A 144,179-nucleotide genomic window follows, 5' to 3' on the forward strand; every position below is an offset into this window, starting at 1 on the left:
AAAGAATTGTTCAAAGTATACAAAGTATTCCAGGCAAGAATATTAATATTATTTACATGTGACATAGGAATAAAAGTATAAGGCATTTTATATCATTGATTACTGCAGTAAACTCTAGTTGGCTGCAGAGAGGTAAGAAAAATTTAGTGGAAAAATAGAGAACAAGATGAACCCTCAAATAAGGGTTCCAAATATCCAAATAAGATGGTGTAATACTTCACACGCATTTTTTTTCTGTAGAAAGTACAGGTTTTATCATCCTCTTCTTAAAAAATGTTAATAAACTAGGACACATAATAAAAGCTAGAACTACATGTTCCCTGTATTTATCCACTTACATGGTAGAACTTTTTACTTTTACTTTTCATTATTCTCCTTCCCTAGAGATCGCTGATGTTCCTTATTTAGTTGGGAGGGTGCAGTTGTCCCCTTATTAGTTGAGAGGGTGCAGTTGTCCCTTATTTAGTGATTTTTCCAAACTATTTTTGCAAAAATTAAATTCCTTGGCTGTGTGGCCACTTAAGCCTCTGTTCCATATATTTGTGGCCAGCCAGTGACCTGACAGAAATATCCTTGAATGCCTGAATTCAATAAGAAAAGAGAGAAAGAAGAAAATGTTCTGTCTCCTTACGTTCCCCTTGCAGATACTGCCCAGGAAGTCTTCTCAGACCAAGGAAGCAGAAACAGTGGCTAGTCCACGCAGTGATCCCTCGGTGAACAGTCAGGCAGATCACACAACCTTGATTCCTAGAGGCAAGGTTCTTAGCGGCCAATCTGGCACCAGCAAGCCACCTCAGGAACATTATTCACTATTCCTACAGCTGTACCATGAGAATGGAGGAGGGGAGATGGTAGCTGCTATGCAAAATGACAAAATTCGTCAAAACTTAGGATCTTTTTTCTTCACCAGCATTCTCTTCAGTGCTGTAAGTATTCGGCTATACTCCAGAGTTCTGTAACATTTGTTCTCATGGTTTTGTCAACTAAATCATTTTTTTTTTTTAATTGAAGAAACTAATTCCTGAAACTTCCTACTCTGCCATCCTCCATGATGTCACTCTCACAATGCAGACACAAATTTTAATGGCATGCCTAACTCCTTTTTTGGTACAATCCAATTTTCCTTATTATCTTTCTCTGTAGGTAATTCAATATAATATTTTGTTTTGTTCATAGTATTTAATTCTATTCTGTTACTAATTGTATACTTAAAATTTTTACTGCTCAAAGTATTGATATTGTTACTCTCTTTCATTTCCTAACCATATTTTTCCTTGGCATTTTTTCATCCAATGTTACCATTTATTTAAAAAAATATATTTCTCAGGATATTTGAATTAAAATAGCCTCTCTCCATTCATGGTTGATTACAATATTTGACTACAGTATAAATAGTTTTTGTCCTTCAGAAACTTTCAATTTTGTTGCCAAAACAATTGAACTGGCAATTACAAGAAATAAAATTCTTTAGTTTGTAAAAATTACCATTTTGTAAATTTATGAAATAAATTAAATTCATGGAAGAAGAATCAGACAAATTAATTCCCTTATGTACACTAGTCCCAAAAATATGTAACCATTAAAATTAAATTTTATCCTTAGGAATTCTTCAGGAAAAGTTATAATGTACTGAAACATTGAGTCACCTAGAATAGCAAATTGTATTTATCCTAAAAGCCAGAATTAGATGACAAATGGGCACATAACAAAGTTGGCAGTCAAGTGCACAATGAGAAAAAAAGTTGCAAAAATCAATTCTATTATAGATTGCAGCATCAACTATATAGTTCTTTTTAAATGATTTTAAAGTAGCACATTCACTGTAAATGCATCAAGTTTAACCTTGCTTTTGAAGTTGATAGCACTGGCACTTCCATTCCCATGGAAAAAAATTAAAAAGAATAAAATTGTGCCCTCCATGAGAAAAGTTTAGCTCTCTAGAATTTCATCCCTAAAATTTGAAAAGACGAATTAGTCAATTTTTTTATTGGTTTTGTTTCTAAATCGTTTTCTTATGTACAAAAGTCAATGAAATGTGAACTTTGATGTCATTTTTGTAAAAGTTAATCATTAGTTTTGCAGTGATTTCTGGGTAATAATCTGTGGGAAAAAAGAGACCTGTGTAAAATAATCTGATAAAGATCTTTAGGTTTTAGCTAAGGAGCATGACTTTATGGTGGTTTGCATGCTTAGTCAACATGGATAAACTAAGATTTATTTCAAATTAGATAGTAAAATGAATAACAAAATACTTCGTTTTGCCCTAACGTCACCTCAAATACAAAAGGGAAACACAGATGTAGACACTGTAACCCAAATAAGCCATGTTCCAGCAAACACATGCTATTTTTCTCCATTACATTCTTGATGTAGTCTGTCTTATCCAAATATAGGGATTTTGGTGACACTAAATTATATTAGGACTTCTAAAAATTTTAACTTCTGATCCACTGAGAAATTAGAGTTAATGTAAAATTCATGTCCAGTTTGTTAATGAAATAAACATGTTGTCAACCCTAACCCATTTTGTGAGAGTCCACACTACAACTCTCCAAAATCATTTGGGAAAATAAAAAAAATCTCCTTTGTTCTGTTTAGAAAGGGAAAAATAAAAGGAAAACAGCTACTGTCCCTAGCCTGGAACACTGAAATACAACTCCTGTTCATATTAGATGGCAGATTCCTGCCTTTAATTAATTGTTGCAATTAAATTTAAGAAGAAATACAGATGTTGCCTGAAGGATTATCCTCAAATTTCATGTCTTCAGAGGCCTAATTTCAAAATTGTATGTGCAATAAAATATAAATAGTGATAGCATGAGATAAAATATCTATACACAGTGTCATATTCAATATCTAAATGAGTAAAAAATAAAAACGTGGAAAACTACAAGATTTAAATAATAAATTAACTATTAATAAAGGTAATCACATCTGAACACTGAAATATTACAAAGTTAGCAAATTAAAATTGCATTTTAGAGTATACACTAGAGAATACTTTATCCACCGGTAAATATTCACCTGCTCTCTCATATATGCTTAACACTGTGACAGTTATGATGAAATAGAAGAGAAATATAACTCCTACTCACAAATAAATTTTTTAACAATTTGGATTGGGCAAATAGAAATGAATAAGCATATCTGTGATAAAGAAACATAATATGTTGATATAAATTTTGACTTTGGCATATAGTAATTATAAAAATGTATATTTGGATTTTATAAGTAATTTTAATTTACTAACTTACAAAAAGGAACGATAAAATGGCAGGTACTAGGGATTCCAATTCTAGGTAAAATGTGGAATGTAGTGTGGCTTGTGCTATGTGCTTGTTCACTTCAACTCTAACAAGAAAAAAATGAATTAACTATAAAATTGTAGGCTTTTTTAAAGACCACAGAAAGAGGAGAAAGAAAAACACCATAAAAGTACAAAATTCCATCAAGATGTAAATTCCTCATAGGAAAAAAGACTCATCCTGGGTAGAGTGTCAATAAAAAGATAAGACAACCACTTATGAGATCCATCAATCCCACTACTAAGTATATATTTAAAGGAATTAACACCAGTATGTTAAAAACATATCTGCACACCTATGTCTATTGCAGCGTCTTTCATAATAGTCAAGATATGGAAGTGTCCATCAACAGTTGAATGCATAAGCTGTGGCACACATGCACAATAGAATACTATTCAGCCAACAACAACAACAAAAGGAAATCCTTTCATTTGCAACAACATGGATGAGCCTGTAGGACATTATGTGACATAAAATAAACCAGGCACAGAAAGACAAATACTGCATGATTTTATCTATATGAAGAATTTTTTAAAGTTGAATTCATAGAAGTAGAGAATAGAATGATGGTTAACAGGGTCTAGGAGGCATGTTGGGGAAATATTGGTCAAGGATACAAAATTTCAGTGAGACAGGAAGAATTTCAAGAGATCTATTGTACAGCATAGAGACTGTGGTGAATAACAATATTTTGTATCTTGCAAATCACTGATATTAGGTTTTAAGTATTTGCACTGCAAAAAATAGGTATTTGAGGTAATGAATATGTTAACTAGCTTGAATGCACAATTCTGCTATGTACGCATGCATATTTCAAAACATCATGTGGTACACAATAAATACACACAATTTTTACTTGCATTAAAATTAATTAAATTAATATTTTTAAAAGACAAAGCCACCCTTGACAAAATAAAGTTTCTAAAGACCTAGAGATTGAGCCTGAACCCACTTGTCAACACTTTCCCTGGGATTGCACCAAGTGCATGAATTGGTACACAGGAGGCTGAAGGAAGAACAAAAGATTTAAGAAAGTGTTCCCTGGAGCATTCAGACCCTTCCTCAGCCCAAGCTGAGATAGTGTAAGAGGGTAGAGAGTCAAGACGTCTCAGAGTACACTGAGTACACTGCAGCCACACCCTGAAAGCTAGAAGAGGGCAATGGTGAAGATATATCCACAGAGGACATATAAACTAGAGACTGGGCTGGCCTGGAGAGCAAAGAAAATGTCTTGGTAATAGAGAAAGATTGCAGGCAGGCTGTAAAGCAGAAAGACCACGCACATGATTCAGAAGGCTGAGAAATTAGCGATAAAGCTGCAATATTTCTATGTGGTCTCTCTGAAGGGAAAGCCTTCATCCCCACTCTCAAAAGATTTGAAGCTAATAGTGAACTAAAAATAACTAAAGCCGTAATCCCATACTTGATCTAACTAAACGTTATATTTACTGAGTCCCTCATAGAATTTGCCTGGCAGACAAAGAACATGCCCTTTGTGGGGTTGAATGTTATTTACTTGAGCCTCTACAGTCTTTTAAATGAATGTTTGGTGTATCGACAAAAATTATAAGATGTACACACACACAAGCAAATAAATCTAAACCATGTACAACAGAGGAAATAGTCAATAGAAGAAACACAAAGGTGATCCAGTTGTTAGAATTTTCAGAGAAGAAACAATATAATTCTAATAAACATATGTAAAAATGAAGTAGAAAAAAATGGAGAACACACATGAACAAATGATGAACCTCAGCAGATAGATGACATATATAGAAAAATTAAATCTCAAAATTGAGAAAGGACAATATCAAAAATGAGTTTTTTCTCAATAGACATAAGAAAAGATTAGATTCGGCAGAGTAAAAAATCAGTAATCTTGAGAGTATGTTTCTAGAATATATCCAAACAAAAACAAAAGACAAAATGAGGGTGGAGGTAGTGATTAAAATTCCTATATCTTTCTTGCTTGATCTAGTAAAAAACAAATAACAGAAGAAATTTAAAATTTTGTTTCACAATATTTCTCCTTGAAGAGACATGCTTCAAAAAGTTTCAGAGACAATTTTTGCTTAAAAGTATAAAATGATGAGTGTTATATACTTAGCTTACACTCTTTCAATATGAGAATTCTACTCCCTTTAGTTATGGAAGTCTCAATAATATTTATTTCCTTTATGTCCTTATTAATAAATATAAGATAGCTAATAATTGCCAAGTAGTTTAGAAAAATGTGCTATTATTTTGAGAAAATATATTTAATACCCCAATATCATAGATCCAATTTCACTTGTTCAGGATAATTTTAATGATAAGTTATTTTATCCTTACTTTTTCTGGTTTTAAGTGAACAAGTTGGGTTTATTATGTATTGCAGTGAAGGAGAATGCCTGCCATGGGGAACTGTTAGGCAACTGTTCTCCAATCGAGCATTCTTTTTACTACATCTTGCTTACAAGACAGTGTTTGAAAGCATATGATTCAGATGTGCTGTGGTTTTTAATGAAACCATCAAGCTGTACCTGAATATGATGAAAACGAGTCCCTACTAAAGATAAAGTGAGGAAAAAAGATCAAAAATAGAAATTTTGGGTAGGGTTGATTTCTGTGCCACAGCCTCCAAGAGTTAAAATAGAAAGTTCCCAACAATCCTTGTTCTTTTAGCCACAGTTTGTTTCCTTAGATCTATAAAGTGTATCATCACTTCCACTATGTACAAAGTAAATAATAATAATGATTAGTAGTAAAGAGTTAGTGGTGTAAGAGTAGGCTTCATATATTATTCAAGAAACATCTGAACAAGGTCATCTACTTATTTTCTTTCAACTGCATCTTGTTGCAGAGTCATAGAAGTAATGAATTTTTTCTTCCTGCCAAGTTACTGTAAGACAAAGGTTTCGCCATGATTTATCTAAAGTTACCTGTGAAGTGACAGATTAGTGAAATACTATTCCAACAAATTTTTCTCACACTTATAAAACTTAAACTGCTAATAGTGTATAAAATCTCACAGAGACTTAAATGTCATCTATAATTTCATGTCAATAGGAAATGTCAATTCTGTAGGAAAAGTCTAATATTTATAGACATTTCAAAGCTCTCATTAAAAATAGAATCTCTAGAGTGAATTAAAAATTGATTTTCATAATTGCACGAAAATGTAATTAAATTGTGAATATGGTGATATGAAAGAATTATAATCATCCTCCAACTACCCTAGGCCCAGTATAATTTATTTTGTTTACCTTTATGAGGAACCTAGTCAAATCTAGCAATATATATTTCTCTATAATTAATTGTTTCGTGGCCAGAAGTTCTCTTTCACAAAATAAACATCCTCTTTGTGTAATAAAATAGTGGAATGAAAGAAAATAGTGCCAAAGTTTTTTTCTTTTTTTCCCAGAGGTACACTATTGAAAAATAATTTTTGATGGTTTGCTTATTTTTGTCAGCCATCTTACAATGTTCTAAAATAGCTTTTCTATTTTTCATTTTAACTCCCCTTATTTTTTTTTACATCAGTTTTTTGTATTTATAGTTTACCTGATTTTGCTTCAGGGCAATGCAATGCCTTGTTGGTTAATAAAATTTAAAGTGTGTTGAATGTGTAAAAATAACCTCGTAACATGTAGGCTACTGTTACTGCAGTGCCTAATAAATGCTAGATGCTCTTCAGCTGTTTTACATAAATTAAATATTTTAATCCAATTGATGCGTTTCTGGTTAGTAAAGATAGTCCCACATTATAGGTTAATAAAAATGAAGCTCAAAGAATGTGATCACCTTGCTAAGGGTATTGCACTGTCGAGTGAGAGAATCAGAATTTGAATCTAGTCCTATGTGATTGCAAAGTTCAGAGAAACGGTTTATGCTTTGAAGATAATTTGATTTTAAAGTGGTATTTTCTTCAAAGTTTCTGCAAAATTTCCACTGGCTTTATTACTAGAAAGAACATTCCATCACTGTAATGCTGAGGATCTCTAAAGTGACCACTGCTCTGCTATCTTTGCCGAATTCCTTGGAGAGAAGACAGCAAGTGTTCTACTTGCCACTACTGAGCTCCTTCAATTTTTACAACTTCTTAAATGATGGTGCTTACTAACGACATTAAACCATACCCAATTACTTTCTCACTCACCTTAAATATTACAGCTATTTGTTAAATTGTCATTTTAATTTATTAATCCTGTATACTTTTATAAAAATCTCATTTTAAAGCAAATTAAATAACACTAAATTATGAATAATAAAAAGATATCCAACTGCAAAGTATTTCTGTAAAACATACTTTCTTAGGTGAAGTTGAGAGGTGAAGCCAGCTGGGCTTCCTGGGTCCAGTGGGGACTTGCATAACTTTTCTGTCTAGCTAGAGGATTGTAAATGCACCAATCAGCATTCTGTGTCTAGCTAAAGGTTTGTAAATGCACCAATCAGCACTCTGTAAAAAGACCAATCAGCACTCTGTAAAATAGACCAATCAGCGCTCTGTAAAAAGGACCAATCAGCAGGATGTGGGCGGGGCCAAATTAAGGAATAAAAGCTGGCCACCAGGGCCAGCAGTGCAACCTGCTCCAGTCGCCTGGAAGGCTATGGAAGCTTTGTTCTTTCAGTCTTCACAATAAATCTTGCTGCTGTTCACTCTTTAGGTCCACACTAGCTTTATGAGGTATAACACTCACTGCAGAGGTCTGCGGCTTCACTCCTGAAGTCAGTGAGACCACGAACCCACCAGAAGGAAGAAACTCTAGACACATCTGAACATCTGAAGGAACAAACACTAGACACACCATCTTTAAGAACTGTAACACTCTCCACGAGGGTCCACGGCTTCATTCTTGAAGTCAGTGAGACCAAGAACCCACTGGTAGGAACCAATTCCAGACACAAAGTGACCCTGAAAAAGACTGAGATGGAACAGTTTATATGAAGATTATTAGAGAAGGCTCTCAAGAATAACGCTTGCAAAAGAATGAGCAGAGGAGTTTTGGGAGACGCAGAAGGGCTTTAACGCAGATGCACCAAGTACTCCATCATAGCAAAGCATAGTTAAGAATTTGGAATGGCCCTTTAAAAAGATTCCTATTGACTCACGTGGTCTATGCCTTTCTACTACCAAATTGACCTGTCATCTGTTATGGACTACATCCTAGAAAGGAAGAGATTTTGCTGAGACAGTTTTCTTTGGCTGAGGTCAATTGGTGTGAGCAATCATCATCCCAAACTCCAGAAAGCTAGGGAAATAAGCACCTCATTAGTGAAGAGATTTGTTTAGTGCAAAACAGTAACCATTGCATATATCATTAAAGGTATGAAAGTGTCAATCCCCTAGTATCCATTAGAAATAAAAAGACAGAAATAGATCATGCAACTTCACAAATTTGAAATCTGTATGAAAAGGATTGGAAAAAAGGTGTAAACAGATATATGAAATTTAATTGTATTAAAATGTGCCTATTCATAGCCAGCACACAAGGAGTATCTAAGATGAGAAAAAGAGACTTTGGAAGTTCTGTTTACGAAGACATCTTTCATGACAGATTTGTGCTATATTATGAAAGAGAATCTTATTCTTTTCACATGAGGATGTGGCCAGTGTTTTTGTTTGTTTATCTTAATATTCATAGTGTATCATATGCTAATGAAATGCAAATAACATCAATTCTGGATTATTCACAGGAACTTATAATTCATTCCTGAGTAATTTAAATGGCAAAATAAAACAAAATTTTTTGTCATAGGTTATTTATGAAGCTTACAGTGTATAAAATTATAACTCATTCATGTATATTTAAACAAATTTGTAGTGTCATATACAGATTTGAAAAAGTGTAGAAAAATTTTGAATGGGAAATGTTACAATCAAAAGTAAAATGAACTTAATTTACATGGATAAATATATTTCTCTGCGTAATTAAATTAACTTTTATCCAGTTTCTTAAACTTATTTCCTTTAACATTTTGACCTAACAAATAAAGTAGATGAACATTCTAGAAATAAAGCATTGATATTATCCTCTTATTTATGGGGAAATACAAAATATAGCTAAATCAAGTGACATCTTTTAAAAAATAAAACAACTATTTTTTTCCAGGAATGTATAAAGATTGTTGATTAACCCATCTACCTAAATTGTAATTTATATGTTAATTAAACTATGGATTGAGTACCTTTTCTAAAGATAATCAAAGAGAGCAGACTTCTTTGACATCCTGTAATTCTAAAAATATTTCACAAAATACATTTTTCTTTTTCATTATAGGACACAACAATTTTAGAATTTGAACTTTTTAATCCGTTAAAACAATTTTCTAAGAAATAAGATGACTAGTAATTTAATTATATTTTTAAAGTTTGCACATTAAAAATCATAAGCCCATTACATTTCTGTAAAGCAGCATTCTCTACTGCGAGGTTTAAACTAAGAATCCTTCCTTTCTAAGTTCATACATGAATCTTCTCTAAGTCGCAAATTTAAAGAAAATAAAATGGTAATTGCAAAAGCTAGCTAAAATAGGTAAACATTAAATATGTATGGTTTTCAATCTGTAGAATTATTTTCAATTTTATGCCAGATGATAGAAGTTTAAATTATATATAATTTATTATAATACATTCTTATTTATTTATAAACTATTTTACTCTAATTATATTCATTCATTTATGTTTTCTTTTATCTTTTCTATGAAATATGAAACCACCATATTTTATTACTTTCATTCTATATCACTTTTAAGTGATTGTTTTAAGTAAACGTATCAATAATCAGAGTTATTTTCTATCACATCTGATTCTAAAGTGTTGTATATTACGCATTAAAAAATAACATCATTTAGTAAAAAAAGAAATATTCCGTCACTAAAATTTAGGTGATTTTTGTTTTGTTTAATATGAATATCATATTAGAGTTTTCTAATACAGAATCAACATTTGTTACAACAGACATATACTAATTATTATTGATCTCTCAATTGCCATGCTTATAGCATCCTCAAGTAATTAAGAGTGAGTAACTCTTGGCTAACTACAGGCATGCTCATTATTAAGACTCATTAATGGGTGCTGACCTCTAAGAAACTTTTCCTAAATACCCACAACAGGTCAAATTCAGCTAAACTTTCTCTGCATCACTCTATGTCTTCAAACTTTTACCTAATTATTTAATCACAATTTATAACCCTTGAGGGCACTCTTCAAATCACCAAATTTGTGTATGGGATTGTTTGTGGTACCATAATATATTCCCACAGCTTCACCCACTGTTTGTTGCAAGGTTTGCACTCAGTGACTATCTAATGACTTAACACTTCCAGGGACTAATTAATCTAATAATTACAATTTACAGTTCCCCAAGGATTACGATAAGAAATTCAAAGTATTTCTATAAACTTGAAGAGAAAAATATATTAAAAGCTTTTGAAGCTAAAGTGATACTTGTCCAATATATTTCAGAGTTCATTATAATGATTCTTAATTAAGCAAAATATCCCTTATTAACTCTATTCTATATTTTTATATTTAACTACGTAATTTGCAATAAGTAATTTGCTATTATTTATATTTTCTATAAATCTTCCAGGTATTGTTTCCATGTTATATGTTTTCCTTTTATTTACCTTGATGGATGGTCACTTTAGATTAGGGCTTATAACTCTAACTGAACAGTTTTTAAGTAAATGTTGACCTGCTAGACAATTGCACATTGGAAGAAGTCAGGCATAAAAAAATTATGTCAAAGTGAAATAAATGTGTGTATCCGAAAATGTGAAATAGCAGTACATATAATTCAAGACAAAAAGAATCAAGTTTCTGAAATTGTTTAATTATGAAAAAGAAAGAATTCTTAGGAGAAAAGAGGTAGAGTAATATGTTTTAATTTCTAAAATAAAATTTAATTTTGTTTCTGTTTTGCAATGATTGATGTATAAATTAATCATACATTAATTTGTTCAAAAACTTTTTTTATTTTAGAGACAAAGTCTCACTCTGTCACCCAGGCTGTGGTGTAGTGTCACCTACCTAGCTCACTGCAGCTATGAACTCCTGGGCCCAAGTGATCCTCCTGCCTCAGCCTCCCAAGTAGCTGCGAATACAGACACGTGCCACCAAATGCAGCTAATTTTTTACTTTTCAGTAGAGACAGAGACTCGGTATGCTAGCCAGGCTGGTCTTGAACTCATGGCATCAAGTGATCCTCTCACTTCATCCTCCCAAAATGCTGAGATGATAGGAGTGAGCCACCGTTCCCAGTGCAAAAAATAATGATTGTATAATTTCCAGGCCCTCTAATGGATTTTTCAAATTAAATATGAGAGCAGGTAAATTTTACCCTTTAAAAACTCACAATGACTTAAAATTTTAAAATCGTCTGACATGTTGAAGTATTTATTGAACTTCAAAGATCTTGCATTGAATTATATAACAAACAGAGCTTCACAGAGTGGTACAAAGTCATATGATTTTAAAATATTCAGGATGGAAATAAAGTGCAAACTATTCTCCCACTTACTACTTCATATCCTTACAGAATTCTGACTTTAAAGGTCATTTCTCATTTTGAAATCTGTACAGTAATCTATATATAACCAATTTACATTATATTAAAATTTGATTTTCTAGTGTTTTGGTATTATTATGAAAGTATCACACGTATAAATACCAAAAAATAAAAATGAAAAGTAGAGCATTAATCTGAACAGTCTTCTAAGTAGTACTATATTTTACAGCATTTTTTATTAAAAAAATAAAACTATGTACTATATTTTACAGCATTTTTTATTAAAAAAAATAAAACTATATACTATCCATTCAATAACAAAATTTTTGACCTAGGAGCAGCCTGCCCTTTCCAGTTTTGGATCTGAAATGATTTGGAAGCTGTTATAAGTGATATTGCTTTGTAAACTCATTTTAGTTCAAAGTTAAACTTTATTGATAGGATTCTTAGGCAGAAGTTATACCTAAAGTATCAAGGGAAAATTGTATAAAATATTTTCTCTTGTACCTTTGAGTGACACAACGGTTAAACCTGCATGTGTCCAACATTAGTAGTAACATAATTAGAGTTCACATCCGGATTGTCACTTCTCCAACAGTAAGTAAGAAATATAAACAAGATGCTTAAGGTAAGCTACAAAAAATCCCAGGAAAATACACAAACAACTTTATGTTTTGAATACATGATATTTTTCAAAGGTCACCCACTCTAATGTTAGTTACAGTTTTAACCAGCATAGTTATTTGATTTCTTTGAACACAATAGGCTTTACTTTTTACATTAGAAATTGAGTAAGAGAGCATGTATTATATAAAAGCCTTGGAGAAAAGCACTGGTTGCTTTCAAAAGGCATGGACAAAACCAAAAAGACAGAGAAAATTTACCTCTGCTATCTTAGACAAAAAGAAAATTGCTTAATATATAGATTGTAAAGTAAAAACCAAGAAACAAACAAACCAACAAAAACTCTATTTCTCTCATTTGGACCAATGAGCATTAGCATGACCGTAATTCTATAACTCCTAGTAATATTTGCTGATACAAACTTGAGTTATCACTAAAAAACATGCCATGTTTAATTTATTTTATCGAGGAAGGAAGAGCTGTCTATTTTTAAAAAAGATGTCATTAAAATATTTCATGTGGTATTTTTGAAAACTTTTGCCACGTAAAAAGGCAATAGTCATCTATAAATATTCCTTTTCAAGAACTTTTAATTTCATCATAGTCTCAAGTAAATACTATATTTCACTCTCATCTGACACATAAAATGCATGTTTTTAATACTGTAGTGAAAGATAACATCCTTCTATATCTTTTTTGAATTTTAGTCTTGCTTAAGTTTTGAGAATTACACTAGACAATTAATACAACCATATAATCAACTTATTGCAGTTTTCAGTGACAGTAGTAATGACAATTTCTGGGAAATCCACATAATATGAAATAGAAACCTGAATCTTCACCTTTCTTTTAAATAACACCCATAAACATGAAGTGGAAATGAACTCCTTACTATGGCCATTGAGCAGGAATAATGTCCTTCATTACTTCTCCATAATTGTATGTAATATTAAATTGTATTGAGAGTAAATACCCACATATTTATGTAATTTCTCTTGACTTAATAAATGAATGTGTATGCAGTTAATATGTTACCTAAATATTTGCCATTATTTGCTATATTTTTCCAGTCAACCCCAATACTTAATATACATTCACTGCCATGGTTCAGTGCTTTTATATTTCATAATTTTTATAACTTGGTTAAGTTTTGTGCTTGTATCACGTTCTAATTCCTAAGAGATTTTTTCTTATGTATATTCCATTTGTCTTTTTAACAATTTTATTTAATTTACATAAATAATATTTTTATATAGGCTGTATTTTTGAATGTCATAGTTTACCATGCGCTGAACAATCATCCTTAACCATGGAATGACTCATGTTTTGCAATTCAAAAATAATGTTCATAATTCATTAGGATTAATAGTTATAAATTTCAAAAAATAATATGAATTAGAAGCATATGTTGAGAAAGCTTTTACTATAAACAAATATATGAGAATGTATAAGTTGTATGTAGGGAGAAATACAAAAGAACCTACAACAGAACACTAAAATACTCAACTGATGAGAGAGTTACATAAGAAGAAACTTAGCAAAGTGAATTGGTAAAACGTAGTTAAGAGAGAGACCAGAAGATTATTGTGTCATAGAGATCAAAGGAAGACTTTAAGTAAATAAATACAGAATTAAGATAGACAGTTGTGACAAGAGGCCAAGTAGAATAAACCTAAAAGATGTCTGTTAGAGAAAATGACAAAGAACCCATCAGTATTTTGAAGAAGTTTGCTGTGGAGGAGCAGTGGAAGAGGTCAGATCATAGTGAGTTGAAGGCTAATTTAGGAAAAAGAAAGAGACGGCATTAAATATAACCCTCTAGGTCAGCCAGGATTCAATTTATTTTCCCTGAGTACTTTTTTCAAATAAAGGATTAACTTCATATTATCATAATATGTGAGAGGTTTTAAAATGATGCAAGAATTAAAGTAAAACCTTTAATTTTTGCTACTAATGCAGAGGCTTAGTTACATTTGAAAATTTTTAAATCTTGGTATTTGAGGTTGCAAAACTGCCCAAACCTCAAAATTTCTGGATTATCTCTATTACTCTTAATTCCTGCTTGAAAATCTGCCAATTTATTTTTGAGATCATGTCTTAGCTGAATTATTTTATCCAATGCTGCCTCCAACATCTAATATATGATATCACTCTTTTCTCCTTTAAGAGTTCATCAGGTGCATGATCTGGATTCTGGGTTATCTCAATCAACAATTTAAACAATCTTTCACTACCACCTAATGGGATCACCACCAATCAGTCTTCTAAAAACCTTTTTTGAGGCCTGTATGCTAGTATTTAAACCATGATACACAGTTTATCATTTTTTCTTATGAAACAATTCTATTCTGAGAAATCAATTTCTGTACCAGGAAGGGTAGTTTAGGTTCTACTGGGGTAAGAAGCAGACCCAAATATCTCAGGGATTTAAAAAAATCCCTACTTTATATGATCATGCTAATAATAACTACACCATTGTTAGAGGTTTGACTAGAAGGGAAAAGATCAAGTGAAGTTGGAAGAGAATAAGATATGAAGAAAATCCTCATATTACAAGGTCTCTTATGTTTTTTTTTTTAATTCATGATGATGTTTGTTTGCATAAGATGAGGGATATATAAATATATCTGGGTGCTGATGAGAAGGAATTTGGTACCAGAGAGAAAGAAAAAGAGAAGGAAAACATCAATGAAGACAAGTCACTGAGAAGTTGAAGAGATTGGAAGCCATTTACTTAACAGGACAACCTCTTCCAGCTATAGGTTATGAAGCAGGGGAAGATACAGAATGAGGCACGGTTTGTAAGATTTTTATTTTAAAATATTGTACCTGATAGTTTTGGGAGAATGGTTTGTTTGAGTTTGATTTTCCCTGTGATTACTAAGCAAATTAATCTCCTGAAAGTAAAGAAAACGCAGTTATTCGAATGAATTTTAAGGTTGGATATACCTGAAATCACAGAACAGAAGAAAGTAAGTTAATAGGCTAACAATGGAGCTCTTCGGTATCTATAAGGAACTTTGGATTAAAAATAGAAGTAGTTTTGTGATTGAATTCCTCCTGTGCCCCTAAAAAACTGTGCTTAGGCTGAAAACATGAGAAACATACTTTCTCCTCTGTCTCTGTCCCTCTGTCTTTGTCTCTCTCTCTCTCTCTTTCTCCAAGTGAGCAAACAAGTTTCTTAACATGTTTTGAAAGCAAAATAGTGGGAAAATAATACTGTAATATATTTTGGCAATAAAATGTGTAATTTTATGAACATGGAATATAGTCATGGGAAGTAAACAACATGAAATTAGACCATGAAAAAATTACATTGAGAGGCTCCAAAGCAAGGGATATTCTAAGATATGAAAATGATGGATTTAACAAGTATTCTGAAAGGATGACTGATGAAAGAGATTAAAGTGTTTGAATGTTTATTTTACCATATGTCTGAATATATGATTTCCAGGTTGGGGCTACACCAAAAGTAAACATTCTATGCTATTTGTGAATTTAAATTCCAATAGAAGCAAAATATAGACTACCAATATACTTGGAAAGGGTTACTAAAATAATGCAATTAATGAGGAAAAGTTCAGCAGCATAATTATAAAAAAGGACCCCCCAACCTGCCACACACACAATTCACAACAATCTAGGAGTGTCTGCTGAAAGCCAAAGTATATGTATATACATGGAATTACATCACTTCCTTCTCTCTTATTCATTTATGATGTTCATTGTATTTTTCTCTGTTAATACAATTTGGATACAATTTATTGTTAATTACTATTTAGTGGATGCATAGTGATTTTTTACCATGTGAAATTTACATGTTATATTATCTTCTTGTCTGGTTAATAAATGAACTTTGTTTAATTCTGTTTACATCAACTAAATATAAAATTATTATTTGTGATATACATTCCAGTAAATAAAAATAAAAATGTTCTTTCCATGGTGATTTTTAGTAAATTCTGAACTAAAATATAGGCATGTATTGTTTTTATATGACTTTGATACTGAGTTTGTAACTCAGCAAATATATTGGTTTTATCTTGAAAATAAATTTTATTCAGAATATTTTAAGGCAGAGCATGTACTATATCATTAATATTTAAAAAACATGTATCTATTGATTAATGTTATCCTTTGAGAAAATTTGAGAAATGCAGTTGCATGTATAAGTTTGTACTATACGTATAATCATCACAAGGCTACAGTTTTGTTAGCTTGGTCAAAACTTTTTTAGCCTATGTATATTGGAATAGAGTTACTAAATTTAAAAAGATTCGGCTGGCCATCGTCTGTTTCTCCTTTCATATCCACTCTACCCTTCGTTCTGCTCACTGCATGGAGAAACTGGCCTATATGAGTTATAGCAATAGTTCGCTTTACTCTCTGGCTTCAAATTTGGTTAAAGGTAAATCTGCTAAGAGATTACCTTGAGGGAGAGTGAAGCCAGTACACTCTCTTAGCTTTCCCCTGCAGGATTGCCTTGGATTGGCTGCATCCTCATCTGAAAGTTAATGCTTCTCTCAAAGCAGCTCTTTCTACATGACTGTCCCTTTAGGGGTCTGGTAACAACTTGCTTCCTTTCTGTGGGAGGATTACAAACTCTGTTATTAATCTCCACTACCCCACGTGTTTCCTCTATTGCCTATCCATACTCTTCTAAATACTTCCCCTTATTACCCTGTTCCTGTTACACTAATATAAATGTACCAACTATTTCCAGCTGGTAATTTGAATATTACAAGGACATATTTTCCAAGGAAATTATGCTAATTTGCTGTATATTGTTAAAATATAGTATAATAATATTAATCAATTTTCTGAGATAAAAAAATTATAGTGTATTGAAATTTCATTTTTTATGTAATTGTTTTTTCCCCTAAGTCACATATGAGATTAATTCTATTCTTATTTAAATTGTAGTATCAAATCACCATTGTTTAGAAACATGTAGGTAAACACATACCAAAAACTTGAATTACATCAGTCACAGTATAAATGATAGGGAAAAAAGTTAAGTAACTGTAACTGTATGATGTGGCTTGTCTGCATCCCCACCAAAATCTTAACCTGAATGACATCTCCCAGAATTCCCAAGTGTTGTGGGAGGGAGCCATGGGGGAGGTAATTGATTCAGGGGTGTTGGTCTTTCCAGTGCTATTCTCATGATAGTGAATAAGTCTCACGAGATCTGATGCGTTTATCAGAGGTTTCCGCCTTTGTTTCTTCCGCATTTTCTCTTGCCGCGGCCAGGTGAGAAGAGGCTTTTGTCTCCGGCCATGATTATGAGACCTTCCCAGCCATGTGGAACTGTAAGTAAAATTAAACCTCCTTTTCTTCCCACTCTCGGGTATTTATCAGCAGAAAAAAAAAAAAAAGACTAATACACTATATTACTAAAATAATAAGACAATCAAATGTTATTTTAACAGGTTAAACTTAGGTAATAAATTTTTTCCCATTTAAATTGCTTTCCTCTAAAACTTATTCCTTTCATTATTACTACCATCAACTGAATAACCAAAACTGGAAATAAAGGCATGAATCTAGAGACTTTCATCTTGTTCAGCTCTCTCTGATTTGTCACTATAATATAAGCTATAAACATCTTTACCATCTCTCTGATATATCCCTTTATTTTCACCATGACGACCAATGCATTGGGCTTAGGTCTCACTGTCTTCCAACTAGATAACTGTAACATTAATCTTAATTATTTTCCTGCCATGCACTAGCCATTTAAATTAAATCAATGTTGAAATTTGTGAATTGGTTTCCTTGTAGTTCCCTGTGGAAGATTATATTTGAATCATTACAAGAAAGAAGAAAGATACTTATACTATGGATTTGGGGGCAAGTTAGTTCTAGCCAGAAGTAACAGTCAATGAGATGGCCTTAAGGTGGGATTGCATCTGGCAGAGTGAAGGAACAGAGGAGAGGCCACTGTGTGATGAGAATTGAGTGAGTAAGGGAAAGAATGGTAGGTAGCAAAGTCAGAAGTCAGGCCCACAATTTAAGGGCCCAACATGAAATTTACATTTATTAAAACTAATATTCTACTGCCTATAACTTATTTACATGTTCACAGATATCTGAAAAAAAAAAAAAAAAGACTAAACCAGGCTATTGCAATCGTTATTTGAAAGGCCATTTACCAAGATAAAATACTTTTACTGTTGGCACATTAAACATCAGAAGTCAGTCGAATAGAGTTTCTATCACATTGTGTGTGTATGTTGTATGTGTGTGTGTGAGAGAGAGAGAGAAAGAGATTTTATATTTTTTAAATTAAATTGCACTGTTCTGGTTAAAGTAATGGAGATGGGAGATTATTGCAAACTTCTCTCTCAGTCTCTGTAGGATCCACTACATCAGTAATCTTGTAAATTCCATGTAACATAATAAAGTAGTAAGTACACCCTTATCTATGGAGGCTACATTCCAAGGTCCCCAGTGGATACCTTCAAACCCTATATATAGTGTTTTTTCTATACATACATAAATATAATATAAATTAATTTCTCAATTAGGTACAGTTATATATTAATATAATCATAAAACAATATGTCAGCATCACTACTCTTGTGTTTGAGGCCACTATTAAGCAAAGTAAGTATTACTTGAACACAAGCATGCAATACCTTGATGGCCGTTCTGATAACCAAGATAACCACAAAGTGATTAATAGACTAGGAGTATTGATATAGAAGGATGTTGGACAAAGGGGATGATTCACAATCCGGATGGGACAGATCAGTGTGGCATGAGATTTCATTATACTACTCAGAACAGTGCTTAATTTAAAACTTAAGCATTGTCTGTTTCTGGACTTTTTCACTGAATATTGTTAAGCCACAGTTGACTGTGGGCAACTAAAACTGCAGAAATTGGATCTGCAGATAAGTGGGGACTACTGTAAAACTAATTTATTAGATTATGTTATAATAGATAAAACTTGAGAAATTAAACTAGAACATTTGGAAATCATTTTAGAAAATTATATCTTATACAAAATAAATGAGATTGTAACTGTATTCTTTTATAAGTAGTTATATATGAAACTGCATTTTTAAAGCATGGGTTTATTTATTTATTTACTATTTACTTTTCATGAGTCAGGCTTTGCTTCGCAATGGTGAATTGTATATGGCTTGTGTTTCAGGAAGGAGTCAATGGGATAAACTGAAGTGATTCATCAAGAACATGTAATAAAATCCTCAAACACAGATTACATTATGTATAAAATTAGCTGCTGAAAAAGAACGGAAAGCAACAGATGGTCATCAAGAAAAGAAGAAATTTAAGTAATCAGGTCTGTTATTGACTAGGAAGTAGAATTTTAATCTAAACTTCCATGTAAGATGCAAAAATATGGCTGATGAATATAAGATTTTCTAATGTTTGTGAAATATATAAGAACATATTTATATGCAAAAAAGAAAAGGTGACTAATGATAATGTTACACATAATGCCATGCTGAGATCATCTCCTAAAGTTTAAAAACTTACAAGAGGATTTGGGGAAAAAACTCAAAGAATATAAGAACACACATATATATTTCAGATACTTCATCTGATAAAAATCATCTGAAGTTGATTTTTAATCTAGTAGAAACCTCCAACAAGGCTGATACAAGACAATGAAATTTTCTCTTAGACAAGCTTGAATGATAAATACTTCAAACATTTAAAATAACTCGATTTTAAAACGTTGAAACTAATCATGGAGATAGGGAGATCAAGTCGTTTTTGCTGCATAACAAACCACCCAAAAAGTATTTATTATTGCTAATGAGCCTACAGCTAAACTGAATGGATATAATGGGTCTTTTGGCATCAGCCATGCTCACTTATGCATTGGGTTAATCTGACAAGAATACTGAGGGCTGGCTGATCTAGGATGACATCACCCCATGTGTGGAGGTTGGCTAGCTATTAGTCAAGTGGTCTTGTTCTGATGGCATGGTATATATCCTAGAGAACAGAGTAAACTGAGTAAGGCCTTTTGAAGCCTAGACTGACCGGACTCACTAACATTCTAGCACTTCTTTTTTTTTTTTTTTTATTATACTTTAGGTTTTAGGGTACATGTGCACAATGTTCAGGTTTGTTACATATGTATCCATGTGCCATGTTGATTCCCTGCACCCATTAGCTCGTCATTTAGCATTAGGTACATCTCCTAATGCTGTCCCAGCCCCTCCCACCCCCCACCCCACAACAGTACCCGGAACGTGGTGGGCAAAGGACATGAACAGACACTTCTCAAAAGAAGACATTTATGCAGCCAGAAAACACATGAAGAAATGCTCATCATCACTGGCCATCAGAGAAATGCAAATCAAAACCACAGTGAGATACCATCTCACACCAGTTAGAATGGCCATCATTAAAAAATCAGGAAACAACAGGTGCTGGAGAGGATGTGGAGAAACATTCTAGCACTTCTGATTCGTCATATTGGTCAAAGCAAGTCATAAGGCCAGCTTAGATTCAAGCAGTGGGAAATAGATCCCTTTTAATGAAGACATAAAGGATTGCATTGAGCGTGGATAGAGGGAGGGACAATTTCAAAAACCAATTACTCATGCTGTTCCCTGTGGTCCTAATAATTCACACCCCTTATACGTGCAAAATACATTCAGTTTACCTCAAAAGGCATCAAAGATACATCCAGTCATAACATCAGGATCAAAATTCATAATCTTATGATCAGCATCAGCCCAGACACAGTTACTGAGATTATCATCTTTTGATATGGGGACTCATGAATTAAAAAATATTAGCTGTCCCCCAACATATCCAGGATACAATGAAGAGACAGGATAGCTACCATAGATATTTCCATTTATTATGAGGAGAGGAAAATGGGAGGTACAATACTATCACTGTAGATCTATAGAAATTCTAAACTACATCTGAGTCTATCTCAAGAGTAAGAAGTGTTACAAGAACAGATGGAGTTTCTACTTCCTGGAAATCTCTCTCAGTCCATTGATTTATACCACTCTTGGTTTCTCCCTTTGGAACATTTTTTTTTTATTCATCAATCTCGTTGGTTACTTTGAAAATATTACCTGCACAAAAGGATAAATATCTTTCTGAGATCAATCCATATTCATAGCAAGTTAAAGGCCAAGAGATCTTTTTACAATTTGAATAATTTTCAGACCCTTTAACTCCACTAGATTCTGGGGCTCTTCATCAACAAAACCCTTTCAACAAATTTTTGGGTTTCCTATATGTCCAGCTGTAGTTAATTCCATTTAACTAAACCCACATAAAACAAGCTGAAGAACTCTTAAACTTCCCAATCTCCCAAATTAGGTTAAATCTTTGAGATATAATATAATTTAGCTAGAATTATCTGCAGTGTTTATGTTTAAAGATTTATAGATGTAATGTTCTGATTTGATAGATGATAATAGTTTTCAGAATAGTCTTCCTACTATCGAAATTGTAATAAAATTAATTTTTAATAAAAAGTTAGCAAAGGTAAAAGTAAAAAAACATAAAATATAGTTTATAAAGGTTTCTAAAAAAACACTGGTGACAACAGGACTTGTGTGGTAAGAGGCTAGAAATGAAGGAAGTTCAAAGATATGGGCCATTTATTGGGCACTGTTTTTCACTTCAAGCCATTTGTGAACTGGAAAGTGGTAAGCTGTAAGATTGAAAAGTAGAGATTTTGATAGGCTATTGAGGTTAAGAAAAAAAAACTTCACTTCAGTGGTGTTGGAAAAGGCAGTTATTTGGAGACTGCCAATCCTTGCATGGTTTCATACAAGTGAGCCTCTAACCTGGAACATTTTCTTACCTGGAAATAATGAGCCCTCACACCCTGTTCTGGGCATCTTACCTTTTTTGAGAATATCTTTACCTGTTTCAGGTTTGATGGGTACTTGTTTCTACTTAAATGTCTGTATCATATTGCACCTGGCCAAGTCCACTGCTATATCTGTCCCGGAAGGGGAAAAACAGGGTCCTTCACTTCTAGTACAAGATGAGTGCATGTAGACCATCTCCCTGCTTTAGCTGCAGGGCAATATCCCCTAGCCACGGGGAACTAAAACTCACTATTACAAGCAATTAGCCATGGAGAACTAAAGCTCACCATTGAGGCAAAACTTGTTCTATTCTCTATGTGAGTAAAGCATCAATTCATCTAGTGTCTGTCTGATTTGAGGCATTCTTGATGATCCTGACATCTGTAAATCATACAGTGGGTTTACACCCTGAAACTGCTGCTCATGGTGGTAGTTATTGTTATGTTCTTTACTATCCTTCATGCAGTGGAACTCTTACCCTGGAAGTGGTAATAGTTATCACTTGCTCAATAAGTGGATACCAAGAAAGAAGGTAAAGGATAGCACCTTGGGATTTTTAGTTGAGACAAGTTAGAAGTAAGAACAAACAGCAAAATTAGCAGCCAGGACCAAGCCTAAAACACAGAACAAACAGTAAAATTAACAGCCAGGCACAAGCCTAAAACGCAGAGTAAATAATTTTTATCGTGATTGGCTTAAGGTGTTTTGTCTCTTTACTGCTTAGCATAAGCAAAATAAATTCCTTCCAGAGGTTGAAAATATGACTGCTGACCCAAACATTTCTGTATAATTATGCACATGTCTCTGACATCAAATAAGGAAAAAAAAGTCATACAAATGCACAAAATTTACTAAAAACAAAGAAAACAAATGAACAATACACATAGTTGCAAACTATTTAGATATTTTGATCCAGACATTTGATGTATCAAACAAACAAGGACTTTGAAATAACTGTGTTTAATATGTTTGGCAAATGAAATGACAATGTGAAGAATTGTAACAGACAAGTGAAAATTGTCAAATAACCCAGTAGAATTTATAGAAATGGAAAAAAAAAGTGATCTAATTGATGGGACTGTCAATAGATCCGATAGCCACTTCTACATTGCATAAAGTATGAAAGAAAGAAGAGCGCGGGCTCAGTGGCTCATGCCTGTAATCCCAACACTTTGGGAGGCCAAGGAGGGCAGATCAAGACCATCCTGGCTAACCTGGTGAAACCTCGTCTCTACTACAAATACGAAAAATTAGCTGAGCGTGGTGGTGGGCGCCTGTAGTCCCAGCTACTTGAGAGGCTGAGGCAGGAGAATGGCGTGAATCCAGGAGGCGGAGTTTGCAGTGAGCGGAGGTCGCTCCTGGGCGACAGAGCAAGACTCTGTCTCAAAAAAAAAAAATAAAAAGAAAGAAGATATGACTGGTGATAAAATGAGAAAATGAAAGTAATTCTCCACAACACTCTGCTAAAGCAGACTGAACTTTTGTGAACAGAAATGCACTGCATCGTTCTTTGGTTAAAGTAGGATGCTACAAATGTGTCTGCAAGTTAGAAATGATCTTTGCCACCTCCATCACTACAAAATTTCATGTTAGTGCTATTTAGCTCGTGTATTTTCTCACAACTGATGTATTTTTTCCTTTTTAATTTAACAGACTTCTAGTTTATTTGTAAACTCATTTTATATAGATATGTATCTAGGATTAGCATTAATGAAGCAATAGTGAGGTGCTTGGATTCCACAAAAAGCTGTATAGAGACTTAGACACGCTTTATTCTGATTTCTGTAATATGATCATTAAATGGCTTTAAAAATATACTAATGAAATTCTAAACACAAATTCATGCTTTATAATCTCGTTTTACAACTTGAAACATTCACAAATCACACATTTACATACTGTGTATCAGATATCAGATATTGTTGTCTTATAGAGAGAATACAGTCATTTCATTCTGTTTCCTAAATAGGAGATTAATAATAAATTTATGAATAAACAACTAAATCAACCCATCTCATTTTATGACTTATTAGTATTCTCATTATAATGACATGGTAAACATAGGTGGATGTAGCACATAACAATCATTCTGAAAAAAATGAATACATCAATATTGATAGAACAAAGCGATTAGAAAGATGACTATTTGGAGACAAGCCTAAAATTATGAGCAGGAACTGTTTACAAAAGAGTCTAGAATGTTAAGTTAAAGAGTAATTTGGTTTTACTAACTCCTATATTCTTTATATCTCAATTTAGATGTCACTATTTTCAGGAAATAATTCTCCCGTTATACCTAACCCCCGTATATAACTTCTAAAATTTGAATTTCTAACAGCTAATTCAAATTTAGGTTGTCAGTAACTTTTCATTTGCAGTTTCTTCTCACATCTCCTACCCTATTTCTCCTGCCTCAAACCTGTAAGTGATTATTTTTGTGTTCACCCTGTCTATTCCAAGTGTCACATGCTAAAAACCTGAAGGCAGTTCTGTTACCACCTTCATTTGTTCACTAGGCTCAGTATATCCCTTGTCCAGTCTATGCCCCTTCTACTATATGAAATAGATTCACTCTCTTCATTTATTTTTCGCCCACAAAAATTTCAGCCCAAACCATGATCTCTCACATTCTTTCTGTTCTCCCTGCATTTTGTTACTAACCCCTTGGTACTCTGTGCCATCTACTCTGGGAACACATCCAAATGTGTTATTCCCATATTGACAGCTTTCAGTGAACATCCACAGTTCATTAAAAATATTTTGATGGCCTAAAAAAAGTATTTTCATGGCATTAAAAAACATTTATGATCAGACTCATGACTATGTCTCCAATTTTATTTCTCATTTTAAATCTCTACTTTCTTTGAATTTGTTTTCCATTTACTCTATCCTCTCAATTCACATAACATCATGGTCCTTAGCTAATTTAAGATAGCAACATAGATTGTATCCTTATGTACTTTTTCCCGTATATCTGTCAGTTTCCTTTCTCTCTTTTCTCCTCCCCAAACTTCATCTCCTTTTCTCTCACTCCTCTCTCTCCATATATAAATATGTGTGCCTATGAGTGTGTGATATGAGAGCATACTATATACACACATATATGATAAAAGCTATCAAACACATATATACATCACATATAATTATTCTGTCATATATATTTCTGTGTATGAAACATGGTTGATTATACTCATATTTTCTTTTTTCGTTAATGGGCACCTTATTGTGTCCATTAGGTTTAAAAGTATTTGCCTTCTTTCAGTTCTGGAAAAATTACAATTCATTTTTTTTTAATTTCTAAAGGCTTCTAAAGAGTAATAGTAGCTATTCTACAAATAAATCAGAATTTTACTTGTAGTAGTGTATATTTTCTTTTCTTTTCTTTTTTTTTTTTTGAGATGGAGTCTCGCTGTGTTGCCCAGGCTGGAGTGCAGTGGTGCAATCTTGGCTCACTGCAAGCTCCGCCTCCCAGGTTCATGCCTTTCTCCTGCCTCAGCCTCCAGAGTAGCTGGGACTACAGGCACCCGCCGCCAAACCCAGCTAATTTTTTGTATTTTTAGTAGAGACGGGGTTTCACTGTGTTAGCCAGGATGGTTTCAATCTCCTGACTTCGTGATCCACCTGCCTTGGCCTCCCAAAGCGCTGGGATTACAGGTGTGAGCCACCGTGCCCGGCCTGTAGTGTATATTTTCTCAACAATGTTAGACTGTAGAAAACACTAGACATTCTGAAAATATTAATTTTGACATAGAATGTAATAGCAAATTCTGTTATCAATTGAAATTGTGACCTATAAAAAATACACTCTCTGACATGGAAGGGATCTGATATTTTTCTTATGCTTTCTTAACATCTTTTAAGGATCAGAATAAAAAAAAAATAATACAAAGAATTATGCTAATAACTCACTCCTTGCAAAAAATGGTGGAAAAAAAAAAAAAGCTTTTTTTCACAAGATAAAAAGACAAGAATGTCTACTCTCACCATTTCATTTAACATAGTACTGGTGGTTCTATCCAAGGCAATTAGCCAGAAATAGAATAAATGACATTTAGACTGGACAAGATGAATAAAACTATATTTGTTTGCAGTTACATAGCCCTATATTTTTAAAATCTTAAGAAATCAAGAAACACACACACTTATTGTGTAAATATGAATAAAATATTTTGGAATAAATACACTTAAAACCACAAAACATTGTTGAAAGAAACTGAAGAATATATAAATTAATCAAAATACATCTCACGTTCATGGGAGAGAGATTTAATGTTTTCAAGACAGTAATTCTTTGTAAATCAACCTACAGATGAATGCTATCTTTATCAAAATTCCACCTGCTTTATTTGTAGAAATCACTAATTTTACTTTAAAATTCATATGGAAGTGCAAGATGCCCTAGAATAAGCAACACAATCTTGAAAAATAAGAAATAGTTGGAGGACTCACACTTCTTAATTTCAAAACTCAATACAAAGCTACAGTAACCAATACAGTGGGGCACTGTCATAAAGAGAGCCATACTGATCAATGGGATATAATTGAGAGTTGAGAAATAAACTCTAATAACTGTAATCAATTGATTTTGACAAATGTTCCAAGAGAATTAAATGGGATAAGAATAGGCTTTTCAGCAAATGTTGTTGGTGCAGTTGGGTATTCACATGCCAAATAATGAATCTGTACACCATAAGATATACAAAATTTAAATAGAAATTTATCAAAGGCCTAAATGTAAAGGCTAAGAATATAAATCTCTTAGAAGAAAACATAGGCATAAATCTTTGTGATCTTGGATTAAGAAATGGCTTTTAATGTACAGGTAGCAACAGAAAAAAAAACAGATACAATGGACAATCCCAAAGTGTTGGGATTACAGGCGTGAGCCACCATGCCCAGCCCTAAACATCCTTTAATTAATTTGGAAAGGGCTCATCTGGAGTTTAGGGGAGGAGCCTACTTTTCTTGAAAATATTGGACCAAACATAATTGTGTCTCATTAAATGAAAGAGGAAGAAAGATAAAGATGTAGTAGGAACACAAAAGAGCATGACACATTATACAAAATCTTTTAGAAATTTTAAGCAGATGGACTTAAGTGGAAGGGCCCAAAAGTAAAAATATAAAATGTGTTTGAATTCGATGGTAGTGAAAACAGGGTCTGGTCTCATACTTTTTACTGCACAAATTTTCTCTAACTTCTAAAATGTTTGGCTGTAGTGTTGGATCTAAATTATACACCTACCAAATTCCACAACTTTTATTCCTTATTTTGTGTCCCAATCGTTAAAGTGGCTTTGAAACTTGTTGGTGTTGCAGTTACTCTTATCTTCCATCCATAAATGTTATGAAGTTTTAAGATGAATGTTTTACTCCATGAAAACATGATTAATCTTATAAGCTGTATCCTTTAAAATGTTTCCTCATTCTTACCATATCACCATAGCAAATGGCTCATTTTTTATAAGCTGTTTCATTGTTCATTTTTATGAATGCTACAGGTCGTCAGTCGGCTAGTTACCTTTCTGACGGCAATGTTTATGTATGTTGATATATTTCTTAAGTTAAAAAGTACTATTTTATAAGAATAAATAAAGGCTATATCTAAGTTGAAGTTCCCTCAAAATAATATATATTTTGTGCTTTTCTCCATGAGGTACTTTGATACATATATAATGCCAAGATAACTAGACATTTGAAATGAAAAAAAATGCAAACTGTTTTACTAAATTAAAATATTTTAATAGCATATATTATGCATGTTTAGAATCAATTTGATATTTTACCTTTATTTCTCAAATGTATCCTATCAACTGGTTTGATTCAGTGGTTGAGACTCAGCTGGCATGGTCCTTGTCTCTGGCTCTGAAACACCAGATTGTGCTGGGATGAATATAGAGTGGGAGCAGTAGGCTCAGAGAATCTTTTCCAATCCTATTAAGGCAAAAGAGGAGAAAGGACCAAATGTGGGTTTGCAGAAGAAGCTATCTGGCTACATGGAATACAAGATCAATCCATATTAACATAAATACTATGTGTTTTATTCGGCTCAAGTAAACATGAAATTCTGAGAGTTTCTGAAAAGATAGTGCAAGTTAACATCATTTTCCCCATATTTATGAAACTAAATTTTAACTATAGTGTCATTTTCATACATTTCAATTTTAAACATTTCAATAGGTTCCCAATATCACTAGCACTGTGTAAGGGGTATAAAATATATATTATATGAATATTATGTTAATGATTAAAAAGGAATATTAAAAACATGAATTAAGACAACTGTATTCACCTATAATCCCAGCACTTTGGAAGGCCAAGGCATGTGGATCACAAGATCAGGAGATCTAGAACATCCTGGCCATCATAGCGAAACCTTATCTCTACTGAAAATACAAAAATTAGCTAGGTGTGGTGGCTCATGCCTGTAGTCCCAGCTACTCGGGTGGCTGAGGCAGGAGAATCGCGTGAACCCGGGAGGAAGAGGTTGCAGTGAGCTGAGATCACACCATGGCACTCCAGCCTGGGCAACAAGAGTGAAACTCTGTCTCTAAAAACAAAACCACAACAACAAAAAAAACCATATTCTTTCAAAGATATAAATGAGATATCTGGGTAGATTGGGATTTCTCTCCTCAAGTAAGAATCACATACTTATTTCCTTTATCCATTCTCCTAAATAAGGTTACACAATATGGCCAACTAATCTTGACACAGGAGTTAGTATCATGGGGTTTAAAAATCTAGATTCTATGGTAGCTGCTTTAACTACTTAGTTATCCAGCATTGAGTGTTGCTATATTAAATAGACCCACACAATTACAGGAGAATATTCATGGGCCATGCATAAAATCAATTTGTAAAGACACTTCTTAGGTGTGCTCATTAATTTGCTTTGACTTGTCTCATTGTCTGAGACAAGTGAGGTGAATAGAAGAGATTAAAAACAATGTTATGGAAAGATATTAAAGTTTTTGGAACTTAGTATTTAATACCCTCTATTAATCTAGTATCTTTTTGAATTCCAGAAACTTGACAATACTAATTGAGAATTGAAAATTTGATTATTGAGTAGAAGTGAGATATTCTCTTGCACCACTTTACTCTTACCTGTTTCTAGCCATCTACAACAGAAATGAAAGAGTAGGCATTAAGAAAGGTTAGCTATTTAAGAAATAATAGAAAAATCGTGACTTCAGGATAAAAGTTCAGAGAAAAAAGCAAACCTCTGCCTGTTGAAACTTTACTATTGTCTCTCATTGGTATACAGTGTCTGCTTAAATGAGGGAAAGAAACTTAGAAACACATAAGTGAACTAAAACTACCAACACGGTATGGACTAGGCTTTTAGGTTTCTTTGCCTCTTGTAAATGAGATACTCCTATCCTTCTCTATCTATACACTGCTGTTTAGTTCTCTGAAATTGATAGCAACAGTTCAATAATAATAGTGTTTCTAAAAGCCATTTCCAAGAAGAGGTTAATAAGTACTTACTTTCACTTGCTTTTGCAATGAACTCAATGCAAAGCTACATTAAAACATAATGGCATCGATATAGCACATATTGCATTAAGGCTGAACCACATTTTTTTAGATTTGCAAGTAAAGTCATTTGTCATATTTCACAGATTTGAAAATGTGTCATAATTGGCTATCTCTCAAGAACTCTGGACTCACACATGTGTGATAAGAATAAGCAAGTATTAGCCAGTAATTAGTCAGCTCTCTTTTTTCTTTCCTAAATGGTGTTTTGGACACAACAGTCTACTCTGAGGCAACTTAAAAATAAGAGTTAATCTCAGGTCAGATTATAACAAAGTCCTATGTCTCACTAGAATTTACATCAGACAATAAAATGTGCTTTAAACAGCTTTCCTTTAAAAGACGATGAATGAACAAATGCATTGGGGTATATTTGTTTTCTCATATACGATGTGCAAAAGCCAAATTGGCTTGCATTTTGGAACATTCTGATACTAATTATTATGTGCTGATAAAGCATACTGTACAGTGCAATTTCCCGTGAAAATAATCCCTCCCTAAAGGGTTTACAGCTTGAATATTCAAAATCGTCCAAGCAGTACAATTCAGACATATGCAGCTTAGCAAGCTGACTGGTACAAAACTGGCACTGGTCTCTTAGTTAAACTCGTGTACCAACACCATGGATACAGGCACAAGCAGACATGATCTGCTCAATGTTTGTGGAATACCAATGAGTATTCAGTAAAAAATAGCTAGTAGATTTCTACACAGTTCTCTAATATTAAGCCCTATTAAAGTGAACAAATAAAGAAGAGTAAAATATTGGCATTCATATTCTTAAATAGGTTGATTGGGGAATAAATATAGAAGACAGTCTGGTTCATTTTTAAACCTTTGATTTACTAATCCTATGATTCTGTGATTACTGAAACATACTGATGACATTAACTCTGCTTTATTCTCACATTGTATTCAGGGTAAATTCTTGATGGGAAAATTCAAACAGAAAAGGTGAGCATTGGTGAGTTAAAAGGATTTCAAATAAGAGTGAATAAAACAAATGCAAGTGTTTTTTTAATCAAAAGATGTATCACATATTTAACAAGTTTTAAAGGCTTTGACTGTATAAAGGCTTTTTTGAAAGTCATATTCCATATATATATATACATCTGAACTCACCTCAAATATTAAATATATTAATAATTGTGGCTAAGTTGATTGTCACTAAAGAGTCCTAATTGATGAATGCTAGCTATAAGAAACATATACATACAAATGGTCTCTCTTCCAGAGTTCCTATCCCAATATTCCAAGACACTGTATGAACAGATCTATTCTAATATGAAAACACAGAATATAAAAATGAAAAATGAATATATTTACATTGTTTGTATGTATATCTGATATATTACACAGACATACCAAAGATACTGCATATGTTAATGCTGGTGTCAGGAAGAAACATGCTTGATTTGAATTTCAAATTTATTTTTATATGTAAACCCATACATATATATAATATTTATATATATAATAGTTTGTTCATATATAATAGTTATATATTCATATATAATAGTTATGTATACTTAAAAGTAATATATTTAATATAGCACAATTGTGTTTTAATATCATAAATAACTTCTGTGGTTTATCTGAGAATCTATCTTCTCCTTAGGCTATTTTCTCTTTTTTTTAAATTTAGAAAATATAGTTTATTTTCAAATAATAAACCTGCCCAAATTTGATATCTTGGTTTTCTCCATTTTTTTTTAACTAAGGAAGCTTTAAAAAATGGTACTGGGAAAGATTATAATCAAACTATTATAAAACAATTACTTACTAAAAATATTGTATAAAGTGCAAAGTAGATAGGGTTAGAAAAGGCGATATTTAAAATATAACTATGTATTCTACATTATAAAATAATAGAAGTCATTTTCTGCAACTTTAAAGATAAAGTCACCATGCTCATTCATATCTGAAATAGCTATTAGCATAATTCAAGATACATCATATCATATAGTATATCCAGTCACAGTGGTATTTAAAAACTGATTTTTGAATGAATAACTATAACCTACTTAAACGTCAAACAGTAACAATATGTTTTTGCAAAGTAGTGAGGCTATCCTTTGTTCAAGAACAGCATGCTTACTCTATCCCCAAAGGACAACAGTTCAGTCTGATTAGCTACTCTGTCCAGAGTCAAGTCAGGGGCCCTGCATATTCCTTGGTCTGTCATGTCTACACACCGCTTATTCAGTCTCTAATTTATAAACAAAATTAACCACTAATAGACCTATATAGTCTAAAAGTGGGAAAAGTGGGAATCCATTAAATAAATGAATTAAATACTTAACTAAGAAAGAAAATTATGGGTAGATGCAAATTCTTGTTTCTGCAACTTGTTACAGGCATTCTTTATTATATGTTCTGTGCTTCATTTTCTTCCCTCTCAAACTGCACATTTTAGTATGGATTCTATTACTGATGGTGTGACCTAGCCCTTTATTCTTTAAAACAAATAAGCCCTTAGTTGATCCGGTTTTAAGTGTGTGTGCGTGTGTGTATGTGTGTGTGTCTGTCACTGGAAGTGAATATACACTTTCTGAGCACGTTTTTCTTAGTCCCCAACATTTATGCCACATTTCCTGGTGATAACAAGTATTATCAAACAATTAACACACTATACCCCTCTCCTTTGGTCTTTTTCCCCCATTTGTTCAATATTGTGAGGAACCTGAATTGGCTCAGTTGAATTTTTATAATTCAGTTAAATCAACCTGCTGTAATCATTCCTTCTTTGTGTTCAAAGATTGTTATAGAGTATAGCTCAGGGTTTCCCAGTGAAGAACAAAAGTAATCTATGCATGAGTCAGGAGTTGTAATAAGAAATACAGTTTATACTTCTAACCCTTATTTTCCAAGAGTACATATTGTACCTCTTAACAAATCACCATAGACTTTTATTGATACAGAACATTTGCTCCAGGCCCTCTAGGTTGTTTCTCACAGGGGTATGAACTTTGAAGAGTTTGGGGAAAATGAGAAGCTAGTGAATCTGTAAACATTAGCTGACTGCTCTATTTATTTTGCTGTAAAATGAGTTTCTAGATTAGATTAGGTTTTATTTCTCATAGTTTTCTTTTTATAATGAAATCTTTCATGCACATATCTATCTGACAGAGCCTATAACACGTCTGTTTCCTAGAAGCAAATGATTCTGGAGTGAGTTTATGGAATCAGCCTTGGCAGCCTGACCTATTAACATGAGAAGGATGTTCTAAAGGTGTTAACTGGCAGAGATAGCGAGAGAGCGAAAGCGAGAGAGAGAGATAAATGTTTATAACCAGTCATTTTAGAGATGAGAAAATGAATAAAGACAAGGACTCATGAAATTCAGGCTTTCTAATAGCTACATTAATGTGGGGTTTAGATCAAAATCCTGAGAGACACAATCCCAAATGTCGTAATTCTGAATGTTATATCCCTCAAAATCAAAATTCTTAAAGTCTAAATCCCAAAATGTCTAGATCCTAAATGACTAAAATTCCAAAAGTCGCAATCACCAAAGATTAAAACCCCAAATGCTGAAACCCTGAAAGCCTAATCCTGGGGACAGTATTAGTGCATTTTTGGTTTATGCAGGATAGTTAAATCATGTTGGTTGCACCATGTTAGGTAGAATGATTACACTGCTATTACCTTTATTTTCATTCTCAGAAAATTCAGGTGAGTGGATTAGTCACAAAAAATGGCAAAACTTCCATTTTAAGATGAAAACTTTCATTTTAAAATGTATCATTTTCCTGCACTGGCATTCCTTCCAGCTGATGACATTCAAGGAGCTTTTAAAGAATTAAAGCCATATTTACCCGAAGATGCCAGTGAAGTTACTGACAGGTTCGAAAATAATTATTTGCATGTTAGTTTTAAAAGGCACTTACTCAACAGTCTTCCTGTTTGATTACTGTGTACCCAAAACAACATAAAAATGGTTAAAGAAAAAAACGGGAAAATTTATTAGGAAATACTGATGTCAATGTCTGTGAAATCACAGAATAATTTTTAAAAGGTCAGCATCGTGTAAAAAGTGAATGTGAACGTATTCTCTGAGGAGAGCCATGTCCTAAAAGAAAAAAAAAATGTAGCTATTCATTGTGATGCCAGACTTCAAAATGTAGTCAATGACTGTGAAAGTTGACCAGCTCTTATGGACTATCTCTGTGCAGTTGCCTATAATCTATCCCTGTAATACACTTTTCCATGTCAAATTTACGTTTTAGTTGGTTTCTTTCTTCTTTTCCTTTTTTTTGTCAGAATTGTCATCATGTATGTCATTTTTGCATCATTTTCAATAATGGAGATACAAATTGTGTGGAGACTTCTAGAGAGTTTTGTTTTGTGCATTTTTTCTGGCCAATTTGACTCCATGAAAGTGCATTATCAGAAGGTTGACTTTGTGTGTAAGCATTGTGTGCATACATAAAAGTGTTGAAACTTTTTCAATAAATGAAGAGATGTCCTTTTTCTACATCTTCATTTGTGAAAAAGGAAATAAATGTCTTGAGTCTCGTCTCTTCAGGTGACTTCATATAAGGTTGGTCACCCACCACAAATTTTAACTGATCTCATCAAATGACAGATCATTCATCAAGGTTTTGCAGATGATTGCAGTTATAAAGCTGGGTGCATGCAATTACCAGCCATACTGATATGTGTTTATACATTTCTCTTTTTGACTTCTTGTGTTATGAATATAGTTCATCTGTTCATAGCTGTTATACCCATGCAACTGTCATTAGTATACTTGAGTGTTTGTTCATGCTTGCAATAATATGTATGGTATTAGTGCCTATTTTATTTTGTAAGTGATCTATGAAGTTTTCCACCTCTTTTTTTTTTGAAACGGAGTTTCATTCTTGTTGCCCAGGCTGGAGTGCAGTGGGGCGATCTCGGCTCACTGCAATCTTCACTCCCTGGGTTCAAGGGATTCTCCTGCCTCAGCCCCCTGAGTAGCTGGGATTACAAGCATGTGCCACCACACCCAGCTAATTTTGTATTTTTAGTAGAGACGGGGTTTCTCCATGTTGGTCCGGCTGGTCTCAAACTCCCGACCTTAGGTGGATCCACCTGCCTCAGCCTTCCAAAGTGCTAGGATTACAAGCGTGAGCCACTGCACCCACGCTATCATGTTTTTATATGTTTCTCAAAAAAATTCCCTCTTTAGAAATGTGAATAAACATCCTTTTAAATTTTTAAATTATTTTTCCAGAATTACACTTTGGGGGATTTTGCTCTTTCTGGATTTCAGCCTTCAGGATATAGCACTGGGATAGTGTCTTTCAGAATTTTCATGGGCTCTTGTTAATGTCCTCTTTGGAATGATTCAATGAGGATCATATTATATTTTGTTTACCTCTTTTGCAAGTTGTGGACCTGAAAGCTCTAATTATGTCTCTATATAAATATAAAAGTAAAATTTTATTAACTCTATTTTCATCTTGAACACATTTACATTAAACAAGCATATCCTCCAAATATGAAGAGATGACATAAAAATGAGGAAGTCAAAAATCCAATCTCTGGATCGATGTCACTGCACAAAACAATACCACAAGAAACAGTGATTCTGATGATATCTTAGGCAATGTGCTGGGGATGGGGAAACAAAGAGAAAGTACAAACTATACTTTAGTAATGGAAATGTTACATGTGGAGATAATTTCATTTTTAATGAATACATTAATTAGGGAAAAAATTTTCTCATTTCTATTGAGAATTTGGAGAGTAGAAAAAAGCTAAAATTGTAAAAAGTGAGATATAAGATGTATATAAAATAACATTTTGAAAACACTAGTACTTTATACCAAACAAAAAAAAATACTGTAGATTATCATCCCTATGTATATGCACATCTGTTATATCTCTATATTAAATTAAATATTTGACATTACTCTATATTTTTATTCTTATACTCATTTAAACAAGTATTTTTAATATAAAGAGGCAAAGTTGTTTTAAAAGAAGCTTACTTTCAACTTTGCATTGAATGTCAAGGAAAATGCAAAGCGTGATACATTGATGAGAACGTGCTGTATTGGCTTACTTTTGCCAACAAACTACTCTGTGTTTATATGTTACAAAGCATGATGATACATATAGTAACACATACTTGATTCTCATATCAACAATCAATTGTCAAAATTTACTCACACATTGTTTTTCTTCAGCTAATATTTGCTTTTTAAAGAAGCACTATGCGTTCATTTGTCATTGATGATTGTTATAAATATCTTGGTGGTAGTAAAAGGAAGTCACAAAATAAAATATTTTAACAATGTTTAGTAGATAGAAATGATTAGAAAATTGATCACTGTATTATCTTTCAAATGACCATGTTTCACTGAGGTTTCAATGTCCTCACATCATTTTAATGATCATATTACATCTTTTTGTCTGACACCCTCAAAGTGGTATTTCTGATGCCCATGGTTCCTTACCCTGGTATAAGAAACAGGTGTAGATGTTACCATAGTTATTTGGTATTTTGCCTCATTTAAAGACTCATACAAATTACAAGTTCATGTGGCATGCTAAACTTCATATTTCCCCTTGTCCTTATACCAAGACCTTAGGAAACCTATGAATAGCCCTCCTCTCGAGTCCTCAAACAAGAGAGATAGACACAGAAAAAGGCAGACGGACAAAAAATATATCAATTGTATTTCTGATAATCACTTATCAGTAGGATATGGCCTAAATATGTGTCCACAACAGGATTCCTATTAACAAACTAAAAGAATTATAGAGGTTCACTTCCTCCTCTTCTATATTCCTCAGCTCTTCATCCCCATCACTTGCACAACTGAACCAGTATAGGCCTTTGCCAACAGGAACAAGCTCGTGTTACCACACAGAAAAAAAACAAACAGAATGATTCATTCCTGCAGCCAGGCTGGCTCCCCAAAGAACTCATTGAAGAAATGACTGAGCCACAAAGAGTGTGTATATTTCCCCTCACATTTGATATAAATCTGAATATTTTCATATGAAGTTCCCACTCATCTCTTAACTAAAAAAACTCCCTTATGTAAGCTAATAGCTTTATATATGCTTTCTCAAACTCTTTTTGTCTACAAAAACATTAATACAAAAATAAGGCTTTCCAATTTCAGTTGTGTGACTGAATAAGGGCAAGCACCATAACAGTCTCAGCTACCATAAATCACACACATTAAAACCTTTGTTCATGGGACTTTCATCACAGATGTCAGCATTCTCCTTGTTATCTTGTCCGAAGCAGGATGAGCTCTGCAGAAGCAGGCCATTTGATTCCTATTACTTTTGTGAATCTTTCCTTCCACTGACAGAACAAGAGCTGTATTCTGGTTTAGAACTCTTGAAATTGATACTACTGGGATAGGAGTTTCTCTAACAGAAGTGAGGTACGAAGTCATTGTGAATTCTTTGTATTGGGATTAGAAAAGAAGTGCTTTTTATCGATATTAACTTTGCTATTCCTATCATGTTTTGGATTTAACTTTCTCCTCTTCTGCAGTTCACACCTCTCCAGGTGAAGACATGGACAAACTAAAGCCTTCCCTTGGCACCTGAAGCATTCAACAGGACTAAGACGGCCCCTCTCTAGAACTGTGAATACTTGTTTCTAAAATAGTACCTACATGCCATTCTGGGCCCTTCTATAGTGTGTATTTTGCTTTTTCAGTCCAAAACATGTCAATGTATATTTATTTTAAATTACACTGAATGTAAAAAAAGCATAGTACTTACACAGTAGAATAAATTAATTTTGTTCTACGTGTTCTGTATTTGAGGGACATGTGCCTCATGTATTTTCATGGGAAATGAAGATTTCAATGGTGGAGCGTCCTCTAACTCTATTATCCAGGATGGAAATGTCACTAGTAATCAACAATAGGCAGGTGAGACATATTTTGGTGGAAGAGTAGAGAAGGCTTGTCCATTTGCTTGTGTCAATGACACTACCTTGTAAAATATGTGTAATCCAGAAACCACACTTTTTGTGTGATTTACAAAAACTGGATTACAAAAAGCTACGGCATGAAGATACTTTGATTTATCTTTCTGATAAACTCACTGTAAGTCCATTTTTAAAATTTTACTTCAAATCACCTACAAATGACATTTTTATTTGTTTACATCCAGTGGCAATTAGTCTATCATAGTAGTATTGAGAGGTGACAACGTGCTAGCAGCCCTTGCTCGCTCTCGGCGCCTCCTCTGCCTTGGCGTCCACTCTTGAGGAGCCCTTCAGCCCGCCACTGCGCTGTAGGGGACCCTCTCTGGAGCTGGCCGAGGCTGGAGCAGGCTTCCCTCTGCTCGCAGGGAGGTGTGGAGGGAAAGGCGCGGGCGGGAGCAGGGGCTGCACGTGGCAGTCGTGGGTTCTGGGTGGGCGTGCAGGCTCTGCAGGCCCTCACTGGGCGCTGCCAGCCAGCACCTGCTGGGCTTGATTGGGGGACGAGCTCCTCCCTCTGGGCTGCTGGAGTGGCCCAGCTAAGGTGCTGCAAAGTCCCATGGCGAGTGCCATTGATAGGTGAAGCCGGCTGGGCTTCTGGTTCTGGTGGGGACCAGGAGAACTTTTGTATCTAGCTAAAGGTTTGTAAATGCACCAATCAGCACTCTGTGTCTAGCTAAAGGTTTCTAAACGCACCAATCAGCACTCTGTGTCTAGCTAATTGGGTAGGGGACTTGGAGAATGTTTGTGTCTAGCTAGAGGATTGTAAATGCACCAATCAGCACTCTGTGTCTAGCTAAAGGTTTGTAAATGCACCAATCAGCGCTCTGTCAAGACGAACCAATCAGTTCTCTGTAAAACGGACCAATCAGTAGGATGTGGGTGGGGCCAGATAAGGGAATAAAAGCAGGCCGCCCCAGCCTGCAGGGACAACCCGGGTCCTCTTTCATGCTGTGGGGGCTTTGTTCTTTCACTTTTCTCAGTAAATCTTATTGCTGCTCAGTCTTTGGGTCCGTACCACCTTTGTGAGCCGTGACACTCACCTCTAAGGTCTGCAGCCTCACTCCTGAGGCCAGCTAGACTACAAACCCACTGGGAGGGAGGAACATCCGGAAGGGAGGAGCGAACAACTCCAGACGCACCACCTTTAAGAATTGTAACACTCACCGCAAAGGTCTGCAGCTTCACTCCTGGAGTCAGTGAGATCACGAACCCACTAGAAGGAACAAACTCCGGACACACCATCTTTAACAACAGTAACCCTTACCACCAGGGTCTGCTGCTTCATTCTTGAAGTCAGGGAGACTAAGAACCCACCAATTCTGGACACGGTATCCCTTGATTTATCAAGGTATAATGAAAACCTACAATGTAACAGGTAATGTATAACATATTGGTGTTAAAAAGATTATAAAATTAAAATATAGTTTCTGTCCTTAGAGAGTTCATGTCTAATAGGAGATAGACAAGCAAATACTATTATAAATTAATAAAATAGCATGGTGAAAATAGAGACTATTTGTCTTTAAAAATGGTGTGTTTAATACACAAAAACATTTTATTAGTTCACCATAACCTTTACCTCTACTTATGTTTGAGCTTGAGTTGTCTAGATTCCTCTAGGCTCTTACAGGTAGCTTACTGCCTCATAAATTTCAAACTATCTTTAGTTCTTTGGTACATGCAGTCAGTTCAAACCACAGACCTTCTTCACATAAAAGTCAAATTGATTACTTTATATTCCATGCTCATGCTAAAAGGAATTGTACTCACTGACCTTGATACATCTTTTTGACTACACTTTTCAACAAATTGGCTGTTCTGGTTCTATATAGGGAAGAATTGTGTAGAGGCAATGAATGAGAAGAATTTCATAAATTTATATCTTTCCAGGTAAAGTAGTGAATAATACAATTTATCAATATCAAAAAATGGAAAAGAAAAAGGAGGAGGGAATTTACATGCATATGAAAACAAAGATGTGAGGTTGAAGGAAAATAAAAGTTTAAAATAGATCAGAAATATTTGAATTTTTCACATTAAAATTCGAGTACGTTTTCATAGCAAGCTTACTGTGCTCCTTCATGAATATACATGTAACTAAAACCAACACTCCTAAAATCTTATGAGAATTAAGAAACCAATTAAAAAACAAAACATTAAAAGAGAGGACTATTTGGAAACAACTAAATCGGAGAAGCAGGCAATTAATAGTTTGAATAACAAAGGGAAACTAGCAAAAAGTCAATTAGAAGTTAAATAAATGAAATTTTAATCACTTAAACAAAAGCTAACTTCTAATTTTGTTGCAGGCAAGTCATTGACTTTTAAAAGATATACTTGAAAAGTATGTAACCATTTTGCTACTTCATATTCCTAATAAACGTGAGGGGGAAATGTTTTCTGCTTTCAGTCAGCTTCTAAAAGGGTCAAAATGTTTTTGTCACTCGCTATGTAAGCTCTATGTCCATAGAGAATCTTGTGTTTTATTCATCATGGTAGCCAAGGTTTGGTTCAATTGCTGTCATTCCATTTTAACACATACTAGGCATTGAAATATATGATTAGAATTAGTATTGACTGAGTCTTTGGCAAGATAATTCATTGAAATGCCCCTTTATGTTTCATTCCCACTACTTCAGATAATTAGAAGGAAAATGTGAAAAGAATTAAGAGTAAAACTGGTTTTAGCTTCTTACGTGGCTCCTCCACTTATTTCAAAGGAAAAGCTTGGTGTTATGCATGGCAACTGGTGCATCCCTGGTCCTTAAGGTAGAATTAAGTGTTTTAGGTGAAAAAAACTAAGAATTTAGGAAAAACATACTTTTTTTTGTAATAAGAAAGTGATTTTAGGTCTTGAATACTAAAAGGGCGATCAAAATCATCAGAATTTGAAACAGCTTCCCTCAAGGTTGGAAAAGTTTCCATCAATATAGGGAATGACAGGATTTAGGATCTGAATAGAAGCAAAAACCCTTGCCTATGTCCCAGTAAGTGGCTTCAGTAGCAAAATCTTATATGGAAGAGTTGGGAGTTGTTGTACACTGAAGAATAAATTCAAGAAGTGGGGTCTTCTTAGCCCTAGCAAATTAAAATCCCCACCAATCTGGCCATATTATAGGAGGAGAAGTTAAACTGAGTTTAGAAAATGAAAAATGATCTCAACAAAGTCACCAGTAAAAGAGGAGTCTTCATTGACCACACTTACTAGGTTAATTAATTCCCAATATTATCTGATCTCATAGCACCACACCTTTACAACAATTATCACTGTTAATACTTTATATTTATTTGCGAGGTTTGCTGTTAAGAATGTAATCTCTAACAGCAGATGTCATGCCTATTTTTTCACCCTCTTCTAGACTATAAAAGTCCCATAGTAAAAGTAAAGTTTGTGAATGAATTAATGTGCACCCTATTGTATACTCAAGCCTACCAAAAGTCATATATGGAAAACCTCTTAAAAGTAATCTGTAAAGAAACTGATACTACATATATGAATTAGACACAATGTTTGAATTATCAAATTGAGATAAAATATTCAAAAGGAAAGTGATATATAGAAATGTCTTTCCCAGGAAAGCCGTAAGTTGCTAAGGTCCATAATGCTGATGTCCTTCAGATATAAAATTGGCCCTTCCAAGTAGGCAGTAAGATGTGTGCCACCATTGGTGTTACCGATTATTTTAAAGCTCAAAATACAAATGACTAGAATGTATTTATTTGTTTATTTATTTTTCTACTTCAGTGAGTGTAATATGTAGCTTACAACAAATTAGATATCAAATACTAAGATAGTATTAACCTCTTAAAACTGCAGGATGCGGGATAATTCAGTAAATTAAAGCACATTAAGAAAACATAGTATATGATGTAAATTATAAGAGACTGAGAAAATCACCCAGGCAATGTAAAAGTTCTTGCCCTACTCACTCATACAGATAATTATTTTGCCAAGTTCTTAGCAAAGTACACTAGGTGTCTCAAGACAGAAACAAAGTGTCTATGGTAATGCAATTTGAGTTTCTGTGGCAGTGAGTGAGAATGAATGTGCTTATAATTATTGGTTTTATATGTATATATATGCATATTATATATGCATATAACATATATAATTTTATCCAGTTATTATCTGTGTATCATTTATGTAATGTGAATTTCATTTGTTCAGCCAGACTTTGTTTTAAACCGTAATGCTAAATAAATAGGTGAATATTATCAATTTACTCAGCCTCCCAGTGCTTCAGTTTTCTTACTTCTACAATAGACATAATAATGATACTTCACATAAAACATGATTCTGAGGAGTAAACAAAGTGTAATAAATATAAAGTTACTATGCAGTATATAATTATACTTATATGTATAGTTTAGCGTAGTTTTTGACACATAGAAAGTGAAGAAATGATAGACAGTAGTAATAATAGTAATTAGTAATCTGTTAAGTTGCAGGGCTTTTTCTTTTGTATTTAAAATAACTATTTGAATGTAAACTTATTGCTAAATCTAATGCCAGTTGTTGTGTATACTCTCTTAGTCTATGTTTAACTTATAGAAATTTGATGTTGCTGCATTATTGTTTTCTGTGTATTTAATTTGATTACCTGAGACTTGAGAAAGTTATTCTTTTATACATTTAATAAATCCTCTATTTTATATTCTATGCTCTGAAGGAAAAACATTTGGTTAGAAAACTGATGGATGGGGTTAGAACATACAGGGATATTCAAAAGCATATTTTTTCCTGCTGTGCCAGGGGGTATCTTTGGAAGTATCTTTTCCTGTGGTGCTATGAACATTCTTTGAATATTTGAGAAAATGCTCTGGTTATCAAATTTCATAAAATGTATGAAAATAAAAACAAGAAATCCTATCTAGCAAATGATTAAAGATTAATGAATAATATGTTTCTTGACTACTTAGTCTATTATTCAATGCTCTGCACTTATTATGGACACAAAGACTATGTGTTCTAGTATCCACTCTAAATTTTGAATTTCACAGTAAAACCAAGATGTGCGCTGGATCTACAACATCTGCTCTTCTAGGTTCGTGTTCTACTTCCCACGAGGCTGAGCTCGAAGAAGATGATTTTAAGTTAGTATCACTGAGCTCCTTGCCCTCTGGTTCTCTGTTGAGTTCAGTAAATTGGAGGCCCTGAAACGAGATGGGGGTAGCAGAAAAAAGAGATCAGTTTACCTCCTCCCACAGTTTCTTCCCTTTCAAGTCATTGTGAAGAATTTGCAATATTCTCCGCTCAGGGTGACAGGACCTCTTCTGTTTTCAGTCGTAACTTCCTCACCTTCTCCGTTTAGACCCAGGATTTGTCATTTTTCCAGCTGTTGATGGTGTCAGGGGTTTTTGCCATGCTTTGTTGATCTCAGTGTTGCCAATGTGATAGTATTGGTGGGGTAGCTAAGTTAGGCCTTGAGGGCCGGTTTCTTGTTAACAGGATTAAGGCCCATATAAAATAGGTGTCAGGCAGCAGCTCAGGTAGCTTGTTCTTGCCCTTCTGCCTTCTGCCTTCCGGAGAACACAGCAGGAAGACAATCATGAAACACCTGGGCCTTGGTCTTCTCAGCTCACAGAACTGAGAAATAAATTTATTGATACATTCTTTATAAATCATCTAGTCTGTGGTATTTTGTTGAAGCAGCACAAAATGGGCTAAGACTATAAATAAACACCTTTAATAATTTTCAGTTTTTAAATATGTGTAAAGTAGGAGAAAAGAATGTGCTGTCCAACTAGATCAAAAAATAAATTTAGTTACTTTTGAAATACGCTGCTGGGATCCTCCTTCAAAAGACTTGCTGGCACAACAAAGCTGTCAGCAAAGAGCCTCCACCAGAGTTTATCTCACTTGAAATATGTCTTTGCCCAAGAACGTTCCCCTTTTTGTTTAGGGGTAGAAATTCCTGGACATACCATCCCAACTCAGGAAAAATTTGGATATTCCGTTTCCAGAATTTTCCTGTATAATTAGAAGAGACTGCAGCTAGGTCCGCACTGCAGCTCAACTTCTCTCTCTGTTGGCTTTTTTCCTCTTCCTTCTATAGACATTGATCCTAAGGACCCTCCTAATATATGAGGGCAAAGAGCAAACAAACTCCAGCACAGAATCTGCTGGTCTGTGACATCCTGTATTATTGTTTAACCCTCCGCTGCACTTACTCTTTTCTATACATGCTAACTTAATGAAGGGGATCATAAATTGGATTTCAAAACTTTTTGTTCAGTAACTAAGGAAACATTAAGAAAAGGCAGTTGTAATAGCACAAGCAAAATTATCCTTTATATACAAAATAGCCTATGGTTAGTATGTTTTTCATACAACTTGGTATTATAACATTACCTTGTATTTTGCAACTGGAAAAACAACTGTATATTTTATGGAGAAGTGTTATGGATACCACATGGTGACAAAGCTTTATGCTTCAAATATATGTATAAATAAAAAACAAGGACTGCCTTTATCAAAAGAAAGCAACTAACTATATCCAATGAAATAGGACCAAGACATAAGAAATAATCCAGTTAAGTGGATTATCAGCTTGATGTCCTCTGACACTCTTATTTTCATTCCTATTCTTTAAAAAAGATGTCCTATCTTTAGATTTTTACAACGAAGAGACATTTCTTTTTTCTCTTGTCAGAGTGAAGGATAAAAATAAATGATTCAGTGACATACATAAATAACTTGATAATTTTTTATATTCTTTAAAATATTTACAGTCTCTATTTTTGTACATTCATATTAAAATAAAATTCCCTACATAAATTTTTATTTGGTACACCTAGGTTATCCATAGATTAGATAACTATCTAGAATTCAATTCTTATCATGTACCTCAAACAAACATATATTGGACAAAATAGCTTGGAAAATAGCTTCTCTGCATGACACCAGGTCATGAAACTTTATGATTATTTAATAGATTATTTTAGCTCAACTCTAACTAAAGGCATTTGGAAGAGTTTTATGAAATGCCCATTGGCAACTCTTGTACACTTCTCATCTTCAGACCTTCTGTAAGGTGAGGAAATAAAAACAAATGTACATCTACCTTTAAAGTCACTGTAGGTCAGTGACTTTGATTACTTTGAAGAACAATTTATTTTGAGTCAGTACAAATAAACATGCTAGCCATATTTCTGTCTAGGCTACATAACAGCTAGCTACAGGTTAGCCAAAGAAGAGACTCTGATTAATAATTTATAGGAGTTCCAGGACATTTCTCTATCCCATTTCCGGTGGATGTGTTGCATCCTAGCCTCCTAAAAATCAAATGAGGGAGACCTAAAGTGGCCCCATTGAGAAAGACAGAGGGGTTCTTGATTAAATATAGACTCGCACCATTCTCCCCAGAGGCAAGCATGCATAGTTTCTCCTCTAAATTCTGATAAGAAGCACCAGAGAGTTACAAGAGAGGATGCCCTCTGTTTAAACCATGAGGAGAAGGAGCTATGCAGTTGTCACAATTCAGCCTAAGTTTGCACAGCACACATCAGAAAATAATACTATGAAGAAAGTTTAAATGGAAAGGACAGTACACCATAAAACTACAAATGCACCCTGTGAGAGAGCTGCCATTTGGAAGCCAGAAATGGCAAGTCATTAAGCAGCTAAAGAAAAACTTCACAGAGCAGTTAAGTAAAATTCCCTCTGCCACCTTTTCTTTCAGTTCATCTTATTCACTATCATCAACCTCACTGGGATATTGTGAAGGCAAAAGAGAAGACAATGAGTGGAAATGAAGAGAAAAAAAATGACCATACCTTCTTTTAACCACAAAAGTGCTCAGGCTATCAAACTATGATTCAGTCTAAACTGGGTCTGAGAAAGAAATTTTAAACTGTATTTGAACATGAAGTTCTAATTTGTCTAGATATTTAAATACTTAAAAATGTCAAAAGTTTAGAATTACTACCTAAAATGCTCTTCAATTTTATATAAAGGACATCTGGGAGAATTAATCTAAATGCTATATAGCATAGAGAAAGAATCAATTTTCTATTTGCAATGTAACAGATTCACTGTTTTCAATTGACAGTTTCCTTTAGAAAGTGAGTATGATTACATGTGAAACTGTTAGTTATAGCCCATTACAGACACATGAACTTTTGCTGCCTTTCAAATGGTAGCTTTACTATTTCCACGTAAATAAAGCTGGAGTTGAAGACAAATATACTTTTATAAATTATGAACATTTTCCTACCTTCAATGAAGTTTGTCTCTGGATGAGTGTTGCTTTATCACATTACCTGAAAGAGAGTGAAGTAGAGGAAGTAGTGGAGTAAAATGCTTTTTTAAATCATCTTTAAGAAATCATCATGTGGAAAGTAGATATTTCAATCAGATTTTTTGAAAATCGTTATATTTATTGATTATAATTTGGAGTACGAAGAAAAATCTTATGTATTACTCTGAAATCTCAGTTTTAAAATTGAGAGACTGTTTGAAAGGAAAACATATTAAGTTTTATAATTGAAAAGTTCATGAAGTCTGTCTTGCCTTAGATATATCTGAGTCCAGATGCTCAAATAATGTCCATAGAAATCTGTTCTCTCCCACTCTTTCTTTGAGGAAGAGAGATCTCATCATTATTATTCATGATCAATTTACTCATGACAAATACTCAGTTCATCAATATGGAAAACAACAGAAACTAGTAATTTGGAAAACTTGGACATGTACTCAAATCTTCTGAATTTTATGTTGGGTTTATATTGTGTTGCCCCACATTGAAACATATATATGTGTCTGTACCAGTGGGTGTGTATTTTTTATGGCTAATTTTCTAATATTTTCTATGGCTGTTTACATTTATGTTCATAAGATAGGTATCAATTGATAAATTGATATATAAATTGATAAATAGAGATACATTTGTATTACATTTGTCTGATTTCAGAATCAAAGTAGTGGTCTCAAAAATGAGTTGGAAAATATTCTCCTTCTGTAAATAGTCTTTTTTTATGAAAATATTTTTCATTATGAATTCAATTTGTAAGTGGATATAAGAATAGAGATTTGAAATTAAAATAATTTAATAGATGTAGTGGGCCGGGCGCAGTGGCTCACACCTGCAATCCCAGCACTTTGGGAGGCCAAGGTTAGTGAATCACTTGAGGTCAGGAGTTCAAGACTAGTCTGGCCAACATGGTGAAACCCCATCTCTACTAAAAATACAAAAAAATTAGCCTGATATGGTGACACACACCTGTAATCCCAGCTACTTTGGAGGCTGAGGCAGGAGAATTGCTTGAACCCAGGAGGTGGAGATTGTGGTGAACTGAGATCACACCACTGCACTCCAGCCTGGGCAAAAAAGCGAGACTCCATCTCAAATAAATAAATAAATAAAAATAGATGTAGTGTTTTTAGGTTTATTAATTATTCTTTAAGGTATTTGAAGCTGTGTTATGTGTTACATCACAATAAATAACAATTATCTCTTATTTACAAATTGATTTTCTCATTATTGTACAATATTTTCTTTATCTCTTGAAATGCTATTTGTCCTAGAGTATGTATTGGCTCATAGTATTATTCTCTTTGCCTTATTTGTGCATTGTATTTGCTTGGTATAGGTCTTACCATCCACCTACTTCCAACCTATTTATGACTTTTTATATAGTGTGTTTCTTGTAAATAAGACATAGCTTTCTATTTGGGTTGACATTGCCTTTCATTGTATAATACAGTTCATTTTTTAATTTACAGAACCTATTGCTAGGGCAGTCTTTAAGTCTATAATCTTGCTCTTTGTTGTGTACTGGTCCCCTCCAATCTTTGTTACTTATTTTACTCTTTCCTGAATTATTTTGTTTTAATTAAGTATTTAATTTAGTATTTTATTTTATCTAATTGCTTGGCTTGTAGTCAGTTTTTTATATTTTTAGTGGCTCTTACAGAGATGACAATACTACCATTAATTATCACAGTCTACTGTCAAGTATAGTATAACAACCCCTGCATAAGCAAATAGGTTTATTATGTATTATTATGCATACCACTCTTTCCTTTGTGCGTCAGTTATAGTATTTCGGTGTATACATATTTTATAAACACCATATCAGAGAATATATAATTTTACATATGTTGTTGCTTTAAATATTCAGTTTACTATCAAAAACTAAAAATCAGCAAAAGAGATATTTAATTGTATTTATCCACATTATCATTTGGAGTGTCAATCATTCTTTTCTGAAGATCCTACTTTTCATCTGAGTATTCTTCAAATACTCTATTGATAAAGTAAAGGCCAAAAAAAGTATGATTATCACAATAGATGAATAAAATGTTTTTAAAAACTCAAGACACATTCATGATAAAAATGCTAAGCAGACTATGAATAAAAGGTAGCTCATCATTCTAATACAGATTTTTTTTTTTTGACACCTAGTCTCACTCTGTCACCAGGCTGGCGTGCCGTGGCATGATCTTGGCTCACTGCAACCTCCACCTCCTGGATTCAAGCAATTTTCCTGCCTCAGTGTCCTGAGTAGCTGGGACTACAGGCCAACAGGCGTGCACCACTGCGCCTGGCTAATTTTTTTTTTTTTTTTTTTTTGGTAATAGAGACGGGGTTTTACCATGTTGGCCAAGAAGGTCTCGATTTCCTGACCTCGTGATCTGCCCGCCTCGGCTTCCCAAAGTGCTGGGATTACAGGCGTGAGCCACCTCACCCAGACCAGATTTTTTAAAAAATGACTGATAGTTTTGTCATAAGATTGGAAAGAAAGCAAATATCTTGGCTCTCACTTCTGTTCATCATCATATTTGAAGTTTTAGCCAGCATTATCAGGAAAGTGAATGAGAAAATAAATGCCAGCCAGAATGCAGAGAAATTACTAGAACAGTCTTTTTCTTGGTGTGGTGTTGGTGAGTCACATGATCTTGTATAAACAAAATGCTAGGTAAATACACATAAAGTCTACTAGAAGCAAGGAGATCAGCAGAGTCACAGGACACAAGAGCAATATGCAAATAGCAATTATATTTCTATACATTAGTAATAAAAACTCCACTAAGAATTCCAAGATTATTTTACTTGCCTTAGTAATTTATTCTGTTTCTTTCATATTTAAAACATCCCTCTCAAATCTAGAATCAGGTAAATATTCTCCCAAGTTTTCTTATTTTTGTATAATTTGATTTTGATTCATTTAATTATTTAATTAATAATAAATAATACTTAAAAATGAAAATCTGCACTATTTATGATATTATAACTATTACTAGAACTAGTTTTCACCTTTACTGTGACATTCTTGGTATTATTTTATTGAGGGTCGGTGTACAAAGAAGGGGAAAAAAAAGTGATCAAACTTCTCAATTTTTAGACAGCTCAGATAGGCTGCCACACCTTATTTTCTTCTCTTCTTAGTTTTGAAGATGTGTTATTCTTGCTCATTATTTCTTCTGAATATTTTCAAAATTAGCTATGGTTCAAAAATGATATCAAGGATTATTTTGATTGAGGTTGTATTAAATATTTAAAAAATTGAAGTACATTAACATTTTTATAGTTTTTTCTTTTTCCTCCCCAAGAACATGGTGTGTTTCTACTAATGTTCAAAATCTTATGGTAAAAATGTAGTTTTTTAATTTTAGGGAAAGAAGGAAAATAAAGCAAACCAAAGTCTCAGAGATTTGTCTGCTGCTAAATACATTTACTCTATAAGAAAATATTTATTTAGCTATATAATTTTTCTGAAACTAGAGACTCCGGTTTTAGCCAACATGAAAGTGTGCTGTAAATTATAGTGAGGTAGCTTCCTTGATCTGAGCAGAAACCTGCAGAGGTTATGTATACTCTTGCTACGTTACAGTGTGAGCCTCAGCCCAGTGGCATCAGCATGGCTAGGAGCTTGTTAGAAATTTAGAATCCTGGGCCCGCTTCTGACCTACTGAATCAGAACCCATACTTTAACAAGATCCCCAGGTGATTCTTATGTGCATTAAAGTTTGAGAAGCACTGATTAAGGCTACCTATCCCTTGTAGCAGGAAAACAACTTCAAAGGAGAACAAACAATGACGTAGTAGAAATAGTTCTGTTCAATATTAGTCAATATTAATAAATATCAATAAATATGTTTTTTCACTATTAATGATAAAATGACAATATTTGTTTAAATTTGTCTTTAAGGCCAGCTTACTTTATCAAGTGTCAGCTTGGCTGCAGTGCACGCTTTTTGAATGCAGGATCATTTATAAAGATGTATCCTAAATCCCAAATACAAGGGAGGCACTAAATAAATATTTTTGAAAAAAAGAGTGAATAAGTGAGCCATTTAAAGTCAGTCAGTTATGAAAGAGAATTCAAGTAAAAATAATTTACTAGACCCTCACTTTTTTAAAGAAATAGATATCTAAGTTATTTTAACACTATATTGTTAACATACTATTTACATGTTATTTGTAAAAAGGAATATGCTTGTGTTTGTGTTCTAACTTGCGTAACAAATTACTACAAACTTAGCAGCATTTAAAAAACAACTTTATTATCTCAGAGTATCCACAGGTCATCTACAGATGCATGATAAATGGGTCCTCAGCTCAGGTCTAATAGGGCTGCAATCAATACCACCACCGAGGGCTGCAATCTTCTCTGAGGTCCAGAGTCTTTGTCCCAGATTACTGGTTGTAGGCAGAGGTTTCTTGCTGTCGCCGAGCTAAAATACCTGCTTTCTTGCTGAGTGGCAGCTAGGAGCTGTTCTCAGCACCTAGAGGCCACTTAGCATTTCCAGCCCTGTGGTCCTTTCCATAACATGGCAGTTTGCTTCTTCAAGGCCAACAAGCAAGCCTTTCTCCAGTTTGCTACAATGTAGTTAGTCCCATATAATATAATTCAATCACTATTGTGACTCTCCCATAATGCTGAGCATAAACATAATCTAATCAAGAGGGCAATACCCAGCCAGAGTCAAGGGTTCCTCTTGCACCCACCGTGACAGGAATACACAGGGCATGTACATTAGGCGAATCTTGGAGAACCTCTTTGAATTCTGCCTACCACAGTGCTCATTACTAGGTCTTTTTCTTTTGCTTACCTATAAAGGAAGACACTGGCCTTTTCAGAACTGACTCAGAAGCCTTAAGAAGACATCTGCCAAATCTATTTTGCTGCTTCTAGAAATGATACATTTTCAATTCCCAAAATAAAAATTTGCAACATTGAAGAGTCCAATTTTTACTACAAATATTTTCACAAGTAAGTGTCCTTTATTTGACATATATATTTCAGTATTTGTAAGTGAAGTTTGTCACTAATGAATTTGTATTCACATACTTGAAAGCTAATATCATTGGTTCTCTTAATTTAAACTTGTTTGAGGGAAATAAAATCCAATATACTGGCTATATAGTGCTTGCTGCTAAATATAATTTTCTAGCATATTTAATAGAATGTTTCAAATAGTCAAACTCTATAAAACAGTAAAGAGTAAAAAGTCCAATAATTAGAAAAGAGTCCTCTTTTTTGTTAAAATGCAAGTTTAACTAAGACAGGTACACATTTACCATAGGGCTAGATTATTTTAAAAGGTAACTGTTTTGTTAGTATTTTTTGGTGTAGGTTATACAAGGATGATAATTAGAAATAATCTAAGACACTTTTTTTGCCTTCTCCTGTACTTTTAAAATCAGAGAAGGGAAGAACATGAAAATTGATACCTTGTCTTGGGTATGTCTTTTTAACCATATAATGATATCATGCCAAAGCTGTTACCAGACATCGCATATCCAGGAAATAAAAGGACAGAATTATAAATGACTACTAAAAATAAACTTTGTGAGAATTAACCTTCAGACAACTACAAGTAAGTATAAAGTAGTTCTCTGCAAATGCATTGAGGTTTTTTTCTATGTCAGTTTTTACAAACTGGTTTTCTAGGGAGTACTAAAAATAAATAAATATTTGTCATTAAAACGAAATAAACCTAGGCTGAAAATGTGTATCTATGGTTACTTTAGGAGCAGGCTTGTATGACTTCATTTTTCTTCATTGTGTTATAGACTGAAAAGGCAAAGAATGACCACAGTTTCCATTAACATAATTTCAAAGTCAAATCTTTTGATGAAAAATGTATCCTACTGTTTAAAAGAAACTTATGATACTTTTAATGCTTCATCATTATGATACAGGAGTGCTGGGAAGGGAAGAGTGTGGTCCCTTTAAACGATATGGAAGTGGGGAAGGAAGTGCTGGGGAGAGGAGGGTGTCCTTCCTGGCTAGGGCACCACCCTCATGAACCTAGGTGAGGACAGTCACTCCTGCCTTTGCACCCAAATGTTGCTTTTCCCAAGACTGTCCTGGCCCACCACACCCCCATCCTGGGCTTATAAAAACCCAAGACACCAGCAAGGCAGAGACAGAAGCTGCTGGCTGGCAAAAGGAACACATAGGTGTAAGAAGACACAAGCGGCTGGTCATCAGGAGCACGCTGGCACTCTGGCAGGCCATCGACCTGCGGGACAAGGCAGAGTTTGGCCGGAGCAGTGGGAGGAGAGCCGGGGCTGCCGAGTGGCCCAGCTCCAGGTGAAAATCATCTCCCTTCTGGCTCCCTCATCGGAGGAGAGCTACTTCCACTCAATAAAACTTTACACTAATTCTCCAAGACCATGTGTGATCCGATTCTTCTGGTACACCAAGGCAAGAACACGGGATACAGAAAGCCCTCCATCCTTGCAACAAGGTAGAGGGTCTAATTGAGCTGGTTAACACAGGCTGCCTACAGACAGCAAACTAAGAGAGTACCGTGTAACACACGTCCACTGGGGTTTCAGCTGTAAACATTCACCCCTAGACACTGCCTTACAGCCTGCCTGTCTGTATGCTCCCCTAGAGGTTTGAGCAGCGGGGCACTGAAGAATCCAGCCACTCCACTGGATGAGCCCCCAGTTGAAATGAGAAAGTTTCCCTTGTTCCAGTCACCCATTGGTACCCATGGCCAGCACCTGCCAAGGTTGCTGGGACTCAGGGATAAGGGGTGGAGCGTGAAAGGAGGGCACTCACTTTCTCTTTCCATCACACCCTGAGTTTTTGCTGAAAGAAGGAATAGAATGAGGGACTCTTGTATTTCCTGTCTTTCAGAATGGGCAACCACTTCTCACCACTGCCAGCTTATACTCCTCTGGAGTGTATACTGAACCACTGGGACTGCTTTGACCTTCAGAATCTGGAGGAAAAATGCCTTATTGCCCTCTGCACAAAGGTTTAGCCAAATTATGATTTACAGGAAGAACTGGCTTGGCCTCAGGAAGGAACCATTCATTTCAATACCATCTGGCAATTGGAACTTTTCTGTAGACATGAAGACCGATGGTCTGAGGCCCCATATGTACATGCTTTCTATACCTTGCAAAGCCATCTAGACCTTTGCTGACAATGTAGGATTGATCCAGCCCTCCTGTTTGCCACCTCAGGAATTCCCCGGGCTTGCATGGGGCAAGCCCAGGGAATTAAAGATATGAGTACCAGAGGCACCCCTAGAATAGGAGACAGCTCCCTCTAGCTCTGCTTCTCCCTCTCCGGGTCCACCCTGACTTCCCTATCCAGCTTCCACCTCTCACTTGCTCCCTCCTAGAAATCCTCGCTCTAGACAAGTCTCAATCTCACGCTTGCCCCTGCAACAGATGCCCAGTGAATTTGGGCCCAGTAAGATCCAGGCCCCTTTCTCCTTACAGGATTTAAGGCAAATTAAGGGGGATCATGGCAAGTTTTCAGATGACCCTGATAGATACATAGAGGCTGTCCAGAATTTCACTCAAATATTTTAACTCTCCTGGAGAGATGTTATATGACCTTTAAATCAGATCCTGCCAGACACTGAGAAACAGGCTGCTCTGCAAGCAGCAGAGAGATTTGTGGATGAGATTTGCATCACATATAGCATCAGGGAAGGGGGTAAATATTATCCAACTGGACGAGAAGCAGTACCAGTGAATGACCCTAAATGGGATCCCAATGATGAGATAGACGTTTAGAAAAGGAGTCACTTTCAGGCATGCATAATGGAAGGCTTACACAGAACTAAGACCAAGCCTCTCAATTATCCTAAGTTGTCCATAATTGACCAGGAATTTGATGAAAATCCCACTGCCTTCCTGGAAAGGCTAAGAGGGGCCTTGGTAAAGCACACCTCTCTATCTCCTGATTCAGTCGAGGGACAACTAATCCTAAAGGATAAATTTATTACTCAGACAGCCCCAAGCATCAGAAGACAGTTGTAGAAATAGGCCCTGGGACCAGATAGTACATTAGAGAACCTCCTGAAAGTGGCTACCTCAGTCTCTTATAATAGAGACAAGGTGGCCTGGGAAAGAAAGAGGAGATACAGGTATTCCCAGAGTGCACTGTCAACTGCTAAACACATGGCAAGAATAGTTACCTCTCTTCTAAAGTTTAACCTTTCCCAATACAAGGTTTAATCTCCTTCCCCAGGGTGAAACAGCTCAGGTACAATGTCCTTGTTAGCATATTTTACTTCTTGTCTCTGTAATCTTTGGCACTAAATTCTTTCCTTGTAAAATACACACTTAATCATGCATACTTAACCTTATAAAACTTGCTTTTTCTTTCACACCTGGAAGCCGTCAAAATGATACAGGAGTTCTGGGAAAGGAAGAGCATGGTCCCTTTAAATAATACGAAAAGCAGGGAAGGGAGGTGCTGGGGAGAGGAGGGCGTGGTCCCTGGCTAGGGCTCCACCCCCAAAAACCTAGATGAGGACAGACACTCCTGCCTCTGCACCCAAATGTTGCATTTCCCAAGATCACCCTGGCCCACCACGCCCCCAGACCCTAGCAAGGCAGAGACAGAAGCTGCTGGCCTGTGAGAGGGACACATAGGCAGAAGAAGACACAAGCCCCTGGTCTTCAAGAGCACGCTGGCCGAAGAGCACACCAACAGATGATGGCGTGCCGGCAGGCCATCGACCGGTGGGACAAGGCTGAGTTTGGCCGGGGCAGTAGGAGGAGAGCCAGGCCGTCGAGCGGCCCAACTCCAGGTGAAAACCATCTCCCTTCTGCCTCCCCCATCAGTGGAGAGCTACTTCCACTGAATAAAACTTTGCACTCATTTTCCAAGCCCACTTATGATCTGATTCTTCGGGTACATCAAGGCAAGAACCCGGGATACAGAAAGCCCTCTGTCATTGCAACAAGGTAGAGGTGTAATTGAGCTGGTTAACACAAGCCACCTACATGTGGCAAACTAAGAGAGCATCCTGTAACACACGCCCACTGGGGCTTCAGAAGCTCTGAACATTCACCCCTATACCAGACACTGTATTATACGCTTTACTTATATCACTGCTTCTTTTTTCCTCTAAAAAAGTCACTGCCATGGGGTCGGAGCCCCACAAACTGCCCATCTGTATGCTCACTTAGAGGTTTGAGCAGCAGGGCACTGAGGAAGTTAGCCACTCCCCCATCACATGTCCTGCGAGGGGGACGAGGGAACCTTTCCCATTTCAATAACGTGCACTATACATTGATTCGGCACTTTTTATTTATACTTTATGTTTCATCCAGGGCTTCCTACAAATGCAAGAAAATGGTATAATTTTGTGTCTCGATACAATATTTGTATATTTACTACAGTCGGGGGCTGCAATTTAATCTGAGGCCCAGAGTCTTCTTCCCAGAATACTAGTTGGCAGAGGTTCCTTGCTTTTGCTGGGCTAGAACACCTGCTTTCTTGCTGAATGGCAGTGTCTAAGATCTCACAATATACCTTGTGATTCAACAGATTTCTTCGTTCTTCCTTTATTGAGCAATCTTTTAGCAAAGTTAAGCAGGAGTCATAGGAACAGGAATATCTAATAAATCTATAGTCTTTCAGCCTTTCTGCAAGGTAGCTTCGAAATAATGTGTCTTGCATCTCAATGGAATATGTAGGGATTTGAAATTTAAATGACTTTTTCCTATAGGAAGAATAAAATTGATTTTAACAACATCAGATTTAATGCAGTTCACACACTCATGAATTATTTATTAACACCCCTAAAACATGTTTTCCATAATTAATTTATCATTTCATACATCAACTGACTAACAATTATTCTGAGCCAGGTATCAGTGATAGCATTAGCTACCCTACCATCAGTTGTTCCTGATGGAAATGTTTAGACTTCAGTAAATCAGGCAAAAAGTACTGAAAAGGCAGAGAAACCTTCAAAGTAGCATCACACTGTGCAAAGCCTACATTCTCTTTCTTTTCAGAAATGTCATAGCAAGGAAATTTTGTGAACCTTAATACCATGGTTCTTGCTCCTTTACCAGTCACTCTTCCTAACTTAGTCATATTTTCACAGACTTTATGAGTAAGATGAATGAAGTCAGGATGGGCAAGAATGGTATGACATGAGCAAGGTGGTTCATAGGCAGTAAGTAATACTTTTAATGTGCAGAAAACTGAGCTGGGAGAACAGTCTGTTCATTATAGCACTGTGAGGCCAGTCATGACCCATGGACCAGGAAAAGTTACATGATTCAGCTGCAACATCCAAGTGTAGTGGTTAAAAGAGTCTCTGAGAAACATTAGACATACCAATCAAAAGTCTTGTTCATACAGATTTGGTTTCAGAAGTAGGAAGTGAAAGTAGGGATTTGCATTTTTAACAAACAAGTCAATGTCTTTCATGACCAGATATTCAGGTTTTCCAAACTGTGTGACTCAGTATAGAAATATAAAGATCGTTAGCTTCAATGACACTCAGGAATTCAAGAAGAAGGAAAAGGTATTTTGAAAGCCATATATAAAGTTTATTTTAATTTTTATGTAGAAAATGTAGAAATAATAACTAGAACTCCTAATGATAAAGATGATCCACTACAAGACATCTGAAAATGTTTGTCCCCAAGTGTACCTGTTTCAATAAAAGAACATCTGTACTCTATGTTGTAGTAACTGAAATAAAGTTTCAATATTTTCACTTTCTGGAATTAGACTCCGAACCCATCTACAATATTGTTACAAACATGTTTAGAAAACATAGTATATATAGAATTAAAGGACTGAATTAAGGAACCAAAAGTTTTCTGGTACTGAACTATTTGAAGGAACATTGTTTAGAACCTCTGAAACATTATTTTAAGCAGTCTGAGTGGTGAAAAGTAGTCACTGAATTCTAACATAGATTTTTTTTATACCAGACACTGTACTATATGCTTTACTTATATCACTGCTTTTTTTTCCTCTAAAAAATACTCTTTTGGGGAGAAGAGCCTGCATGCCCCAAGGTTTCCTAAGTTAGTCCCAAATGACCAGTAACACTGGTAAAATATCTCATCTGAAAAAATCTATGACCATCCCATAACATAATATAATCATATATGAAATTTAAAATACCATTTAGATTATTTAATACCTAAACCTTAAAATAAGTTAATGTTTCAGTAAGATCAATAATATTTATATTGTGGCTTTCAAATATAAATTGTTTACCATAACAAACATCCTAGTTCACCACTCCATATCTCCATAACCAGGAAGAGTAATATTTCACAAATTCCTCTAATATTTAGAACAATTCCAATATGTCAGCGTCATTAGTCCGATTTAATGCACGAGAAAAATAAGTCTTAAAAAACAAGTCATTTTCCAAAGTCATATGTAAATAGGGCTTATAAAATCTATGATTTCAACCATTGTCCATTTGACCTTAAAGCCCATACTATTCCCATTAAACTTCTTGTCTTATGAAAAAGGAGCTTGATATTAGAAATAGTAAAAGATAACCCACAAAGAAATTCATAAGTGTGGTGAAAGATTTAGTTAAAAATACTGTTTAAATATGTTATAACTATAAAAGAGCAAGACTTCATTTACTGGTTAATAATCAGCAAATATTATACCTTTAGTGTCTACATTGTACCCACCACTCTAATAAGAACCAAGTGATAGCAGCAGGAGGCAAATGAATGCCCTCCACTAGCAGAGGGCAGACAGCCATGATGCCTTCACTGTTGTTTTTAAGCCACCAAATATATGGTATTTTTTACAGCATCCTGAAACAAGACAACATTTTTAAAACTGAAACACTCAGTGTAATATAAGGGGAAAAACACAAGAATGTAAATTAGGGAATTGAATCATTGCCAGGCTAAACACCTCAAGAAAAATCTGAAAGATGTAGTTTGGATTAAACCAATTGAAGACAGGTTTAGCAGATGGATTTATTCTTCTCTCTTCTGGAAAAAGAGGTATCGATGAAGATTAAGAGGTCACCTTGGAAGGTTAAAAAAGAAAGAAAGAAAGAAAATGCAATCCAGTAACTATATCTTACTGGGAATTCCAAGTAATGGAGCCTTTACCCACTGATGAAGCATCTGTGGACCTACCACTTATACTCGTTCGTTGTCAGAGATAAGGAGCATGAAAAACAGTGAGGCTGTTTCTGGTTCATATAGGAACTATAGCCAAAACAAAAAGAAACAGAAGAGCACGATTCTCTCTGACAGAGCTGGCAGCAGCACACAGTCATACCAATTATCTTGAGCAGAAGCCAGATTCAAATGAAAGTTATATAGATAAAAAATGTAGCACCTTAAAAACGCCATAAGAAAGAAAAAATGTTAACAAAGCATTTCCTCTCAAGATTGCCTCCTCTACCTATAATTGCTCTCCAGTTGATCAATGATAAAGAATGGTAATATATTTGTCCTTACCAGCCATTCAGTTTAACTTTTCATAAAGGATCTATATAGATAGTGAATTTCACCAAGGCCCAGATAGATTCATCCTTTTAAATGATAAAAACAAATTGTTAAAAGGATGGAACTTTGAAAATACTCTTTAATATGAGAAAAACATTAAATTTGTGATGAAACTGGAAATTTTATTTGAAAGATATTTATTATTAGAGGTAGAACAATAATTTAAAAGGATTTTTTAAAACAGGGTCTTTCGTGGACATGGGACAATTAAAAAACATAAAACTGAAAAAGCAAATATCAGAAGATAGGAGATAGGATAGCAGATTGAGTTGATAAGGTAATAGTCTAAAGCATTCCTTGATAAGTCATTATGAGTAAGGAGGCTAATATTTTGGTGGAGAAAGTTTAACATAGTCAAATATGAAAGGAACATCACTGAAAGATTAAAAAATAAAAAATGTAGGAGACTGTAAAAAAATCCCTAAGATAGACAAGAAAAGAACAAAGGGATTAATGTACAAAATAATTTAAAATAAAGATGATAAAAGATAACAATTATTTTACTTACAGGTGATTTTTCTTATGAGGGAGCCAAACAAATATGCATGCAGTGAATAAAATTAGAATAAAAAGAAAAATAAGCTAAAGAAAATTTTATCTCTCGGTCAAGGGTCAGGACAGAAAATTAAAGAAAGGGGATATTTTATAATGAAATACTTTGTTTTAAAAGTGAAAAAAAAATCATCTAAGTAAAATTAAAGCTTACTGCAAAGGTACTTTTCTTACTCTAGATGTTGTAACAAAATATTATAAACTTGGTAACTTATAAAATATAGGAATCGATTTCTCATGTTTCTAGGGGCTGGGAATCCAAGACTAAGGCAGATTCAGTGTCTGATTAGAGTCCACTTTCTCACAAACGGCACCTTCTTGCTTTGCCTTCACGTGATGGAAGGGTTAAACTAGCCCTCTTGGGTTCATGTTATTAGGATCCTAGTCCCTGTCACCAGGGCTCTGCTCTCATAACCTAATCATCACCCAAGTGCCCCACCTCCTTAGTGCATTTAGACAAAAGATAAGTAATTTTTAAAAATACATTTAATCAATACAAAAGCCAAATCAGTGGAACGTTTATTTTAAGATAATTATTTTAATATAGTTATCATTTTAATCATTGTATTTAATTGGTCTCCAAACTGAAATTACATCTTATTTAGATGAAGAAAACAATAAAAATTAATTTTCATTTTTTTTTGAATTTTGGATGAAGTGATAAAAAAATTTGTAGTAGCAAATGCTTTAACATCTATTTCAAAGAAACAGGAACATTAATGAACTAAACATTCTCCTCGGTAAGTAACAAATAGAACTCAAAACAAATCAAGGGGCATCTGATGGAATTATTGAGAATAATAAAGCAGGAATCTAAACAATAAAAAAGAAAATCAACACAGGTTAGTTAAAATAGAGTTATTTTTAATGAAATAATGAATAACAAAATATAGCCATTTATGATGTTCTTCATATTTACTATTCTATTTCTCTGGGGTTTTTTCCACTGATATTTTTTTCTGTTTCTTCTTAACTATTACAGTATAAGGAGTTTTATACATATTGACTTGATATATGAATAAGTAACTTATAATTATGTAAAATATAATTTATATTTGTGTCATATATCTTAATGGATTTTTTATTTTTAATAGGTTTTGAGTTTCTACATGGCTCTTTTTTTATTTATACATAGAGATAGTACTGTTGAAAATATAGCAAAGCAAGCAGTAGGCATTCAATAAATGTTAGCTAATAGACTTCATCATCATCATCGTTATCATCATCTTTTGTCAATGAGTAATCCAATTTGGTTCCCAAGAAATTCCTAATGAAGGGAGAAACTGTCTGTATCATGGTTAAAATAATGATTTTCTAGACAGACTAACTGATATCCATATGCCTTATGAGAATGTATTGTGAAAATCCACAGAATTGAGATAAATCTGGTTGGTAATGACCATTGTGGGAACATAAACCCTGGCATTGAATCTCTGGTTAATGTGACAATAGAATCTAAGAAATTTGCCAAATTATTAAATGTGAAAGAGGTACAGGCAGGAGCAGTAGGTAATATTTTGAACAGGGAAGTTGGTAACACTACATTGCTATGAATTTAAATAAGAAAGTAGTAAGATGGAGCTAATTTAGTAGGAATTGGAAAATGATAAATTAATTTTGAAATTTTTGAATTTGAATTTTTCTTCTTAATTAACCTAGGTATATATACTCTCATAATACTGAAACTCTGAGTTTTAAAATTTGTTTAAAAAAATTGTCAGAATAATTATAAATGCAATGACAGAACGAGGAGTCTTTTGAGGATAAGACAGGGCATAAATTATCATGCAAGAATATAAACTTTAAAGTGATATGTTTATATGAGCTTTTTGTCCCCTAAGAAATAAACTGTTCTGGTGATGACTTCATAGTCCAACAATATGGCATATTCTTAACTATTCGAGAATTGTATCAGAGTATAAAACTTTGGCATGCCTAAAAGTATTTGGAAATGCCATCACAGCCTGAAAATTTGGCTAGTCATTGGTTACTGGAAACTGTATCATAGCTAGGAAATATGGCCTCCTCCTGTATATATAGAAATTAAATCAGAGCCTAACGACTTGGCATATCCAAAATGATCTTGGAAAGTTACCACAGTAGAGTGATTTGGAACAACTTTAAGTATCTGAAATGCCATCCCTGTCCAAAAGCTTGATATTGCACCATACTCATCACTTTCAAAATATGTTCTGTGATAACTTTTATAAATGCCCTTGACATTTTAAGACTCCATAATTCTAGATAATTTCATATTTTACATAATCTATAAAGATCACGATTGTTTAGTTTATCCATCCTACTAGGATCCTTTTGAAAGTAAAAGGAGCACTGTAATCCTGGGAAAGTAGGCAAAAATTGGGACTGTTACAAGCAAATTTTTTAGTATGTGGAATGGAGCTTAATGTATAGGCATAATATTAGGACACAGTAGCAAATGACAGAAATCCACCTCAACTTTAGAGTTACTAATTTAAACACAAAGGAGAAAAAAAAGGAAAAATGTATTAGCTTACAATACTAGCCACTCCACTTCCACCCCCCATCAATAAAGAGTTTGGGGCAGGTAGAGGTTAGTACTAATATACACTACTAATTTCTATCCTGGGATGCAGGATCCACTTGTGTTTGCATGACAATTACACTCATGCCAGAAAGCCCATGAGATTGCAAAGTGCTTCCACATGCTGATTTGGATTCACATCCTTTGATCCTACTAAGCTGAGAGGAAAAAAAAAAAAAAAAAAGAGGTATTCTCCAGATCCAATTATTTCAGTGAAAGATTTGTGGGTGTGTGTTATTAATCATGGCTGGGAGGGTAGAATAGATATTTTGGCCCTGTCTTGGTTGCATGCCTGTTTTTTCAGTAAAGGTGCAAAGTATATTTCAGAAGAGTGCCTGGGAGGGAAGGTTAAAAAAAAAACAGCTACTAATGTTGTTTACTTATTTAAAAGCAATATGGCATAACATAGATAAGCAGGGATTTTTTTTTCTGATTTAAGAGTAAGTTTTTATTCTTCTCCTTTTTTAAAAAAATGTTTTTTCCATAGGTTTTTGTGAAACAGGTGGTATTTGGCTACACGCATAGGTTCTTTAGTGGTGATTTGTGAGATTTTGGTGCACCCATAACCTGAGCAGTATACACCAAGCCCAATCTGTAGTCTTTTATTTCTTACCCTCTTCCCAACCTTTCCACCTGAGTTCCCAAAGGCCATTGTGTCATTCTTATGCCTTTGCATCCCCATAGCTTAGCTCCCACTTATGAGTCAGAACATATGATGTTTGGTTTTCCATTTCTGAGTTACTTCACTTAGAATAATATTCTCCAATCTCATCCAGATTGCTGTGAATGTCATTAATTTATTTCTTTTTATGGCTGAGTAGTATTCCATTGTGTGTGTTTGTGTGTGTGTGTGTGTATACATGTATATATATATATATATACATACATATATGAATACATAGACTGTTTTGTGCAGTGTGGTCATGTTGATGACATTGATTCTTACAATCTATGAGCATGGGAAGTTTTTCCATTTCTTTTTATCATTTATGATGCCTTTCATCAGTGTTTTATAGTTCTTTTAGAGATCTTTCACATCCTTGCTTAAATGTATTCCTAGATATTTTAATTTTGTTGTAATTATTATAAATGAAATTGAGTTCTTGATTTGATTCTCATCTTCATCATTGTTGGTATATAGAAATGATAATGAATTTTGTACATTGATTTTGTATCCTGAAATGTTACAGAAGTAATTTATCAAATCCAGGAATGTTTTAGAAGACCCTTTAGAGTTTTTAGAAATAAGATCACATCATCAATAAACATAGATAAGTTGACTTATTTTCCAATTAGTGTGCCCTTTATTTCTTTCTCTTTGATTGCTTTAGCTATGACTTCAAGTACTATATTGCATAAGAGTGGTGAACATGGGAATCTTTAAATTACCTGACTTCAAATTACACTGAAATAATATGTACAACACCCCTCCAGGACATGTGCTTACCTATGTATCAAACCTTTACTTCTACCCCCAAACCTAAAATAAAAGTTAAAGAAATTATACTACAAGATTATAGTAACCAAAACAGCATGGTACTGGGATAAAAATAGACACATGGATAAATGAAACAAGATAGGAACATAGAAATAAAGCCACATACTACAACCAACTGATCTTCAACAAAGTCAACAAAAATATGCACTGGAAAAGAAGATACACTATTCAATAAATGGTGCTGGGAAAATTGTATAGCCATATGAAGAAAAATAAAACATATACAAAAATTAACTCAAGATAAAAGTTAGATAACCTGAAATTATAAAATTCCTAGAGGAACTCAAACAACTCAACAAGGAAAAACCAACCCTATTAAAAAGTGTGCAAATGACATAAGCAGATATTTTTCAAAAGAATACATACAGCCAAAAAATCATGAAAGAATGCTCAACATCATTAATTATCAAAGAAGTACAAATCAAAACCACAATGATACCATCTCATACTAGTGAGAATGGGTATTACTAAAAAGTCAAAAAACAACAGATGTGAGGATATGGAGAAAAGGGAATGCTTATATACTGCTTGTGGGAATATAAACTAGTGCAACCCTTGTGGAAAATAGTATGGAGATTTCGCAAAGAACTAAAAAATGAACTCCCATTTAATCCAGCAATTCCAGTACTGGGTATATATTCAAATAAAAAGAAGTAATTATATTAAAAGATACCTGCACTTGTATACTTACTGCAACACAATTCACAATAGCTGTGCCATGGAATCAAATCAACCTAAGTGTCCATCAACCAATTAAATGTGGATATATATACACATATACACACATATATCTATATATGTATGTATATGTGTGTATATATACACCATGATATACCACTAAGCCATAAAAAAGGAATAAAATCATATCTTCTGCAGCAACATGGATGGATCTGGAGGCCATTATCTTAAGTGAAATGACTCATATACAGAAAGTCAAACACTGCATGCTCTCACTTGTAAGTGGGAATTAAACGGTGGGTATACATGAACATACAGAGTGGAATAATGGATATTGGAGATACCAAGAGGCAAGAAAATAGAGGGGATGAGGGTTGAAAAGTTACCTGTTGGATACAATATTCAGTATTCAAGTGATGAGTACACTCAAAGCCCAGACTTCAACACTACACAATATATGAATGTAAAAATATGCACTTGTACCCACTAAATCTGTGAAAATAAAAAATTAAAGAAAATAAAAATTAAAAATTATAAGATAGCTAACTGTTAAAAATAAAAGCTATTCCAATCTTTTTCTCACTTTTTTGTTGTTCAAAATATGACAATGTAAAATGTTTGTTTAAAGATTAATTATAATTTTTGTATTTCTTTTAATCTTTTAACTTTTAAAATTTGACATAATTTTATATGAAAAGAGAGTTATAAAATTCTAGGCAATTCCATTAACCCCTCATCTAGATTTTTCATTGAGGTAGCATGTTTCCTTAGTCTTCCTTCAATCTTTGAATATCCCACTATCTTTAGTTTGCTTGTATTTGTTTGGTTATTTATGACATTGCCATCTTTAGAAAGTATTGGTCAGTTATTTTCTTGAAAGTTGCTCCACTTGCTTTTGTATTTTTTATGATTAAATTGAGAATATGTATTAATGGAAAGGATGCCACAGAGGGAATATTCCCTTATCAGAAAGTACTTAATGTAACATGTATTACTGGTGATACTGCTCTTGATCACTTAGTTAAGTTGATATCTGCTAGTAATCTCTATGGAAAAGTCTTCATTTTTTCATTAGTGATTATAAATATGTTAGATTTTGTAAGACTATTTCCACTTTTCCATTTGTAATTACAAACACAGTGAGGAAGATTCTTTAACTATTCAAATATTATATTTCTGACTCAAATCCTACTGACAAGTTTTACAATCATTTGATAGATATAGCCTACTACTATTATTTCTGATATGACATTTCCAGTAGTAATTTTCTATTTCTCTCATTCATTCTACATTTACTAATTGGAATTTTGCTGTAATGAAGAATTGTCTCTTATGCCTATTGAGTTTTTTATTCTGTTATTAGTTTATAAAACCATAGACTCATGGATATTTGTTTGCTTCTTTGGATTGTAATCTGATGTCATGTTATCTATTTAGTTGTTTAAATTGTTTCTACTTTGCTTTCCCCAGCACTACAATTAACTCATTCTCCACAGAACCCTGGTTTGTTTAATTGAAAAATGGTATTTAGAAACTAAGGTATGAGTGTCATGATTATTGCTATTGCAGTTTCACTGTTTCTGGTCCTTCATAGTGGATAGAGTTTGGGAATATATAGAGAGATACGTACGTAAACAAATACAAGCTTACACATGAATATTCTTTAATCTATCTATGTTGTGTGTGTGTTCCAATAAAACATAAAAGTCAGCAAGTCTTATAATGTGATGTGATGAAAATGCAATAGCATATATATATCCTATATATAATGCTATATAGTACATAGTATTATAATATAGATATACTATATATAGTATAACATATTTAGATAGATATATATCTATATAATACTATACTATATATACCCCAAATGCATATAATACCATATATTTACTATATATAATACTATACATTTTGAAGACATATAGTAGTATATATTTATTACTATATATTTACTACAATATAGTATGTATATATCTATACATAGATATGGATATATGTATATATATTTATATAGTATACATTTAGAAGACAGATACAGATATGTATATTATTTGTTCTGTATATGTGTATGTATATATATCTTATATATCCATATCTATACTTATATTTATAGATATATCTATTTTATATCTGCATACATAGAGGGTATATATGTATTTATATTTACATTTTGTACTTTTATATGCCGCCTTACAACTATAACACTTCCACATGGGAAATAAGAAATTATAGTTAATCAATTATTGGAATAAAATCAATGTCTTATATTCAAAGAATGTTTAGCTACCGTACTTTTATTACATCCCAAGATTCGCTGAAGTGTTATATCAATCTAATTAAATAATAAAGTCATATAATTATTAGTTAAAATCTTTCTTACTCATATAGAAAATTAAATTCTTACTCATACTTGCTCATTTTGGGTCTATACATAGTAAAAATATGTTTGCAATACATAAAAATATACATATCTGCCATTGCCTTTGATTTTAGCAATTGCTACAGATTGTTGTGATTTTGCTGCAATGACTAGCATCAACTGTGAAGAAAGGAATTTTTAAGAGCATATTTAAAACTGTAAAAGCTATATTCTTTTAATCCCTCACTTGAAAGTTTTTCAAATATCTGCAACCACACAAAAAAGACAAAACTGAAATTGAGAATAATCTCGATCTACTGACTCTGATAGATAATTGTATGATTTTCACATAGCAGACTTTTTATAATTTTTGATAAAAATACACAGAACAGGAAATACAACAGTCCTTTCAGGCTACAATATACAGGAATGACCTCTTTTGTATTTGTTCAATGTCATATGTTATTTGAATTTAAAATGTTTTGGATAAGCTTAATCTGGATATCAAATAAATGAATATAAATGTATCTGAGCTAGCACTTGTCTTTATTTATAAAATCTGGCTATTTTCAAGCTATATTTTATAGTTGTCACTAGTGTCAATTACATGATCTGCATAAGAACTACTAATTAAATGCACAATTTGGAAGTTTAGTTTAACTCCACAGTATTATTACATTACTTTTCAATAATGACACCAGTGTTCTTTGACAAACTTCACACACACACACACACACACACACACACACACACACTCCATTAAAAACTTACTGTAGAGATACACTATGTGTTTACCAAACTCAGGAATCCAAACACTACTTACTTCATTTAAGCATACATGTAGCATAACTTAATATATTGAATTTCCCCCTCATTTAAATTATTTGTTTCAAGTGGAAGCAAGCATCTCAAAGCCTGCCTTTGAAGGCTCATTTATCAAGCCAGTGTCATCCCTAATAATAAAATGAAAAAGAACATAAAATAAATGGCAGACCAATGTACCTGAAAAACATACACATAAAAATCATTAACAGAAGGGTACTACTTCATAAACAATTGGGGTTTGAGAAATACAGTGTTGTTTAAGATTTTTTAAAGACAAACAAAGAAAAAGGTAATTCACTATTTTAACTGAAGAAAATTATATAATCATATTATATCATGAAATTTAAAGTATTCCTTTCTTAAATATATGATAGTATTCACCAATGTAAGCAAATGGGCTTGAAAATTTATATTTTAGAAAGGGCTTTATATTAATTTAAAATTTAATGTATCTAATATGTATGATGCACACTTCATTTTTTATCTTTTCTTTTATTAGCATGGTTAAGGTATTTTTCAAGAAATTGGTGCATCTCGTTTAATTTATCAAATATATTGACATAAAGTTGTTTTATAATAGTATCTTTTATCTTTAACACCTGTAAAATCTAAAGGATTGTCCCCTCTTTCATTCATGATATTGGTAATTTACATTTCCTACATATTATTTCAAATTACCTTAAAATGATTCAACAGCCTATCGATCTTTTACCTGCTTTGAGTTATGTTAATTTTATCTATTATGTCTTTGTTTTCTGTGGGTTTGCTTCATTCTTACTTTTATCATTTTCTTCATTCTATCTGCTTGAGGTATAATTTTCTCTCCTTTTTCTAGCTTCTTGAAGTGGAAGTGAGATCATTTTTGTTCACTTTTTTATTTTCTTTCTCTTTCTATTCTTTCTCATCCTTCTTCCTCCTCTTTTTTTCTCTTTCTCTCCTTTTCCTTCTTCTTCATTTTTAACAGTCATTCGCCACTATATATTTTTGTCTAAAAATCGCTTTACCTGCAAGTCTCCAATTTTGATGTGTTCTTAATGCAATTCCATTAAAAACATATTTTAATTTTCTTTGTCATTTCTGTTTTGACCCTTTGATTATTTAGTAGACTATTATTTAACTTAGAAAAATGTCATGAATTTCTAGATAATTTTTCATTGATTGCTATTTTACCTTTATTTCTACACTTGTCTGCAAATGCAACGTTTAGGTCATCTTTGATTCTGTTGTTACTTCATAATAGTTCACAAATTTTTTACCTGTCAATTTTTAGTTGTATGCTGGTCCTCTTAGATGATATGTTGCAGTGTTTTAAGGAGTCTGAATTATGTTTTCTTCACTTAATGATTGATGAAGTTTGTTATAATTGTCAAATAACTGGTAGGTCTTCTTGGGCTTTTGTACAGTTTTATTTTCTTTATATAAAGATTTATTTAAAGAATGTGCATATTATTTTATGCATCCTGGTCTGTCCTAGTGACATTTTCATGGGACTTCTGGTAAGTGAAGCAGATAGATATGGAGGCAGATGGAAGACGAGCATTAAAAATAGAAGTGGCCAGGTGCAGTGGCTCACGCCTGTAATCCCAGCACTTTGGGAGGCCGGGGCAGGCAGATCACGAGGTCAAGAGATTGAGACCATCCTGGCCAACATGGTGAAACACAGTCTCTACTAAAAATACAAAAATTAGCTGGGCCTGGTGGTGCACGCCTAGATCCCATCTACTCGGGAGGCTGAGGCAGGAGAATCACTTCAACCCAGGAGATGGAGGTTGCAGTGAGCCAAGATTGCGCCACTGCACTCCAGCCTGGTGAGAGAGTGAGACTCTGTCTCAAAAAAAAAAAAAATAAAATAAAATAAAAGATATAACTCTACAGTGTTTCTTCAAAAATGTAATAAGCCTGTTTTAGTTCCAGTTATTTTATTTTTTCAATTAAAAGATTCAACGGAAAAATAATTCAGATGACTTTTTCCCCATAGTAAAATTGGAAACAAAACAAAACAAAAAGACGCTTTTTCCAAATGCCTCAGTAGTATATTTCTGGTTGCATTTCATTAACTAGAATTGGGTTTCATGCCAAAATCTAATCAATTACAGAAAAAAGTATGTTTTCACATTCCCTCAATAATAATCTAAAGAATGTGACATTGGTTTTGGAACAGAGTATTCCATCAAAGCTGTAAGGCCCTTGAGGAGACCATTAATTAAAACAGGTAGGGCTTTCATTGGAGTATACGGAAAAGTTTAAAGGGCCTTGAGGACATTGTCAGTAGTGTATTAAAGAAGAATAAGACAAATGTTATTGAAAACTGGTAGTAAGGAGAGCTATGCTATAGTACCAGAATTATTTGTGGTAACACGCAAAATAGAACATATACCTTAGAATTTGACAATCTTGCTAAGGTGATATCTATGCAGAAAGTTGAGCCTACCACCTAAAAGAAGTTTACAACAAAATAATTAAGGAGAGAGGTGCACTAAAGAGTGAATTACTCTGCATTTGAGTGAAATTTGGAGGACATGTGAAGGGCTCTATTATGTACCAAAGGAAGAGAACAGAAAACTCAGAAATAAAGCCACACTCTTGAAGTCTTAACAAAGCCACACTCTTGAAGCCTTAACGTTTTATAATCCCACTCTGGTTTAATCTTTACATTAAGGTTCTGTCTTACTTTGAGTACTCTTTGTTGGCTGAAAGATTATTCTAACCCTGACACACCATTAAATGTTGGAGGGTAGGGGAAAGAGAGATAATTCATCTTTTTAGTTCCCAGGTCTTCTGAATAAGAAGAATGATACAGAAAGAATTGTACCAAAGGAGCTCATGCCCATCTAGACCTTATTTAGAAGATGACTTATGGACTTCAGGCTGATTCGTAATATGATGAGATCTTGAAGGATATGGGAAAAGAGATGGATGTATATTGCATGTGAGGGGAATATAAATTATTTTGGCCAGAGGGTATGGAGGAAAATCATATTTTCAAAATATGGGAGCAACAATAGACCCTGGCCCACGTAATGTTTTATAACGAATCTTTACCACTGTGCCGTTAATAGGGAAATTTAATTCCTTTGCACTTGAATTTGGATTGGCCTGTGATCCACTTGTAACCAACAGAATGTGACAGAAATGAGGGTGAGTGTTTCTGAGGCTATGTCATAAAAAGCAATGGAACGTCTACCTGGCTTACTAGAACATTAACTTTGGAACCTTGAACTGTCATTAAAAATGTCTTACTTCACTGAAGCTACTCTGTCTTGAGAAAACCTAGATTTGCCCTCACAGAAAGACCACGTGAGGATGCACAGAGAAGTGATTAACAAACTCTCTTAACTTCAGAAGAGTTCTAATCTTTGTAATAAATACTTGTTGTATATCACTCATAGTAATTCTACTTCTTTGATCAAAATCTGACTAATAAAAACCATTAGTCATCTTCTCATGAAACCTCAAAAAATTCAGATACGTAAATTGAACATGTCTTCATAATTTAAGGCCGTTTCCATTCATTATTTATTCATTGAAAATAAATACTCCTGATACTCCTGTGTGCCTGGTACTTTTATCTGTGCTGGAAATAAAGCCCCGGCCTTCATAGAGTTTGCAATCTATTTCTGAATGCTGGAAATAATCAAACAAATATATATATATAATATAAGCCCAGGCACTGAAAAGTGCAATAAAGAAGACCAAAACAATAAAGTAAGTTAAGAGAATAATAAGTTAGGGGCAATCCCAGCACTTTGGGAGGCTGAGGCGGGCAGATCACGAGGTCAGGAGATCGAGACCATCCTGGCTAACACGGTGAAACCCCATCTCTACTAAAAATACAAAAAAATTAGCTGGGCATGGTGGCCGGCGCCTGTAGTCCCAGCTATTTGGGAGGCTGAGGCAGGAGAATGGCGTGAACCCGGGAGGCCGAGCTTGCAGTGAGCCGAGATCTTGCCACCGCACTCCAGTCTGGGTGACAGAGTAAGACTCCATCTCAAAAAAAAACGTTAGGGGCTAATATTTTAGATAGTAACCGAGAAGTCTTCTCTGTGGTATCATTTGAAGAAAGTAAAATATATAATAACTTAAAATATTGTGGAGGAGGTTTCCAAGAGAAAAAAAAAATAAATCCCTGAGTTGTAAGCATGCTTAGGGTGTGCAGGGATTAACAGGGAAACCAATGTAACTTGAACATTATAAAGTGAGAATAAAAGCCAGAGATGCCAGTAATTGATGCCAGATTCCAGTGGGCTATAGATTATGGCAAAGGTTTTGCATCACCTTAAAATCTGACAGAGGTCATTGAGGTGTTTTCTTTGTGATATTGACACGAAACGATACTGTTCCAAACAGGAATTGTTGTCAGGGACCAGAGGCAAAAGGCAAAAAAGCAAATAGATGATGTAGAACTATTCCAATAATCCAGGAAACTGTGGAAGGTGGTTTAGACCAAAGTAATGGTCAAAAAGTGAGAAGTGGTCAAAATCTGGATATATTGTTTCCTTATAGCATACATATATATGAAGGGTAAGCCAGAAAAGGCTTATCAAGTTTAACTCCAAGGTTTTTGGCCTTGTGAGAAACAAAGAATGAGTAATTTTTTTAACTTTTATTTTAGGTTCAGGAATACATGTGCTGGTTTGTCATATATGTAAATTACATGTCACAGGGATTTGGTGTACAGATTATTTTGCCACACAGGTAATAAGTGTAGCACCCAATAGGTAGTTTTCTGATCCTCCCTCCCATCCTCCACCCTCCAGGAGGCCCCAGTTTCTGTTGTTCCCTCTTTGTGTCTATATGTACTCAATATTTAGCTCCCATTTATAAGTGAGAACATGCAGTATTTGATTTTTTATTCTTGCATTAGTTGTCTTAAGATAATGGCCTCCTGCTCCATCCATGTTGCTGCAAAGGACACAATCTCATTTATTTTACGGCTATGTAGTATTCCATGGTGTATATGTGCCATATTTTCTTCATCCATTCTACCACTGATGGGCAATTAGGCTGATTCCAAGTCCGTGCTATTGTGATTAGTGGTGTGGTGGGCATATACGTGCATGTGTCTTTATGATGAAATGATGTATATTCTTTTGGTTATATACCCAGTAATGTGATTGCTGGGTCAAATGGTAATTCTGTTTAAGATCTTTGAGAAATCCTCAAACTGCTTGCATAATGGCTGGACTAATTGAAAGAGAATGAGTAAGTTTAGGAAGAGAGGAATTACTGAATGATGTGAAGTGAGATGAGAGTATAAATAATGGGGGAGTTTTGGGGAAGATAAATTAGGAGTCCAGTTTTGAATATATTATGCCTGAGATATCTACTATACTTCCATGGGAAGATATCAAGTAAACAATTAAATATTTATGCTTAGATTTCTGGGAAACTTTGGCTTTGGAAATTTTTTTAAAACCTGAATTTAAATTTACTGCACTTGTATAGTCTATCTAGGAAATTAAGAATAGATAGGGGGAAAAAAACGAGTCTCCAGGACTGAGCTCTGCAGTACTCAAGAACTAGAAATCGAGAAAAGGAAGCACATAGGCCACAGAACCCTGAAAGCACAGTAAGTGAGAAAATAAGTATCAGGAAACTTTTCCAAACTAGATGAATAATGCGTGTCAAGTATAAAGGGATGATCAATAGATCAACAGAAATAATATCAATAAACATACAAAAATATTTTCAGAAGAGACCTCGGTACAGAAAATTTTTGAAACAGATTATACTGAAAAAAATTAACCCAATGAATAAAAGATAATGAAATGGAATAAAGTACTTGATACTAAAATTTGCTGTTGATGCAATTATCGGTTAATTTTTGAAAGCAACAACTGAGATATCTATCAGAAACCAAAGGCATGCTAATTAATATATTTTTAATTTGTCAACATTATATTTATCAACTGGTCCAAATTTAATCAACAGCAGAGAAGATAAACATTAGTGGAACATCTATAGTTTGATATACGCTAAAGGCAAATGCTGAGAAGAAAAACATATAAAATGCCTTTTTTTAAAAAAAGAGAAACTTTTATTCTTTTTGGGAAGAGGCTGAAGAGATGTGCAGAAGAAATTTTAAAGAAAGAAGAAGAGGAAATTGATAGTTTGGCATTTTAATTCTCTGTTTTAAATGATCCGTTTTAATGATGTCTAGTAAATTTTATTATGGTTTATATTCGTAAGTTATCTCTTCAAATAAGTTACACACAATTCAGGACTACTTTTCTAATTGGATAGTATTATTGATAAAAAGTGAGAAAAATGTATTTGAAACCATAGCCATTAACAAAGAGTTGATCATATAATGTGTATTGTTAATATACCTTTTTAAACATTTCAATATAATTTGTTAAAACATGATTAACATATAATTCATCAATTTATATTCATCAGTTTTATGTATTTCAGTTTTTTAATTCATTAATCTCTTATTTTTAACTTTTTAGTGTTATGTTAATAAATGTGTTGACAGTGGAAAAATATTAATATTTATAAACTTTTTATTACAGCATACAATTTTGCATTCGTGATAAGGACTTCTATTACAGTTCTCAAAATATTTACTTTTGAATGTCATGTTCAAACAGAGTAATAGTATGCACTATGTTTGTATATTATGCAGGTTAACACGTGTTATATTAACTCAAAATCACAGATATATTTTGAGCAGTTGTGTCTAAATCAAAGAGAAATCATACTATTTACCCATAATAAGGTTTCTATTTTAGTATCAGTGAATATAAAAGTGACTATTTTTACTTTCTGAAAAAAATGGAAATAACTTAAATATTGGAATATTTTATATAGTAAGTAGTTATATGACAAACATACGGTAAAATTAGAGAAAAATCATTAGTTACTACTATAAAAAAGAAATTTGCCTCAATTACTTTATTTTTTCACATGAGAAATACGGCTAACATGGGATGTGTGGACTATGTAGGTAGCATAGGAGACATAGATCTTAAAATATGCAGTGCCAGATGCTAGACTGCAGAAAACTCATGCAGTAATCAGGTATGTAGAATTGCAAGCAATGTTTTAGCTCTTATCAATGCCTAGATAAAATGAGTGTTCTCACATGTCAGAAATATACTTGACAATGCAGTGCATACAAGTATATATGCATCATACTTTCTTTTTCCCATATGAATCGTGAAAAAATTTATCAGAAATCATATATGGAGGCTCATAATATAAACTGTAAATACATGTCTGTGTGAGGTAAAAAAAAATTAATAAATCCCTATATTATGAGCATATATGACATATCAGATCCTAAAGATTCTGGTGTTTCTACACACAGTAAAATTGTGTGAACAAAGAAGTATTCAGGCTGGGCATGGTGGCTCATGCCTGTAATCCCAGCACTTTGGGATGCCAAGGCAGGCGGATCACCCGAGGTTGGGAGTTCCAGACCAGCCTGACCAACATGATGAAACCCCATCTCTACTAAAAATACAAAATTAGCCAGGTGTGGTGGTGCATGCCTGTAATCCCAGCTACTCAGGAGGCTGAGGCAGAAGAATCGCTTGAATCTGGGAGGCGGAGGTTGTGGTGAGCCGAGATCGCACCACTGCACTCCAGCCTGGGCAACAAGAGTGAAACGAGAAAGAGAGAAAGAGAGAGAGAGGGAGAGAGACAGGGAGAGAGACAGGGACAGAGGAAGGAAGGAAGGAAGGAAGGAAGGAAGGAAGGAAGGAAGGAAGGAAGGAAGGAAGGAATTCCAAGGATAAAACTTCAAATATTTATTATAATTATTTACATGTTGTAAAATAATCTAATTACAATTAAGTTACTCAATAGACTATTTACTTTATTTGAATTGTTACTTTGTTTCTCTTATTTTCAAATTAATATTTCAAACCAAGATTAAGTTAATGTTGAGACTAATTAATTGGTCCTATTCACATTCACATATGATAAAAAGAATCCTAGTGGAAGCCAAAAAAAAGGTAAAATGAAAGAAATAAGACTGGCAGAAACTTTAATGTCAAAAATCATTATATTTGCCCAGAAACCTGTGAATTTTATGGTCAAAGTTCAGGAAAAAAAAAAAAAAAACTTTTCTAAATGGTCAATAATACTAATAAGAATGAAGATCAACCCATTAGAAAAAAAAAACCATCCCCCTTACTTTTTCCTCAAAAACAATACTACAAATTTCTTGACATATAAAGAAGTGAAGAATGAGTATGCAGCCAAAAATGTACTGAAAATATATATTACAGATTTGTGTTGGTAGTTACTTAGAAAAATACTGTATTCTTTTATTCTGAATTGGTAATGTTTGTGCCATGTGCCACTTCACTGATGCAGTCTGTAATCTGTTGTAGTATGTTTTGTCACTTTAAATGAAACAAACACAGAATTTTAATTCATGGATTTATATCATTAAATCATATGAACTTCAAGGCCTCAAGCACGGAAGGGGCCCTGACATCATGGAAGTAAAGCTCATCATCAGTTCTGGGTCCTCATTTTACTTGATCTCTCAGCAGCATTTGCTCTGCTGATGACACCTTTCTCCTGGATATACTCTCTCCACTTGGCTTTGAGGTACAATACTCCCATGGTTTTCTTCCAACCATAGTGATAATACTTTTATTTCTGTATTTAGACCCAATCCTTAGAGATTTTGTCCAGTCCTAGGACTGGATCAGTATCATCAAAATGCAGCACAGCTGTTATTTTGGAATACCCAAAATTTCATTACCAGCCAGACCTCTCCATGATCTCCAAGCTTCTATACACCACTTTCTACTCTACATTTCTATGTGGGCATCTGAAACTGAATTCCTGATCTTTTCACCAAAACCCACTGCTTTTACAGACATCCAGTCTCAGGTAATGGCACCTCCTCACTTGTTCTTCCTGCCATTGTCTTTGCATCATCTGTGATTTTTTTGCAGTCTCTCTAAAATGTCAGGCATACTTCTTCCTCAAAATAATGGAATTTGCACTGCTTGTGTTTGGAATATTCTTCCTCCAAATATAGACGTGAATTAAGGCCTTACGATTAAAATCTTTGCTCATTCAAATGCTATCTTCTCAATGGAGTCTACCTTACCTATTTAAAATCGAACCTTCTATGTCAACAGTACTTAAACTTTTCTCATGACTTATTTTTTTCTACCTAACAAGTAAATTATAGATTATATTTATGTATTTTGTTATGGTACTTTTTGTGCATATAAATAAATATGTATATATTTAGAAGTAATGAATATATCCACATATATGTCATCCATATCTATATACACACATATAACATGTGTGTTTCCCTTCTCATTAGAAGAAAGTCAAAATTTTTGCTTTGATTGTTGTGTTAATTACTGACTTCCCTGTAGAGTATTCCTTATACCTCGTACACATGATTCCCTAAATAAGTAAGTTTTGAACTGATGTTGAATGCATTTAAAATATTGTTCATATATTTATTTCCCTAAAGTTTGCTTTTTTTCATTATACATCCTTATTCTAAAGATATGTCACTTAACGTTCAAAAGGTTTCAAAAAAAGGAGCCACTTAACACATCTATAATGAATGAATCATTGTAAATAATGTATTCCAATTATTCACATGGTGTGATGTTGATAAATTCTCTAAAATTATGCCTACACAATTTCTTATTAATAAAACTAAATAGCGGCAGTAGAAATATTATTCAATCATATAATAACATGCACCATACAATTTCTCTTTGTATGCCACATATTAACAAATTTATGACTGTATCATCTGCAGCAAGATAATTACAACTCTGGGGGGCTCAGTATGTAACTAAGAAGAGTTTCTCTCTTGTTATCCCTGAATGAAAGACCATCTGAGAGATTGTGTAACTAGGGCTAGTGCAGTATTACAGATCCAACTCAGACTTATTTCAGTGATTGTCCTAGAATACAGTTACTGGAACACCAGAGAAAATTTATAATAGATTTTTCCTTATATTATGTACTTATAAAATGGTTATTAAGTACACTTACCATTATATCCCTGCTTACTGTAACATCTCAAATAATATACCCATCTCTCTAGGCAAGATATTCTCAAGGACAAGTCTATTCTATTTGTTTTAGTTCACGAATTAATTTCTCCATTTGAAAATTATGCTAATGTTTTATTCCAAAATGTTATTTCCTAATAGACATCTTTAAAATCATTATTTAATTTAAAAAATTTTCTTAATACTTCCTTCCAGAAACTATTTTTTATTCATCTAATTTTCAGGTTACTTTTCATTAATGTCTTTTTTTATCTTCTTTTTTTAGCGAAATATAATATACATTTCTGTTTTGAAAGCATACTTTATGTAAAAATGCCAAAAAAGAATGAAACGGGCCAGGCACAGTGGCTCACTCCTGTAATCCCAGCACTTTGGGAGGCAGAGGCGGGCAGATCACGAGGTCAAGAGATAAGAGACTATCCTGGCCAACACGGTGAAACCCCGTCTCTACTAAAAATACACAAATTAGCCGGGTGTGGTGGCACGTGCCTGTACTCCCAGCTACTCGGGAGGCTGAGGCAGGAGAATCACTTGACCTTGAACCTGGGAGGCAGAGGTTGCAGTGAGCCAAGATAGCGCCACTGCACTCCAGCCTGGCAACAGAGCGAGACTCCATCTCAAAAAAAAAAAAAAAAGAAAAAGAAAAAGAAAAAAGAAAAAAAAAGAATGAAATGCCTAAAGTGGTATGATATTGGGAGAGACCAAAACATAATAAACTTTAACTACTACAGATTTTTTTCAATAACATACATTATCTCTGCTTGTAGTTTGTCCAGTTTTGTAATGAAGTTTATTATATAATAATAAAATTAATCAACTTTCATTTTTTTTTTCTATTTCCAGAACTACTTACATAAAATAGGGCATATTCATACTTCAGAATTTTGTTAAACACATCCATTATATTGCCTGGGCTCGAATATTTTTGAACATTATTCTGATTTCTCTAATGTTTATGAGACTATTCAAGTTTTTTATATTTTCTTTACCAATTCAAGCTTTTTGTGTTTTTTCAAAAAAATACATATCTTCTCTAACTCTCCAAATTTGTTGGGGCATTAATATTCATAATATTTATTGTGTTTTAATCTCTCATGGCTGTAGTTATTTTCCACCTTCGTTTAATATTTTTTATCTGAAACATCTCTTTTTCACTAATAATTCTTGTTAAATATTAGTTTAAATTACTAGCATATTTTGAAGTACTATCTTTCAAATCTATTAATCTTTTTAGCTGTTTATTTCATTTATATCTAATATTTTGATTATTGCATTTTTCCTGCATTTTTCTGCTTACACTTTTGCTTTTGTCAACTTTTACTTTTAATATTTTAGTTTACTGACTCAAGTTTTTTCTTTTATATAAATATAAAGTTATTTTTTCTTTGAGATGTAGCTGTGTATATTTAGCTACCTATTAATGATATTGTACCCTTTGGTTGACAAATTAACCCAAAACTTTGTGGGTAAAAACCACAAATATTATCCTAGAGTTTCTATGGATTAGAAATCTTGTGTAGCTTAGCTGGCTGAAAGTCTCTCATAAGATTGAAGTCACACTGTTCGCTGGGCCCGCTGTCTCCTCTGAAGACATTAATAGGAAGAATGTGTTGTGAAGTCTACTAACATAGTTGTTAGCAGAATTAGTACAACTAATATAGTTATAGCAAGATCCTCAGTTCCTTGCTACGTTTCCCTCTCTCTAGGGCAACATACGGTATGATAATTTGTCTCTGCAGAGCAAGCAGTGAGACAGAGCAAGTAAGATAAAAGCCAGGATCTTTTTAAACTTAATATCAGAAATAATATCACTTTGCCATAGCTTATTACTAAAAAATGTGTCCCTGGCTCTAGCCCACACTCAAAGATAGGGGATTACCCATGTCATGAACATGAGGAGGTTGGGACCACTGGAAGTCTTTTTTGAAACCCTACCACACCACGTTTTATTAATTTTGACATATTTTCTTCAATTGATACTCCACCCTAAGTATCTTATATTTTGCCCAAGGATTATTTTTCTTTATCTCAAGAATAATTTGTTTATATTTTTATTTAAATTCTGGATATACAAAATTTTTAAAGCTATTAAAAGTTTATTATTCCTGAATTCTTTACTGTATAAACTATGAATTCCTGACCTCAAAATTTTTTATGGTTGTCACTCTTCATTCCTTTGTTCCTCTTTCATTCAGCATGTGTCTCCATATGGCATTTATACTGATTAAATATATTTTATACTGTTTTAGCTGATAGATTTATGTGATATATTCCTCCTTTTAAAATGATTCTAATAAATCTATAATATTGCAATAAAGTCAAATAACTTTTTAGAATCTCTAAACATTGAACACTTTGAAAGAGAAACCCTTACAAAATGCTTCAATAGTTTCAAATTGCCTTGTGTAATAGGGGATGATTTAAAGCTACTGAAGCACTGTATGTCTTTTAAATGTTTCAGTTTAGAATTGAATAAAAGAGTATTTGAGAATGTATTCATTACTGAGCAAATATTACATAAATAATTTCGGATGTGGTCCTGGTGCCTAAACAAAAAAGCAAAGAATAAATAAAAAATTTAATATGAATCAGAAATAAACGTCAAAATACTTTTTGCTAATATATGTAGTTATAGAATAAATGTATTCCTATTTTGAAAATTTACCTAACATTTTCTGTAATAAAGAGAATTTTCTAGTCATCCAGTATTGGAGAAAAAATACTTTTTTTATCAGTTTGTCCCATTTTTCCTGAAAATGTGTATTGCCATATCATTAAGAATGAAAATGGGTTAGATGTGTATAACACTCTAATTTCTAATGAAAAGTTATGGCATTTACATTTAAATGCGTGAAACAGTTCTTAAAAATCAAGCAATAATAAGCGTTATATTCAGTGGTGAAGTAGCTTGGGACAGATTCAATTTGGATTGAAGACTAGACTAAACCACACAAAAGAAGTTGAATTTAGAAAATTTTCACTTCAACTGGTCAAAGTTGGCAGGCCCTACTGAAACTCTGTATCCAAAAAAAAGCACTTCAGGGATTTTTAAAATGCTTCCTACAGATTTAATTATAATAGTTTCCAAGTACCAATTTCCCACTTACTCTAAGCATTACTTTGTGCAACATTGCATACATTTTTCTAAAAGCAAGAAAAAAATTCTGTGGATTTTTTAATGTAAACATGCTATGTTTTTTGTGAAAGATGGTAAATTGAGCATATCTGTTATCTTCACCCTTTCTGAAATGCTACTAAAATGATTTGTGTGCAATTGCAATAAATACTGGGAAATCCTGTGAATCTTTTACCCAGTTTTCCCTAGTTCTAACATTTTGCAAAACTCTAGATTACAATACCACAACCAGGATAATGACATTGATAAAATCAATAATCATAAGGTTTGTTTTCTTTTTCTTTTTTTTTTTTTTTGAAATGGAGTCTCGCTCTGTCGCCCAGGCTGGAGTGCAGTGGCGCAATCTCGGCTCACTGCAAGCTCCACCTCCCGGGTTCACGCCATTCTCCTGCCTCAGCCTCTCCGAGTAGCTGGGACTACAGGCGCCCGCCACCACGCCCGGCTAATTTTTTGTATTTTTAGTAGAGACGGGGTTTCACCGTGGTCTCGATCTCCTGACCTCGTGATCCGCCCGCCTCGGCCTCCCAAAGTGCTGGGATTACAAGCGTGAGCCACCGCGCCCGGCAAGGTTTGTTTTCTTTACACAAGGATTCCTCCTATTGTCTTTTATAGCCACATCACTTCTCTCCTATTTCCATACCTAACAAATCTGTTCTCCAATTACAAGACTTTGTCATTTCAAGAATGTTATGGAAATGGAATCATACACTGTTTAACCTTCGGGACTATCTTCTATTACTCAGCATAATTCTCTAGCAATTTCTCCAGGTTGTTATCAATATTCTAGTGACTTTTCTTGTTGAGTAGTATTTCATGATATGGATTGACCACAATCACTTATTGAGGAACATCTGGGTGTTTTCTAATATAAATCTATTATGAATACAGCTGCTATAAACAATTATGTACAGGGTTTTGTAGGAACATAAATCTTTTCTTGATAATTTGTCTTTTTATATCAATAGAAACGTTTTATATATTTTTGCAGAGCAATAGATTTTAATGTTGAAATTCAATTCATCTTTTATTTTGTCCATATTATGGATGCTTTTTGTGTCAATTGTAAGAACTCTTTGCCTATACCTAAATTTTGAAAATTTTTCTCCAAGGTTTTCTTCTAAAACTTTATAGATTTACATTTTATATTCAAATACATCATCCATTTGACCATTTTTGTGCCAGGTAGGAAATTAGCCCAAGTTTTGTTTGTTTGTTTGTTTTTGTTTTGTCTTTCCTATGGATATCCCATTGCTCTAGCCCCATTTGTTGAAAATGCTTTCTCTCATTGAATTGTGTTTGCATGTATAGCAAAAATGAGCTGGGTGTATTTGCGTGGATCTATTTCTATTTTCTCTTATATTTCAATGATCAATATGTCTATTTCTTCATCAATATCACACAGTCTTAATTAATGTAACTTTATAATAAATTTTGAAATTCAGAGCAGGCACAGTGGCTCACACCTGTAATCCTTGCATTTTGGGAGGCCGAGGCAGGTGGATTACTTGAGGCTAGGAATTCAAGACCAGCCTGATCAACATGGCAAAACCCTATCTCTACTAAAAATACAAAAATTAGCCAGATGTTGTAGTGCACGCCTGCAATCCCACCTATTCTGATGGCTGAGGCACATGAATTGCTTGAACCTGGGAGACAGAAGTATCAGTGAGTCGAGGTCTTGTCACTGCACTCCAGCATGGGCAACAAAGCGATCTCAAAAAAAAAAAAAAAATGAAATTGAAACTGATTCCTTCCACTTTATCTGCTATTTCAAAGTGGTTTTAGCTTTCAAAATTCATTTTCATTTGCATATAAATTGTAGAATGATGTTCTCTATGTGTACTGTAATTTTCTGAGATTTTGCTAGGAATTATGTTAAACATACATCAATTTGGAAAGAATTTAGATCTTTACTATGTTGAGTCTTTCAATCCATGAACACAGTATGCCTCTTCCGTTACTCAACTATTTTTTCCATTTCTTTTATCAGCATTATACAGTTTTCAGCATTATACAGTTTTCAGCATAAAAATCCTGTAAATGTTTGCTAAGTTTACATATAAGCATTTCATTATTTTTAAGTAACTGTAAATTTTATTATATATCTAACTTTATTGTCTATGTATCCACTGAGAGTATAGAGAATGTGAGTCTTGTTTCCTGTGACCTTGATCAAGTAACAGTAACTTATGAATTCCAGAAGGTTTTTTGCTTATTTTCACCTTATATTACTTAAGATTTTCTACACAGACAATAATGTTATCTATGGATAAAACAGTTTTACCTCTTCTTTCCGTGTGTGTGTGTGTGTGTACACGCATATGTTCTAGGTTATTTCCTTATATATATATATATATATATATATATGCATTTTAATTTTGTTTCCTGTGTTATAGCACTTATTAGAATTTCCAGCATTATTTTAAACATCAAGATGGAAGTGAAGTCTAAGCCTTATTCTCAATCTTTATGGGAAAGCATTCAGTCTTTGACCAGTACTATGATATTATAGTGGTTTTCATTTGTTTGCTTTGGGTTGGATTTGGTTTTAGTAGATACTGTTTATCAGATTGAGGAACTGGTTCTCTATTCCTATTTTTTATGTTTGTCATTAATGGGTCTTTAGTTAATTATGCTAAATGCTTTTCCTGCAACAATTGATATGATTATGTGCATTTCTTCTTCATTATGTTAATATGATGTGTGACATTAATTCATTTTTGAATACTGAGCCATCCTTATGTCTCTTAAGTAAACTTCACTTGGCTCCACTTGATTACAGTACATACTTAATTTGATATATTGCTGAATTGTATTTGCTAAAATTTTGCTAAAGACTTTTGCATCTCTCTATGCATGAGGGGTACTGATGTGCAATTTTCTTCTATAGGAATGTCTTTATCTGGTTTTTCTATCAGGATAATGCAAAGCCTATAAAATTCATTGGAAAATGATTTTTATTTTTTCTGGAAGAAATTGCATAGAATTTTGATTAACTTTTCTTTAAATATTTGATAACTTCAGTGAAACTATTTGGACCTAGAGATTTCTTTCTAGTCCCCAAATTCAATTTTATTAATAGTTATAGAGCTAGAAAAATTATTTATTCTGGGTGATGTATAGTAGCTTTTGTTTACATCTAAATTATCAACTGTATGTGTTTAGAATTGTTCATGTATTCTCCTATTATCTTAGTGATATCTGTAAGGTATGTAGTGATAGTTGCTATTTCATTCCTGATATTTTAAATTTCTGTCTTTGTTCCATCTTCTTGCTAGAGATGTGTTAATTTCATTATATTTTTCCAGATGAATTACCTCTGTAAATGATTTTCCATATCATTTTTTTCTGTTTTTAATTAATCTCTGTTTTATTCTTTATTATCTCCTTTCTCCTGCTTTGGATTCATTTTGTATTTTTTCTAGGTTATCAAGAAAGGAGCTTAAATTATTAAATTAATAGTTTTCTTTCTTCATAATGCATGGACTTCATCCTATATATTTTTTTTAAATCTGCTTTAGCTGTGTCACACAAATTTCAATAAGTAATATTTTAACTTTTATTCAGTTTATTTCTGTTTCTAATTTCCCTCATGACGTGCTGTTTGATCAGTAGATTATTTAGAGGTGTGATAGGTGGCTTTAAAATGTTTTTATATTCTACTGCTATCTTTATGTAACAGATTTCTTGTTAATACAATTTAATTCAGAAAACACAACCTGTAAAATTTCCATCTTTTTTCATATACGTTTATTTTCTGACTCGAGATATGGTCTATTGATTTATCCTCTGTGAGTTATTGTAAAAGATTCATTTTATGTTACTGAATAAATTGTGTTGATTAAATTCTATTGGTTGATGGTGTTAATTCTCCTGTGTCTATGCTTTATGTTACTGGTAGGTCCTTGCTCCCAGACCTCCCAAAATGGTGACAGGCTGCTTCCAAATTGGCGGGGGGCCACTTCCAAGATGATGGCAAGCCTTGTGTTCTCTGACCTGGGGTTCTTGGCCTCAAGGATTTCAAGGAATGGAGTCGTGGGCCATGCGGTGAGTGTTATAGCTCTATTAGAAGCCGTGGGTCACGGAAGAGAACTGTGGAACCCAGTGACTAGTGTTTAGCTCGATTAGGATGAACCTGGGCACTTAGCCGTGCAGGAACAATGGCAAATCTTTAGCAGGATCGGATGCAGCAATGGACGCCTTGCTGGATCAGGAGCACAGCAGACACCCTGCCGGATCCTGAGGGATGGAAGTAAGCGACGGGTCTGCGACGGGGCAAACAGCAGTGGTGGACAGCGAGAGAAAGCTCAGCTCGAGCCATAACAAACACGGACCAGAAGAGAGTGCAGTTGCAAGATTTAATAGAGTGAAAACACAGCTCCCATACAAAGGGAGGGGACCCAAAGAGGGTAGCCATTGCCAGCTCTAATGCCTGGGTTTATATCCTGATCATTGTCCCTCCCGCTGTGCTCTCAGGCGATAGATAATTGGCTATTTCTTTACCTACTGTTTTTGTCTAATTAGCATTTTAGTGAGCTCTCTTCACTACCTGATTGGTCGGGTGTGAGCTAAGTTGCAAGCCCTGTGTTTAAAGGTGAGTGCAGTCACCTTCCCAGCTAGGCTTAGGGATGCTTAGTTGACCTAGGAAATCTAGCTAGTCCTGTCTCTCACTTATGTTCTATATAGTTGTTTTATCAACTGATGGGAGGGTTGTTGAAGTCTCCAAATATAATTGTGATATGTCTGTTTCTCCTTTCAGTTTTATCAGCTTTTGCTTTTCAAAGTTTGCTCCTTTGCTTTTTCATCCATACACATTTATGATGGCCATGACTTCTTAGTGGATTGACCATTTGACTGTTATGTAAAGTCTCTGTCTCTGGTAATTTTCTTTGTTGTGAAGTCTACTTATCTAGGATTAATATAGTCACCCCTGCTTTTCATTTATATTTTTATGATACAATTTTTATTCCTTTAATTTGCCTATATTTTTATAGTTAGTCAGACTAAGTTTCTTATGGACAATATATAGTTTACTAATGTCTTTTAATCCATTTTGATATTTCTATTAATTGGTATGCCAGGGCTTAAGTCCGATATTTTATTTATTTATTTATTTTTGCTTGCTCCTTCTATTTTTTTGTTTTGTCTCTGACTTTTCCTGCCCCTCTTTGGACTACTTGAACCTGTTTTGAAATAATTAGTGAATAGTTTTGAAGTGTATATATTTGTATAGCATTTTTAGTGGTTTCTCAAGGTATTATATTGTATATATACCACTTACCATAGTCTAGTGGTGTCATGTTTTTATCAGTTCAAGTGAAGCAGAGAAATCTTACCACAGTTTATATCCATTTGCCTTGTAAATTTATAATATAATGTTCTTAACATTTTTCTATATACTTTTGGAACACTATAATCAGACAGGGTTACAATTTTGGCTTCAAATGTCAAATATAATTCAGAAAATTTAAGAAAGAAAGCCTTTTCTATTTAATTACATTTTTCTTACCATCTTATTTCCTCCTCTATAATATTCTAAGGTTCTTCCTGGTTTTTTGTCCCTCTGTGTAGAAAACTTCCTGTAGCGATTCTTGTAGTACAAGTCTGCAGGTAACAATACTTCCACAAAAATTGTGAGTTTCTCAATTTTCATCTCATTTATGAATAATAATTTTTGTGCATATACAATTTTGGGGCCAGGTGCGGCAGCTCACGCCTGTAATCTCAACACTTTGGGAGGCCGATGGGGACAGATCAGGAGGTCAGGAGATGGAGACCATCCTAGCTAACACGGTGAAACCTCATCTCTATTGAAAATACAAAAAATTAGCTGGGCATGGTGTCGGGTGCCTGTAGTCCCAGGTACTTGGGAGGCTGAGGCAGGAGAACGGTGTGAACCCAGGAGGCAGAGCTTGCAGTGAGCTGAGATCCCTCCACTGCACTCCAGCCTAGGCCACAGAGTGAAATTTTTCTTCAAAAAAAAAAAAAAAAAAAAAAAAATTGGTTCGACAGTACTTCTCTTTCAGTACTTAAAATATATTGTGTCTCTTCTTTCTGGTCTTTATGTTTTCTGATAAGAAATATGCCATCAATAAAAAAAATTTTCCTATGGATAACGTCCCTATTCTCTGGCTGCTTGAAAGATTATTACTTTGTCTTTAAGTTTATAATACGTAATTAGGATATCTTGGCAATATTACTTTGAGGATATCCTGCTTCAGGTTCTCTAAATTTATTGAAATTGTAAGTTTGTCTCATATAAAATTTGAGAAGTTTTCAGCCATTATTTCTTCAAATAATTTTTCATCCTCATCCACTTTATCTTCTCTACCCAGGACTCCCAAGACACAAATTATGGATTTTTCATTATCGAGTCAGAGATCCCCAGGGCAAATGTTTTCATGTCTGTTCAGATTACATAATTTGTACTGTTCCAGCTTCCAATTTACTGATTGTTTCCTCTTTATAATCTGTACTGCTTTTGAGCCCATCGTCTTAGCTTCTTACTTTTATTATTGAATTTTTTACATCTACAATTTTCATTTGAATATTCTTTATATTTTCTTTTTCTTGGCAGAAACTTTCTGTTTTTTGCTGAGACTCTATATTTTCATTTGTTTTGGTCATGTTTGTACACATCATTGAAACATTTTTATCATGACTAATTTTTTGTAGTTTATAATTTATTTCATATCTCAAAATTCTTAGAAGAGAGGATTTTGAATGTTACTACCACACGAAAATAATGTGCATGTGGTGATGGACATACTAAATACCCTGATTTAACATTGCACCGTATATATATGTATCGAAACATCACATCGCATTCCATAAATATGTACAATTACTGTCTCATTTAAAATGCAAACAGTAAAAATAAAAACAAAAGGCTGTTAACTGCACCATGCACAACAGCCATTGTTCATAATGTTGTGTTTATTTCTGTTTGTAAATTTAATATACACACTTTAACATTTAATCATATTTTTCACTGGGAGAACCCTGCCTACTCTCTTTCAGATATGATCAAATTTTTTCTGTGCCTGCCTTATTTCATTCAAAATAATCTCCTTTAGCTTCATCCATGTTGTTGCAAATGACCAGATTTCATTTTTTAATAGTTGGATGATATTTCATAGTGTATATTTACCACATATTTTTAATCTGTTCATCAATTGATGGACACATAGGTTGATTCCATATCTAAGCTATTGTGAAGAGTGCTCCAGTAAACATGGTATCTCTTCCACATACACATTTTATTTCTTTTGAATATTTAGTAGCTTGTGGCTAACACAAAGAAGTAATAAATGCTTGAGGTGAGTTGATCATTATGCACTGTATGCCGTATCAAAGTATCACATGTATTCCATAAATACATACCACTATTATGTATCCCTAATAATCAAACATTAATTTTTAAAAAAATATGACCGATTTTTCATATTGTAAATATTCCTCAAAATAATATTGTTATTGTTTTTATAATATCCCTTTTGTATTCCATAACAATTAATTTATCTGATTTTGGACACTTAGGTTATTTCTTTATTTTGTGTTTAAGTAATTCTATTATGAACATCTTTGCACATAGTGTTAATGGCCTTTGTGTATTGCTCTGATTATTTTATTGATATAAATGTCTATTTCACTGATCAAATTTTGTCTGACATAAATTAATAAACATTTAATGACTTGTTATGAAATTTCCCTTAATTCTGTATATCTTTGTTTTACACATTATAAACTATTCTAAAAGTGACAATATTTTGATGTATCATATTCAGTTTAAAACGCCTTTTCTATCATCAGATATTTCTAGTTACAAATGCAGTAAAATGTGTCATTGTAATTTGTTTTAATGTCAAATGGAAACTAAAAATATTAATTTTAATTCCTGAGTGAATTTTGTGATGAAATAACAATGCTTTGATAAACCAAGATTACACTAAAATCTTAAATATAGTTGTGTAATTGCTGGCCAATTACTGCAGTTTTATTTTTTCAAGGGGAAATAAATACCCTAAAACTATCTAATTTTAAAATGTCAAAGCAAAATGAAACCAAATACAGCTTTTGTGTGATGATGAAAGCTTTAAAACTCCTTCCTTAATTGTGATAATTTGAAACAAATTAGGGAGTCTTGCAGTGAGCAATAGTCTAGTCAAAGAGTTTTTAGAACACTAAATCACTTTGCAGAGAAACTTGCTGAGTCGGACTCTTCAGTTTAAGAGTGTTTAGTTGGCCGGGCACAGTGGCTCATGCCTGTAATCCCAGCACTTTGGGAGGCTGAGGCGGGTGGATCACAAGGTCAGGAGATCAAGACCATCCTGGCCAGCATGGTGAAATCCCGTCTCTACGAAAATACAAAAATTAGCTGGGCATGGTGGTGCATGCCTGTAGTCCCAGCTACTCGGGAGGCTGAGGCAGGAGAATTCTTGAACCAGGGAGTCAGAGAATCGCTTGAACCAGGGAGTTGGAGGTTGCAGTGAGCCGAGATTGCACTACTGCTCTCCAGCCTGGCGACAGAGCAAGACTCCGTCTCCAAAAAAAAAAAAAAAAAAAAAAAGTGTTTAGTTAAAAGAAGGTCAGCCTAAAATGACTGGTTTTATCTTCCTAAAAATACTTACTAGAACGGCTATCCTTGCTCTTGTGAATATTATCATTGGAATTTTATTTTTAATGCATAAAATGTATAGATTGATATTATGGTATAATTATAAAATTAACCATTTCTAAATTTTCTCTATTAATATGGTACTGTTTTGCATTTCTTCAGCTTATTTCCAATATACTCGTGAGATGCTTGTATTTGGAGTGTCCTTGATCCACACTATGTTGTATTTTCAATAACAACAGGCATTTGATGGCTGTAACTCACTGGAGTTCAATAAAGGGTCAAGGAATCCAGTGAGAACCGTAGTAGATGGGTTTCCCACAGCAAAAGCAAGTCTAACATGAGGAGATACCTTACAAAAAATGCTGTCCTCACAGATAGCAGGAAGTTCTGTTGGTGAATATCCCAAAAGAGATTTGCTTTAAAGACTTGGATTTCTGTAAAATTACTTTGGTAACATATATCATTGCTGACTTTTTTATTCGACCTGATGATGTTAAAATAAGCTATTTACTGTATTCCAGGCAACTGAATATAATTTGCTAATTAAACACATTTATAAAGTTATTGTCATTTCTGTTATTAATAAGCCATAAAAATAAATAAGTAGCTACTTAAAAATAGAATAAAGCTTCAAAGTAATACAAAAGAAAGGGTATTAACAGAGAATCAAGCAAATTAATGCAAAGTAAGCATTTTTTAAATTGTAGCTTCAAGTCTCAAATTAGCTGATAATGATTTTTTCTTAAAAGGCCAGTTCCTCATGGTATTCTGTGACTCAAAAAAAAAAAAAAAAAAGTTCTTAGATTCACTAGTTAAAAAGGGGGAAAAGAACTTTGCATTAGCAAAAGTAATCTCTATTTATTAACCAAAGATATTTTCCCCTTTTCCTGTGTGAAAGGAATGCTCTTTTTGTGGTCAGTGCCAGTTTTGAATTTAGTCATTTTGAGTTATTGGTGCAGTTTTGATCAATACTGAATTCATTGTTGTTAGAAACCCAAAGGAGAATATTTTGGGAATATCAAGCCACTTATTATTGTTGTTGTTGTTATATACCACAAAAGAATAAACATTCAAACATGTTTTTAAGCATGTAGCTTTTGAACTTGGAAAATTATAGTACCCCAGTACTTTTTATTTAATGCCTTTATAAATTAATCATCTGATCTTAATTATATACATTTCTATATACACAGAAGAAATATTTATTAAAATTAAATAAAACTGATCATTCAAATTTTGATTAGTATCATATTCAGATCCTTTTGTTTTACTTACGAATTTACTATTTGAAAAATATGTATATGCTTTAAATCACTGGTAACAGATAATTCAAAATATTAATAGTTAATATATTTTTGCCAAAATTTTAATTCTGTCTTAGTCTAGAGGTGATGTTACCAGAATTATAATCTTGAGCAAATTAATGAATTTCCCTGAAACTCAGATTACTCATCTGTAAAATGTGGATAAGAGTATATGCCTCATAGGGGGTCTGAGAGAGTTCACTGAATTAATATCCACAAAACACTAAGGACTTAGTGTTTGAGATGAGAAAATATAAAATAAAGGTGTGTTATCAAAATAGTTTAAGAAACTACTAGAAGTTTATATGTTTTAATTAACTATAAAAACAACAAAATAGTTGTTCAGTTTGATATAATGAACTCATAGGAAAGTATTTCTAAAATTTTAAAAGCATATTTGTTATTTTCTGTAATTATTCTTATAGTCACATACAATTTCATTGAATGAGATTGTAACAAAATATGCTATGCTGTAAATGGTATTGTTTTCTTCAGTAGTTCCTGAACATTAAACCCCGGTAAAAACAGAATTGTTCTTTGATCTTACTTGATAGACTAAGATATCAAAATTTCAAAAGTGAAAAGGACCACAAAGCCATATAGTCAAGCTATTTTTTTCTTACATCTAAAGAAATTGCAGTCACAAAGATGTAAAGTGACTTGCTGGAAAGTGTAATATAATAAATTTTTAATAGAAATATTATTCTGTACTATAACCTAGGTCTTCTCAATTCATGTCTAATAATCTGTTCATACAAATAAAAATTCTCTGATACTCCTTGTACACTCTAATTAAACACCAGAATTAACTGTGGAACTTTAAAAAATGCATTATTGACTGTGTCTCAGATAAGACCAACTGAATTCAAATCTCTGGGTAATGTACCTTGGTATCTGTAAAATGTAAAGATATGGATAAAGTTGTGTTGAGACCTCGTAGGAAAAAAAATGAAAAAGATATAGAAAACTGCTCATGATTGTTAAATATTAGTGATGTATATTTTGGTCCATAATATTATTGTCCAGTTTTATGAAAGTTTCAAGTTGTTCATAGAAATGTAAAAATTAAAAAGTAACTGTTAAAGTTTCTATAAGTGTTGATTATCCAAATCTTAACCCCTTGCCTTATATAAAACCCTGATTTTTACTCAGTGGAGACTTAGCATTCACCACTAACTCTAAAGAAATGCCCAACTCAACAAGTATTGTCTGCCATTTTTTTCTGCTATATTTTGTCTCCTTTATTTCTCCAATCATTTCTCTTCTTGAAGCCATCAAAACAAAAGTCACTCTTCTTCCAGACTGTGGTGATTCTCAAGTAATCTCTCCCTTTCTTGCTTAAGGTGGTACCTGATTAACACAAATAGCACTCCCCAAGTATAAAAGATATTCTGGTTTCAGAGCAGTTAACAAGATAGCCTCTTCCCCTGTCATGCCACACTGTCACTTGGATGCTGAAGCAACACTAGACAAGCCTAGAAGTCTAGAGGGTCTCACTTCAGTTTTTCCCCTCAGATATTGTCTGGGGAACACTATTCCCCCGATTTAAACCACTATCATCACCAAAGGACAGATATCTCTTTAGATTATAAGCACATTAGCTAAGCAAGTTACATTCCTCAACATGAGCATTTAAATTTATGTTAATGGTAAATTCATAGAAAATGAGTGAGTAATGCTTATACTGAGTCAACTAAGCTGATAATTTTCTAAAACAAAAGATAGTTTATGGTTAATGGGAATGTGCTACTTACAGAACAGAGAAAAAACTGTTCAAACTCTAGTGGCAGCCTTTTCTCACTACTTTTTAAAGGTTGAACATTCTAAAATTTCTAGTCTCAATATATTAAATTTTTGCTTCAAATAATATAAAATAAAAGTATACATATACTGTATTTTTATTAAAATAGATAAACTTCGGGATATGGGACTTTTTTCCTTTTGGTTTATATTCTCTGCATGTAGGCAGACCTGATTTTTTAAACACGCATTTCGATGAGAGTGAAAAATACTTTGGACTGTAAGGTATTCCTATTTTTTTATATAGCAGAGGGTTACTCAAATTACATCTGAGCAACAGAGAGACAGAATCACATAATCTCCATCAGATAAATTTTCTTTTTTCACCAAGCTTTGAAGTTCTTTTATCCTATTAAAGTTCATTATTCTTGAATACTAGCAGGAAGCTTCATAGTATAATCTGGCCTCTCTTTGCCTATTTCTATAACAAGAAAACAAATTAGAAAATGGTTGACTTCAGTTGTTTTAAAAAGAATACACGTAATTGTATACATGAAATATTAAGCTTACAGGAGATACATTTTTCTTGTGCTTTTATAAATAAAAGCAATATAAAAACAGTAGAAACTAGAACATTTTTAGTTGAAAAAAAATTCTATTTGGTTTTGGTTCAGGAGTATATGTGCAGGTTTATTATATAGGTAAAGTTGTTTCAAGTAGGTTTGTTGTATAGATTATTTTGTCACCCAAGTGCTAAGCCTAGTACCCAATAGTTATTTTTTCTGCTCCTCTTCCTCCCCCCACCCTGCACCCTCAAGTAGGTACCAGTGTTTGTTGCTCCCCTCTTTGTGTCCATGTGTTCTCATCATTTAACTCATACTTACAAGTGAGAACATGCGGCATTTAGTTTTCTGATCCTGAGTTAGTTTGCTAAAAGTGATGGCCAGCATCCAAGTTCCTGGAAAGGACATGAGCTTGTTCTTTTTTATGACTGTGTAGTAGTCCTTGGTGTACATGTATTACATTTTTTAATCCAGTCTGTTATTAATGGGCATTTAAGTTAATTTTATGTCTTTGCCATTGTGAATAGAGCTACAATTAACATACATATGCATGTGTCTTTATGGTAGAACAATGTATATACCTTTGGGTATATAATCAGCAATGGGATTGCTGGGTCAAATGGTAGTTCTGTTTTTAGCTCTTTGAGGAATCTCCACATGGCTTTCCACACTTATTAAACTAATTTACACTCCCACCTATAGTGTACAAGTGTTTCCTTTTCTCTCCAAGTTTGCCAGCATGTTATTTTTTGACTTTTTAATAAGAGTCATTTGACTCCTGTGAAATAGTTTCTCATTAGGATTTTTATTTGTATTTATCTAACAATCAGTGCTATTGAGATTTTTTTTCATATAGTTGTTAGCCATGTATGTCTTCTTTTGAAAGTGTGTGTTCATGTGCTTTGCCCACTTTTTAATGGAATTTTGTTTTTTTTTTGTAAATCTAAGTTTCATATAGACCTGGATGTTACACTCCTCCAATGCATAGTTTGCAAATATTTTCTCCCATTCTGTAGGTTGTCTGTTGGGTTTTTTTGTTTGTTTGCTGTGCAGAGGCCCTATAGTTTAATTAGATTCCATTTGTCAGTTTTTGCTTTTGTTGCAATTACTTTTGGCACCTTTGTCATGAAATCTTTGCCCATCTCTATGTCCAGAATGGTATTGCTTAGCTTGTCTTATAGGGTTTTTATAATTTTTGGTTTTACATTAAAGTCTTTAATCCATCTTGAGTTAATTTTTGTATATGGTTCAAGGAAGGGGTCCATTTCCAGTCTTCTGCATATCACTAGCTAGTTATCACAGCATCATTTATTGAATAGGGAATCCTTTCCCCATTGCTTGTTTTTATCAGCTTTGTCAAAGATCAGATGGCTATAAGTGTGCAGCCTTATTTTCTGTGCTCTCTATTCTGTTCCACTGGTCATGTGTCTGTTTTTGTACTAGTATCATACTGTTTTGATTACTGTATCCCTGTGGTATAGTTTGGGTAGTGTGATGCCTCCAGCCTTGTTCTTCTAGCTTAAGATTCCCTTGAGTACTTGAGCCCTTTTTGGTTCCATATTAATTTTTAAATAGGTCTATGAAGAAGGTCATTGGTATTTTGATAGGAATAGTATAAAATCTGTAGATTGTTTTGGGCAGTATGGCCATTTTAATTATATTAATCAATAAACATGGAATGTTTTTCCTTTTGTTTGTGTCCTCTCTGATTTCCTTGAGCAGTGTTTTGTAATTTTCATTATAGAGACCTTTCCCCTCCCTAGTTAGCTTTATTTCTAGGTATTTTATTCTTTTTGTGACAAGTGTGAATAAGATTTTGTTCCTGAGTTGGCTCTTGGCTTGACAGTTGTTGGTGTATATGAATGCTAGTGATTTTTGTAAATTGTTTTCGTAAGCTGAAATTTTGCTCAAGTTGTTTATTTTTTAAGGAGATTTTGGGCCAAGGTTATGGAGTTTTCTAGATATTGAATCATGTCATCTGCAAAAGAAATAATTTGACTTCCTCTCTCTCTATTTGGATGCCCTTTATATTTTTATCTGGTCTGATTCCTCTGGCCAGGACTTCCAATACTATGTTGAATAGGAGTGGTAAACGAGGATATCCTAGTCTTGTGCCGGTTTCAAGGGGAATGTTTCCAGGTTTGTGCATTCAGTAGATGTTGGCTGTGGGTTTGTCAGAGGAGGCTCTTATTATTTTGAAGTATGTTCCTTGGAAGTTTTTCACATAAAGGGATGTTAAATTTTATCACAAGCCTTTCCTGCAGCTGTTAAGATAATTATGTGATTTTTGTCTTTAGTTGTATTTATGTGATGAGTCACATTTATTAATTTGCATATGTGGAACCAATCCTGCATCATAGAAATAAAACTTGATTGTGATGGATTAGGTTTTTGAGGTGCTGCTGGATTTGGTTTTCAAGTATTTTGTTGAGAATTTTTACATCAATATTCACCAAAGCTAGTGGCCTGAAGTTTTGTTTTTTGTGTATGTCGCTGCCAAGTTTTGGTATCAGGATGATACTGGCTTCATAGAATGTGTTGAGGAGGACTCCCCTCCCCTAAATTTTTTGGAATTGTTTCAGTAGAAATGGTACCAGCTGTTCACTCTACGTGTGGTAAAATTCACCTGTGAATCTGTCTGGTCCTGGGCTTTTTTGGTTGGTAGGCTATTTATTACTGATTCAACTTTGGAGCTCAAAACTGGCCTGTACAGGGATTCGATTTCTTCCTGGCTCAGTCTTGGTAGGATATATATGTCCAGGAATTTATCCATCTCTTCTAGGTTTTCTAGTTTGTATAAATAGACGTGTTCATCATAGTCTCTGATGGTCATTTGTATTTCTTTTTGTGTGTGTGATGGAATCTTGCTCTGTTGCCAGGCTGGAGTGCAGTGGTGGGATCTCAGCTCACTGCAACCTCCACCTCCTGGGTTCAAGCGATTCCCCTGCCTCAGCCTCCCAAGTAGCTGGGATTACAGGCATGTGCCACCATGCCCAGCTAATTTTTTGTATTTTAGTAGAGACACGGTTTCACCATGTTGGCCATGATAGTCTCAATCTCCTGACCTCGTGATCTGCCTGCCTCAGCCTCCCAAAGTGCTGGGATTACAGGCACGAGCCACTGTGCCCAGCCAGTTATTTGTATTTTTGTGGGATCAGTGGTAATATACCTTTTGTCATTTCTGATTGTGTTTATTTGGATCTTCTCTCTTTTCTTCTTTATTAGTCTAGCTAGCAGCCTATCTTATTTACTTTTACAAAAAGCCAGCTCCTGGATTCATTGACCTTTTGAATTATTTTTCTTGTTTTTTGTTTTTGTTTTTGTTTTTGTTTTCTTTTTTTGTCTCAGTGTCCATCAGTTCAGCCCTGATTTTGGTTATTTCATGTATTCTGCTAGCTTTGGAGTTGGTTTACTCTTGTTTCTCTAGTTCTTTTAGCTGTGATGTTAGGTGGTTAAGTTGAGAGCTCTAACTTTTTGATGTGGGTGTTTAGTGTTACAAATTTTCCTCCTAACACTGCCTTAGCTATGTCCTAGAGATTATGGTATGTCATATCTTTATTCTGCTTAATTTCAAAGAATTTCTTGATTTCTGGCTTACTTTCATTACTCATGCAAAAGTTGTCCAGGAGTTGTTTGCGTAATTTCTATGTAATTGCTTGGTTTTAGTGATATTAAGTCTTGATTTCTATCTTTATTGTGCTGTGGTCTCAGAGTATGTTTGGTATGATTTCAGCTCTTTTGCATTTGCTGAGCAGTGTTTCATGTCCAATTGTGTGGCCAGTTTTAAAGTATGTGCCATGGGGTGATAAGAAGAATGCATATTCTTTCATTTTTGAGGGCAGAGTTTTGTAGAGGTCTATTAGATCATTTGTTCCAATATTGACTTCAGGTCCTGCATATCTGTTAATTTTCTGCCTCGATCTACTAATACTGTCAGTAGAGTGTTGAAGTCTTCCACTCTGATTGTGCTGGAGTGTAAGTCTCTTTGTAGGTCTCTAAGAAGTTGGTTTATGAATCTAGCTGCTTCTGTATTGGGTGCATATATATTTAGGAAAGTTAGGGCTTCTTGTTGAATTGCACCCTTTACCATTTTGTAATGCCCTTCTTTGTCTTTTTTCTTCTCTGTTGGTTTAAAGTCTGTTTTGCCTGAAACTTGGACTGCAATCCCTGCTTTTTTTCTCATTTCCATTTGCTTGGTAGATTTTTCTTTATCCATTTATTTTGAGCCTATGGGTATTACTGCATGTGAGATGAGTCACTTGAAGACAGCTTACCATTGAGTCTTGCTTTTTTATCCAGATTGCTAAGCTGTGCCTTTTAAATGAGCCATTTATCACATTTACATCCAAGGTTAATATTGATAAATGTGGATTTGATTCTGTCATTTTGTTGTTAGTTGGTTACTATGCTGGCTTGTTTGTGTAGTTGCTTTATAGTTTCACTAGTATGCATACTTAAGTGTGTTTTTGTATTGACTGGGAATGGTCTTTCCTTTTTATATTTCATGCTCCTTTCAAGATCTCCAGTAATGGGGGGTCTGGTAGTAACAAACTCCATCAGCATTTACTTATCTGAAAATAATCTTATTTATCCTTCACTAAGGAAACTTAGTTTGACTAGATATAAAATTCTTGTTAAAGATTTTTTTTTCTTTAAGAATGTTGACTATAGGCCCTCAATGTTTTCTGGCTTATAAAATTTTTGCTGAGAGGTCCAATGTTAGGCTGACAGGGTTCCCTTTGTAGGTGTCCTGCCCTTTCTCTCAAGCTGCCTTTAACATTCTTTCTTTCATTTCAACCTTGAAAAAACCTTATGATTATGTGTCTTAGGATGACCTTCTTGTGTAGAATCTTGCAGGGGTTCTCTATATTTCCTGCATTTGACTGTTGGTTTCTCTAGCAAGGTTGGGGAAGTTTTCATGGATGATATTTTGAAGTATCAACCATGAAAGTTTATGCTTTCTCCCGGTCTCTTTGATTTTTAGATCTGGCCTCTTTACATAATCCCATATTTCTCAGAGGTTTTTTTCATTCCTTTTTATTCTTTTTCCTATACTTTTGTCTGACTGTCTTATTTCAGAGAGCCAGTCTTCAAGTTCCAAAAATCTTTCCTAAGCTTGGTCTATTCTGCTGTCAATACTTGTGATTGCAATGTGAAATTTTTGCAGCATGTTTTTCAGCTCTATCAGATCAACTAGGTACTTTTTTTATACTGGCTATTTTGTCTGTCAGCTCCTGTATTATTTTACGGTGATTCTTGGTTTCCTTGGGTTGCGTTTTGCTGTTCTCCTGAAGCTCGATGATCTTCATTCTTATCCATATTCTGAATTCTATATTTTTTCATTTCAGCCAATTCACCTGGTTAAGAACCTTTGTTGGAGAACTAACGTGGTGGTTTGGATACTCTGGCCATTTGAGTTGCTGGAGTTCTTGCATTGGTTTTCTCTCATATCTGCATGTGGATGTTCCTTAAACTATGGTCTGGCCTTTTCTCTTTGGGTCATCTCTTGCTTGTTGGAGGTGTGAATACAGTATTTGGGGTATTTGTTCTTTCATTAATCTCAGAATAGCAGGAGTAGTACCACTGCAAAGGCAGTGGCAGAGCAGCTTTAGGTTGCTCCTAGGGTATCCATCTCCAAGGAACATGGAGTTGCTGTTGCTATGAGTGCTCTGCTGGTGGGGTGGGGGTGCTGCACTGTTGGCCTAAGCCAGGGGCTCCACTTGTTGGGGAGCAGGAATGTCAAGGGCTAACCAGGAGGTAGACTGGACTCCTCTCTCTATGGTGCATGTGATGTGCTGTAAGCTCAAGTGTAGCCCTGAGTCTTTTTGTTTCTTCCACAGACCAAGAACTGCTGTGTGGCAGTGAAGATGCCTTGATGAGCCTCTCCCCAGGGAAACTCTAGGCCACTACCAGTGGGTATGCTCAGCCATGGGTGGGGTGACTGTTTTGTGGCCATGAGCCAGGGGCACTGCCTAGTGGAGTGGGAGGTGGGAGTTCCCAGGGAAGAGGGGCTGGACTTCTTTCTGTATGGTGGCTGTGGTGTGCCAGAGGTGCCAGTGTAATGACCAGACTCTGTTCTTTCCCTAGCCCGAGGGCTGTTGGGGTGATATCAGTGAAACTAAAGTGGCAGTTGGGTTGTGGGTTGACTCTGGGATTTTCTCCTCAGAAAAATGCTGGGCTGCCTCTAATTGAAGTGGTCAGGCAGGGGCAAGGTGGCTGTGCTGGTGTCCCAGGCTTGGTGGCCCTGTTCAATGAGGAGAAGTGAGGACCAGGAGCTGTGTGGAGAATAAACTGGCCACTTTTCCATTAGGTGGGTTCTCTGTGCTGGGGGTCTGAATCAGCCCCTGGTCCCCATAAACTCTCCAGAGCCTAGAGACAGCAAGGGTAAAGGGCTGCAAGACAACAAAGATGGCAACCCACCCCTCCCACCAGGAACTCTGTCCTAGGGAGCTGAAGAGCTGCTACTGGATGGATAGACCCCGTGGGGACCGTCTGGAGACCCACACCGGGAGGAACCACCCAGAGAGGAGATAGGGGACTGGGAACCCACATAACAAACAGACTGGCTACTTTTCCATAGGGCTGCTGCCATATGCTGGGGGTTCGCTCCAGTGCCTAGTCACCTCAGATTTTCCAGTACCTGAAGGTATGGACAGTGAAGGCTACAAAACAGCAAAGATGATGGCCTGCCATCTTTGCAGGTCAGAACACACTGGTTGGTGTGGCTGGGGACCCCAGCTGGGAAGCCCTGCCCAGTGAGAAGAAACAGGATCAAGGGCCTGCATAAAAAAGCTGTCCAGATAGTTTTTCGCAGAGGAGCTGTGCTGTGTTGGTGGTCCGCCCTGGCCCCCAGTCATCTCACTGAAGGCCACGCACGACTAAGGCTGTAAAGATGCAGCAAAGATGATGGCCTGCCCATCTCTCTGGGAGCTCAGTCCTAGGGAGGTTTGAAACTGCTGCCAGCTGAAAAACACCAATGGGAGTGGTTCTAGACCTCAGTCAGGCGATTCCACCCAGTAAAAAACAGGATCCAGGACTTGCATGAAAAAGCAGTCTGGCTACCTCTGCATAGAACTGCTGCACTGTGCTGGAGGACGACTCCAGTTCCTAGTCACCTTGGTTCCCCAAATCCTGAAGGCAACAACAGCTCAAGGTGTGAAAAAAAACAATGATGGTGGATCGCCCCTCCCTGCAGGGAGCTCCATCTCAGGGAGGTATAATGGCACTACCTTCGACTGGGGGGCTTCATCTCAGGGAGGTATAATGCCACTACCTTCAACTGGTTGGAGTTCCAAACCAGTGGGTATTATCCTGCGAGGTGCCATAAAAGCAGGATTTGTAAACCATTGCTGCTCAGCCCACAAGATTCAGCCCCTTTCCTAGGGGTATGTATGGGGGTCTAACATCCCGCTTTGAGGGAGTTGCAGCTGCTTTTGCCAGGGAACCTGGGTACTTAAAGCTCCTGAGGCTCCACGTGTGCCTGAGTGCTGCTCTGCTGAGATTTCACATAGCTCTGCTGTCAGACTAAAAGCCTTAATGGAGTGGGTTCACAAGGGGATCTCCTGACTTGAGGATTGCAAAGATCTGTGAGAGAAGCATGGTTCCCCAGCTCACTCATTCACTTACCACTTCCCTGGGTCAGGGAGGCTCTCTTGGCTCTGTTGCTCCCCAGTGGGTGGTCATCCCACCTTGCATTTCTCCATTCTCCGTGGGTTGAGTTGTTTTCTTGATAAATCCCAATGCATGCACCTGAATGTTTCAGGTGACAGTGCTGTATTTACTTGCCCGCTTTTTTTCTCTCCGTGAGAGCAGTGCGTAGTAGCTGTTCTATTCCGCCACCTTGGTCAGCTTCCCAGAAAAATTTTTAAAAAGCACTCATAATCCAGTACTAACAATAGTTAATATAATCAAGTGTTTAGATTTGTGTAGATTTATAATATTTTAATTGTGAAGCATATAGCTTTCATATAGTTTTGTACTACTACTGATACATTTTGCAACACTGTACTTACAATACTTTCTGTTTTGAATTTTATTTAGGCTAGTTTCACAAAAGTGGAAATCTTGGATATAAACATACTGTAACCGCTATAATACTAGAGCTAAATTCCATTGTGAAAAACGCATTTTTCTTAAATCTACAAATATTTAAAAATAGTTTCCCCCAAATCGCAGATTTTCCACATATATAATTATATAATCCATATTTTTGATTTAGAAATCATAATAAAAAACTCAATTATTTTTATTTTCATTTATTAAGTGATTTATAATTAAGAATTTGCTAATAAAATAGTCTTCATCATGTTTTTCTAAAAAATAAATGGTTGGAAGGCAAATATGCTTCTTTTAGCTTAAACTTATACTTTTTTTCAAATTAAATGAATTTAGTTTCTTGAAAGTATGAAAGATAAGTATATGTACAGTTCATCAGTCATGGTGATTATTTCTATTTAAATGTATTGTTTATATAATTTTTTAACATATTAGGTATTGGTGTGTATGTGTGTTTATCTTCAGCATTTTATGACTGTCCACATCAAGTTTTAAGATATGCCTAGAACTTCTATCCAAAATTATATAAAATGTATAATCATTTGTCATAATAGGAGACCAGGTTTTCAATCTAGAAGTACTCACCAAAAATAGTCGTTCTTTGAAAACAACTAACAAGAATTTTGGAGGGTCTTAGATTTTACCTTAACACAACCTGACATGTGAGTTTGCCAGTTTCATAGATGCTGGCAGAAGACTGGTGACACCAGTACCCTCACCAAAAATAGTTGTTTATTGAAAACAACTAACAAGAATTTTGGAGGATCTGAGATTCTACCTTAATACAATCTGACATATGAGTTTGCCACAGTTTCATAGATGCTGGCAGAAGACTGGTGCCACCTGGATTTAAGGGCAATGGCATGGCAGACAGTGTGAATTTCCTGTTTGCCTCTGCCTCTCTTGTCCTCCAAGGATAACCTGCCTGAGTGTAAGGGCAATGGCATGGCAGGTGGTGTGAACTTCATGTTTGCCTCTGTTCCTCTTGTCCTCCAATTCCCGCAGTGGAAAATGCACAGAAGGCCCCGGGTGGATGCTACACACACAGCAGGCTTTTGTCACAAGTAAGAAACCCTCAGCCCAGGAATCTCTAGTCTTATAAGGGAGTAGTTGTCAATTTTCTCAAACCTTTGCTCTGGAAAGAGATGCTATCTTTATTACTCCACTTAAGAAACACATTTGCCATTCTCCCCAGAAAGAGACACTATCTCTAGCTTTCAAGGCTGTTTACTGTACAAATCTCCTTGAAAAAATAGTCTTGAAAAAAGCTGCCCATCCTTCTTCACAAAATATGTAGAAACTTGTCAAGAATTATCTGCAATAATCATATATAATAATATATAAGATTATTATATATAATAATGATTGCACATAATTCTAGACATATTAATTGCTCTCAGAACTCACAATACCATCAAAATTTGACCATTCATAATATACTGTAAGTATATAAAGGCCACATTGTCACTAGTTAGTCCAAATAAAAGATTCAGAATAGAGCAAGCTTTACTAAAGTTATAAATGTTCACTTCAGAAATAAATTGTGAGACTTTGTTATAAAAATGGGCTTTAATCACTTTGTATTGCTTTAAAGTAAAGCACTACACCTCATAGTTACTAGCTTCTAATAGTAAAATCTCTTGTTTTCAAATTCTCAGCATCAATTACTTTGGATAAATGCCCACATCTAGACTGTGTAATTCTGGTAGACTGCCATTCACCAGACCCGCAAGAGGCCAAAAGGCTTAGAACAGTAACTGGCGCAGAGCAAGTGCCATTTAAGTATTTGTTACACAAACAAAATTAAACCAAATAACTCTAAAAAAGGTCATGCTCAGTAACATGTCATTGCATGATATCAAATCTCACTTTTTTCTAAATTTATAATAGATAATTCACTATTATTCAAAATCCAAAATTCACTGTTATTCAAAATTCAAAACATACAGATTTACAATTTTGTTTTTCATACATTTGTCCCTCAGGGACCCAGTTTTCCTAATTATAGGCCAACAATACAATTATTTTTTATCTTTGGAGAATTTTATGGACGTAAAATATATCCAAATCCAAAGTATACATATACAAACTACTGTCTTCTTATTTTAGTATAAAGAGTAGCAAACCACATACATTATTTTGTCTTGTTTTCTTCACTGACATATGAATGAAGGACATTGTACATTCAACATGTGTGAAGATTTCTTATTTTGTTTTGTAGCCACATATTATATCATTCTGTGGATTTACAATAGCACATCAAACAGTCTTCTATTGATGAATATTAAAATAATTGCCAATATTTTGCTGTCCTAAACAAAATCACAATATTAAAATTTCAAGTGACTCACTTTGTATGTGTGCAGGAAGACTGGTCAGATAAATTATTAGACATGGTATTGTTTAATCAAAGCGTTTGTGCCATTTTGTGGGGTGAGTGAACAAAGGTTGCCATAGGTAACATCCACAGATTTATATTCTTTAAATTTCCTCTAATAATCAGTGAAGATACCTGTTCATCAAATCATCCCTACAAACTTTATAAACTTAATCAGAAAAGAAGAAAGGGGGAGAAATGAAAATAAACCAAGCTTACAGCACATTAATCACTGAATCAGCTCACTCTCTGACCTGCTTCCTCATAGTTGTTTGCTGCCTGTTCCCCTAGAATCAGGCAGTCCCTGTTACAAGATTATAGTTCCACTTAACTGCTCTATAGATAACAACTTAAGCATTGTAAAAGTTGTGTTTTCAATTTGAGATGTTATTTAGGTCCTCTATACCAGTAAAACTGCTGATGTCAGCTGGGCTGAAGGACCCCACAAGAAGCTGACTCACCAAATAATGCATTTCTACATCGTGATGATTTCATTTTCCTTACCCTGATCAATCAATGACTCCAATTTTCCATCCCCTCACCTACCATGATCCCCTTAAAAACTCCAACCCAGAACTTCACAATGAGGCAGATTGGAGGGTTCCTCCCATCTCCTTGGGTGGCCACCTTGCAATAATTAAACTCTTTGCCATAAATTTTGCTATCTTGGTGTATTGGTCTATACTGTGCAACAAGCATATGACCTGGTGGTGATCTGATGCCTATACACTCACTAACAAAATATGCTATCATATGCTGAGTTTTTGCCAATCTGAAAAGTTAAAAATGACACAGTAATGCATCTATTTTCCATTTCCCCTACTGTGAAAAAAATTGGCCAAATTACGTCATATAATTATGAGATAATTATACTTCTTCATTAGATATTTATTTACCACTTTTGAATGCCCTTCTACTTTCATTTCAATTTGGAAAAGCACTTTGTCCCATAAACATCAGTTTTTTGTCCTTGAGTTACGAATATTTCTTGTTACACAGTTCTGGTTGGAAGTCCAAAATCAAGGTATAAGGCCCAAAATAGGGCCATACCCTCTCTGACACCAGAAGCAAGACTCTTCTCTTCATATTACTGGCTTCTGATTGTTATCAGGAAGTCTTTGGTGTTTCTTGGCTTGTAGATGCATCACCCAAATCCTTCATTTTTACATTAAATTTCCCTGAGTGTCTTCATATTATCTTCCCTCTGTGCAAAGCTGTCCCTGGGTCTGTATTTCTATTTTTATAGAGGATGCAAATCATATTGGATTAGAGTCCACCCTAATGATAATTGTATCCTCATTACCTCTGTAAAGATATTATTTCCAAATAAGGCCATATTCTGAGATTAGGAATTCAATGTCTTCTTGAGAGAACACAATTCAACCTAACATATAACACCTTCTAACTTTAATTGTGATGATATGGCTATGCAGAGTGTTCATTGATTTTTTCCTTTTTTTCACCTATGGAATTCATGAAACTCCTTTTATCTCATTAAATTTTATCAATTAATTAAATTTATTTAAAAATTTAGCTACACCTCACATATGTTGATGAAACTAATTGGACATCAGCATGATTAATTTTACTATGCCAAGTCACTCATTGATTTATATACTCACCTGTTCTGATTTTTTTAAAGACACCTTTATAGCTACATTGTATTAAAGGCATCTTTATGATTACATTGTATTAAAAGGCATGTTTAAAAAAACAAAGAATATGTCTATAAATATATGAAAAATGTACCCCCACAAAGATATCCACACACTAATTCCTAGAACCTGTGAATGTGTTAACTTACATAGTAAAAGGGACTTTGCTACAGTAATTAGGTTAAGGATTTTGGGCCTGTGATAATTACTCTAGTTTCGATATAATCGTAAAGGTCCTCATAAAAGGAGGGGTCATCAAATTCAGAAGAGTTGCTGGAATGATGCACTTTGGACATGGAAGAGGGAATAAAAACAAGGAATGTAAGTAACATTTAGAAACTGGAAAAGACCTGGATTCAGACTCAGTCCTGAAGCCTCTAGAAGAAACACAGCACTGTCATAGCATTGATCAGGCTGCTGACCTCCAGAAGGGTAAGAGGATAAATGTTCCTTATATAAGCCAATAACTTTCATTTGTTACAGAACCAATCAGAAACTAACATGTCAATTAAGATATAAATTATGAAACATAAATGTACTTAAAACGTTATGTGTATCGATCTCTAATTGATTTCCCCTTCCTCATACCGTATATATAGTAAGCCACGTAATCATTTCCATAATTTTTACAAATTTGGAATTTATAAATGTTGTTTAAATTCTATTTATAACAATATAGATAAATATATTTAAATTTAAAAATATATTAAGTATAACTATCTAATAAATATAAGTACATATTTAAAATTTATACATTATATTTTTTAATTTTTATAGGTAAAAATACGTATCTATAAAATTTTATTGGCCAGGCACAGTGGCTCACTCCTGTAATCCCAGCACATTGGAAGGCCGAGGTGGGCAGATCATTGGACGTCAGGAGTTCGAAACCAGTCTGCCCAAGATAGTGAAACCCCGTCTCTACTAAAAATACAAATATTAGCCGGGTCTGGTGGCAGGCGCCTGTAGTCCCAGCTACTTGGGAGGTTGAGGCAAGAGAATCTCTTGAACCCAGGAGGCAGAGGTTGCAGTGAGCCAAAATCGTGCCACTGCACTCCAGCCAGGGAGACAAGAGTGAGACTCCATCTCACACACACAAAAAATTATTATAGATAAAAGATATTTAAATTTTATAAATATATTTAAATATGTATATATGGTTTACATTTCAACTTTGTAAATATATATTAAATTATTTAGATAAAAACTTTAAAATTTATAAATGTAAAATTTATAAAAATTATGAAAATAATATATATCAGTATCAGAAGAGCAGTTTAATATATATGGGAGGAGGAAAAGAAAAAACGATTAGAGATGGATACATATGACATTTTAAGTCTATTTATATTTCATATTTTATATCTTAAGTGATAGTGCAGTGACTGATAGTTATTTCCTTCTGCCAGAGTGACAGCAGAGTGATACCTCTACATACAGTTAGCCATTTAGACTGCATTTCCCTAGCTCCTTTGCTCTTAGGCGTTGCCACGTGACTGAGTCCTCACAAATGGTATATATACAAAAGTGATGATGGGCTACAGTTCTGTGTCTGAGCATCAAACCATTGGGCAAATGATTCTTTATACTCTACTTTATCCACTTGTAGCCAGAATATGGACATGTAGGTAACCTCAATTTACATGTAGAGTTATTTTGGGGATTTATTAGAGTTAATGCACAATAAATATTTACCCTTCCCTGGTCTTCTATGGTGAGGTAGCACATTAGCAGAGGAAGAATGTGACACAGAAGTATACAATGGGAATATTTGCATTAATACTGAGGAAACAGAGAGTATAACCACAAGCCTACCTGAAATTCTATTATTAGGGGAGGAATCTCTTCTAAACCTACGTCAGATAAACTACTTTTGTGAGCCTTAACTCTTTAAATATTACAACTAGCTTAGTGGTGATGATTATTCTCCTCAGGACACATCCTACCACTCCATGTTTTCTTTGTACCTATGAATTAAGTTAGATACCCAACATATTGCATATGAAAATTATAAGGAATGTACATGGAGATAATAACTAGACACTAAAAAAATGACAGCCCTCACCAGATTGTCTAAGCAGAGAGCATACATGGTGATATAGTTTGAATGTGTGTCCCCTCCAACCCTCATATTGAAATAGGATCCCTAGTCTTGGAGGTGGATCCTAGTGGGGGGATGTTTGGGTCATAGGGGCAGATCCCTCATGAATGGCTTGGTGATTAGCTCACAAAATGAGTGCGTTCTCTATTAGCTTACATGAGAGGTGGTTATTTGAAATCTCCTGGGACATCTTCCCATCTCTCTTGTTCCCTCTTTCATCATGTGACATGCCTAAATCCCCTATCCTTCCACCTTGCTTGTAAGCTTTCTGGGGCCCTCACCAGGAACAGATGCCAACACTATACTTCTGCAGAACTGTGAGTCAAAACGAAACTATTTTCTTTATAAATTACCCTGCCTCAGATATTCCTTTATAGCAATGCTAAATGGACTAACACAGATAATTGGTACCACGGAGTGGGGCATTGTTATAAAGACACTTGGAAATGTGGAAGAGGTTTTGCAACTGGGTAATGGGCAGAGGTTGGAAGAGTCAGGAGAAAAGACAGAAAGATGAGAGAAAGTTTGGAACTTCTTAGAGACTGGTTAAGTTGTTGTGACCAAAATGCTGAAGAAATATGGACAGTAAAGGCCAGACTGACAGTCTCATATAGAATTAAGGAATTTATTGTGAACTGGAGCAAGGATCACCCTTGTTACACCTTAGCAAAGAACTTGTATGCATTTTGTCCACGCCCTAGAGATTTGCTGGACTTAACAATGATGACTTAGGGTATCTGGCAGAAGAAACTTCTAAGCAGCAAAGCATTCAAGAAGTAATGTAGCTGCTTCTAACAACCTGTAATGACATATGGGAGTAAAAGAATGACTTAACATTGGAACTTATAACTAAAAGGGAGGCAGAGCATAAGCATTTGGGAAATTCACAGCCCAGCATTCTGGCAGAGAAGGAAAAAGGATTTTTCAGGGGAAAAATCCAAAGGAGAAGAATCAAAGCAACTTGTGGAGCAATCACTTGCTAGAGAGACTAGCATGAGTAAAAAAAGAACCAGGTGTTAATATTGAAGACAATAGAAAAAAAAAAAATCCTGGAAGGTCTTTCAGAAATCTTCCAGGCCACGCCTCCAATTACAAGCTCAAGGGCCTAGAGGGAATGAATGGTTTGGGGGGCCAGGCGTGACACATCACCCTATGCCACCTTGGGATGCTGCCCCCTGCATCCTGGCTGCTATAGGTGTGGTTCAAAGGGCCCCAGATACTGCTTGGGCTACCACTTAGAAGAGTGCAAGCCATCAGCTTTGGTCCTTCCATGTAGTGTTAAGCCTGCAGGCATGCAGAATACAAGAGTAGCGGCAACTTGGCAGCTTCTACCTAGATTTCAGAGGTGGAAATCTAAGTTTGTCAAATAATCTGAGTGCTCAGGCAGAAGCCTGTAACAGGGGTGAAACCTGTGCAGAGAGCCTCTACTAAAGCAGTGCTAAGGGGAAACTTTGGGTTGGATCCCCCACCCCACCACAGAGTTCCCACCAGGGCATTGCCTACTGAAGTTGTAGGAAGGGGACCATTGCCCTCCGGACCCCAAGATGGTACAGCCACCAGCAGCTTGCAATCTCAGCATGGAAAAGCCACATGCACCAGATTCCAACTTGTGAGCACAAACATAAGGGCTATACCCAGCAAAGCCTTAGGGGAAGAGCTGCCTAGGCCTTGGGGACTCACTCCTCACACCAATGTGTCCAAGATGTGGGACATGTAGTCAAGGATTATGTTGGAGCTTTGAGGTCTGCCCTGCTGAATTTTGAACTGGTGTGAGGGCTGTTGTCCCTATTTCTCCTTTTTGAATGGGAACGTTGCCCAACGTGTGTACCGCCATTGTATCCATTGTATCTTGGAAGTAAGTAACTTGTTTCTGAACTTATAGTCTCATAGGTGGAAGAAACTGGGCTTGAGTCTCAAATAAGACATTGGACTTAGGACTTTTTAGTTAGTATTAGAACAAGTTAAGACTTTTGGGAAAATATTGAGAAGGTATCATTGTATTTTGCAATGTCAAAAGACATTAGATTTGAGGGGCGAGGGGTGGAATAATACAGTTTGGATACTTTTCCCCCTCCAAACCTCATGTTGAAATGTGACCCCAAATGCTAGCAATGAGGCCTAGAGGGAAGGGTTTGGGTCATGGCGGTGGATCTCTCCTGAATGTTTTGGTGCTCTCCTCACAAGGTGAATGAGTTCTAAATCTATTGGTTCCTGCAAGAGCTTGTTTTTTAAAAACAACTTGGTAATTCTTCCTCTCTTTGCTCCCTCTCCTGTCGTGTGACATGCCTGTTTTCTCTTCAACTTCTGCCATAATTATAAGCTTCCTGAGGTTTTCACCAAAAGCATACTCTGGTACTATGCTTCTATAGTCTTCAGAACCATTAACCAAATTAAGCCTCTTTTCTTTACAAATTATTCACCCTCAGGTATTACTTTATAGCAATGCAGAAGAGACTAACACACGGGATTAGATACTAAAGGTGTTATACCAAGGATGATAAACATAAGACTAAATACCAATGGTGCTATACCAAGAAGGAGAAATATAAGAATCAAAAGGATTACTTTATTATTATAAAAGGGCATTCTAGAAATGGAAATTTTACCATTTCGGCTCAAACCTAGAAGATAGTTTTAATAAACTGCTAGAGAGAAAATGAACCTGGAGTCCATCATGGCCTACAGTTAATGAGCTTAAACTATCACTTCTCCTGGCACACAATAAAGGAAGACTTGATGGCTCAAAAGGATGAGAATGTTGGAATAGATCTACCCTGTAAAATTTTCTTAGCCACTATCTAAAAGAACTATCTAAAGAGCTTTTCACCGATTTATTAACCAATGCATTGATGAGAGGAATGCAACATTATTATAGAGCTAGTTCTCTATGGCTCAAGCATAGTGAAATAAATATGGATGCTGAAATACATATGGACTGCTTGACATCAATAAAAATAAAAGACTCACAGAATAAGTAGAGGCTGTTATACTGTACAATTGTCTGAAATAAGATGGGTGCAATTAACATAATATGACACAGGAACAGAATGAGAACTGGAGAGTTTTGTTCTATAAGGATCTCCGGCAATGGATTTTTAGAAAATGAAATACATGATCAGTCTACTAAAGTACTGCTTGACATATATTGGCAAACATATATATACAAAGCAGACTGAGGAAGAAACCAGGTTATGTAGAGAAATGCCATTGCAAAATCGTCTCAGAGGTATACCATGAATCTTCCCGGAAATCCTTCCTCAGGAAGCTCTGCATTCAATTACTGAAATAAAAATTCACTGGGAAGAGGAATATACCCAGATATCCTAGGAGTTATTATATCCTGGCTCTGAACTGATAGTAATCCCTGGTGATATGAAATTCTATCGTGGTCAACCAGAAAAAGTGGGTATTTCTGTGCATCACTTTATAAACGGTATATACTTTATTCTGTCTTACATTAGGTGCCTTGAGACATTGGATAAATCCTTTGAATATTTATCTTGTTCAAGTATGTATAGTAGAAATAAATAAATATAGTAACACACAATTTCTCTACAAGGGTTTCCTAACATGTACAACAAAGAATGACATGAAAGGAAGAACCAAGCACAGCTCATGGAACCATTCACCTCAAGATTTATCAAGAGAGTAAACACAGAACAGTAGCAAATCCACTGGAGAAATTGTAGAGATTAGTGATAACAGGAATGATTTTTTTTTTTTTTTTTTGAGACGGAGTCTTGCTCTGTCACCCAGGCTGGAGTGCAGTGGCGCAGTCTCAGCTCACTGCAAGCTCCGCCTCCCGGGTTCACACCATTCTCCTGCCTCAGCCTCTCCGAGTAGCTGGGACTACAGGCGCCCGCCACCACGCCCGGCTAATTTTTTGTATTTTTAGTAGAGACGGGGTTTCACCGTGGCCTCGATCTCCTGACCTCGTGATCCGCCCGCCTCGGCCTCCCAAAGTGCTGGGATTACAAGCGTGAGCCACCGCGCCCGGCCACAGGAAAGATTTTAAAAATGCATGTTTGGTGATTTCTCCACATTCTCCCTTGAAATCACCCATCTGACTGAGGCAAAGACAGATGGGTCATTGATAATGACAAATTATCAAAACCTTAATCAGATGATGATTGCAAATTAAGTGCACTGTAATTTTAGTTCCTTTGCTGAAACAAATCAACACAATTTCGGCAGCTGTTATGCAGGTATTTACCAAGTTAAATGATCAGGGTGAAACTTCGTGAGATTAGGGAGCTCTGAGTTTAATGAATATCCTGAAGATTGTGCAATATTGAGAAACATAGAAGTTTCAACCAAGCAGATAGAGACATTACTGTACTCAACTGAGGATTCACAACTTGTGGGCAATTCTAGTTCTAGAGTGAAGGCTATTTAAGATGTGGATAATCACTATTGAAAAACAGCCCTAAAGCAGAACAAGCTGATCCACTAGTAAATTTACTGTCAGAAAAAAAGCACAACGAAAATGAAAATGAACAACAAAAAATCCATCACATTCTAAAGCAAATCAACAAAATGCAGACATGCAGCAGTATAACAAAAAAAAAGTGAAATGTGAGCCAGAACAAAGATTAAAACAATAGTCGAAACAAACTCAGAGATGGCAGAGATGCTAAAATTAGCATATGAGGGATTAAAAAATTGTGATTGTAAATATTTAAAAATATATTTTGATCAACCAAATCTTCTCAAAAAAATGTATTAACAAACCTTCACTCCTCCAAGAAATATTAAAGGACTATCTTCAGAGGAAGGAACAAGATACAGAAGGAAATCTGGTTGCGTATAAAGAAGGAAGAGCACTAAAAATGGTAAATATATGAGTAAACACGAGAGATTTTACCATAATTCCTTACTTTTCAAAAATATAATTATCTGTTTAAAGCACAAATACTAACAATGGATTGTGGGGCTCATTCCATATGCAGAAACAAAATGTATGACAAAAATTATACAAAGAAGAAGCAGGATTAGCAGGAGTATGAGGGGTTTACATTATCACATTGCATGTGAAGTGGTACAATATTATTCTTGGTAGACAGGATGAGTCTAGCATGCATATTTCAATTCCCTGACTAACCAATTAGAAATTGATAAATAAAACAAAATGTATATCTGATATGCAAATAGAAGAGACAAAGTGAATATGAAATGAAATCGGTCTAGCAGAACAGAAGGAAAAGAAGAGTGAAAGACAGATAAAACAAATAAAAACTATCAGGATTGAAGAATCAGTTCTGATAAGATTGATAATATGTTAAATTTAAATGAATTAAATATTTAATTTAACTGAGATAAGCGATGCTGCACTTGCACATGTACAAAGGGAAACAGTACTCTGTGGATCACCTTCGACTATGGAGGCAATACTTCCTAGATCTGGGCTTCCTGTTATCACCCTTCTACTGGATTAATTCAAAGTAGTCATGTATGCAGAAAATCCATATTGTTATGTGAGATATTTTGTCATTTGTTCCTTACAATGTAACAAACTCCATTAAATTTGAGTGCTTCGGCAAACAAAGGTGTTGTATGGAGTTCTGGCAAGCTCCAAGAGGATAATTATAGTGAAGGTGTGGGATTTAGGGTAATGCCAGAACATCTAGTGCTAATAATTAGTATTCATTTTTAAATCAGTTCCTGGAAATTCTTTTAGCCATTATTGTACTTGACTTGCCCTATTGCTGAGAACATCTGTGAAACTGGACAAAAATGTTTTCAAACATGGTGTAAAGGGCAGTGAAAATTTTTGATCCTTAAGAAGAGGAAAATAACTGAAATAAGTCACAAGAACATGAGTCTTCTACCTCTTCTACCTAGGAACATTTTCCATTTATGCCTGAGGGAACTAGAGCATACTGTAATCCCAGTAAATTGGAAAGCCGAAGTGGAAGGACTGCTTGGGTCCAGGTGTTCAAGACCAGCCTGGGAAAGATAGAAAGACTCTGTCTCTACTAAAAATAATTAATAATAAAAAAAAATTAGCCAGGCATAGCAGTGCACACTTGTGGTCCCAGCTTCTCAGGAGGCTGAGTTGGATTGCTTGGACCCAAGAGGTCAAGTCCGCAAAGAGCCAGGATTGTGCCACTGCACTCCAGCCTGGAAGACAGAATGAGACTCTGTATTTGTCCATTTTCATGCTGCTGATAAAGACATACCAGAGACTGGGCAATTTAAAAAGGAAAGAGATTTAATTGGACTTACAGTTCCACGTGGCTGGGGAGGCCTCACAATCATGGTGGAAGGCAAGGAGGAGCAAGTCATATCTTACTTGGATGGCAACAGGCAAAAAAAAAGAGCTAGTGAAGGAAAACTCCCATTTTAAAAACCATCGGATCTCATGAGACTCATTCGCTATCATGAGAACAGTGCAGGAAAGACCCACCCCCATAATTCAATCATCTCCCACTGGGTTCCTCCCATGACACATAGGAATTGTGGGAGTTACAATTCAAGATGAGATTTGAGTGGGTACACAGCCAAACAATATCATTTGACCCCTGGCCCCTCCCAAATCTCATGTCCTCATATTTCAAAACACAGTCATGCCTTCCCAACAGTCCCGCAAAGTCTTAAATCATTTCAGCATTAACTCAAAAGTCCACAGCCCAAAATCTCATCCACAACAAGGCAAGTCCCTTCTGCCTATGAGCCTGTGAAATCAAAATTGTTTGTCCCTCCCAGTGGGTTCATGGTCTCACTGGCTTCAGGAGTGAAGCTGCAGACCTTTGTGGTGTTACAGCTCATTAAGTCGGCACGGACCCAAAGAGTGAGCAGTAGCAAAAGAACAAAGCCTCCGCAGCATAGAAGGGGACGCAAGCAGGTTGCTGCTGCTGGCTCGGGTGGCCTGCTTTTATTCCCTTATCTGGCCCCACCCACATCCTGCTGATTGGTCCATTTTACAGAGAGCTGATTGGTCCATTTTACAGAGAGCTGATTGGTCCATTTTGACAGAGCGCTGATTGGAGCATTTACAAACCTTTAGCTAGACAGAAAAGTTCTCCAGGTCCCCACCCAACCCAGAAGCCCAGCTGGCTTCACCTCTCAATGGCACTCGCTGCAGGACTTTGAGCACCTAGCCTGGGCACTCCAGTAGCCCAGAGGGAACTCGTCCCCTCATCAAGCCCAGCAGGCACTGGCCAGCCATGCCTAGTGTGGAGCCCGCCAAGCCCGCGCCCACCTGGAACCCACGCCGGCCCATGAGCGCCTTGGGCAGCCCCGGTTCCCACCCCTGCCTCTCAACCATTGTGGAAGACAGTGTGGTGATTCCTCAAGGATCTAGAACTAGAAATACCATTTGACCCAGCCATCCCATTACTGGAAACTCCCATTTTTAAAGCCATCAGATCTCATGCAACTCATTCACTATCACAAGAACAGTGCAGGAAAGACCTGCCCCCATACTTCAATCACTTGTCACTAGGTTCCTCCCACAACAGGTGTGAATCATGGGAGTTACAATTTAAGATGAGATTTAGGTGGGGACACAGACAAACCGTATCAGATCCTGTCTCAAAAATAAAGTGAATTTTAAGTTGAACCATCATAAGTCAGGGACTCTGTGTGTGTGTGTGTGTGTGTGTGTGTGTGTGCTTTTATGTTTCATGATTTAAAAAGATGTTCAGAATGAGCGACCAGTTAAAAATTAAAATGATTGAAAACATTAAGAATTCTAAAGGAGAAAAATATAATATACAAAATTAAATTAACTTCCAGCTGACATTAACAGTAGCTTTAAAACTGCAGGAAAATAAAAGGTGATTTAACTGGTAGGTAGACCAATATAAAACTAACTTGTCTGAAAAACTTGAAGAGAAAGCCTGAAAAAAATATACAAAAAGAGATATTTTTGCTGTAGGGAAAGATAAAGTACTTTAACATTTATGTGAATTGTGGCTGGGCGCAGTGGCTCACGCCTATAATCCCAGCACTTTGGGTGGCCGAGGCGGGTGGATCACCTGAGGTCAGCAGTTTGAAACCAGCCTGGCCAACATGGTGAAACCCGTCTCTACTAAAAATACAAAAATCAGCCTGGTGTGGTGGCACACACCTGTAATCCCAGCTACTTGGGAGGCTGAGGCAGGAAAATTGCTTGAATCTGGGAGGTGGCAGCTGCAATGAGCCGAGATCTCACCACTGCACTCCAGCCTGGGCGAGAGACGGACACTCCATCTCAAAAAAAAATGCAATTTGAATGCCAGAAAAATATGAAAGTATAATAGGGGCAGTAAATGCATCTGAAAAAAAGGTCACATTTTCTTCTGAAGTTGATGAAAATCACCAGTTTACATGTTGGCGAAGGGCAAAGAAGCTAACCATACAAAGGAAATTATGCCTAGGCACATCATAAGCTTATTGATAGAAAATAAAAATAAGTCTAAAATCTCTAAAGCAGCCTGGGGATAATGGGAAATTGTTAGTTTTAAATAATTATCTTTATTTTTTTCTGAATGTATATTTTTACCTGTTAATTATTACTCACATGATAATTGTTCCGGCATACCATACACTGGTTCTTATGCCTAGGGAAAAACAATATGAACTAGTTGTCATACTCTACATGAAAGAGTCTGTCACACAAGTGATGAATGGTGAAAAAAATGAATCTTGGTATTTTTAATAGAAGAAAAAGACAGATACCCCCTCCTATTGAAACAAAGGGGGAAAATATTTGCTCCTTGGAGATAAGATGGAAAGAATCTCATTTTCTCACTTTAACATTTCTGGAATGTAAAGATATCTTTTGAAGGGCCAAAGAATTTTAGTATCTCCAGCTTTACAATTTAGAAATAGGTCCTGAATTTTATCCTATCTTAAAATGCTAACACATACCTCTGGAGCTTGATAACTCTTACTTGAGCTCTCATTACTTACATAGTTGTCAATTTTCTTGTAGTGTTTGCTTTTATGACAGAATCCAATGTTTTAGGAAAAAAATCTTTTAAAAATTCCTAAATGTGCAGAAACACAAAGATAATTTCTTTAAATGCCAAAGAAATAATACAATTGATATTCATCAAAATGAATGAATGTCAAAAGGCAATAGAATGATATTTTTACATAATAAACAAAAGTCAGTGTAATATTTTATGTTAAGTAAAAATTATGAATGTAAAATATGTGTATTTTCAAATCAGCCAAAGCTGAGAATTTTCACCTGCATATCTACACAAGAAATTCTAAATTAAGTTCTATAGGATGAAGTAAAGTCAGATTGCAGTTCTGAACCGTGGAAGGAATGATTATCAATCGCTTTGAAATAACTGATTAATAAAAAAACAATAACACTGTGTTGTTGAGTTTAATGTGGATGTAGAAGTACATAAAATTACAACCATAAGCATGAACATTATAACTCACAGAGCAATTGCTAATTTAATAATAAAGAATATTTTGTTTTATGAAACCAATTTAACATTAGAAATGGAATACTAAAGATATTTAAATGATTAAAAGGAAATAACTAGATGGAAGGAAAATTGATTTTTAAAAAAATGGGACAAAAATAAAAGGCAATCATATGATGATTACATTAACTGTGAGTGTACTAAAAAATTCTTAAACAGTCAAACATTACACTAAGTAAAAGGGTATGATCTAATTGTATTCTGTCTTACAGAGACTAATAAAAAGATAGTCTAGAAGGAAAAGTATAAGGAAAACATGTATCATGGAAAGGGTAGCAGAAGGAAGTTGGTGTGGCTATATTAATAGACACATTGGACATAACTGTATTATGAGACAAAGAACATTTTATAATGATTTAAAGAGTTGGTTCACCAGGAAAATATAACAGTCCTAAATATGTGTGTACATATGAGAGTTTTTAAAATATTGAGAGAAAAACTGACAAACCTAAATTCATAAACATAAAAACTCACAATCACAGCTAGAGATTTTAACATTTCTGTCTCAATAATTCATGGAACAGCTAGATGAAGAATAAATGAATAATTGCAGAGAAGATTTGAACGCTATTAATCAACTTGACCTAATTTTTTTAAAGTAGATACACAACCACAGAATATACATTGAGTGTTCATAGATGATTCTCCAAGAAAGAGCACATAATGGAGCTAATAATAGGTTTTGAAAATTTCGTGAACTGTCAATCTTACTATTTTTTTCAGAAAAAAATATTAAATTTAGACTCATACTTTAGGAGTGAAGATTACCTGATGACTACATCAGATCAAAAACCATTTCATCCATATTGTTTTAAAGATTGTAAGGTGAACAGAAATTGGATGATGTAACAAAGGAGGCATAATTAAAAATGTAGGCTTCATGACTATTTGTAAAAGAGGGATATTAATTAGTGTGGTATTATATTTTTGTGTTTTTACTTTGCATTGATTTTATTTCTAATAAAGTTCACCAACATTTTAATAATTTTTATTAATTCACTTTTTCTCATATTCACTGTCAGTTGCATACTGGGTAATTTGTTCTCTTTTTTTTTTTTTTTTTTGAGACATAGTCTTGCTCTGTCACCCAGGCTGGAGTGCTGCAGCGTGATCTCAGTTCACTGCAACGCCTCTGCCTCCTAAGTTCAAGCAATTCTCCTGCCTCAGCCTCCTGAGTAGCTGGGATTACAGGTGCATGCCACCATGCCCAGCTAATTTTTTTGTTTTTAGTAGACACGGGGTTTCACCATATTGGTCAGCCTAGTCTTGAACTCCTGACCTCATGATCCTCCCGTCTTGGCCTCCCAAAGTGCTGGGATTACAGGCATGAGCCACCATGCCCCACTTATTTTACTTTTCACCATGCAGGAAAATTTATATATATTAGTTTCTTGCCTTTAGAAGTTTTTCATATTAAAATATTTTTCCTATTTGTATTGTAGTGTGACTTTTGAGATATAGAAATATTTCAATTAAGTGTAGTTGCATGTATAATAGTTTCCTTTATGTTAGTCTATTTTCAGTTATTTGAAGAAATTTTAAGCAACTTGAATATGATAAGCCTATTATCCTATATTCTGTGCTAAAACTTTTAAAGTTTTACTTTCAAAATGTAAACACGTGGCAGGGATCATTTGGTGTGTGTTTGTTTTATATGTAATTCTGTGTATGTGTGTATGATATAATGTAGCCCATCTTTTTCGCCACCAAATTGCAATGTCAGCGCTGCCAAATACAAAACAACTGTACACATTTGGCACAGTAATATTTTTCGACAATTATGGTCATTCTTATTTTAATTATATCATTTTTGTATATACCTAATGATGAGTAATTTCCTAAGTTGAGGCTTTTATGACTTTTCTAATGACTCACGTTTATATTGTCAGTACCCCCTTCACTTGTGTTTGAATTGGCTGGCTCTAGTGCATTTCCACAGCTCCTCTCATGTGCTGACAGCTGAAAAATTCTCCAATTAGAAGCTCAAATATATAAGAACTTGACCAAAAGAGTGAAAGAAAACTGAAGAGGGGAAAGTCATTTCTCTGTGGACATAAAGGTGCATGGTTTATAAAAACCCGTATCTATGTGTATATTCAAAAGATCATTTAAAGCACATTTAGAATGAAATGTCTATATGTAAATATGATAATTTCTACAAAAGATCAAATTGTATTTTTTTAAACTAAAAATATAACAAAACTAGATAATCTAGGTCATTTCAGGAAGATTTAGGTTAGTAAATTTGAATGGTGTATGTATCACTTTTTAGAAAATTTATGTAACATTTTAAATGTAAAGACTTTTCTAAATAATACAGTATTTTAATAATGGTTATAAGCAACTTCAGAGATTGAATACCAAATTCTATTATTCATTAAAACTTGCTGCAAAGGTATATTTAGAAATAATACATTTCAACCCTTCAGTAGAGTCCTAAAATTAGCCCACTGCATTTTAGAGGTAGAGCAAAGCCCAAGATAAATATAGTGTTGAGATCAAATGAAACCATTAACAGTCCCTATAATGAAATACAAAATTACACTTTGGGAGTAGGGGACTGATAGGAGAAACTTTGGATTGAAAAAGCTACATTTAGATGAGAAAGAAATAGCTAGATCATTGACCAAGAAGAACTGAACACTAAATATATTATTTCATTCACAATAGGGAAACATGTGCTTAAAAGAATTACAGCTCAATTTCCTCCACAAAAAAAAAAAAACTATTTCCAAAAGTAGAAAATGATACTGCTTGATTATTTCTTTTCTTTTTTTTTTTTTTTTTTTTTTTTTGAGACAGAGTCTCTCTCCGTCGCCCAGGCTGGAGTGCAGTGGTGCTATCTCAGCTCATTGCAACCTCTGCCTCCTGGGTTCAAGTGATTCTCTTGCTTCAGCATCCCGAGTAGCTGGGATTGCAGGGGCCTGCCACCACACCCAGCTAATTTTTGTATTTGCAGTAGAGACCGGGTTTCACCATGTTGGCCATGCTGGTCTCTAACTCCTGACCTCAGGTAATCTGCCTGCCTCGGCCTCCCAAAGTGCTGGGATTACAGGCGTAAGCCACCACACCCAGCAACTGCTTGATTATTTCTAACAAAAGATGGAGGACAAGGAAATTAGCAAAGAAAAAGGATGAGACTTCTGCTGAAAGTGGCTAATGTTAATGGAAAGTGTATATGAAAGATAAATTTTGACTAACATTTCAATGTCACATTTTGATTCTACTATTAAGGACTAGTATTATTTTTGCTAGCATGTACTGAGTGTGTTAAATATTTGCATAGATCATTTTAATTAATTAAAAAAATTCACTGGTCAGGTAGCATTAACATATTACGTAGAAATCATAATTTAGTTTAAGAAGGGTTGTTTTTCACTTAGGGAAAATATTGCAAAAGTAGTGAATTCTGAATTCAGATCCAGGCAGAATGACTCAAGAACCTGACCCTGACTCAAGAGTCTGACTCAGACTGACTTTGAAATATTACACCATTTTGAATTTTCTTTTTCCTAAGGAATCATTATGGCAATATTTAATATTTATAGGTGAACAATGGAGGAAAAAATAATCAAATTTTTCAAAAACTATTAAATACTGACTCTGGGCTAACACTAGTTTCTATGAACCTTACCTAAATTACCACTTTGATCTGTCAATCTGAGTAAGCGTTTAATGAGTGCCAGGTGATAAAAGATGTTCTAAGACAATTTACCTCATGTTGGAAGCAGGAGAATTTTAGAAACACTCTGATTATTTCTCCAACTACTGGCATTACATTGGAATTCAAGTGGCCAAATTCCATATTACCTCCCACCCTATTGCACAAGGGTTGTTTTAATTGAATGTTCTACATGAAAAGTGTTAAAACTCCAATCTACTATGGAAATAATAAATAAAAATTAAATGCTGCACCCTGGAGATATTATAAGTATTTGTACTTCCACAAAAAATTCAAAGATGTATGTGAGGTTATTCCTATCACATATTCATATATTTATTTTTAAACTTTTAAGTAGAAAATACTGATACATAAGTAGAATATGATAAATTAATAAAAATAATATTGACCACTCACATTTCATTTGCTGATCTAAATTTAATTAACTACTGGCACTGGGTTTGAGTCTATTGATGTTAATAAGTGTTTATCTTTTGGGAGAAAAGGGACTACCAAAGTTTTTGCATAGTAAAAACATCAGTACATATTTTCTTATTCTTTTATTATTATGATAACTTTCCTATTCTCTAATTCACCATGTTAGTTTGTAAAATTCTTAACACCTTCCCTTTTCCAAATATATTGTCATATGTTTTTGGCAATGTGTATTTAGAAAAGTAGGTGGCTTGGATTTCTTGATATGGCATTGATAGGGACAGAAGGCAGAAAAGTTCTAGGCAGGCAGGGGCGGGTCCCTGACAAAATCCCACCCTCAAGCCGAAAAGTCTGAAACTGCAGCCCAAAGTGAGAATTTATATCCCTGTTTTCCTACTCGAATGCTGTCTTTTCCTCAACAACCCACAGCCCCACCTCATCCCATCCTGTACCCATAAAGGCCCCAGACTCAGCCAGCAGAGAGGAGAAGAAACTGGACATCAGGGACTATGGCTGGATGTCAGAGAGAAGTGGCTTGACTTCAGAGGGACAGCTTGATGGCATAACTTCATAGAAGAATCCAGCTGGAGATGGCAGAACTTCAGAGGAAGATTACCTTCCCGCCCCATTCCCTTTTTAGCTCCCCTTCCTGCTGAGAGCCACTTTCATCAGCAATAAAATCCTCCTCATTTACCATCCTTCAATTTGTTCCTGCAACCTCATTTCTCCTGGATGCTGGACAAGAACTTGGGAGCCAGGAGTGTGGACACAAAAGGTTGTCGCACTGGCCCTTTGCCCTCACTGGTGGAGGGTGGTCACCTCACATAAAAAGGCAAAGGGCCCATTGAGCTGTTAACACTGAAGCTGTCCACAGATGACAGGGTTGAAAGAGCACTGTAACACACCCTCTGAGGCTTTGGGAGTCAGAGTCACCCTGCCTGGATGCTGCTGCGGGGTCTGCATGGAGTTCGCTCCTGCCAGTGCCCAAAAGTGCTCACTCTGGCTCTTGCACCCGCTCACCTGTGCACTCCCTCCTGTAAGGGGTGGAACACAGCAGTTCTGTGCAAGTGAAGTTTGATTCCACTGGCACTGAAGCGGCTGGCCTATTACAGGGCTCATGCACTCCAGCTCCTGTCTAGTTTGCTTGCACACTTCCTCCTGCAAGGAGTTCATAGCAATAGGCTGAGTAAATGAGGCACCCAGTCACGAGTCCCATGAAGGAGTCAGGGGATTATTCTTTTTCAACATGTATCAGAGGAGCAGGAGATACATCCAATATAAATACAGAGGAAGTTCCTGGGGATCTTGTGGCCTGGGTAAAATACAGATAAAGACTTCAAAATGAAAACAAATAGTTGCTGTACTCTGTGCTCCTAGCTTTGTAAAGGATACACACTCTTTTTAAAGTTCCATTTTGATTATTTGAATGAAGTTCCATTTAATACACTTAGATTCCTCATTAATCCTTATGTGTCAAGTTAATCAAAAACTCAACTTTTTGTGGGCCCTTGAATAATTGAAGGCTGGAAATATGTAGTAGGATAAGAAGGTACAATTCTGGGGATAGTATTCACTGAAATAGAGGATTCAGGAAATAAATTCAAGATCAAAAATGATTTGATTTTGGAAGTTCACATTTTGAGTAAAACTGAGATGTTCAAGAAGAGATATGTGGATGGAACCCGTTGATTTAGCATCATACATGTCTCAAAAGACTTTGAAGCCATGGTTCAAAATGAAATCTCTAGGAGTAAGTGTGTGAAGGAAAAATTAGAGAGGATGAGAAATAGAAACTTCTTTTGGGTAAGTAGAAACCGAGAATCAGTCAGAATGTTGAAAAAAAATGACAATATGGAGGCATGAGTAGAGCAAGGCAGGCTTCTAGATTGTGTCCGATATTACATAGAAATAGAGTAAGATTGATGTGAATTTAACTCATTGGTAGAGTTTCTGCTTTTTAGTACAAATAGTAGATTATGGCTGACTGACATTCCCAGTAAAGACTGTGGGAAAAGCTAGGTAAAATACTAAAATAATTTAATTAAGCTCATCAGATAATTATAGATGCAAACAAGTTTATGTTGACAAAATTTCAGACAAAGAATACTTCTCAAAACTTAGCTAATGATTCAGACCCTTTATCCCCAGAGTATTTCTTATTATGGGTGTAAGTTCGAGGCTAAGGATTGAAGTTTGGCTAAGCATTGAGGTTCAGCTCAGGCAGAGCATGAGCACCCTGCTGACAGAAAGAGTTGCCAGCAAATCTTGTATTGGTTGTGGAGAACTGGAGAGACAAAATTGAAGACCTGGTAATCCTCAGACACGTGGTGGTTTTCTCTAAAAATATTTATTGATGTCTGACTGCATAAGAGGTTAGAATCTGGGTTGAAAGTTTCCTTAAAGTAGCTTGTGATCTTCTAGAGTCTCAAGAATTTAGGAAACAAAGAATTTCCAAGGACCGGCCAGGCACAGTGGCTCATGCCTATAATCCCAGCACTTTGGGAGGCCGAGGCGGGCGGATCACGAGGTCTGGAGATCGAGAGCACAGCGAAACCCTGTCTCTACTGAAAATACAAAAAATTACCCTGGTGCGGTGGCGGGCGCCTGTAGTCCCAGCTACTTGGGAGGCTGAGGCAGGAGAATGGCGTGAACCTGGGAGGCAGAGCTTGCAGTGAGCCGAGATGGCGCCACTGCACTCCAGCCTGGGTGACAGAGCGAGACTCCGTCTCAAGAAAAAATAATAATAATAAAAAATAAAAAAATTTCCAAGGACCAAAACCTGAAGATAAAACAGACATGATGTGAAAATTATAGAGAGAGAGAATCTAAACAACAATGAGATTTTATAGCCACTTACCACTTTTCCACTTGGGATTCCTTAGAACTAAAGGCTTAGACTTTGGACTTGAACTTCTGAGTGACCTAAGAACTTAACAATGATTTTACCATTTGCACAGAACTGGAATGAGGCGGGGCCAACTTCTTTCTCATGGCACTTGCCAATTTTGAAGTTGGATGTGGACAAAAGCTACATGGTCAATATTAAGTGCAAAAATAAATTTCCCTCATCATTCAGGACTAAGTAGATGAGACCTCCAGGCTCTCAACTGAAAGACTTGCAGAAACACACTTCACTAACAAGAATAATTCTTGTGAAGCCAACCCACATCTAAATTGCATCCAGCTCTCAATCAGCATAATTCCTGATCAGAATTAGAAATGTTATAATACCTTTCTTATTCCCCTGAGGAAGAAGAACAGTGTCTCTCTTTTAGAAGACAATATCGTTTAAAACAGGGTCTTTTCAGTTCTTTAATGCACATCCTGTGCATTCTGTATATTCTGGTTTTATATCTTGGGACTTCACACTTGATACAAAGTAGGGTGCTTGTAGGCTGGACGTAATATGAAAAATTATATTTTTGAGCCTGAGGAAGGGGGACTTAACTGAAAGTCTACAACGTTGGTGCCCATCCTTTTGAAAAGACATTTTGAAGAGACATCTATAATAGTTCCTTGCATAGTTGGTTAATGAAATTCTGATCTGTTTTCTTGTACGAAGGCTTCCAAAGTTTATTGCCAAGTAGTTCAATGATATTAGGCATCCATTTTAATTCATGTGATGGACAAAATAATAAACAAACAAGACCTTTGTGTAGGTAGACATATGGAACCTGTAGAACAGTTAAAGTGTGCCATCCTTGTAAGGATATACATTCATATCAAAAGATAGGAAGGAATAGTTAAAATAAGAAAATTTTATTATTGTTTTCTGGATGAGAAAATCATCTGTAATGATTTTGAAAAGGGTGAAAAGGGTGAAAAATAATCTTTTTTTCAAGCTCTTCAAGGCAAGTTCTTCAAGGGCTGTTCTTAGGTTTGAAACAGCTTCATGGGAAGTAGATGATGAGAGGTTGTCACAATTTATAGGAAGCAAACAAAATTTGCTGTGGACTTTAATGTTTTTACAGGACCATAAAGATTAGTCAAGTTTATACAGTATGATTTTACTGTCACAGTCATTTGTACAGGTTTCCAGAGTCAGGACTGCAGGACATACAGCTATCTACACGTGCAGAACAGATTTCTGTATTTCTAAAGTTCTTAGTGTTTTCATAGAAAGATTGTGTTTAGGCTTTTTCTAGTGATGTTTCTTGATTCCCATAAATTTATAAGGTGTTTTTGATTGAGCAGGATTCTTAATTTAAATGTGTGGATATTAGGTATGAAATTATGGAGATGTCCAGGCTGAATAGAACCAGAACATTTAGTACAGATTTCACAGGTTTGCCAGGCAAGGGCACTGACAGGAAAATCTTAGGGAACAGGCTTTCACACCAGAAAAATTCAAGACTGTATATTAGACCAAATCCCAAAAGAACACAGCCTCTTTGCCTAATGACAAACTGCTGGCTTAAACTCCGGATTACAGCCAGGATGCTACAGAAAATAAACCGCAGAATGCTGTGTGATAAATGATCACAGTACTCGTTGGAAGCTGAATTCCATTTATCAAATTGCTGATCCAAGAGATATATTTATAAGGACCTGGAGTAACCCAGAAATGTGGCATAAATGAATGCCAGTAAGTGTCAATGAGAGTTCTAGAAATGGCAAAACATGGACTTCCCGGACTCCTGAGTTACAGTGATTAAGATGGAAAGACTAGCTCTGATGGGAACGTATTGGCACGTATTAAGACATGCTTCTCGATCATTGCTTGGAAAGCCTTCTCTCCATCAATTTAAAAAGGTTGAAAGTCTAGGGACTTGGCTAGTTTGTCAGTCAAGGTACCCTGAGGCCTTTCAAGAACTATCTTCAGTAGAGTAGGTCATTCCACTCTGCCTCCAAGACACAGAAACTTAATAAAGTATTATTAATTATCACAGACACAAGGATGATGCCCAAATGATTTTTGCTGCAGGAAGACCCTAAAAATAGTTATTCTGGCTAGATAAGGACAACTGATATCTTTCCCTACTCTTATAAAAGCAAGAAAATAAAATGTATTATATCTTTGTATAATCCTGTCTTAGCTTTGGCTGAGATAAAATACCATAGACTGAGTAAGTTAAACAATAGAAATTTATTTCTCACAGTTCTAGAGACTGAAAAGTCCGAGATCAAGATGCGAGCATATTCAGCTCTTTGTAAGGACTCACTTCCTGGCATACAGATAACCATCTTCTTGAGGAATCCTCAGATGATGGAGAGAAAAGCTCTCCTGTCTCTTCCTCGTCATATAAGGGAACTAATCCCATTATGGAGTGTACTAGCCCATTCTCACACTACTATGCAGAAATACCTGGGACTGGGTATTCATAAAGAGAACAGGTTTCAGTGGCTCACAGTTCCACAGTTCTGTGCTCACAGTGTGGCAGCATCTACTTCAGGGGAGACCTCAGGAAACTTACAGTCACAGTCGTGGCGAGAGGCAAAGTGGGAGCAGGCATCTTCACATGGCCAGAGATGGAAAAAGAGAGAGAAGCTGGAGGTGCTACACTCCTTGAAACAGCTAGATCTTGTGAGAACTCACTCACTCACTATCAGGAGAACAGCACCAAGAATATGGTGCTATGGCATTCATGTAGGACCCACACCATGATCCCATCACCTCTGACCAGGCCCCAACTCCAACGTTGAGAAGTACATTTCAATATAAGGTGGGGGCAGGGACACAAATCCAACCCATATCGCAGGGGTACCACCCTGTGACCTCATCTAAACTTAATTTCCTTCCAAAGGCCCCATGTTTGAATACCATTACACTGAGGATTAGGGCTTCAGCATATGAATTTTGGGAGACACAGGCCTCCAATACATAACAGAGCCTAAGGCTGAGAGAGTCCTGTACTGCTGTTGCTGTGAGGGAGAAAAGACAGCATGGTGGTTGGGTTTGAAATTCCATCTCCACGTTTCCATAACCCACATACATCAATATTTCAAATCCAAGTCTCATTTACCTCCCTTCTTCACAGATGTGACAGGGCTAAACAGAATGTCTCTTTAAGTACAGAAGAGGCATATATGTATTGCTTAGCTTATGATAAAAACATACGAGTTTGCAAAGAGCAATACAAAAGTAAAGCCATAAATACTATATTTGTGTTTAAATGTAACATCTGATTAAGAAAAATTTCTATAATACTAATTTTTAAGCTGTTGTATGTTAAAATATGAAAACTCCGTATTGCTTTTACTGTAGGGAAAAGAAGAAACTTATCCATGGAACAAAATTGGGTAACTAAAATTAGAGTAAGTAGTGATTAGTGATCTAATCTGTTCAAAAGCTTATTACACTTTCTTACTCTGTTTCTTTAAATCTTTCTTTCAATTTTATTCTGACCTGCATTTATTAAACAATTATGAGTAATCATAATTGATTAATATTTATGAATGAACTAACATTATAGTAATCATAATTGTTTAACATGTATGAATTAACTAACAATTATCATATATGGATATACTAATTTTGTAAAGATGGGGTGATGAGGCTAAATTGTGGACTATATTTTTGTTTAGCAAACAGAGTTGTATGGAATTATTTTAGTTATCTATGCTTGGACTAAATCCTGAGTAGATTTCATTATTTGGGTTAAGAAATAAAAGCTGGGCATCATATGCACATGTTTGCAAGTACTCACATTGAGAACCTGATTCCTGGGAGAAAATAATCGTGGCAATTTTCTACCTTTAAACTCAAGCATTTGATGGCAAACATCACACATAAATTGTATAAGATTTTAAACTATATTTATTATTTGCAATTTAAAAATTGATAATGTTTTGTTTAACTGTATTTGGGAAGCACATTTATATTAATTTTCTTAAAAAAATTAATGGGTCTATATCAAATAATAATTCAAATCTGTTGTTTTATGGAGACTTCCCCCTCTTTGTCTCTAAATATAAAAATAATTAGATAATGATTATAGTGCTTATATGATCATCTTGTTTAATATGCATAATAATCTTGAGAAAAAGGTGTTGTACCCATTTTGAACCTGTCAAAACAAATAGTAAAGGAGGTTAATTAACTTGGCCCTGGTTAAACAGATGGTAAACAGCTGGGATTTAAACCTAGGCCCCAGTAGTCCCAATCATGGTAAACATGTGATGTTGCCTTTCTGGTTTAGGTAGTTATTATTCAAAAGAGAGAACTATTTGTTTTTATGCCTTTAAAAATTTTGTTTTTTAAAACTGTAGGACATACCCATTTTGGAATCAAATAAATAATACACTCCAAATCTTACTTTCCATAAAATGCTCATATAAGCAATTAGGAATTTCAAAAATTCTAATTTCATAAAATAGCTTATATGGTTTGGCTCAGTGTCCTCACCAAAATCTCATGCCTAATTATAATCTCCATGTGTCAGAGGAAGGACCTGGTGGGAGGTGCTGGATCATGGGGGCAGATTTCCCCAAAGCTGTTCTTGTGATAGTGAGTAGGTTCTCACGAGATCTGATGGTTTAAAAGTGTGGCACTTCGCCCCTCACTCTCTTTCTCCTGCAGCCTTTTGAAAATGGTGCCTGATTCTCCTTCACTTTCTGTCATGATTGTAAGTTTCCTCAGGCCTCCCCAGCAATGCAGAACTGTGAGTCAATTAAACCTCTTTCCTTTATAAAGTACCCAGTCTCAGGTAGTTCTTTATAGTACTGTGATAATGGACTAATACAATGGCTAATTTCAAATCCATTCAATTTTGCTGTCCCCAGTATTAACTGTATAACTGACTCATAGGAGGAAGTAGATCCAAATTAAGCAGAAAATTTTTCCTGACCCCTTTGTAGGCAGGAACTGGAGTGCACGGGCACTAGAACTAGCCAGCACTTTGGTGCCGGCAGAGGTGGACTCCACTCACTCGATCCTCTTGTGCTCAACCCCCCATGGAAGGGAGCACACAGGTGAGTGGGTGCAGGAGCCAGGGAGAGTGGTTTTGGGTGCTGGCAGGAGCAAAACTCCATGCAGGCCCCACGGTAGCATCTAGGGAGGAGTACTCATGATCTCCAAAGCTCCCGAAGGAGTATTGCCATCAGCGCCCTTTTAGCTTTGTCATTCAAAGATGGCTCAAGAATTAACAGCTCAGTGGAGGATCAGTGTGACAGCCTTTTGCATCCATACTTTTGGTACCCAAGCTCTTGTTCGACATCCAGGAACAATCAGGTCACACAAACGAATTGAAGGGTGGTGAATGTGGAGAATTTTATTGCTGATGAAAGAGGCTCTTGGTGGGAAAGGGAGTTAGAAAGGGGCTGGAGCAGGTAAGTGATCTTCCCCTGGAGTCTGGCCAGCGCATTCCCTTCAAAAGCCACACCATCAAGCCATCCCACTGAAATCAAGCTGCCTCTCTTTGATGTCCAGCTGTACTCTCCAATATCCAGCTGCTTTTCCTCTTTTCTTTCTCTCCTCCTTCTGCTGGCAGAGCCTGGGGTTTTTATGGGCACAGGATGAGGGATGGGGCAGGCCATGGGTGGTTTTGGAAAAGGCAACATTCAAGTGGGAAAACAGGGATATAACGTTCTCAATTTAGGCCATGATTCCAGGTGTGAGGGTGGAGTTCTTTCCCAAGTACCCACCCTCTTCTGCCCAGAATTTCCCTGCCTCCTCTCTCTATGACATACATCTCAACAATCTGTTTTGGATTTTTTTAACACCATGCATAAGGCAGTATGTATGCTGATAGTGACAATGACTTTGCTCCCTATGAAGACGTAAGGGAAGTCATTAAGACGCCAGTATAGAGAGTTTAATGGGAGTGTCAGATAGTGATAGTAGAAGTAATAAGAGCAGACAACCAGTGGCAACTGTGATAAGAGGTAAGTGGGGCAAGAGGATATTAAAAGGAGGTGAAGAAAAAAGGAAAAATGCAGGAGAAGAAACATTTCAATCTCTAGTGGCCTAAGGTGGGAAGTGGTTAAATATGAGGCCACATAAAATTTCTTCATTTTCTACTCTACTTACTGGCGTTTTCTAATCCAAAGTAACTGGTTAATCACCTTTACTCTAGGGCAGTGGTTTCCAAACCTGGTTGCCACACAGTATTATCTGGGAATATAATGCTAAAAAATGTTAATGCCTAGGATATACACCTCACATTTTGATTTAGACCAATTTGGTATGAAGCAGAGAAATCCACTTTCTGATTATAATTAGGAATTTAATTTTTCTTCCGATGGCATAGGGAGCTTCAACTGTAAGTTTAATAATTTGGTGACTGAGAAAGCCATCATTTTATTAACCCAAGATACTGTATTTTATGGCCTATCATCAAAAAATTCTATCCAGGCTATATTGTGATAGTAGGGCAAATTTGAGGTATTGTTTGCAGATTAAAGTTATGATTTAAGGCTTACAAATTTAATATATAAATAGCTTGGGTTTAATTACATTAATTACATCTGTTAAATGTGGCAAATAATATTGACTACCAACAGGCATTTCTCCCTTTTCTACTTTGCTAACGGGACCTCAGTTTTGTTATGTATGATGTGATAGTGTTGTCAGGGAAGTTAGATGCTGGGGTTGATCCATGAATCAACCAATTATGTAGACCAATTACAGTATTCCTATTCTCTTTTTCCAGTGACTGGCTTACAGTTGTGCTTCTGGCCAATGAGATTAAAGAAGAAATCTCCCAGGGTTTCTGGAAAAGATTTTCCTGTACGATAAAAAGCTGGGGTTCTACAAGGATTTTCTTTACTGGTTTCGGATGCTGTTTTGTGAGTCTTATCATGCCTAGAGTTTGTGATGCTTGGAACTGCTGCCACCTTCTAGAAATTATGGAATTAAAAGCAGCCAATACAATGGAGGCACAAAGAATAAAAATTAAATGAGCTATGGTTCTTGTGGATATCTTTTGGCTTACTAACCAGCCCTGCTTCTGCTTATCTCTGAACACTTTATGAGGATAGATCACATATGTTTTCATTGTTCAAGTCACTGTTAACAAGGTATTATTTTATTGCACCTGATACATTGATTTATGCCTTTTCCTTTCTAGCAAGATGTTTTTTACCTAATTCTGGCTCATAGTTTTCAAGCTGCAGGGTACTGCTCTGATTACTCCTGTGCCACGTGAGTTCCTTTGTCTTCCTTTTAGCATTTCAGCATTATCATGCTCACCTTACAGCACATTTTCCCCCAAGGGTCTCAATGCTTTCAACTGATGATTTCAGCAAGGTTATTTAAATTTTCGTCAAGAGGAGTAGATTTTTAAAAATAAGATTCCTGGTGTTTTCCATATGTGCTGATTAAATGAGCAGCAGACCAAGGTAAGTTTATTAAAAACAGCAAGAATTTTAGCATGGAAGAAAAAGGCCAACAGTAGGGAGCACCACAAAATTAAAATTACAACTTAGCCAAGCTGTGCTGTCAAAATCCAGTGATTTCTGTCTCTTAACTCCAGTGTGGGAAAGTGAGGAAGTTGAAGTGGAAAATATTATTTCTGGGGTCTGGAGACCAAAAGAGGCAAAGTAATTCCTGGCTAGAGGAAATTAGTTCTGTTCAGCAGGATCTGTATACAAGCTTCTAGGGGCAGCAAGAGAGGGAGAGATCACAGAGCTGATTAAAAAGATCCATCATTCCTGTATTCACGAAGCTTACTGTTGTAGGGAGAAACATGAGTGTACAATCAGTCAAACTCAAGATAAAAATGTGGCCGACTCTTAAACAGTACCAGCTTTGGTACAAGCCTGTGTTCTGCCATGAAGAACCTTGAGGCTTTATCAAAGATAATTCATTTCAGGCCTTCAGTTGCATTCCAAATTAGAGAACCTAATGAATATTGATAATGGAGAGTCTTTAATATAATAACACATGTAGATCTCTTAGCGTATTCTCTGGCCATAATAAATAGGCAATACATGTCATACATTTAAAGTAAAAAAAATCATAAACTATATGCATATTTATCTAACTAGAAAAAAAGAAGGAGAATGGCTATTTGAGTTCCATAAATGATTGAATAATTGATTATTGGGGGCTTAAAACACTGATGAAAGGGGTTATAATTTTGTCATACTGCTTAATTCCATAAAGATAAAAAGCAAAACCAGAAAAAAAGAAAAAGATAGTAAGTCAGGTAGACATTAATGTATTAGTAAAGATTTTGTGCAATTAAAGTACAAGGTGTTGTAAGGCTTATATTTTTATCTTCATCAAAAAGTTTCTAATTTTTTCTCTTATGGCAGAATATTTTATAGACAATACTCTTGAATTAGTAATTATTTTTGCTCCCTCAGGGAAATTTGACAATGTCTGGAGACACTTTTAGTTGTCATAACTGGCCAGAATTTGCCACTGCTGTCTAGAGGGTAGAGACCAGAAATGCTACTAAACATTCTACCATAAACCAGAAATCTTCACTACTATCCTCATCAAAGAATTACCTGGCCCCAAATATCAACAGTGTCACCGCTAAGAAACTCTGTTTCTTTTTCATTGTAGATTCAAGATGTACACGTGCAGGTTTGTTACATACGCATGTTGCATAATGCTGGGGTTTGGGCTTCTAGTGAACCCATTACTGAAATAATGAACGTAGTACCCAATAGGTAGTTTTTCCAACCCTTGCCTTCCCCACCCACGCCACCACCTTTTTTGGAGTTCCTAGGGTCTTGAAGAAACTCATTTTAAATTAATCCAGTTTTTTTTAAATAATAAGTGTTACTGAGATAGGAGTGTGTCTCTGCATGTGTTTATGTGTGCACAAGCACGTGTTTGAATGCAAGAATAGAGCTATTCCACAAATATATAAATCTTCTACAAGCAAACAAAGAGAAAGAGGAAAAAAGGAGCTTTGATAATCGTCCAGTGTCATCTAGACTACAAACCCATTATTTGCATAGGATTATGTATTGTATTTAAATGGCAGATTCAGAACTAAAATCCAGAGTTTTCTATTGCTAAATCAAGGCATACTTCCTGAAACTATCTCCTAAATATCAGTATTAAGATTAGCTATTTTTGTTTCATTAGAGTCATGATAAACACATTCAGTGTTTCTAAGATTTCATGAATACAATAATGATATTTCTTATGTTGTTTCATATCAGAAGCCATTGTTTCCATTTATGCATATTTTTATTGACTTTGGGATTCCCCATAAGATATAAATACATTTATAAATGTTCTAGAATCTAGCCACTGTTTAATTTATAATGTAAATGACACAAGCATATAATTTTAAGCATAACAAAACATTTTTTTGTTCTTCCTACTCATGTAACAAAAGATTTTGTGCTAATTCTTTGTACCTTACTTATTGACTGTGTTTGCAAGTATGATCATTCTGAAAGAGAGTAGGTATTTTCCGTAACTGTGCAAGTTCTGACTCAGAAACAAAATTAGTCAGTAGACGTAATATAACCTTGATCTTCTTTTAAAATATGTATTTGTGTAAAGTATGTTGCTTCGAAGGATACAAAAGGGTAAGAGAGTGCCTATGCTCTACAGCAATACACAGCTTTATTAATTCAAGCTATTTGTACTGCAGGGAAAGAACACCTACTCCTGAACTCCTCTGCATTCTCCTCTTGAACCAAAGCAAAGAATTACAGAGGCAGAGCTAGTGATGCTGCAGCCTCTTAGTGAGACCATGTTTCTCACGGGCTTCCAGTGCTGCAGTCAGCTGTGACTGAAAGAAATTGAATACAAGCTTTGAATGTCGGTCTCCCTTTCCCCGTCTGTCGGCAAAGATTACAAACCATGCAGACCAACAGGAGCAGAGTCATAAGGGCATTCTTGAATGCCCACAGATTTGGCTATTTATTAAACTCTTTGATAATGAGGTCTCCATCACTGGAAATATTCAATATGGAGTAACGTGTTTTTAAAGGGAGTCAATCATTGCATAAGTAGCAGTCATAGAAAATATCTAGCATTTCTTCCATGACTGACATTTTTAATCAAGGTTTTACTCAACATACCTTCCATATTATGTATAAGAAAACAAATAACACTAGCAAAAATACATAGACATAGAGAAAACAAAATGCACCTAAACCTTTTATTTTTAAAAAATGGCTAATGTGAATGCTTACAATTGTTTTGTAAGAATGAATTCTATAAATTTTTCTTATTTATCTTAAATATTAATATGTTGAGTAAATTGCTATTGTTCAGGCTAGAATTATATATATGCAAATCATGTTTTATCTTACATTCCCTCTATTTTTTGATGCTTTGTGCCATGGCAGGCAGTGCCCTTCAAAAGAAGTTCATGTCCTCATCCCTGCAATCTTTGAAAATGTTATATTACATGACAAAGGGGAATTTAAGTAGCAGATGGAATTAAGGTTGATAATTGTGCGACCTTGAAATGGGGAGATTATCCTGGATTAGTTGAGTGAGCCCAACTTAGTCATGTGTTCTTAATTGTGGAAGAGGCATGCAAAAGTGTCAGAGGGATGCTATGTGAGAAAGACTCAATCAGCCATTGTTCACTTTGAAGATGCAACAGGGCAACAAGCCAAGAGATGTGAGCAGCATCTGGTAATTGGAAAAGGCAAGAAAACAAACTCTTTGTAGAACCTTCAGAAAGGAACATAGCACTGCCAAGTCCTTGTTTTTAGCCAGGTGAGCTAAAACTGCAGATGTCTGCAGTTCAGACATCTGAACTGCAGAAGTGTAAATAACAAATTTGTGTTCTTTTAAGCAACTAAGTACATTTTACTTTATAACAGCAGCAATGGGCAACTAATACAGTGCTAAATAAAAACCTCAACCCTGTTGAATCTGTTTGGTTGTATTTTTGGTTGCAAGTAAAATACAACTCAAACTAACTGAGGCAGAAGCTCAGAAAGGACAAATGCTCGTGAGATTTGGGGATAACTGGAATCATGAATTCAACAAACATCCATGAGCTTTTCTCTCCTATAGTCTCTACTTTTCTATGTGTTGTCTTCATTATTTCAAGCAGCGTTCCCAGACGCATGATCATAGGCAGCAGGCAGATCCCAGGGACAAAGCACCTTAGCTTCATCTCTAATTAGGATTTTCAACTGGAAAAGAAAAACCCCAGTTAAGAGCCCAATGGATCACTATATTCTCTTGTCCAGGTGGCCAGACAATGTATCACTTCAAGTCTTTCAATAGAAAAACAAGAATGGATGGAGTGAGGGGAGTTTCCTGAAAGAATGTTGGTGTTTTACGATAATAAGGGAAATGGTACCTGCAGATAAAAGTAGAATCTACAACACAGGGTTTCGTGTATCCTCAATACACAGAATGGAAACCAGATCAATACTGCCTTCCAAATTGTAACAGTGATAGAGAGAAACCAGTGATTACATAAACTAGTAGAAATAAGAAAAGAAATATATATATTAGTTCCAGGCACCCAAATTATCTTTGAAAATTGATTTTAGTGTTGGAAGAAATAAAAATAATTGGAAAGTCAAGCTTTAACACTTTGAGCTTTAGGCTATTATAGGTTTTGTGTTTTGAAGTGTTTCATATAAAGAGTAGCTAGATTTTTGGAAACATTAGGTTACCTACCATAATGGTTTCAGGAATGATTGCAAAGAAGCAAATGTAATTTAGACAGTCTAATGTGCTCCATTCCATTTCATTACCAAAATGAATTTCATTAGATTTACATTTGATTACCTTCAGTTTTAGCTTGAATTTTTATTACATGAACTATTCCTATGTTTGGGTCTTCTAAAAATATTAGAATTATACATTTAAAAATACTGTTTTTCAAGACCTTATTTTGAAGTGCTCTCTCCCTTTAGCAGCTGTTCTACTTATCTGTCAAACAACCCTCGGGGTATTACAACTCTTTAGTATATGGATGGGTAAAGAAAGATCATCTCTTTTAGTAGATTTTTAAAGTTTTTTTAAGTTATTTGGCAACCCAATATTAATTTATGCAACATGAAACCACAAATAAAATTGAGAAAGTCTCATTTAATGGCAATGTAAAAGTCTATATATTATTTTGTTAAGATCTTTATGAAAACAGAGTAAACTATAATTCTTTTTACAAAATTCTGAAATTGCTCACTATTTCAGATATAAAGTAGCTCTCCAGAAATTTCAAATGAGTTTTACAAGAAATTATTGTTGAAAAGTAAATGTCACATATTTTTAGCACAAATCAGTTTTCATGACCAATAATTATATATTCATCTTGTTCATTTTCAGGTTTTATTTATAAACATATATCTAGAAGCTTCATGTTAACTCCCCTGAATCAATGGAATAGTTTAGCTTTATCTAATGTTTGACTTTTATGTCACAAAATTAATTATGAGCTTCATAATTTTTTCATGATAAAACAATATCAGCTTGGAAAATCAGAATATTTTCCAGTAATCAATCAAAACCTTGCCTAGATATAGTTTGGACTCTTTTTGAAAGACTAACACTTAACACCAATGTACTGCTAAATTTAAATATCAGAGTTCTAAGAGAGCTCAAGGGCTAAGTTGATACCTCTGTAGTAGGAAGAACTGAAGAAAACCATGGCTGGGCATGGTGGTTCACACCTGTAAACCCAGCACTTTGGGAAGCCGAGGCAGGTGGATCATGAGGTCAGGAGATCAAGACCATCCCAGCCAACATGGTGAAACCCTGTCTCTACTAAAAATACAAAAATTAGCTGGGCATGGTGGCACAAGCCTGTAGTCCCAGCTACTCGGGAGGCTGAGGCAGGAGAATCACTTGAACCAGGGAGGCAGAGGTTGTAGTGAGCCAAGATAGCACCACTGCACTCCAGCCTGGCAACAGAGTAAGGATCAGTCTCAAAAAAAAAAAAAAAGGAAAAAGAAAAACATAAAGGTATTCATTGCTTTATTAATATTGTGAAGAAATGCACATTAGATATATCTGTGGACATTTTCTAAAGAGACATATTATTTTATCCAGTGTGCTATTTTATGGACACAGGAGCAATTTATTCAGAATTAAATAAAGCCTCTCTTCAATAGCCCTGTCAAATTGGTATACTCTCTATCAAGTAGTAAGCAGTATGATTTGGACCAAAGGGATTGTGGGTGTGAATAATTGGACACTGGACCCTCAGAAATTTTTTTAAAATAGGCTGAGTGTGGTGGCTCACACTTGTAATCCCAGCAACTTGGGAGGCTGGGGCAGGAGGACCGCTTGAGGCCAGGAATTTGAGACCAGACTAGGCAACATAGTGAGACCTGGTCTCTACGAAAATATAAATTAAAATATTAGCCAGGTGTCGTGGTACATTCCTGTAGTCATAACTACTTGGGAGAATAATTTGAGCCCAGGAATTCAGGGCTGCAGTGAGCTATGATCAAGCCAATGCATTCTAGTCCTCCAGCCTGGGTTACAGAGCAAGACACTATCTCAGATAAATAAACAAATAAATAAATAGATGATAAAATAGCCTATGAAAGTAATATTTTATCTGTACAACATAAAAATTACTTCCTTCTTAAAAACTTCAAATCAAAAGCCAATAGCTTTCTCCCAGTTGCTAAATTTGAAGAAATTCATAGACCCAGAACCCCATTAACTAAAGGCAAGTTTGATTTTCTTAAGCAGTTGTTATGAAAATATGGTCCTTTGTTCAACAACATTAGCATCATTTGGAAATGGATTAGAGAAATTCTCGTGAAATATTACACCCCCGACTATATCAAAACTTAAGAGTTTGGGTCCAGTAATCTTCTAAAAATTCCTTTAGGTGATCTTGAAATATGCTACAGTTTGAGAACCACTGTTCTTAAGGATGAACAATGTGATTTACAAAACCTGCCCTAAAGAGAACTGTGCCCATTTGTCAGGATGACTATATCCTAGGAAATTAATATACACACATCTTGGGAAGATGTTTAGATATTGGTTCTAACTAGATCTTTTTTGGTCAGAAAGGGAGTTTACAAAGCTGAGATCATAAAGTTTGGGCTCAGGTTATCTTCCAAAAGGCCCAGGAATTCCACAAATACTATGTGAAGCTATTTCTTGAGTTATTGAAGGAAAAGTTAAAATAGATACATTTGTCAAATGGCATAATCTATATCTTGGTTCTCTGACTCTTAAAGTGAGGGCTATTATTCCTGAAGGATCCAGTGGAAACTGATATGGATGAGACTGCCTATGCATACTAAAATGTTAAACCAAAGAAATGCCACATTTCTGGAAATTTTTGGAGATCTGTGAGACTGTTAAAGATTTGAAAGATGCAAAAATGATGTTCTTATCACACTGCTCTTTTACATGATCTGTTTGGTAAAAAATCAGATGACTCCTACAGTGAGGTCGTAACTATAACCATCTTTGAGGCTAGAGATATGGCATCCTTGCTAAAGTAATTCAATACTGTTCCTGGCACCTAGTAGCTATTGGGATCTGTCAAATTTATTGTTTTCATGCCAGTCAAAAATTATATCACAAACAGTGGTAGGGATAGAAATCCAACTTAATCCTCATTTCCCAGGAATAGTTCAACTCTATTGTTGTCTATCTCACTATTGTACCTAATAAGCTTTTACTATTTTTTTTAACTTTTTTATTTTTTACATTGACAGATAATGATGTATGTATTTACCTTGTACAACATGATGCATTATCTAACATGGTTGTTACTTTTGTGGTAACATAACTTTTTATTCACTCTCTTATTTTTCAATATGAAAAATTATTAACTATAATTACCAGGTTATAAAATAGATCTATTAAAATTATTTCTCTTGTTAATTATATTTATTTTTCTTTGAGCATCATCTCTTCACTCCCACTACCAAACATTCCAGCCCCTGAGATCAACTTCTTTGTATTCTCCAAATATGTGAGATCATGCATGATTTCTATTTCTGCAACTGGCTCATTTCATAAGTTCCTCCAGCTTCATCCATTTTGACATAAACAACAAGATTTTCTTACTTTTTATGGTTTAACAGTACACAGTATTTCATTGTGTATAAATCCTACATTATCTGTTCTTCATTTATGGAAACTTAGGTTGATTTCATCTACTTGAAATTGTGAATAGTGCCGTAATAAACATACGTATAAGTCCTATTACTAGTAGTGGGATTGATGTATTATATGATAGTTCTAATATTAATTTTTTGAGGAAACTCCATACTATTTTTCATAATGGCTGTACTAATTCACATTCCCACCAAAAATGTGCAAAGATACTTTTCTCACATCCTTATCAATACTTGATTTTTGTCTTTTCGATGATAGGCATTCTAATTAATACAAGGATATCTCATTGTGGCTTTGACTTCTGTTACCCTGATGATTAATGATGCTGAGCATTTATTCATATACCTGTTGTGCATTTATGTGTCTTTTTTGGGAAATATCTTTTTAGGTCCTAGCCCGTGTTTTAATGAGGTTATTTGTTTTCTTGCTATTAATTTGTTTGAATTGCTTATTTATTTTGGATATTAACTGCTTATCAGTTGTAGAGTTTGCTAATATTTTCTCCCATTCTGTAGATTGTTTCTTTACTCAGTTGTTTTCTTTGCTAGGCAGAAGGTATTTAGTTTGATGTAATACCATTTACTTACTTTTGCTTTTGTTGCCTGTGTTTTGGGGGTTGTATTAAAAAAATAATTGCCCAGCAAACATCATGGAGCTTTTCCTCTATCTTTTCTTCTAACATTTTATCATTTTAGGCTTTATATTACATTTTTAAACCATTTGAGTTTATTTTTGTATATGGTGTGAGATAAGGGTCTAATTTCATTCTTCTGCATGAGTATATCCAGTTTTTCTAAAACAATTTATTAAAGAGATTGTCCTGTCTCCATTGTATATTCTTGGCTCCTTTGCCAAAAATCAGTCAGCTGAAGATATGCGGATTTATTTTTAGGTTTTTTGTTCTGTTTTGTTGTTCTCAGTAGCTTTCTCACCTATGGCAGTTGTCCTTACACATTTTAGCCCTGGAGCACATAAGGCAAATGTGAGAGCCCCTAGCAAGAGCCAGAGAAAGAGTCCTTTGTATATTGCAAAAGCCTTAGGCAGAGGAGAGGAAGACCCAGCAATGCCTAGACTTCACTGGCTGCTACTCTGTGTCCGTTTTTATATCAGTACCATGCTGGTTTAGTTACTGCATTTTTGTAGTATATTTTGAAGACAGGTACTATAATGTCTCCATCTTTGTTCTTTATGCTCAGATTATTTTGGCTATACAGGGTATTTTGTGGTTCCATACAAATTGCCGAATTTTTTCCATTTCTGAGAAGAATGTCATTGGTATTTTGAGAGAGATTTTATTGAATCTGTAGATTGCTTTGGGTAGTATGGACATTTTAACAATATTAATTATTCCAATCCATAAAAAATGTATATCTTTCCATTTATTTGTATCTTACTGAATTACTTTTATCCATATTTTATGGTTTTTAGTGCAGAGATCTTCCATCTCATTAGTTAAATTTATTCCTATTGTTTTAGTTATAATAAATAGAATTTTTGTGAATTTCTTTTCATATAGTCCACTGTCATATAGAAACACTACTCATTTTTACATATGTATTTTGTATCCTACAACTTTCCCACAATCACTTTTCGGTTTTAACAGATTTTTGATGAAGTCTTTAGGGTTTTCTATTCATATTATCTTCTTGCAGACAAACAGGGACAATTTAAATTCTTCCTTTAAAATTGAATGACTTTGTGAAAGGAAAATAAAATCTTGGGACCCCAATTCACTACAAAGAAAGAAACAATTAAGTTGAAAGCTGAGAAACTCCCATTTTTAAAACCATCTCACGAGGCTCATTCAATATCTCAAGAATGGTGCAGGAAAGACCCACTCCCATAATTTAATCACCTCCCACCAGGTTCCTCCCATGATGTGTGGGAATTGTGGAAGTTACAATTCAAGATGATATTTGAGTGGGGACACAGCCAAACCATATTTTTGGCAATGTCTTTGTCTGGCTTTGGTGTCAGGGTGATGCTAGTCTTGTAAAATGAGTTTGGACACATTCCTACCTTTTATATATATTTTCGGAAGACCTTTAGAAAAATTGTTATTTGCTCTTTAAATATTTGATAGAATTCAGCAGTGAATCCACCAGGTGCTGGCTTTTTTTTTTCTTTTTCCTTTTTTTTTTTTTTAGGAAACTCCTTTTATTACTGATCCAATCTTCTTATTATTGATGCGTTAAGATTTTATATTTCTGTCTAATAAAGTCCTGATAGGTTTTATTTTCTATAAATGTATCTCTTCTAGGTTATCCAAATTTTTGACATATTATTAAAAATAGTCTTATAACCTTTTATATTTCTCTTATATTAGCTATAATATCTCCTTTGTATTTCTGATGTTAGGCCAGCTAAAGTTTCGTCAATTTTATTTATTTTTCAAAAGCCAACTCTTAGTTTCATTGATATTTTCTATTTTTTTTCTGTTCCCTATTTCTTTTTTTTTACTGGGATCTTTTTGTTTTGTTTTGTTTTGTTTTTTTGAGACAGAGTCTCGCTCTGTAACCCAACCTGGAGTGCAATGGCACGATCTCGGCTCACTGCAACCTCCACCTCTCGAGTTCAAGCAATTCTTCTGCCTCAGCCTCCTGAGTAGCTGGGATTACAGGCGCCAGCCACCATGCCAGGCTAATGTTTTGTATCTTTAGTAGAGACAGGGTTTCACCATGTTTGCCAGTCTGGTCACAAACTCCTGACCTCATGATCTGCCCACCTTGGCCTCCCAAAGTGCTGGGATTACAGGTGTGAGCCACCATACCTGGCCCTTGCTGTGATCTTTATTAATTTCTTTCTTTTACTAACTTTGGGCTTAGTTTGTTCTTTTTTTTCTAGTTTCTTGAGGTGCACCATTAGATTGTTTCTTTGAGATCTTTTTTCTTTTTTGATGTAGGTGCTTATTGCTATAAACTTCCCACTTAGGACTGTTTTTGCTATATTTCTTAGGTTTGTGTATGTTGTGTTTCCATTTTCATTTGTCTCAAGAATGTTTAAAATTTTCCTTTTAAGTTCTTCATTGACCCATTGGTTGTTCAAGAACCCATCATTTATTTTTTGGGTTTTTTGAATTTCCGGTGTTCCTATTTGGGATTAATTCATACAAAATTATTAATTTTTAGTTTTGTACCATGGTGGTCGAAAAGATACTTAATATATTTTCAATCTTTACAATTCTTTTAAAACTCTTACACTTGTTTTATGTCCTAACACATGATCTTTCCTGGAGAATGTTCCATGTGCTGTTGAAAAAAATACAAATTCTGTAGTGGTTGGATAGAATGTTCTGTATATGTAGTTGAAGTCTGATGTTTTTGTATTGATTTTTTATCTGGACGATCTGTCCATTACTGGAAGTGGGGTGTTGAAGTCTCCTACTATAATTGTATTTTAGTCTATCTTTCTCTTCAGACCTATTTGTGTTTTCTTTATATATTAGGTTCTGATGAGTTCACATATATTTATAATTATTGTATCCACTTGATGAATGGACCTCTTTATATTTTTATATAATGATGCTTTTGGTTTTTTTTACAATGTTTGACTTAAAGCCTATTTTATCTAATATATATAGCTATCCTGATCTCTGTTGATATCTACTTGCATGAAACATCTTTTATCATCTCTTCACTTTCAGTCTATGTGTTTCCTTACAGGCATATATGCTATTATAAGCAGCATACAGTTATTTTGTTGCTATCTTTAAAATTCATTCAGTTTCTCTATGTCTTTTGATTGGTGAATTTAATCTATTTACATTCAAGATTATTGTTAATAGATAAGGACTTGCTACTGCCATTTTATCTATTGATTTCTATTTCTTTTGTATATGTTATTATTCTTTCTACTTTTCTGTCTTTCTTTGTAGATAAGTGATTTTTGCTAGTGGTGTGTTTTGATTCATCATTTTGTGTGTGTGTATCTACTACAGGTTTTTGTTTTCTGGTTACAATGAGTCTTAAAATAAACATCTTGTAGTAATAACATGCTATTTTTCAGCTAATAATAACTTTGATTGAAAAAAACACTACACTTTTACTTCATTCCTCCCAACATTTTGAAATTTTGATATTATATTTTACATCTTTTTATATTGCATATCCCTAAAAAATACTGTAACTAATAGTATTTTAACAGTTTTGTCTTGTAGTATTAACATGAAAGATATAAGTAATTTATATACTATGATTTCAGTGTTAGATAATTCTGTATTTGCCTGTGTACTTTATCAGTGGGTTTTATACTCTTAGATGTTTTTGTGTTTCTCATTAGCAACCTTTTCTTTCAGCTTGAATAACTCCTTTTAGCATTTCTTGTAAGATGATTTTGGTTGTGATAAATTCTCTCAACTTAAGTTTCATAGTAAATTATTTCTCTCTCCTTAATTTCTGAAGAGTATAATATTCTTGGTTGGTATTTACCTTCAGCACTTCTGAATATATTATTCCACTCTCTCCAGGCCTATAAGGTTTCGGCTGAGAAATCATCAGCTACTCATATTGAAACTCCTTTATATGTTATCTTTTGTTTTGCTGCCTTACAGATCCTCTCTTTGTCTTTGATGTTTGACAGTTTGATTATAGGATTTCTTAGAGTACTCTTATTTGGATGGAATAGGATTAGAGACCTTTGACCTTTCTGTGCCTGGATAGTTACATCTTTCCCCAGGTTTGGAAAATTTTCTGCAACTGTTTCTTTAGATAAGCTTTCTATACCTTTGTCTATTTCTTCTTCAACTTCTATGACTCAAAAAAAGTTACTCTTTTATGCTGCCCCATTAATCCTGTAACATTTCTTTATTATTATTTTTTCTTTTTGTCTCTTGTCTCCTCTGACTATATTCTCAAACACCCTTTCTTCAGGTTCACAGATATTTTTCTTGTGCTTGATAAATTTTGCTATTGATGCTCTCTATTGCACTTTGCATTTCATTTATTGTATTTCTTAGACCCAACATTTTTGGGTTTTTAGTTACTATCTCAACTTCTCTATTAAAGTTCTCATTCTGGTCACATTGTTTTCCTTATTTTGGTTAATTTTTTTCTGTGTATTTTCTTGAAGTTTGCTAAGCTTCCTAATAATATTTATTTTGAATTCTTTTTCAAGATGTTAATACATCTCTGTCTCTAACTCAGTTACTTGTACTTTACTTTGCTGGTTTAGTGATATCACATTTCCCTAATTGTTCTTGATCCTCATGGTTATCCATCAGTGTTTGCATATTTGAAGAAGCAGATACTTATTCTAGTCTCCACAAACTAGCTTTGTCTGGGGCAGATGAGAAAATTAGGATGGATTCAGTCAGCATGGCACCACCTGAGCCTGGGATTCACTAAGGCAGGCATGATGCTGGGACACTAAGTCATGAAGCTAGGAGCCACTAAGAGCTGCCTGTTGCTTAGGGCTGTCTGGGGCCCAGGGCCACTGACATTGGCTCAGCAATGGTACAGGCCAGAGGCTGAGTTCTCAAAAATGCCTGGCACCTGGGGCAGTGTGATCCCACCTGGCACGAAGTCAGTTCTAAACAGTTAGTCCATTTGTACTCACCTGAAATGTAGGGTCACGAGTTTCTGCCCAGTGGTGGGCCTAGTGTTGAGTCCAAGACAAAGTTCTATGATTGCTTCTCTCTCTCTCTCACAAGTGAATGGTATCTCTTCCCATGCTGTGCTCCCTATGGTTGGGGGAGGGGTGACACATATGATGTCATACTGTTCTTCTTACTCTCTTCAATGCATATTTTCTTAATATTGTGCTATAATCAGGTACTGTGATCTCTTACCTGTGTTCCTTCACTATTGGGAAAGTATTTTTGCGTGTAGACAGTTGTTTAAGTTGATTTTTATGCACAGCAATGATTGCTGGAGAGTCTTCTCTGCCATCTTGCTTCAATTCCCATCACAAATTCCAATAACCGACTTTTAGCACTTTTGCTTCCAGCCCAGTCAAACCTGGTCTCTGCTGTTCCAGGTTTATTGGCTCCCAAAATGGTCCTATTAAACTTGAAATTGAAAAGACTTCCTGGATACTTTGGACACTTCTGTCTCACTGACAAAAAGAAAATGTATGAAAAGGTCTTTCTTTGCTGGTTAGAGTAAATGGCATTAAAAAGAAAGGCTAAACATATCAGATAGCTTCCTGACCAGTTAAAGAAATAAGAACTGTGGATTCTATACATAATTTTATTAGGTAGCTATTTATAGCCACATTTATTATCAATTATGAG

This window comes from Hylobates moloch, unplaced genomic scaffold (genome assembly GCF_009828535.3).
Source record: "Hylobates moloch isolate HMO894 unplaced genomic scaffold, HMol_V3 SCAFFOLD_4, whole genome shotgun sequence".
In the NCBI taxonomy this organism is placed as follows: domain Eukaryota; kingdom Metazoa; phylum Chordata; class Mammalia; order Primates; family Hylobatidae; genus Hylobates; species Hylobates moloch.